Raw genomic sequence first — 105000 nt, 5'->3', positions numbered from 1 at the left:
TTTGATGGCGTTGTCTCCATTTAAAACCTACTCAGCTATCAGGTTACATTACATCTATGGACAAACATCCATCAAAGTAGAGTTAGTATTATGCAGTGCAAATGCATCCACTACACCTACTACATTGACCATGGTAGTTGCAACGGCTCAGTTTTAACGTCATGCACACACACAAACACACACACACAGAGACACACACACACACACACACACACACACGCACACACGCACATGAGTTGAACTCTGAGTATGACTTGCTGAACTCTGGTAGGAGATATTGCATCCCTAGTTTAAGCATTAATTTTGTTTGTCCCTCTTTCAATTAAATTGATGAAAGGACTCTCATCTGAGGACAGATGGAACAACAGGAGGCTGTGAAACAGTATGTTTGGTGTGTGTGTGTGTGTGTGTGTGTGTGTGTGTGTGTGTGTGTGTGTGTGTGTGTGTGTGTGTGTGTGTGTGTGTGTGTGTGTGTGTGTGTGTCTGTGTGTGTGTGTCTGTGTGTGTGTGTGTGTGTCTGTGTGTGTCTGTGTGTGTGTGTGTGTGTATGTGAGCGTGCGTGAACGAGGAGAGGAGAGGAAGAGCGAGGAGAGACAAGTGTCCTTGTGGCAGATATCTCCGCCTCCATCACGAGCGGATCAATAGTAAGTCTCCAATTTACTGTCACAACTCAATGGATTACCACACTACACACACGCACACACACACACACACGCACACGCACACGCACACGCACACGCAAACACTGAGGTTTGTATTACTACACTTGTGAGGACATCAACATTTTAGTACGCCAATTTTATGAAAGCATTTTTGACCGTAAACATAAATTCTAAAAATAGAGAAACAAATCAAGAGAAGATCTATTTTATTATCGACCAATCTATGTTCAATCAACACACTCCACTCAACAATAAGTGAATAACAAGCAATATACAGCAGTAATAATGAAAACAAGTGAATCACTAACACTGAGACAATGATAACAATGATATGCAGCAGATGTGCTTAATGCCTGGCTCCTCTGTCCACTTCTCTCTTTATGTCTCTCTCTCCCTCCCTCCATTCACTCTCTGAGTTAAATTAACACCAAGGTTTTTACTGTGTACAGTATGTCTGATGTCTATTAGTATAGAGAGTAGGCCACCAGGGGGCGCCAACAGGCAATTGGAAAGGAAAGGAATGATTGACATCATATAGTGGTGTTTCAATTCAGAGACCTCTCTCAAGAGCAGTGGTGGAAAGTACATTTACTCAAGTACTGTACTTAAGTACAATTTTGAGGTATTTGTACTTTACTTGAGTATTTCCAATTTCCAATACTTTTACTTCTACTCCACTACATCTCAGAGGCAAATATTCTACTTTTACTCCACTACAATTATTTGAAAACTTTAGTTACTAGTTACTTTTCAGATATAAACTATGATATAATGAAACATACATTAACCACTTTAGCCCTATTTTAAACCTAGGCTATTTGAAAATAGCCGATCTACAAGCTCACAACGTGTCGCATCGCGACGCGTTGTGAGCTTGTAGATCTGCTATTTTCAAATATTTAGTACTTTTACTTTTGGTACTTTAAGTACATTTTGATGCCAATACTTTTGTACTTTTACTCAAGTACATTTTTAATTCTGGACTTTTACTTGTAACAGAGTATTTCTATATTGCAGTATTGATACTTTTACTTAAGTAAATAATTTGAGTACTTTTTCCACCACTGCTCAAGAGTGGAGGCAAGATAAAGCAGTGGTAAAAACCCATGATTACACAGGCTACACATTCTAAGTGGGGGTTCAGATTTCAGCAAATATTAGCTTATTACATTATACTCACTGTCAGGGCGTCATGGAGGCTGAACAGTCAATATGACACGAGTGAAGCATATAGTGGATGTCGGTCAGAAACAGTGGTGGAAAAAGTACTCAAATTCTTTACTTAAGTAAAAGTACCAATACTGCAATGTAGAAATACTCTGTTACAAGTAAAAGTCCAGAATTCAAAATTTACTTGAGTAAAAGTACAAAAGTATTGGCATCAAAATGTACTTAAAGTACCAAAAGTAAAAGTACTAAAATATTAGAAAATAGCAGATCTACCTAAAATCTATCTAAAATAGCAGATCTACAAGCTCACAACGCGTCGCGATGCGACGCGTTGTGAGCTTGTAGATCGGCTATTTTCAAATAGCCTAGGTATAATATAGGGCTAAAGTGGTTAACGTATGTTTCATAATAATCATAATTTCTATCTGAAAAGTAACTAGTAACTCAAGTTTTCAAATAATTTTAGTGGAGTAAAAGTACAATATTTGCCTCTGAGATGTAGTGGAGTAGAAGTAAAAGTATTGGAAATTAGAAATACTCAAGTACAGTACAAATACCTCAAAATTCTACTTAAGTACAGTACTTAAGTAAATGTACTTAGTTACTTTACACCACTGGTCAGAAACCTTGTATCTTTTTTTGTAAATGAACGCCCTCCTTCATCATATAACAGTGTGTCACACTGTTATACAGGGACGTGCAGAAGGATTTGGAGAGGCAGGGGCTGGAATTTCAAAAGGGCACCTATTGGACAAACAATTACCATACCTTTAGGCCCAAAAACCCGAGACAGCATCATAACGTGCTTAATGTCCTCAAAGTCACGCACTCAACAAGCTTTGAACTGAGCAGATTGGACCTTCCGTTCCAGAGATAATGGCCAAAACAACTTGAAAACGGCCACTTTTGCCGGTTTTCGATCGCGATTTTCGATTGAGTTTTGGTCATTGTCGCCCGTTTTTCTTTAATAACACAGGCTAGGAAGGTCGTACGGCGACAAACTAGATACCTGAGGAAAGTTCACTTTGAGCTGCATCCAACACATCCACTGCCATTTCCGTCAGCTTTACCGATAGGCCGCAAGGGGCAGTTGAAATTTCTTTTTGGTTAAAAAAGAAAAAAAAAAAAAATCAGTCTGGAGAGGGCACTTTTTTACCGACGGGTAAAAGGGCAGGGGCTGAAGCCCCCTTTCATGTCTATGTGTGCACGTGCATGCTGTTATATGATTGAGGAGTAGCACGAAGGCCCTACGTCGTCCCGGTGGGGGCTCCTCACTGGCAGGTGCGTCAAGATACAGCAGTGACAACACAGAAATGTGTGTGGGGAGGAATTAATTGGCATAACGACTAAAAAGGGGGTAAAACATATTTGGCTACTAAAATACTACATTTATAGTAAAAAAAAAAAAAAAAAAAACATCCAATCTACAAGCTTGCAAAGGTCGGCTATTTTTTTCTTTTTTATAGATTTGTTTTGTCTTTTTTTCTTATTTTTTTACGTCAACGTGGTTAAAGGACGGCTCCACCCATTTTCAACCTATCTTCATTATAATAGGTCCTCACTAATGCTCATGCTCAATGGTAAAAAAAAATCTGCTCGGTCTGTGTCTCAGAGGAGGGCTGTGGACAAGTTCAGAATCCCGTCTACCAGTGACATCATCGATGGGGAATCCAAGCTAATAGAAACTGCAGGCTTTCTATTCCTGGAAAGTTGCAATGCGATAATAGAAGCCATTGTTCTCGTGTTAATAAAAGTCTAAATAAAAAATGTTAAATCTTTTTGGGGAAAAAATCCTGCCTAACGATGATGTCACTGGTAGACGGGTTTCTGGACTGTCCCACAGCCCTCCTATGAGACACAGACTGAGTAGAAGAAAATTGTACCATTTTATCATGAGCATTAGCGAGGTCCTTTAAGTGTAAGTGTGTCCGTGGGTTTTATAAATATTTACCAATGAAAAGTATTAAAAGAACTTGTGACTAAATATATTGGATCCATTGGAAAAAATGGTATTTTTTTCTATTTCCTGAAGTGTTTTGGAGATAAGAGGTTTACACCCGACAGTGACTATCATTTTTCCTCTCCTGTCTCTCTCCCAGCTGTCTAAATAAATCAACATTTAAATATAAATGAATATAGCACTGAGCGCACTGGCCAATACAAACCAATACGTGAGTGCGCTCCCTGTGCGCATATCCGGACACACCCAAAACTTAGACAATATCTTTTCGAAAATAGTTGATCTACAAGCTCACAACGCGTCGCACCACGACGCGTTGTGAGTCTGTAAATCGGCTATATTCAAACAGATACGCAAATCGCTGATTGATTGTGTTGTGTTGTGTGATGTCAGACATTTGTGTGATGTCAGACGAGACATCTGGCCAGCCTATATAAGTTATTGAAGTTTGTTTTTAGACGGTGACATTATCTGAGGACCAGAGTGCAGAAGCGGTTTCGACGACTCAATAACTCGGAATATTCGAGCTCAAAAATGTTCCAAGAGATTGGATCACAGCTCATGGAGGTCTATGGGCACGCCGTGGCAGGAATCGACCCGCGGATAAAGTCCTACCCGCTGATGGACAACCCGGCTCCAATGACCGCGATATTGCTGAGCTACCTGTTCGTTGTCCTGGACCTCGGGCCTCGCCTCATGGCAAACCGCAGGCCCTTCCAACTCAAGGGAGCCATGATGGTCTACAATTTCTCCCAGGTGGCATTGTCGTCGTTCATCGTGTACGAGTTCCTCATGTCCGGCTGGCTCACGACGTACACGTGGAGGTGTGACGCCGTGGACACCTCCGGCAGCCCGGAAGCGCTGCGAATGGTCCGGGTGGCTTGGCTCTTCTGGTTCTCCAAAATCGTCGAGCTCACGGACACGCTCTTCTTCGTGCTGAGGAAGAAACCACAGCAGACCACCTTCCTGCACGTCTTCCACCACTCCTTCGTGCCCTGGACCTGGTGGTGGGGGGTGGGCTACTCTCCCGGTGGCATGGGGTCCTTCCACGCCATGGTCAACTCCCTCGTCCACGTCGTCATGTACTCCTACTACGGCCTCTCGGCCGCCGGGCCGCGCTTCCGGAGGTTCCTCCGGTGGAAGAAGTACCTGACCGGCCTCCAGATGGTCCAGTTCGTGCTGATATCCCTCCACGTCACCCAGTACTACTTCATGGAGAGCTGCGACTACCAGTTCCCCGTCATCGTCCACCTCATCTGGGTGTACGGCACCTTCTTCTTCGCGCTCTTCTCCAACTTCTGGGTCCAGGCGTACATGAAGGGCGAGCGGCTGCCCAAGCAGGACGCTAAGGCCGCCGCGGACCGCCGTGCTGCGGCGCAACACACCGATGGCGGTGACGTTACCGATGGCGGTGACGTTAGCGGCAGCGGCTCTTCTCACCAGGAGAACGGTAGCTCCTGGCGCTCGTGGAGCAAAAAGAAGGACTAGGAAATATGCAGCACTGGTTCTCAACGCAGGTGGGTCCGGGTGGGACCCCTAAAGGTGCGTTCCCACCGAAATATTAAATATTTGTTCGAGCGTTGCGATTTACATACAAAGTCAATGCAAAGACCCAAGTTGGCGCGGCGTTGCATCGAGTTGTGCGAACGATGCGTCTTGTGAGCTTGTAGATCGGCTATTTCTGGCGAAGTGATTTGGTGTAGATGAGAAAAGTGGTCAACGTACAGTTGTAACTCAAATCCAGTTCTCTAAGACTACAGGGGTTTAAGTGGTTAAATTGCCATTATTACCACAACCATCCCTGAAGGGAGAGGTACATCATACAAAATGAAAAATAAAAACCTCATAAAAGATATTAAACTAATAAGATATTATTCTGGGCCTGAACCTAATCCTAACCTCACAAAATATGCCTAAACCTAACCTTAATCCCACAAACTATGCTGAGAGAGAGAAGAAGAAAAGTGGAACAGTGGTGGGATTGGAAGACAAGGAGGTTGAGATGTTTGGCCAAGTATCACTACCAGGTAAGCTAAGCCACTGAGGGAACTGTCCATCCTCTTGTTTCAAGTAGTATTTGAAGCTCCAATGCATACCTTTTAGCTTTTGTAGTCCTATTGTGACGCATTGGGGAGGGAAAATGACAGAGTGGCAATAATTGACGCCTATTAGAATGTGTTGGATGAGCACACTGGCCAGGTAGGGCTGCAACTATCGATTATCTCCTAAGATATTATTCTATTGATTACTTTCCTCATTTATAAAATAATCGAGAAGCACATTTTGGATAGTTTTTTTTTAATATACCAATGAATCAATGTAAACAAATCAATGTTTTTTTTTTTGTTTTTATATAATTGATCGCTTAAAGGTAGGGTAAGTGATTTTATTTGGCTAAAATTAGTGTTAAATAGCTCTATATTCTGATGGTACTCGTTGCTCTAAAGTGTTTGTTCAGTAACAGGAGTCTCCATGTCTCTCCAGCTCTTTATTGAACATAGAATTTATTTTCAGATCAGGATACCAATTTTATCCAATCAGGATAGAGAACTCAGTCAGGATACAGATTAAACAAGTGAAATTGGAGGTGGTGACACAAAGAAATGAGCAGACACAATTGGAACTGGATCACTATCAAAATGAAGCTGATAAATGGGTACTCTCTCCTGATTGGCTGAAATGTTGTCACCTACTGTACCTGAAAATGTGTTTTCTGTTTATTAAAGAGCTGGAGAGACGGGGAGACTTACTGAACAAACACTCTATAGCAATGATTACGATCAGAATATAGAGCTTTAACCTTAACATAAAGCTTTTTGTTTTAACCCAAAAATATCACTTCCCCTACCTTTAAGCCATATGCAATACTTTGCCGTACAACAGTGTCACACAAAACGTGTGTGTGTGTGTGTGTGTGTGTGTGTGTGTGTGTGTGTGTGCAAGCGTGTGTGTGTTTGTGTGCGGGCAAGCGTGTGTCTGTGTGTGTGTGTGTGTGTGTGTGTGTGTGTGTGTGTGTGTGTGTGTGTGTGTGTGTGTGTGTGTGTGTGTGTGTGTGTGTGTGTGTGTGTGCAGGACAAGCACAACAGGATGTTTAAATATGTAACATCACCAGGGACATTCCTGAGCAGGCAAACAGGAAGACATTCTGTCTGCCATGCAGTACCACCCTGTGTTGGAATGTTAACTGACACTAATAACATCAACATTATGACCATAACAATATTATACTACTACTACTACTACTTAACGATGAAGCTGGCACAAAAACTAATTTCACCCACTGTTTTACACTTGTAAACCTATACCTAGTAGTAGTTGTAGTACTAAAATGTAATATTTAGATGTATGTGTGGACCTTTTTGGTTACTGTCAGAGCTTGGTTGTGACAGCGGGTACATCAGCCAGTGTGAGTGTGTGTGTGTGTGTGTGTGTGTGTGTGTGTGTGTGTGTGTGTGTGTGTGTGTGTGTGTGTGTGTGCATGTGCATGTGCATGTGCATGTGCATGTGCATGTGCATGTGCATGTGCATGTGCATGTGCATGTGCATGTGCATGTGCGTGTGCGTGCTTGCGTGTGTGCGTTTGTGTGTCCACATCCACTGTCTAGAATACATTGAATTTAGCAGATGACAGCAATTTTGTGTCAGTCAGTGGTGGAGCCATTTAAACTCCTGGGGATCACCTACACGCTGAAGGATATCACGCTATCGGTTTATCCGATATATATCAGCCATTACTTGACTTTTTTGACAACATCGGTATTGGCAATTAGCTGATGTGTCCCAATTTCTTGAAATGTATAGCCTATCTACAAAACACAACTCTTAGTTGTTAAATATTGTCACTGTCGGGTAGAAACGTTTCAAATTTGTATGTTTCTTTTTAGATCTATTGACTATTTTCACTATTTTAAATAGTTTTTTAAATAATAATGAAAAGAGGAATCGTTTTGGACATACAAGTTTTCCACCCGACAACAACGAATAGCAACACGATAAAAAATATATAATAATTTGAATAATGAATAAAAGTAGTTTCAGAATTTAATTTTTTAGAATCGGCCTCAGGTCTTAATGGGTTAAAGCATGAATGATTATAATCGTCGGCACACTGAAGATAAGACAGTGGAACGATGCAGACCCTGAAGTGCTGATCAACTCCCTACTCTCCGGTATCGATCAGTCCTCACTCAGGCGCCTGCAGCTGGTGCAAAATGCGGCTGCTCGGCTCCTCACTGGTACAAAGAAGCGAGAGCACATAACCCCAGTTTTAGCAGCCCTGCATTGGCTCCCTGTCAATTTTAGAATAGATTTTAAGCTTCTTTTATTCACCTACAAATCTCTGCACGGCCTAGCCCCTTTATACCTGTCTGAACTTTTGGAGCCCTATATTCCCGAGAGAGCGCTGAGGTCAGCCAACCAGTTGCTCTTAGAGGTTCCCATAACCGGGCTGAGGAGTAGGGGTGACCGCGTCTTTGCTGCTGCTGCTCCCAGGCTCTGGAACAGCTTGCCCTTCTATATTAGAAGTGCCAATTCTATTGAGGCTTTTAAATCCCTTCTTAAAACACACTTTTATTCCTTAGCTTTTAATCACATTTAAGTTCATGTCTTGATCTCTTGTTGTATGTGATGTGTGACTTTGTTGTTGTCCCACTCACATACTTTCCCGTTTGATGTTTTTTGTCTCACCATGTACAGCACTTTGGTCAGTTTCGATTGTTGTAAATGTGCTTTATAAATAAAGGTTGATTTGATTTGATTTGATTTGATTTGATCACATCCAGCCCCTTTTTACTGTCTGAAATGTGACGACAAGTTTGTACTCGTCTGTATGTGGTCCCATTCTGTCCACAGACATATCTATCTATAATCTGCTCTGACATGGATCTGTGTTGACAAGAACACATGGTACAGCAGGTCTTGGTGGCTAATAGGTCAGTAGGTTCTCAACCCTTTTCTTGGCTCAGGGCCCACTTATCAGAAAATCTGATCACTTAACACGGCAGCCAGAAGGCTGTTTAGAAAGGCCATTATTAACCCATTTAAACCTGGAAAGCATCTGTGTCCTGGAAAGCACCGAGTGCCACGCTATGAGCTTGTATATCTGCTATTTTTGAAAAAAATCGTGAACATTATTTTGTGCAAATCTTTGAATATTATATTTTACAAATGTCTTCTAAATCCTAACCGTTTAAAAAACAAAACACTTATGTTGCTATAATATCAGTGGTTCTCAGACTTTTTCATATCAAGGACCCCCAAAATGATATGTATTGCCCGCGGACCCCCATCTCAAAATATTTAGTTCTAGGGACCCCCCCAAGAAGCAAAGGTTAAACTGATGAAAAATCTAAGGATAGGATTAATTAAATATTGTATTTGTCAAGGCTGATCTGTAGTGTGAGGGGTTCAAAGATCCCATCTTAAAATTCAAGATCTGCTCACATTGTTTTGCTTTGACTAGGCCAGGGGTCTTCAACGTTTTCAGGCCAAGGACCCCCTAGCTGAGAGAGAGATGAAGCAGGGACCCCCTCTATATTGTATAAAATTGTGTTTCATATTAAAAAAAAGTTTTACTTGGTCTGCACTTTTTTCCCTCTACACCTAAACCTCTTTGCCAAAAATAGCCGATCTACAAGCTCACAACGTCTCGCAGCGCGAGGCGTTGTGAACTTGTAGATCTGCTATTTTTGGCTAATGTTTTCCTCAGGAACCGGATTCCAGGGTTCAAGTGGTTAATGTAAGAAAAAAAACATATCACACAATGATTTGGCGGCCCCCCTGTAGTAACTCTGAGGACCCCCTAGGGGTCCCGGACCCCCTGTTGAATACCCCTGGTCCCTGGACTAGGCTATTTCTACATTTTAGGATGTCCGTGTAGCTCGGTTTCTGGTGAGCGGTGCCGGTCTTGCACTTACCGCTGAGCCCATTAAGGCAGTGAGTGACCTTTGCTATGTTTATTATGCTATGATTAAAATGACTGATATGAATCCTGCCCTGCCCTCTCCTCTATCGTGAATCAGAGCTGGGACCAGAAACTGTTGATTTGTAAACACAGTAACACAGTTACGTGTCGGTTTAGAGGAGGAACATACTCATCTCTCCACACACACACACACACACACACACACACACACACACACACACACACACACACACACACACACACACACACACACACACACACACACACACACACACACACACACACACACACACACACACACACACACACACACACACACACACACAGTCATGCTCACACAAGTTATAATGCTTGTTCATATCATGCTCCTGCTCATCTTCACAGGTAAGATATATTTATGACTAACATGTACTGAACATGTTAATTTATGTGTTGAATGTATTTATGCATGCTAAAACAATTTCCCAAATATAGTATTATGTTCTTTTTTTTATTAACCATCTTTGCATTTGTTTATTAACCGTGAATCTAAATTGTATGTCAGTGAAAACAGCTTTAACCACTCTTTATATCATTTATATACTTAGTAAACTTTGCCGGGGTGAGCTCTGTACTTTTCCACCTCAAATCTCTTTGCAGAAATTGCCGGACTATACGTAGATCGGCTATTTTAGCTGAATGTGCATCCCAGCAGAGGGATGCCAGGGTTCAAGTGGTTAATTAGTTATGAAGCTCCTGTCGTCAATGTGTTTTAGCTACAATAACAAAAACACTTCCAGTTTAACATGGTCTGCTTTGTTCAGAGGGAAACCTGTTCTTCATGAATTCCACCACGTTTTGGATAGTGTTTAACCACATGAATCATGAGCGTACTTTTTCTGGGTGGTGAACATTCTGCGAAAATAGCAGATCTACAAGCTCACGGTGGGCCCTAATGCGAGCCACATATTTAGTGTACTGTATCCTGTATAGAGGGGGAAAGGAAGGGACCTAGTATAGACCCCTGTGGCACTCCAATCAACTAAGTTTAAAACACAGCTGGATAGAAATGTATTCATTTTTTTCCCTTTCCTTTTTGGTTTATGCTGGCCTTGATTTTAATATTAATGTAAAGTGAAATAACTCACATATAGTAGTACTTCATTCCAACATCCTTCATATTCTTAGCATTCACATGTTCCTCTTCTAGTCAAAATGTAAAAAAAAAAGGCAAAATTGTAGCCAGCTATCCACACTAAACCAAATGTTCCTTGTGCCAGGCTCAGCTGATTCATTAACTGCAGCACCCATACCAACCGTGATGCCAACCCAGACCTCACCCACTGACCTGATGCCAACCCAGACCTCACCCATACCAACCGTGATGCCAACTCAGACTCCACCCACTGACCTGATGCCAACCCAGACCTCACCCATACCAACTGTGATGCCAACCCAGACCTCACCCACTGACCTGATGTCCACTGCAGGAGGAGGTGAATAGAATTGAGTTGAATGACAGTCAAAAGGAAATTCATATATTGGGGGGAAAAACAATCCTGTCCCTTTAATATGAAACATAAAGGTCTTCAAACACCCAGGACAAATACACAATATGAAAATGTGTCAATATTTCGCTTCAAACTACTATTATAGTTGATGAGTCATTTATACAGGTTGATGCCTTTATTTGTGGTGACAAAAATGTACTCAACATAAACACACATGACAAATCTGCTCTTTTGTCCAGCTGTAGTGGAAATGTCTGCAGCCCCTGTGCATGCCCCCCACCAAACCCATAGGCTTTACATAGTGGTGGACAGTGTGGCCCCCCTCCTGTAGTAGCCTATCAAAATGCTGCTGGGGGTCCCTGGAACAACAAATACATATCTAAAAACATTTTCTAAATCCTAACAGTATGTTGCTATGTCGGTGGTGCTCCAACTTTTCCATGTTAAGGACCCCCAAAATGATATGTATTTGGCCGTGGACCCCCATCTCAAAATATTTAATTCCAGTGACCCCCAGAAGCAAAGATTTGAGTTACAAATGCTTGCTTTAAACAATATGTATTCAAAGATTTGCACAAATGTTCATGATTTTTCAAAAATAGCAGATCTACAAGCTCATAGCGTAGCACTCAAACGGGGTGGGCAGCAGTCCAATCATAGCGCCGCCTCTGCACCATGGTGATTGTAAAAGTTGTTTAGGTGGAAAGCGGTGGAAAGCATTGCTGAATTGTGTCACATGGGCTAGCGGAACGTGAGGCTGGGGTTCCTGCTATTGTTAGCTTGATATCGTCCTGGACCCCAGCCAGCGTTCTGCCAGCAGAGGCTTGTTTGAACAGTAATCAAGAGCACGGGCGGACTACGTTATCAGATGCTGGGGGTCAGGTGTCGGTGACCCTGGACGTGTGCCCCCATTGTCTTTATTAAAAACCATGAGGAACTACAGTGCCCACAACAGTCCCAAAATAAAGAGGCTTTAGGTGAACGGTCAACAAAAAAGTCAACAAACGAAAAAAGAAAACGTTGAACACATGATACATGCTGATTGGCTCATTCATACAAGAGGATGATTTGATTCGCTGTAAAAATCAACCTCGTTTCGGAAAAAAAAAAAGCTTTACCGTTGCGTGTTGATGTACTCGTGACACAAACATCAGTTCAAGTTCATTCATGTACATTAATCGCACTCTGTTAGTTGATGTAACCCCCCAGCAGGCAACTGCAAAGAAGAGGGCTCTTCTGTCAGGTGGCTTAGCGAAATTACCGCTACGAAGCAGATAAAAGCGGGATTTTTTTCATGAGGGTTCTTTGTGACCTACTGATGGATTCTAGCCTAGGAGCCAAAACATATATATAATCGAATAAAACAAAATAATTTAAAAAAAAAACAGGCGACTCACTTTTTGGCCTATAACTTTTGAACCGTTTTCCCCCTCTTTTTCCTCTGGACCAAAGACAGAGTGTGTGCTGATTTGTGTGAGTTATGGACAAAATCTGAATGAGTAGTAGCAAAATATGTATTTTGAAGATAACGCAAAAAAATCAAAATCTTGAAAGGGGCGGGGCATTTATGTGAAGTTGTGTCATGATCCAAGGAATCCAGGGAAGGTTGGCATGACCTGGACGGTTCAAAAGCTATAGGCCAAAATGTGAATGGCCTGTTTTTTTATTTGATCAGTAGGTCCTAAAGGTCCTAAAGAAGCCTCATGCAAAATGTGGCGCTTGTATCCGCTTCGTAGCGGTAATGTTAAAAGACTAGCATTGAGCCACTGGACTAATAGGGAGTCTCTGTCTAATATATAATCATATCTGCCAATGCCAAAGCTCTTGCATAATGGCCTCTCAATGACCACAGCTAATGGATATTTGTCCCTACTGTGTGGTGCATGGATTTGAAGACTTATAGTTTTAGGAGCTTTTAACAAATACTTCCTCTCATTCATGGTGGTTCTACTCTGTTTCTGCAGCTGGTGTTTCCTCTGAGAAGGGCTGTAGTTACCGTGATGTTTTAACCCACCTGGACTTCATAAACGACACTCTGCTGTACAAAGCAGCACGACCCGTTCTGCACCACAGAAGACCCACCCAGGTGAACTTGAACGTCGCCGTTGAAGCTATTTTAGGCGTGGTAAGTGATGAACGTCGTGTGCATGCTTTATGTGTTTTCTCACTGTTTTCATTTGCATTATCTGTGTATGCTATTTTCAATTAGGAGCTGTGATTGTTGGCTGGAACACTGTTTATGTTTATTCACAGGTTGAGAAAGAGCAGAAATTAATTTCACGCCTCTATATTCAAATGGTGAGTTCTTGATTACATACGTATATAACACAATATGAATGACTGTTTCATTGTACTGACCTGCTGGTGAAGTCAATGTGGATTACATTCATAGACTGTATAAAAAGAATGGACAGCGTCACGCCATTGGTTTCTACAGACCGAAAATGAAGCCGATTGTTCAGCTGTGTGCAATCCGCCATCTTTCAATATCGCGTCATATCCTTTGCAACCGGAAATGAATGCTATTGGTTGGGTAGCTTGTCAATCAAGAGCGGGGGGCGGGGAATGAATGCTATTGGTTGTGTAGCTTGTCAATCAAATCATCCCGCCCCTCCTAGAGCATAACCTACTTTATCGTCAAGTTTAAAATAAATAGGACCATAGTTTACCAAAACGCATATCATGATGATTGAAGGGAGACTTTAAACTAGCGACTGGAAGCATATAGTATTTATGACAATTTTTATTAAGGGAAGAAAATCTAGTCTAAAGTTTGTCAAAAACCCATCCGCTTACAATGAGATAAATTCTTTCTGACACCAGCAGGGGTAAAACAGCGAAACTACAGGCCATTCATATGAACTGTCTCTTCCGTATTGGCGTCTATGTAAAAAATCTCAGGCTGGCCCCTTGATACATTACTCTTAATTATTATTTGGGGGTTCTGACCCATCTAATATTGGAGTTTCTGCATACCGACCACTAGGGGGCCAGCCCAACTTGTTTACAATGTTTTTTTTAGACCTTTATGCCTATACTTAACACCATGCCAGACATTTAAAGTGCACTAATCTTTATGAATTTCCTCCCAAGCTATGATTTTTGTTTGTAATTGTACTTCTACTGCAGAAATGGATAAATGAGTTCATATCCTGGGATCCCTCCAAGTTCTGTGGAATTCAGCGTGTTTCTGTACCCAGTGAATGGCTGTGGAAACCTGATATCACCATCGATGAGAGGTGGGAATATGACATAATTATGATGATATATGTTTATTGTCTCCGCCAGGCCGAAGGCATGGCGAGAGAGTATATTTTACCCCCTGTCCGTCCGTCCGTGTGTCCGTGTGTGTGTGTGTGTCCGTGTGTGTGTCCGTGTGTGTGTGTGTGTCCGTCTGTCACCAGCTAATCTCCGGCACCGTTGGCCCGGTCACTCCGAAACTGTGCACACACAATCCCTGGATGCCAATTCAGAACTTCTGCCCCAAATATTTCACATGGCCCTGTTATAGCGCCACCAGGAGGCCGATTTGTGCAAAACCCATTTTTTTATATTACTCCTACAAATTGTATCCAAACGTCATGCAAATCAGTACACAGTATCTCTATAGTCATGTGATCAACACGGATCTGTCCGATTTCCCATATTCCATCCTCATTGCCTAAGGTTGGCTTCCAAAGTTTGAACAAAAAGCCTCAAAGTATACACACAGCTTGCGATTTCCATGAAATTTCACACGCACATTCCCACTAGGCCGAGGAAGAAATGCCACCCTTCTCACATTGGCCTGTTATAGCGCCACCACAGCAGGTCTAATTTAGTAAAACACATTTTTGGAACAAAATGCCTCAAATCATGAATGCAGTGTCAATGCAAGAATAAATGGCACGGTTGGCACCCTTTTCACATTGGCCTATTATAGCGCCACCAGGAGGCCAGAATAACGTACCTGACCTGGCGGAGACCTGTGCTCCGAGGAGCACTTTTTCTAGTTATTCATCTTTCAGCATGATTACAGATGTTTAAAAAGACAGTTTTCTTTAAAAACAATGAATTATTTTGCAGATTACAATGCAAAACTTTAAAATTAAAAAAATGCAATTGCCTATCTAAAAATCAAATAACCTAAAACACAAATCTAAAATTCACTATCATTTAAGAGTCTGTACATGTATGGGATTGGGATATGGGCCAAAAAAATAGTTAAAAGGACGGATGCGCGTTGTCTCAAGCGGACTTGAGCCACGTGAGGCACCGGCGAGCGAACCGTAAGGCGAGCAAGTCGCCGTGCCGAGCGGACATAATCATAAATCATATCCCCCCTAGTCAACATGTGACATATTTGCCGGGCCCTTCCAGTCAACGTTTGACTTCTTGGGATGTCCGTCCCAAGAAGCCAACCGTTTGACTCCTTGGGATGTAGTTATTTTATGGCTCATTCATCGCTTAACATCACAAACTGCTGTAGTTGGATTGTACAGCTCACACAGATATCGTTACCAGTCAGCAGACGTTACCATTGCTAAAGCAAAAGCATTAGCTTTAGCTCCGTTGTGACAACCAGCTTCATTGAGGGGGTCTTACTCTCTCTTTTCCCGGTGTTTCGCCCAGGTGGACGTGATTTTGAGGTTAGATTCAGGCAAAGTTTCTGTCAAGTTAGGGTTTTCAGAACGGTGCACCCGATACACGTGAACTGTGAACTATTCTTCTGATGAGTGCTCGGCTCTCTCTTTTTCAACCCCTCCTTTCCCCCCCCTCTAAACCAAATCAAATCAATCTCTCTCAAAATAGCTCATCTATAAGGATTGCATATCAATAATGTCTGTGCAACTAATGTTACACATAACAAATGTAAATGTTCTTTAGATACCTGTAAAGCTCTCTCTCTCTCTGTGTGTGTGTGTGTGTGTGTGTGTGTGTGTGTGTGTGTGTGTGTGTGTGTGTGTGTGTGTGTGTGTGCGTGCGTGCGTGCGTGCGTGCGTGCGTGCGTGCGTGCGTGCGTGCGTGCGTGCGTGCGTTTTCCAGGTTGGAGGATAACAATGCACTAAACCCCTATGTTCGCCTTTACTCTGATGGGAGAGTCATTGTTAAGAATGAGGAAATGGTCGTCAGCACCTGTAGGATGAATGTCTACAAGTTCCCCTTCGACACTCAGTCCTGCAACCTCACGTTTGCCTCTGGGATATACAAAGGTGAGGGAGTCTACTATTTGTTTTTATATGTGTGTTGTGTGGGTGCGTGTGGTAGAGGTGGGTGATCAAATGTTGTATCTTATCTGGTTCATTTGACTGCCCGGAGTCTGTAATTACCTCTGTGTTTCCTTCTGTTTCTTTACCAGCTGAAGAACTGGAGCTCAAAGCAGCCTATAGCTCAGGTTTCACCAGAATACGATCCATGAGGGTGATGTGGGGCGAGTATGAGTGGGAGTTTGAAAACTTTACATACATGAAACTCAACGAGACCATCTACAAACACCAGCAGATTGTCTACACTGTAGGTATTGTTCATACAGGGGTGGATATATTTTTCTACATTTAAATACAAACTGCTACAGTTGCATTTCTGAACCGACTCTAGGCTGACCTTCTAACATCTCCTCCTAGATCACTATGAAGAGGAAGGCCGTCCTCTACATTGTCAACTTCCTGTTGCCCGTTTTGTTCTTCTTGTGTCTAGACATGGCGTCTTTCCTGATGTCGGATAGCAGTGGAGAGAAGCTGGGCTTCAAGATCACCGTGCTGCTGGCCGTCACAGTTTTACAACTCATTCTCAACGACATCCTGCCCGCCACGTCCAACACAATGCCAATCATAGGTAACACTCATGGGATACGTTTGTATCTCTGTTGGATTATCATTTATATTATACACAGTATGAGTGGATAATAATGTATTTAGAAGTCATGGTTACATTCATCAAATTGTGTCGTGCTCACAGCGATGTACTGCATGGGGACTTTTTCTCTGATGCTGCTAAGTCTGTTGGAGACGGTTGTGGTGACGTATCTGTTGGCAAAAGACTCTGTCCTCCAGAAGACAGCGACAGACGAAGACCACAACCTGAAGGAGGACAAGGCCAAAGGTGAGACATTGCTTTAGAGGCCACGGCCTATGTGACATGTGTTATCAATTCAAGTGGAAATACTGAACTTACCGCTCCCATTAGTGACGGTGCAGGGCGTGAGATGCTTCTAGAAGAATCAGGGATGGGCATGACGATCTAAATTTGAATACTGACTAATTAAATGTCGCTAATTCCAAGTTTCAAACTATAAGTAATTATCTAACTAGTTATTCAACTTGGACGGTGGCGTTCTGAATCGATATAGAACTTTGTACATATAATTCAAAAAATGGATATGTGGGTTAATAATGCACATCCGGAATTGGTTACTTCAACTTTATGTTGCAAGTATAAAGACAGTAACATTGTATGGTTGGTGGTTAATGGTTAATAAGGGCTTGCAGAACTCTATGCTAGCCTTGTCCATCTTATTTCATGTCTTAAACTCTAGCGTCAATCATGTTCTAAATTCTCATCCATGAACATTGTGGATCATATTAATTCTGAATGTGGTATACTCATCAATCCTCTGTACGTCTCATTTCAGAGAAGAGAAGCAAGAGGGGTCTGTGCTTTTACAATGTCCATGGCAATGATGGTGAAAGAGACACAATGCATGAGCTTCAGAGTGTGGCTGAAGAGGTTAGCATTATGTCACCATTGCAGTGGTGTAAAGTAACTAAGTACATTTACTTAAGTACTGTACTTAAGTACAATTTTGAGGTATCTGCACTTTACTTGAGTATTTCCAATTTCCAATACTTTTACTTCTACTCCACTACATCTCAGAGGCAAATATTGTACTTTTACTCCACTACAATTATTTGAAAACTTTAGTTACTAGTTACTTTTCAGATGTAAATTATGATATTATGAAACATACATTAACCACTTTAACCCTATTTTATACCTAAGCTATTTGAAAATAGCCGATATACAAGCTCACAACGCGTCGCAGCGCGACACGTTGTGAGCTTGTAGATCTGCTATTTTCAAATATTTTAGTACTTTTACTTTAAGTAAATTTTGATACCAATGCTTTTGTACTTTTACTCAAGTAAATTTTGAATTCCGGACTTTTACTTGTAACAGAGTACTTCTAAATAGCAGTATTGATACTTTTACTTAAGTAAAATATTTGAGTACTTTTTCCACCACTGCACCATTGTATATGTACGCATTACCATGTATGTAATGTGTATGTAAAATAATATGCACTGTAATAAATGAATAATTATACTTAATCCATGACTTCCAAACTGTAGTTTGGAACTGTGTATCCCTCAAAGCATTGTCCCAAAACGATAATCTAAATACTCTAATCTAATCTAATCTAATCTAATCTGTGTTTCAGGACAATGGTCTCAAAGGGGAATCTCATGGATTCCAGGTGATCCTGGATGAGTTGAGAGATCTAGAGAAGAACCTGCATTTGTTCTTTAAGAGCACGGAAGATGGAGGCAGGCCTGGTTACTGGACCCGCATCGCCACAAGAATCAACAAAGTTTTCTCCATTGTCTACGTAACAACTGTCATCGTGTTTCTGGCCGTCATCTTTAAAGGGCCATTTCACCCCTGGAAGAAGTTTTCGGTCTTTTAATGAAGTTTAGGAGTCAAGAAACAAGATCCTGGGTTTTTTTTGTGAATAATCTGTGTTTTTAGATATCTAGTAATCTTCGCAATATTCGTGACGTTATTTGCGTCATGAGAGATTGGTCTCATTCCTTTCCGCACTACATGTCTCGGCGTGTCTCAGTCAGACCATCTCAAAAGACAGCCCCAATGGGGTGTCCGTAACACTTTGTTCAACCTTCTTTCACCACTCGGCCACTCCCATTAGCTGCGGCCAGCGGCCCTTGCAGAGTGTGGCATTACTTTACCTGAGTTATCTTCTGATAGTTGTACTTGAATGTTGACATGAAATAATAATCCTGTGTAGTGTTTCATAAGCGCAAGCTTGAAAAAAAAAATACAGCGTGGAGTAGCAGCGCTGGTAAACAAACACCGTCACGAAAGGCTAGGATCATAATACCAAGGATGTGACAGTGATGTCAATACTATGCGACACGGAAGTGAAGCTGCATGAAGATACTAAGGATGTCCCAGTGATATGACATCACTAACGAATCCTTGGACATAATGTAACTAGATGAACGTTTGCGAGGACAGCCAGTGTTGCCAGATATTGTGAGAGAAATAAGCAGCCAGGTCTATGAAAACAAGCCCAAAAGAAAAATAACTATGCCAAGAGCACTTTACCTAGACATGGGATATTATATATTTGAAAATTGCTGATCTACAAGCTCACAACGCTTCGCAACCCATTGTGAGCTTGTAGATCTGCTATTTACAAAAAAATCTTGAGGGGGAAAAAGTCCAAAATGTGGATTTTTTTTTTTTTTTTGCAAAATATTTTTATTTGCTTTTCAAAATGTGGAATATTTTTGACACATATTTGTTAGGGGCTCCCTGCCACAAATTATAATTTCAGATGGGGGTCTGTGGAAAAATACATGAACATGTTTGAGAACCACTGGTTTAAACAGCAATCAAAACATTTGGAAACAAGCCCAAATATCAACTACATTTTAGAAAGAAGCCGCTTATAATAAGCAGACATGGCGACACTGGCATGCTGTTTGGATGTTATTGTTGGAGATCACACCCACATGGAACCTCCCCTGCCACAAGGCACCAAAGCATTCTGGGAGTTGAAGTTATAGGCAGTGATACGCTGTGGTCCCCCCTGTGGTCCCCCCTGTGGTCACCCTTGGAACTTCTTCCAGGGGTGAAGTGCTCCTTTAATGAATGGAGTCCTGAATTCTAAAACAAGACAACATGCTGCAGCTATTGTTGATTTCCTTCTCTTTTAAATGTTAAACATCCTTAAAGGGGAATACCACTCATTTTCAACATTGAACCATATCATAATATACCTTATAGCTGTTGTGTGGAAATAAGAAAAAAGTCCCCCCCCCCCCCTCCCCCCTTCTGTGTTGCCTAGAACTGGATAATCGATTGTTGGGGTCATGTGATCAGTGACATACGGAAGGTGTACTCTTTGACCCGCCCTCTAGGCTGCTGCATTCACTAGAATGGTGAATCTCACTTCCAGCTGAAACAGTGCAAATTAGTAGTTTATAATGACATAATGGTTATATATCACATTTTACAAGACATTGTACTTGTAGATAATAGAAAGAAATTGGCTGGAAGTCTTAACTTTACATTCAAGTCGCACAGTTTCAGCTGGAAGTGAAATCACCATTCTAGTGAATGTAGCAGCATAGATAATAACAACAACAACAACAACAACAACAGAATAATGATAGAAATCGAAAAAATATTTAAAGAAAAGAAAGATAGTGCACAAAAATAGCAAAACAATAATAAAATAGAGCATCATCAAATATAAATGTGCATAAAAACTTGCTATATTGTAAACACCAACAGCACTGTTTCCCAGTAGCTGCCATCTAACTGTGTGTTCTTCACAGTATATTCTATATACAGCAGATTAGGTATGTGCAGTTCAAGCATAATAGTGCAAGAAAGGGACGGATGGGTTAGTCATCTAACTGACTAGTGTGGTCAGTCTTATGTGGTTTATCCACTGTGGATGCCTGTATCTTCTGTCTCACTGTCAGCTACAATAAAACAAACGTTGTTTTGCTGTTATTTAGCCATCAGCCTGGTTTCTGCAATTGAGTCCAGTATTCAGCCTGTGTGGTGCTTGTGTGGTGGTGATTTTACAGTTTATAGATGTTTTGTAAAGGTGGAGTAGAAAGAGAATGTACATGTTTACAGTTAGTTGTATGTGATAAATACTTAGGTTGGATCAGCAGGATAGGCAACGACACATGCCTGGGTAATATCACAAGGTATTTAGCCACTTAAAGTGTTCTACATTTGGAAAAATATATAGCTTCTCCTTTTGGATTTAATTTGTTAATAATAAGGGCGAAACAATGAGAAAATCTAAATATCAAGACATGCCTGTATTCATAGTGAAAATAGCCGATCTACGAGCTCACACTGCATCGCATCACGATAGCCAGATTCCAAACCCGAAAATCTCGGCCACTCGCTCACTCCCACTCGGTCACTCCGACTCCAAACCGGATGTGCTAAATTCCAATTACTCAGTTGCTTCTTGGAGGAGGCGAGTGGAGTCGAGTGGAGGAGCCGAGGCGGCTCTCTATTTCCGCATTTAGCGAGTGTACATCAAGTGTAGGCTCGACCACTCTCCACAGCTCCTCCGCGGCAGACTTCCGCATCACGTGTAGACGTTTTTTTTGTTTTTTCCCTTCTGCCGTGACGTATACATGGTCCTCCTCCACATGTGGCCACACAAACAATGCTTGAAACCCGAAACCATACCCCGAAAACACCGGCTCCCCCCCCCCTCGCCCCCGCCGATCACTCGTTGCCCATCTCACACACACACACACACACACACACACACACACACACACACACACACACACACACACACACACACACACACAGTGTAAATTAACTGAAAAGACGCAACAAGCCACTGGCTTTATTGCTTTGTATGATATAAAGTATAATACAATTATATACATTGTAATTTATTGTGCACACTTATACTGTCTCAAAAGCTGATAGTTCATTTCTCTCCGTGCATGCCTCAATGCAGTGCATGGACTACTATAAATCACTGTGACAAAGATTATGTTTAAAATAATGTATTGTATTTATATATAGACTGAATATAGGGTGACTATATTCTGAATTCCCCAAAAAGAGGACACTTTACGCTATTAATTTAACTATAGCCGTACTCATTCAATTCTGAACCGATTCTTAAATTTTAAAATTCTCTATTTGCTGTGAAGGGTCTTCTTTCATGTCTATCAGTCATGATTTATTTCGCTATCAAACAATATCAAGCAAAATCACAAAATCGTCTGAGTTTTTTTCTTTTTTTTTCGTCCCAGAAGTGGGGAGGATATCACCCAAGCTCTCAAAACCCCGGACATTTGAAGGATTTTATAAAACCCCCCAGACAGCCCCCCAAAAGAGTATATGTCCGGATAAAAGAGGACGTATGGCCACCCTGCATGAATGATGTAATTCAGAGTCAGACATACTCTGTAATATACGGTGGCTGTTATACGCAGCAGTGCCGTGCGGGACTGCTGCGGGGGGTGGGGGGTCTGGGGACTGTACGAGCAAAAAGAGGGACAGGTCAGGATTTAATTCATAAATGTAAGTTTGCTCATCCTGGCGCTTCGTTCACTATTTCAGGAATAAATGGCTTTGCACAAAATGTTAACTATAAAGATAACAATGTGGCCATCCACATTGATGAATTGTCTATTCTATTCTGTATTATTCTATACCTGCATATTATTCTATGCATGTATATTTTCATCCACGGCTCTGGTCCAGCTGTTTGAGACGTCATAAGTGATCGCGGAATTTGCCGTCGCTTTGAAATGACGCGCTAAGTGCAGTCCAATCCTTTGAAGCCAGCTGGTCGGCCACTCGTCCTCGCAAATAATCCTCGGCTCCTCGCAGGGGCGGGGCTTAGGCGCGAGTGGAGGAAGCGAGGAGAGTGAGCGAGTGACCGAGCTTTGGGGAATGGAATCTGGCTGATGCTAATAGATCGCATATTTTAGAAAATGAACTTAACTATTTTGATCTGCGCTCCTCTGAGCGCAGATCTCCTTCTGGCCTGGCCTACCCAGGGCCCGCATAATTTGGAAGGCAATTATAGTCAGTTGAACTGGAATATGAAAAATCTGAGTGATACATAGCTCACATGACTTCAAAGATAATGTGTACAGATTTGTGTGAAAACGCAAAATGGTGGAAAATCTATAGTCTGGGACAAATGGCCGTGGCCTACAGCAGTGGTTCCCAAATTGGGGGTCCCCGAATTATTTTGGGGGGTCCCCAGATCTGTGCAACATTGTTCTCACTCAACAGTAAACAAACCAACATAGAGTTTTAGTGTAGGGTATCTGCACATTTCTAAATGTTCAATTTAGTGACTTTTAAGTCATTAAATTGTTGAAAATAGCCGATCTACAAGCTCACAACGCCTCACAGTGCGAGGCGTTGTGAGCTTGCTTGTAAGTCGGCTAATTTCACAATATTTATCTGTGGAACCGAGTCAAACTAAATGTAATGCCTACAATTCAGGGTGGGGGGGTCCCCAGTTCAAATATGATTATTTTGAGGGGTCGCGGCCTGAAAAGTTTGGGAACCCTTGGCCTACACTACAGTATATGGGGAGTTGCGTCATGATCCAAGGAATCCAGGCCAGGGAGAAAAAAAGATCTGGATTGTGTGACGCAAACTTTGGAAGCCTTTGAAAGGAGCGGGAAAAAAAAACATAAAACCCAGGCCTGGCAGGGATAATTAGGGAGTTAAAATGTCACAGTAGCTCACAATTACTGTAGCTTACCATTATGCCCATTAAGGAAGTGACCTCTGTTATCACAAGTTTATTACACTGACCGTGATTGAAATGATGACTGATACTGTATGTATTTTGGCATGCCCTCCTCTATTGTGAACCAGTGCTGGGACTAGAAAAACTGTTGATTTATAAAAGCAGAGCAACAGTTACATGTAGGCCAGAGGAGAAACACACACTCATCACTCAACACACACGCACACTTATATACTCACACACGTTACACAATGTTTGTTCATTTCATTTTCCTGCTCATCTTCACAGGTAAGACTATGTTATGAGTAACAATGTAGTTATGCACTGTCTTGTGAATTTTTGTCCTGTGTTTATTTTGTATTGCATGCTAAAACACTTTCCAAAACATAAGTGATGTCTAGCTTTGTCAAATCAACCACCTTTTTTATGTTCTGTATATTCTGTGAATTCATGGATATTGTTTTGTTTTTGTCTCATTCCTAAGCCAACATTTTGATGACCAGCGGACCGGTTTAGGCAGAGGTTCCGGACCGGTAGGAGAGACAAAGGAGACTCTTTGTGTCTCCTACCGGAACCGCTGCTCATCAAATTATTGGCTTAGGAATGAGACGAAAATATCCTTGAATTCAAGTCGTCTTGAATTCATGGGGTGACTAATCGATAGACAAAAATACATTTTAGGGGTGAACTATCCCTTTAAACCCTCTACACATTTGGGAAATGTAGAGGGCTAAACCAAATTGGTTTGCCTGAAAATATCCGATCTACAATATCTCACACATCTAGTACTCAATCCTTCCAACGTTCTCCATATTCCGAAGAATGTTTTGCTCCTTTTTTTTGGTCATAATGTAATCAAATCAGGCTACATTGTAGCCAGCTATGTATCCATACTAAACTAAACTGTCCCTAATGCCAGGCTCAGCAGATTCATTAACTGCAGCACCCATGCCAACCGTGATGCCAAGCCAGACCCTACCCACTGACCTGATGCCAACACAGAGCCTACCCACTGACCTGATGCCAAGCCAGACCCCACCCACTGACCTGATGCCAAGCCAGACCCCACCCACTGACCTGACACCAAGCCAGACCCCACCCACTGACCTGATGCCAACCCACCACAGCCCACCCACTGATCTGATGCCAACTGAAGGAGGTGGGTAGAATTGTGTTGAATGACAGTCAACATTAATTCATACGATGGAGGGAAAAAGCATGCTCTCTAGCTACCTATCCCTTTAATTTGAACCGTGGTGGGAAAAGTACTCACATGTTTTACTTACGTAAAAGTATCAATAATGCAACATAGACATACTCTGTATTAAAAGTCCGGAATTCAAATGCCCTTTTGTACTAAAGTACAAAAGTATTGGTATCATAATGTACTCTGCACTATGCAGAATGTCCCATTTCAAGTTTTCAAATGTATCCATCTACAAGCTTGTAGATCAGCTATTTTCAAATGGCCGAAATGTATATAGGGCTTAAGTGGTTAATGCACCGGGGGCGTGATGAATAAACAACACAAAAATGTGACAGCAAATATTTCGTACCAAATATACCTCGGTACAGTATATGCGGTGGTAATCACTAGACTTTCAGTCCCAATGTCATGGGTTCAAATCTCACTGCGGATACATTTTCTTCTCAGATAAGGAGAGGTTAAAGTTAGGATTTAAGGTTAGGATTTAAGGCATAGTTATGTGAGGTTAGGGTTTAGCTTAGGGTAGTTTTAATGAGGTTAGGGGTTAGCTTAGGGTAGTTTGCAAAAGAAGTTGAACACAAGGAAGAACAAGGCAGAGCTGCCAGTCAATCACAGCGATTACTGGCCAATCAGTGTGCTCAGTTATGAGAGGAAAGGAGAGCATGCAGGGATGGGGTCTCACACTGCCACCTAGTGGCCAAACTGTTACACTTTTGGTGTGAACCCAAATACATTAGAATAGCAATAACAGTGTGTTTAAAAGGACAAATACAACTAAGATTACTGTCAGAACACCCAAACATGAGACAAAAACAGAAATCCTGCTCACTGTCTTCACTCAAAAGAAACATTGTATTTGTATTAAAACTGTAAGCTTAGACAGTGTGCAGTGTTTATTAGTTCCTGAATTGCAGTCACCTGTAAGTGCTCTTTTAGGTCACAGGCTCTTCAACAGGGAGTCCCTGTCTTGTATCATTGTTTCTGCCAACATGCACACTCTTAGAATACATAATGGCCTTTCCAGTGGTGGAAAAGGTACTGAAATGTTTTACTCAAGTAAAAGTATCAATTGCACAATCTAGAAATACTCAGAAACAGTAAAAAAAGAAAAAGAAAAGTTGAAGTCTTGCATTTAAAATGTACTTGAGTAAAAGGTTGAGTATGCTTGAAGTAACAAAAGTAAAAGACACATTGTGAGCTTGTAGATCGGCTGTTTTCAAATAGCCGATAAGGCTAAAGTGGTTAATGCATGTTTTGTAATAATAATACAAAGTCACTGGTAACTAGAGTTTTAAAATAATTTTAGTGAAGTAAAAGTTTGCCTTTGAGATGTAGTGGAGTAGAAGTAAAAGTTTAGAAAAATGGAAATACTCCAGTAAAGCAAAAGTACCTCAAAAGTGTACTTAAGTACAGTACTTGAGTAAATGTACTTAGTTACTTTCCACCATTGGGCCTCTCCATGGCCACAGGGAATGGATATTTTCCCCGATGTGGTGCATGGATTTGCAGCTTTCTTTTTACAAATACTTCCTCTCATTCCTAGCGGTTCTACTCTGTTTCTGCAGCTGGTGTTTCCTCTGAGAAGGGCTGTAGTTACCGTGATGTTTTAACTCACCTGGACTTGATAAACGACACTCTGCTGTACAAAGCAACACGACCCGTTCTGCACCACAGAAGACCCACCGAGGTGCACTTGAACGTCGCTGTTGAAGCTATTTTAGACGTGGTAAGTGAACATCGTGTGTTCAAGGCACTTCTGCCCCGTTGACAGTGAATACAGAAGACAGTGATGTCAGAGAGAATAATTGCTATGCCACACAGCACAAGGTGTACACAAAAAAGAAACCTAGTCCCACAGGGCTCTGTACTTCATGTTCAGCTCATTTCCCCCCTTTACACCAGCATATCTTTGCCAAAAACAGTCACATAATGTGGACACTAGTGTTCACGTGGTTAACTGACTGGGCAAAGAGGGAGGTCCTGATATAGATATGTTTGTTTGAGTGTGGTTCTCTATATGTATCGTTATCTACAGTATAGGCTACTGTATGCGCATGTGTGCATGCAAAATGATTTATTTGATTTGCACAACGGTTTATATATACATATGCATAACATGATATTTTTTTCCATGGGAAAGCTGACAGTATTAGTTGTTGTGCCGGTGAGGTAAGAAACCCCAGGGGGGCTTATGCGAGTACCTCACCGTTTACATTGTGTATAATTAGATTTATTTAATATTTACAAAAAAAATAACTAAAAACAAAACAGATACAAATGTCTGTATCTATAAACATAGGATAAATGCATTATGTGTTGCCTCATAATTGTTATTTGCATCTGCTTATATCTGTGTATGCTATATTCAGTTGTGATTGTTGGCTGGACAATACTCATAATAATGTTCATTCACAGGTTGAGAAAGAGCAGAAATTAATTTCACGCATCTTTATTCAAACGGTGAGTTGGTATTACATACATATATAATAATGACTGTTCCATACTGACTTGTTGGTGAAGTCAAGTATCTTCTCTTTATAAGGACAATGATATTGCTCTTACCTGATTTATCTTCTACCTGTCCAACATATCTAAATGTTTAGTGGGTTTCAAGATTGAAAAGGTGAATGCTTTGTTTGGGGCTTTACTAAGAGAGGAAAGTGGTTTGTTTTGGCCTTATGTTGACAGTCAGGGTTCCTTGTTTCCTTCACGACATCTGACAATATTGGTGATAATCTGTCCTGCTCTCTTCCTGGTCCTGGAGCTATAAAACGACACCTGTCTGACAACAGCTCAGCTTTCAACACCATAGTCCCAGTAAAGCTTGACATAAAGTCCACAGACCTCAGGCTGCACCCAACAGTGTGCGACTGAATACTAGCCTTCCTGATGAACCGCTTCCAGGTGGTTCGTATGGGCAACATCACATCTGACCCCCTGACCCTGGGGTTTGTGGATGAAGACCTCTAATTTGAACCAAATATTAGGTGTTGTCTGGTTATGTACAACCTCAAACACCACACGTTGTGCCTGAGCACTGCAACTTTTCAACATAAACCGAGTTATCCTCTAAAAACGAGATAAAACATTGAAAAGCGCGTCTCTTAACCGCTCTAGCCATGGTGAATACAGTGTATTGCTACTTCTACCGGCTCCACCGGAAGCACCGCCCACAAGTTCCCTAGGAAACTCATGAATAGGTTTAAGTACAGACTCGATGTGCCTAGATAACAGCTGTTTCTGACTAGATCCTACAGAAGAATGCATTTGGTCTTTGAAATGGAGCCCAGTAGTTGCTAAATCTGCCCTGCATAGAAGTTGGAAAGCAGTGGAAAGCATTAGTGTATTGTGTCACACGGGCTACTGTAGTGGGTCGTGAGGCTGGGGTTCCTGCTATTGTTATTAAGAAGCTTAACATGTTGGGCCCTGGCCAGTGTTCTGCCAGCAGCGGCGTGTGTTCACAGTAATCAAGAGCACGGTCAGATTGGGGGTGAGGTCTTGGTGACCCGGAACGTTTCCCCCCCATTGTCTTTATTTAAAAAACTATGAGGAACCACAGTAACCGCAGCGCCCAGGTCACTAAATTCACCTGATTATTAGTCCGGGGCACCAACATGTTTCAGAAAATACACCTCTGTGTTTCCGCTGCAGAAATGGACAAATGAGTTCATATCCTGGGATCCCTCAGAGTTCTGTGGAATCCAGCGTGTCTCTGTGCCCAGTGAGTGGCTGTGGCAACCTGACATCACCATCGATGAGAGGTGGGAATACACATGTGTACATGCTGTATGCACACTCGTGTTGGTTGAAACGTTTACTTATTCTCGAAATGAGCATTGAGGTTCACAGTCATTTGCTGTGTGTGTGTGCGTGTGCGTGTGTGTGCGTGTGCGTGCGTGCACGCGTGTGTGTTCCAGGTTAGAGGACAATGCTGCTCTAAGCCCCTATGTCCGCCTTTACTCTGATGGGAGAGTCTTTATTAGGAATACGGAAATGATCGTCAGCACCTGCAGGATGAACGTCTACAAGTTCCCCTTCGACACTCAGTCCTGCAACCTCACGTTTGCCTCTGGGATATACAAAGGTGAGGGAGTCTACTATTTGTTTTTATGTGTGTGTGTGTGTGTGTGTGTGTGTGTGTGTGTGTGTGTGTGTGTGTGTGTGTGTGTGTGTGTGTGTGTGTGTGTGTGTGTGTGTGTGTGTGTGTGCATGTGTGCGTGTGTGCGTGTGCGATAGAGGTGTGTGATCAAATGATGTATCTTTATGTTCATTCTGAGTCTGGATTACCTCTCTGTCTCTTTCGGTTCCTTTACCAGCTGAAGAACTGGAGCTCAAAGCAACCTATGACACAAACTTCACCAGAATAAGGTCCATGAGGGTGATGTGGGGCGAGTATGAGTGGGAGTTTGAGAACTTTACATACATCAAAGTCAACGAGACCATCTACAAACACCAGCAGATTGTCTACACTGTAGGTATTGTTCATAAAGGCCAAGATGTTTTCTACTATTGTTATTAAGAAGCTTAATATGTTGGGCCCCGGCCAGTGTATTACCAGCATTTACCATTTGAGTACATATGGATGGATTATGGAATTCAGGTACAGTATGTATTCAGATGGTAAATATGAATTACTACAAATTTGAGTCAAATTAAATTAATTTCCCTCACAACCGTGAACATAATGCTGCCTTTTAGAATTCCAATTTTCTTTTTTTGATGGCCCTCGGGCCGTATGTTGCCCATGTGTGCTCTAGGCTGACCTTCTGACATCTCCTCCTAGATCACTATGAAGAGGAAGGCCGTCCTCTACATTGTCAACTTCCTGTTGCCCGTCTTGTTCTTCCTGTGTCTAGACATGGCGTCTTTCCTGATCTCAGATAGCGGTGGAGAGAAGCTGAGCTTCAAGGTCACCGTGCTGCTGGCCGTAACAGTTTTACAACTCATTCTCAACGACATTCTGCCCGCCACGTCCAACAGAATGCCAATCATAGGTAATATTCATGGGATACGTTTTTATCTCTGTTGGATTATCATTCATATACAGTATGAGTGGATAATAATGTATTTTGAAGCCATGGTTATTAATCAAATTGTGTCCTGCTCACAGCGATGTACTGCATGGGGACTTTTTCTCTGATGCTGCTAAGTCTGTTGGAGACGGTTGTGGTGACATATCTGTTGGAAAAAGACTCTGTCCTCCAGAAGACAGAGACAGACAAAGACCACAACGAGAAGGAGGACAAGGCCAAAGGCTGCAGCTGTGACAGAGGTGAGACATTCTCTTATCCAGAGTGACTTACGAAGTACAAGATCAATTGATTGCTTCCATGTGTACCTTGAAGGAAGGATAGTTGGAATGGGAGCCACCAGGGTTGACTATTTTCAAATAGCCTATGTATAAAAAAGGGCTTAAGTGGTTAAAGTACGTTTTATAATACTAGACCATACCCGGTGAAGTGCGCAGGCGAAAGTAGTGGCAAACGTTGGATTTTTTCAACCATGAATATTGTGAATCATATGAACTCATAATGTGGTTTAATTATCAACTTCTGTATGTGTCATTTCAGAGAAGACAAGCAAGGGGAGCTTTTACAATGTCCCTGATAATGATGGTGAAAGAGAGACGATGCATGAGCTTCAGAGTGTGGCTGAAGAGGTTAGCATTATGTCACCATTGTATATGTACGCTTCACCATGTATGTAATGTGTTTGTAGAATAATACTGTATGCACTGTAATTAATCCATGACTTCCAAACTTTGGTTGGAACTGTGTCTCCCTCAAATCATTGTCTCAAAACGAGAATCTAAATAATCTAATCTAATCTAAATAATATAATCTGGTCCAATGTGTGTTTCAGGACAATGGTCTCAAAGGGGAATCTCATGGATTTCGGGTGATCCTTGATGAGTTGAGAGATCTGGAGAAGAACCTGCATTTGTTCTTTAAGAGCAAGGAAGATGGAGGCAGGCCTGGTTACTGGACCAGAATGGCCACAAGAATCAACAAAGCATTCTCCATTTTCTATGTAACAACAGTCATCGTGTTTCTGATCATCGTCTTTAGAGAATGGAGTCCTGAATACTAAAACAAGACAAAATGCTGCAGCTATTTGTTGATTTGCTTCACTGTTGAATGGTAAACATCCTTAAAGTACCATTCACACTGAGCTTCTATAACTATAAAGATAACTATAACTATATCGTTCACCATTGTATTTTTTTTATAGTCGGTGTGAACTCTGCCATCCACTTGACTTAGTTAGAACGATTTTTAAAACCATATTTTTATGGTTATAGTTATAGTGCTCAGTGGGAATGGCCCTTAACTGTATAAAAAGGTTGAACGGTTTACTGTTGTAAGCAAATGTCTGGATGCTGTTGATGTAAATGCAGCTACATATAGACGTTTAAATGCTAAATTCTATATGCAAAGAAGGCAGATGAATATGAAAATGTATCAGTCATTAACAAGAAGAAAGTACAAGCTCAGTACAAGCTCATAGCGCGGCACTGAGTGCCACGCTATGAGCTTGTAGATCTGCTATTTTGAACGTCACTAGCATAGACTCCCATTGTGAGAATGCAATGCGGAAGTTCTCTTTCTATCTCAATGAGGAAGTTCCAATGTTTGGAACTAGAGGAGGCAACATCCTGCTTTGCTGTGAGATCAAAGCGTGACGCAGCTCTCTCTCTCTATATTGCTGGTTCAGCCCATCACAGGAGCCAATCAGCAGTCTGGTTCCCCCTAAAAGTTAGCCACTCACACTCAGTCACCATTCACACCAGCTGCAGTGGTGGAAAAAGCACTCAAATTCTTTACTTAAGTAAAAGTACCAATACTGCAATATAAAAATACTCTGTACAAGTAAAAGTCCAGAATAAAACATTTACTTGAGTAAAAGTACAAAAGTATTGGCATCAAAATGTACCAAAAGTAAAAGTACTAAATATTTGAAAATAGCCGATCTACAAGCTCACAACGCGTCGCGATGCGACGCGTTGTGAGCTTGTATATCTGCTATTTTCAAATAGCCTAGGTTAAAGTGGTTAATGTATGTTTCATTATATCATAATTTATATCTGAAAAGTAACTAGTAACTAAAGTTTTCAAATAATTGTAGTGGAGTAAAAGTACAATATTTGCCTCTGAGATGTAGTGGAGTAGAAGTAAAAGTATTGGAAATTGGAAATACTCAAGTAAAGTACAAATACCTCAAAATTGTACTTACTGTAAGTACAGTACTTAAGTAAATGTACTTAGTTGCTTTCCACCACTGACCAGCTGGGACTCAAGCGGTCACTCCTCACCACTCATTCACGCACACGCACAAGCACACGCACACGCACACGCACACGCGCGCACACACACACACACACACACACACACACACACACACACACACCAATGAGGGAAGGAACATACTGTATACAGGGCTACACCACACAGGAAAAATACACATTATGATCCTATGGTCATAACAATGAGTCTTTTGTCTCACTGTCAGCAACAATAAAACAAACTTTGTTTTGCTAATATTTAGCCGTCAGCCTGGTTTCTAAAATTAACTCCTTCACTCAGCCTGTGTGATGGTGATTTCATGTTTTTTTTAAAAATAAGTGTTTGTGATAGTAAATTTTTTTAATCCCCTTTTCTCCCCAATTTAGTCATAATGCCAAGTATTTCCTCTCCGTACTCGTGTGTGTTGTTACTGCTGTTGTATCCTACTGACTCACCTGCCAGTGAGTCCCACCGCGAGGACGTATACACACATGGGCAACTGGCGGCCCGGGGGCCACATGAGGCCCCCCACCTTCACTTAGTGCGGCCCACAGGTTAATATGGGAATACTGATATATTATTGATTTCAGCTGTTATGATTCCAAACATGACCCGCTTTAATTACTTCAGTCTATATTAGTAGCTTAATGACTAGTATTAAAATGCTATGGTCTTTTTTATGTCCAATGTATTTGTATTTAAGTTCATAAAGTTAACATAAGTATAACTACATGCATTTGAAATTAAATAAAAATGTAACTTTTCAGGGTTCCAATTCAAAAACAGCAAAAAAATTAATGGATTTACAAAAGTCAATTTGTACGTGTGTGTCTGTCTCTGTTAGTTCTATGTGCAGAGTGTTGCTGAAGATGAGCACTGCTGCTCAGCTACTTCCCTGGGTAAATAAAGAACAAAAAAACAAACAAACCCAAAAAAAACAATACGGTTTGACCTCAAACAGTCACATTCAAACACAATTATATTGTTTGTCCTCAAACAGTCACCACCAAACACAATATTTGAGTAAGCGCGTGTGTCATGGTCATGTCATGGTCCAGAGACGTTTAACATAGTTGATATCACAAGGTACAGCTCCTTGTCTGAACATATGATTGTCATCATTGTATCATTGTGTTTATGATATAATCTAGAACAGTTGGTTGCCACTTAGTACTTAGTCCATGAGCCAGACAAGATTTCATTATCAAATGAGTGGGCAAAACCATATCTCTATTAAATTGTTTATACGGTCAATATAAGTAAATTATATTGACCTCCACAGGAGCAGCGTTTTCATATTTATCACACATTTTGTTATTTTCACCTACAGTATATACATGATAGGTGAATAGGATGAAAACAATTAAGAAATAGTTATCACCATGAAACTTCCCCAGCTGATTACTAACATGAAGACAATGATTTATTGTATTATAAGTTTTCTGAAATTGTATATTTGAATATTCAAATTAGGCATTATATAGGAATGCATATATTCTGGGACACATCAGGGGCCAGGCACAGCAAATTCAGTCCTCTATTCCTGAGTCAGTCAAGTCTGCCTCTGTGATAAACAGGTCCTCTTTTTTCTATAGACATTAGGAACATGTTGGTTCTCAGCACATACTTTCAAATTGGGGATATTTACAAGACTTATTTTCAAATGATTCGATTTGTGTGTTTACCTTGCCTTATTTTTATTAGCCTGCATTAAAACATCATACTGTAAACCTAACACCACCACAGCATTAACACAACACCATCTAGGACGAATACAGTTTAACAATTTATTTATGTCCACACACAGGGAAAGCATACAGGGACACAAATATTTTAGGTGCAGTAAAGGTTACATTCACAAACTCATGGATATGACCTCATGATACAACAACACGCATGTCACTCAGCACTCCAAGTAGCGGCGGCTCCGCCACATATGGCAGCAGAGACAGCACAATACTTTGCCAGCCTTTCTGCCTCGTCTTTGGGCATCCCAAGTTGTTCGAAACCCTCCAACAACCAATCCGTGGTTATGTCCTAGGCTGGTTTACCAGAGGAAACAAAGTTCTTAGTCTTGCACTGCTGCTTGGTGTTAAAGCGCTCTCTGTAGTTATTCTCATGGGCCTGGAAGTCCCACCTGGAACGTCGGGTAGCGTCGGCTGTTGGTAGATTCCACCGGTGAGAAGTGCTTTCTTGTATGCAAGCTACATAGTCCACAGAAGTTGCAAATGCATCCACTGCACCTACTACATTGACGATGGTAGTTACAACGGGGCAGTTTAACGTCATGCCCTGCAGGACACACACACACACACACACACTCTAACCTCACGAAAACTAATGGGCAATCCTCACAGACTCGGCCGTGCTAAAATCCAGGCTAAAATTAATGACCCATCAACATTTCTTACTGCCCCTCCTCCAATCAAAAAAGTCTAGATCCGGGCCTGCCGATGAGGATGCACAGGAGTCGTCGGAGGTTGGTCATGTTGTCAGATCAAAGCAGAACTGATGTATACGTCCTGCTTCAAACCATGCTCTTACATAGTCCTAGTTAAGAAACTTGGATTTTACATACATACACTTTACATGAAGTGCCCTTGAGCAAGGCACTGAGCAAGGCACTGAGCAAGGCACTGAACCCCCAACTGCTCCAGTGGAGCTGCTTATTGGCAAACTGTATAAGACTGTGGTTGTAGTCAGCTCCCAGGTTTTAATGTGTGTGTGTCTGTCTGTGCGTTTCTATGTGCAGGGTGTTGCTGAAGATGAGCACTTGTGCTCAGATACTACCCTGGGTAAATAAAGAACAGATGAAACAAACAAACCAAAAAAAAACAATAAGGTTTGCCCTCAAACAGTCACCACCAAACACAATATTTGAGTAAGCGTGTCATGTCACGGTCCAGAGAAGTTTAACATAGTTGATAACACAAGGTAAAGCTCCTTGTCAGCCTTTTATAGGACACGCTGGGAACACTGGCCAGGTGCTCCCGATGCACCTGATTGGCTCCACAATTCCCCAACCCACAGGCCCTGTGAAAGACACAAAGACAAGAACACACAAGACACTCAACACAGGCCCTGCCTGGTAGGCCAGGCCTCAGGGGCTGTGACAGATGACTGATATGTACTTTGGCTTGCCCTCCTCTATCGTGTGAACCAGTGTCGGGACGAGAAACTGTTGATTTAAAAAAAAAAAGCAGCAACAGTTTCATGTGGATCTGATTAGACACACACTCACTCGTCACTCCACACACATATTCACACACGTTAGGATGTTTGTTCATTTCACCTTCCTGCTCCTCTTCACAGGTACGACATATTTATGAATGACATAATGTATGCATGGAGTGAAATGTGATTTTCTGTTCTGTGTTTAGTTTAGTTTTTTTTTAATCAGTTTGTTTAATCAATCATCTTTGCATTTTATGTGTATTGACCTATACTCTAGAATTCTAGACTGTATGTCAGTGAAGACAGAGGGAATGTTTAACACTTAGGAAACTAATCCTAAATTCAACAGGGATGGCTCTGTACTTGGTCTGTTCTTTTTTCAATGTTCGGCAAAGAGACTGGGCCCTGGAGACTTACCCTTTATCCCTAAACGTCTTAGACATTGTTTTTTACTATTTTGAAAAACATTTGAAAATAGCTCAAATAGCCGATCTACAAGCTCACAACTTGTGTGGATGTAGATTGGCTAGTTGAACTATTTTAAAATGTTTTTAAAAATAGTAAAAAATGGCTAATAAGTTTAGGGATAAGGAGTAAGACGGTGCACAAGATAGGGCCCTATAGTGCTCTATAGTCTACACCAAATCTCTTTGCCGAACATCAGCCTGATCTACAAGCTCACAATGCCTTGCGCTGCGACAGGTTGTGAGCTTGTAGATCATCTATTTTCGCCGAACGTTAACCAGAGAAGCAAAGGTATTTTATAGAAGAAGATAAATGAGAGTAGATGAAATATACTTTATTAACTCGTTAAGACCTGAGCTACGATTCTACAAATGTCTGTTCTACAGTTTTCTGAAACTCTTATGTTGCTATAATATCAGTGGTGCTCAAACTTTTTCATGTCAAGGACCCCCAAAATTATATGTTTTTGGCCGCAGACCCCCGTCTGAACATATTTTGTTCCAGGGACCCCCAGAAGTAAAGATTTGAATAAAAAATGTTTGCCTAAAAAAAATTAAAACGTCAATATTTTTCAAAAATAGCAGATCTACAAGCTCATAGAGCGGCACTCGGTGCCGCGCTATGAGCTTGTAGATCTGCTATTTTTGAAAAGCCACAGTACACAATAATGGTTTAAGTGCTTACACAGATGCGTTCCCGGTTGTAATGGTTTAATCCATCTCTCATCCCATTTACCTTCCTCTATATCAAACACCTTTTGCTTCTCTGGTTCACATCTATGTCATTTTCTCTATCCAGACAGTGGTGGAAAAAGTACTCAAATGTTTTACTTAAGTAAAAGTACTAATACTGCAATGAAGACAAGTGAAAGTTCGGAATTCAAAATTGACTTGAGTAAAAGTGCAAAAGTATTGGTATCAAAATGTGCTTAAAGTATTAAAAGTAGAAGTACTCGTTACGCAGAATGTCCCAAGTTTTCCAATGTATAAAAAAAATCATTTTAAAATAGCCGATCTACAAGCTCACAAGATCGGCTATTTTCAAATGGCCCGAAATGTATATAGGGCTGAAGTGGTTTAATGTATGTTTTGTAATAATAATCAAAATCTAGTCAATCAAGTAACTAGTAACTACAGTTGTCAAATAATTGTAGTGGAGTAAAAGTACAATATTTGCCTCTGAGATGTAGTGGAGTAGAAGTAAAAATATTGAAAATTGGAAATACTCCAGTAAAGTAAAAAATACCTCAAAATTGTACTTAAGTACAGTACTTGGAGTAAATGTACTTAGTTACTTTCCACCATTATAGCTTGCCAGACACTGGTTGGCAAACTGCAGCCGGGGAAGTTCATTGGAATGCAGTGCAGACAATGAGAGCCAGGCGGACCGGCTTATGAACAAACACTATCTCTGAACAATTGAGACCTTATAAAAAAATACTCGGTACAAGGAAAGTAGATGACATCACACATTGTTTTCTTTTGTGGTGCTTTTTGATGTATACAAGTACTCAGATATTTTACTTGAGTAAAAGTAGCAACACCACAATATAAAAATACTCTGTTACAACAAAAAGGCCTGTGTTCAAAATGTTACTTGAGTAAAAGTACAAAAGTATTGGCATGAAAATATACTTAAAGTACAAAAAGTAAAAGTACTGAAATGTTTGAAAATAGCAGATCTACAAGCTCACAACATGTCGGGCTGCGACGAGTTGTAGGGCTAATAGGGCTAAAGTGGTTAATGTATGTTTTATAATGAAATGATTTATATCTGCGAAGTAACTAGTAACTAAAGTTTTCAAATAATTGTAGTGAGAACGTTTTCAAATAATTGTAGTGGAGTAAAAGTACAAGAGAGAGCTGTTTCAACATGCGTCCCCTTTTTGGGTCAGAAACGTATAATAGCTCTTCTATTGCTACATTCCCATGTTAAAGGGATATTTCACTTTCAAAAAAACTTTGGGTCATTTTATCTTCTACTCAGGCTTTTGTGAGCCCCTCAGACGGTTTTTAAGTTGCTTGATTCATTATTTAGATATTTAATATTCATTTTATCAGACACGCCCCCTTCCTATACAAACCCATTATAACTTCAAACTCCATTTTTAACATGTTAGATTCATCAAAAACACCCGTCCTTGGTTCTGGACTCACCCTGCCCTCCTAATACGCGAGGGGGCCGTGTTTTTTCGATTACTTTTTTCATTTATTTTTAATATTTTTTTTGAAAATTACAAAAATTAAATACGATAAAAAAAAGTAATAAAATAAATGAAAAAAGTATTTTTTTTTTAAGTGAAATATCCCTTTAATGTTCTGATTATGAAATACATTATTTGATGTGGAAACGCTGACCCTTATGCTGTTATTTGGCCAAGCTTTCTGGGGCCATTTTATGGTTAAATCTATTATTATTATTTTATGTAAAATATATTTGTTTAAATCGGCCCAGGGAGTGACTAACAGGTTCATGAGCTCCGGCACCTAATCCTTTACAAATGAAGCACAGGATAGAGAGGGATGTTGGGTTTTAAGTTTTGAGTTCTTCATTTGTTGTTCTTCATGTGTTTATGTTTATTGGTTAAGTAGCTACAATAACAACAAGACTTCCAGTTTAACATGGTCTGCTTGTTAAAACCACAACAAAGAAATATATTGTATGCTGGCCTCGATTTATATATTGAGCAACTATAGAGGAAACTGTGAAATATCTCACATCTAGTACTCAATCATTCCAACTGTCTTCATGTTGTGATCATTCTCATTTAGCTCTTTTAACCCATTAAGATCTGTGTCATTTTTAGATTTCTCTGGCTATTAAAAAAATAGCAGATCTACAAGCTCATAGCGCAGCACCGAGTGCCGCGCTATGAGCTTGTAGATCTGCTATTTCTGAAAAAAATTGGTGATGTAAGTTTGTGCAAATCTTTTGAATATATATATATATTCTTTTTTAAAGCGAACATTTTTAACTCAAATCTTTGCTTCTGGGAGATTCTACAGATTTTTTTTTTTTAAACGTATGTTGCTATATCAGTGGTTCTCAAACTTTTTCATGTCAAGGACCCCCAAAATTATATGTATTTGGCCGCGGACCCCCCCATCTCAAAATATGTTGTTCGAGGGACCCCCCCCCCCAGAAGCAAAGATTTAAGTTACAAATCTTCACTTTAAAAACTATATATTTTCAAAGATTTGCACAAAATGTTCACGATTTTTCTAAAACAGCAGATGTACAAGCTCATAGCGAGGCACTCGGTGCCGTGCTATGAGCTTGTAGATCTGCTATTTTTTTTGAATAGCCAAAGAAATCTTAAAATTACACAGATGCGTTCCCGGTCTTAACACTTGCGTGACTAAGCCATCAATATGACCGATTTTGAGAATTTAAAGTGGATTATCTTCTCTCATGAAGCTCTGAGAAAGTTCCCCTTTCATGACTTTTCCTAAATATTTGTTTCAAATCATCTCATTTTCTGAAACGTATTATAAATATGAAATATATACCATATATACCATCCCAATCAAAATGTAATCAATACAAGCTAAATTGTGGCAAGCTATCCATACTAAACTAAATGTCCCTGGCTCCAGGTTCAGCTGATTCATCGACTGCACGCATGATGCCAACCCTGACCCCAACCAACGATCTGGATCCAACTGCAGGAGATAGTGAGTGGAATTGGGTTTGACCAGTCAACAGAAATTCATACAATCCTCTCTTTATTTATGATGAGTCACCCCATGGAGACTTGAATTCATGGATATTGTTTTGTTTTGTTTTGTTTTTGTCTCATTCTCTAAGCCAATAATTTGATGACCGGGCAGCGGTTCCGGTAGGAGACACAAAGAGTCTCCTTTGTGTCTGCTGGTCATCAAATTATTGGCTTAGGAATGCGACAAAAACAAAACAATCCATGAATTCAAGTCTCCATGGGGTGACTAATGGATAGGAAAAAAAGGCATGTATTGTGTGAACTATCCCTTTAACAACAAAAGGTCTTTATAATGTGTGTGTGTGTGTGTGTGTGTGTGTGTGTGTGTGTGTGTGTGTGTGTGTGTGTGTGTGTGTGTGTGTGTGTGTGTGTGTGTGTGTGTGTGTGTGTGTGTGTGTGTGTGTGTGTGTGTGTGTGTGAGAGTGTGTGTGTGGGGGGTGGGGGGGGGCTGACAAATAAGCAATAGGAAAATGTGTCAAACTTCTTAGTTTATGACTCATTCATACAGGTTGATGCCTTCCTTCATGGTGAAAAATCAACCTCATTCAGAAAAAAATCAATAAAAGACTAAAACTATAGCTTTACTTGCAAGTAATATTTATGACATAAGCAAACACTTTCATTTTTGTAAACTGCAAAACTGCAAAGAAGAGCGCTCACACTCTGAGACTGCATAATGGACTCTCAATGACCACAGCACATTTTCCGCTGTGTCGCATGGATTATAGTTTTAGGAGATTTAAACAAAATACTTCCTCTCGTTCATGGTGGTTCTACTCTGTTTCTGCAGCTGGTCTTTCCTCTGAGAAGGGCTGTAGTTACCGTGATGTTTTAAACCACCTGGACTTGATAAACGACCCTCAGCTGTACACGGCAACGCGACCCGTTCTGCACTACAGAAGACCCACCCAGGTGCACTTGAACGTCGCCGTCGAAGCTATTTTAGACGTGGTGAGTGAACATGGTGTGCTCAAGGCACTTCTGCCTTGTTGACAGTGAACAATGAAGACAGAAGACAGTGATAGAGTGAGAGACTAAATGCCAAGCACTGCAAAGGCCCGGTCACCCTTAGTTTTGAGTTTGGTCGCGGCGGGTATTTCCAGAAGGCCTTTTGTCAGAGGACCTGAGAGATCTCACGTTGGGCTGGGAGTGCAGCAAGTCCGTGATACAAAGCGGGGCCAGCTCGTGTAATGCTTTATAGGTTATTAAAAGGATTTTAGGAATCTATTCTAGACTTAATGGGCAGCCAGTGAAGTGCGGCCAACACCGGTGTTATATGTGCTCTACGATTAGTGTTGGTGAGAACTCTGGCACCGAGTGCCACGCTATAAGCTTGTAGATCTGCTATTTCTGAAAATGCGTTAAATTTTTTGCAAATCTTTTAATATATATATATTTTTTAAGCGAACATTTGTAACTCAAATCTTTGCTTTTGGGGTCCCTGGAATAAAATACTTTGAGATGGGGGTCCGCGGCCAAATACATATCATTTTGGGGGTCCTTGACATGAAAAAGTTTGGGAACCACTGCTATAGTCTGTTACAGTAGTCAAGACGGGAAGAGACAAATTATATGATTTTTTTTTACTGGTTTAGAGAAATAAGGATTGGTTCGATTTTTTTGCAATATTGTGTAAATGGTAGAAACATGACCGGGTGACCGTCTTTACGTGGAACTCAAAGTTCTGTATTTACGCGTGTACTGTACACAGTACTGTATATATAGATGTGTGCATGCATATGTGTTGCCTCGTCTGGCCTGATCATTTTTATTTGCAACTGCTTATTATCTGTGTATGCTGTATTCAGTTATGAGTTGTGATTGTTGGCTGGACAATTATCATAATATGTTCATTCACAGGTTGAGAAAGAGCAGAAATTAATTTCACGCATCTTTATTCAAATGGTGAGTTCTGATTACATACTGTATATACGTGATTATATAATATGATATGAATGACTGTTCCATTATACTGACTTGCTTGTGAAGTCAAGTATCTTCCCTTCAAAAGGGCAATGACATTGCTCTTAAAGGTTCGATGACACTCATTTTCAAATTTTTTATTTCTTATGTTTTTTGGGGGGTTTTATGACCTCAATTACACCCAAAAAATCTGAACTTTGAACATTCAGTGGATTTTCTGTGGTCTGGGGTTTTCTGAATAATTAGGCTGAAAAGTAATCTGAGCTTGGCCCTTCGACAGTGAGGTCACAGTCGATTAATCCCGCCCACTCTCCTCCTCGCCCCTCCCCTTCCCTATCCTTTCCTTTGGGGGGGGCGGAGCAGAGGCGATGATTGACAGGCAAAATCCCTCACCAGCGACACCCGCAGGCAAAGATTTCTTTTTTCATTGCAGTTGAAAAGGCTTTAGAAATGTGAGACAAAAACACCTACAGTGAATCACTGGAGTGGAATTTTCAGTTAAAACTTTTTGTACACGTTTGAAGGACCAGGACAAAGACTCTGAATGTGGTGTAAACATGAATGTCATGATACCTTTAACTGATTCATCTTCTACCTTTCCAACATATCTAAATGTTTAGTGGGTTTCAAGGTTGAAAAGGTGAATGCTTTGTTTGGGGCTTTACTAAGAGAGGAAAGTTTCTTGTTTTGGGCTTATATGTTGACAGTCGGGGTTCCTTGTTTTTCTCGACGACATCTTTCCTGCTCGCTTCCTGGTCCCGGAGCTATAAAACAACACCTGTCTGACTACAGGTCATATTTCAACACCATAGTCCCAGTAAAGCTTGACATAAAGTCCACAGACCTCAGGCTGCACCCAAGAGTGTGCGACTGAATACTAGACTTCCTGATCAGTGGTGGAAAGTAACTAAGTACATTTACTCAAGTACTGTACTTAAGTACAATTTTGAGGTACTTTTTACTTTACTGGAGTTTTTCTAATGGTCTGTACTTTTACTTCTACTCCACTACATCTCAGAGGCAAATATTGTACTTTTACTCCACTACAATTATTTGAAAACTTTAGTTACTAGTTACTTTGCAGATATAAATGATTATATTATAAAACATACATTAACCACTTTAGCCCTATTTCATACATAGGCTATTTGAAAATAGCCGATCTACAAGTTCACAACGCGTCGCATCGCGACGCGTTGTGAGCTTGTAGACCTGCTATTTTCAAATATTTTAGTACTTTTACTTTTGGTACTTTAAGTACATTTTGATACCAATACTTTCGTACTTTTACTCAAGCACATTTTTAATTCCGGACTATTACTTGCAACGGAGTACTTCTACATTGCAGTATTGATACTTTTACTTGAGTAAAAAATTGGAATACTTTTTCCACCACTGTTCCTGATCAACCGCTTCCAGGGGTTTGTGGATGAAGCACTCTAATTTGAGCCAAATATTATGTTTTGTCAGGTTATTATGTACAGTGTATCGTTACTTCTACCAGCTCCACAGGAAGCACCACCCACAATCGTTTCCCCAGTAAGTTCCCTATAGGAAACGATCATGAATAGGTTTACTAGACAAGTACAGACTCAGCGTGGGCCTAGATAACAGTTAATGACAAGATCCTACATAATTATGTATTTGGTCTCTGGCATGTTTTATACAAGCTTATACCTCACACCCCTATTATTTAGTTTTATCCAATCAATAGAGTTCTCAACAGGCCTGAACATTTAACACGACCCGCGTCAGTTGAAGCCCGGCCCGCCCCAAAGCTTAAAGGACGACATTTTCAACCTATCTTCATACAATTGGTCACTAATACTCATGATAAAATGGTACTTTTTTTTCCTACTCGGTCTGTGTCTCATAGGAGGGCTGTGGACAGTCCAGAAACCCGTCTACCAGTGACATCATCGTTAAGCAAGTTTTTTTTCCCAACAAGATTTCACATTTATAATTTAGATTTTTATTAACGTGAGAACAATGGCTTCTATTATCGCATTGCAACTTTCCAGGAATAGAAAGCCTGCAGTTTCTATTAGCTTGGATTCCCCATCGATGATGCCACTGGTAGACGGGGTTCTGAACTGTCCACAGCCCTCCTCTGAGACACAGACAGAATAGACACAAATTTGGACCAATTATATGAAGTTAGGTTGAAAATGGGTGAAGTCGTCCTTTAACGGATTAAAAAAAACTATGAGGAACCACAGTAACCGCAACACACAGGTCTCAGTCCTTCAGTTCACCTCATTATTAGTCCAGGGCACCGACATGTTTCTGAGAATACACCTAAAATCATTCCTGATGTGTTTGTAATGTCCCTTCCGCCGCAGAAATGGAAAAATGAGTTCATATCCTGGGATCCCTCTGAGTTCTGTGGAATTCAGCGTGTTTCTGTACCCAGTGAATGGCTGTGGAAACCTGATATCACCATCGATGAGAGGTGGGAATACGCATTTTGTACAATCTCACGTTGATTGAAACCTTTACTTATTCTCGAAATGAGCATTGAGTGTGTGTGTGTGTGTGTGTGTGTGTGTGTGTGTGTGTGTGTGTGTGTGTGTGTGTGTGTGTGTGTGTGTGTGTGTGTGTGTGTGTGTGTGTGTGTGTGTGTGTGTGTGTGTGTGTGTGTTTTCCAGGTTAGAGGACAATGCTGCTCTAAACCCCTATGTCCGCCTTTACTCTGATGGGAGAGTCATCGTTAAGAATACGGAAATGATCGTTAGCACCTGCATTATGAACGTCTACAAGTTCCCCTTCGACACTCAGTCCTGCAACCTCACGTTTGCCTCTGGGATATACAGATGTGAGGGAGTCTACTATTTTTTTTCCCCATGTGTGTGTGTGTGTGTGTGTGTGTGTGTGTGTGTGTGTGTGTGTGTGTGTGTGTGTGTGTGTGTGTGTGTGTGTGTGTGTGTGTGTGTGTGTGTGTGTGTGTGTGTGTGTGTGTGTGTGTGTGTGCGCGCGCGCTATAGAGGTGTGTGATCAAATAATGTATCTTGATGTTCATTCTGATCTGATTCATTTGACTGCCTGGAGTCTGGATTACCTCAGTGTTTTCTCCTGTTTCTATACCAGCCGATGAACTGGAGCTCAAAGCAACCTATGACACAAACTTCACCAGAATAAGATCCATGAAGGTGATGTGGGGCGAGTATGAGTGGGAGTTTGACAACTTTACATACGTCATAGTCAACGAGACCAGCTACAAACAGCAGCAGATTGTCTACACGGTAGGTATTGTTCATAAAGGCCAAGATGTTTTCTCCTGTACATTTTAAAGCAAACTGCTAAGGTTGCATTTGTCAAGTAGGGGTGGGCTACAATTTGTCTCCGGATGGTTATACTGACTTTGATAAAGTGAGCGAAAGGCCACACTTTGGACAGTTCAATAGAACCTTGAAACATAATGCTGCATTCTGTTACAAATCTGGATACATTTGGTCGACTTGACAGATTGCTTTACAGTAGTGTCCTTGTGTCACAACACAAGATATTTCTGTCACAAAATGTTGACTTTTTTACAGCCGTACTGTACTGTATCATCAGTACTCTGAGGTTACTATGAAAAGACAACTTATATATTAAAACCATCCACTGCAATGCCGTTTCAACTTTTAAACAAGCCTGTTAATTTACATCTTATTTAGTTGTCTGATATGCACCATTCTATAGGTCATGTTATATGGACTCAAGGTAGACGGTTTCACTGTTACATTATAAACATTTACCATTTGAGGAAATATGGATGGATTATGGAATACAGGACAGATGGTAAATATTAATGACTAGTATTAGTACTAATTAAACTAGTCAAATGAAATTAATTTCCCTCACAACCATGAACATAATGCTGCCTTTTACAAATCAGATTTTTTTTGGCGGGATCATTTTGTTTTTCTTTGAAGACTTTCCAGGCCGGATTGAGATGGTCAAAGGGCCCGGTCCGGCCCTTTGCCCATGTGTGCTCTAGGCTGACCTTCTTGCATCTCCTCCTAGATCACTATGAAGAGGAAGGCCGTCCTCTACCTTGTCAACTTCCTGTTGCCCGTCTTGTTCTTCCTGTGTCTAGACATGGCGTCTTTCCTGATCTCGGACAGCTGTGGAGAGAAGCTGAGCTTCAAGGTCACCGTGCTGCTGGCCGTCACAGTTTTACAACTCATTCTCAACGACATCCTGCCCGCCACGTCCAACAGAATGCCAATCATAGGTAACACTCATGGGATACGTTTTTATCTCTGTTGGATTATCATTTATATTAACACATTCGGTGCCAGAATTTTATAATAACAGATTACGTTCGGTGCCATAAATATCACCATTGCGCTGCCTCTAGAATCCACGACGAGCAATCCATGAAAAACAATGCATGCGTGCACGGTGCACGATGGTCCTGGCTAACGCCTGGAATGATGACATCTCTCACGCGAGACACAATGGCGCAGCGATCGTGCATCCAAAATGACTCGTTTTCCCCACCGGAAAAAAGTTTCGGAGCTACAGTGTTTTTTTTGCAAGGAGATAGAACGGAAGCGGATGGGGAGCCATGTTTTTTTGGCACGGTGATCCATCTGTCCCTTCCTTCTCAGAATCACCGTGGGTGATCGCCAGAGCTGCGCTAGCCCTCCCCTTGTGGAAAAAAAAAAAAAAAAAAAAAGATGTGATGTAAAAACACGTGATTTTACGGTTTCGGCACCTAAGCGCTACTCTTTGAAAACACGTAATCACACGGTTTTGGCACCGAATGTGTTAAACACAGTATGAGTGGATAATAATGTATTTTGAAGTCATGGTTACATTCGTCACACTGTGTCGTGCTCACAGCGATGTACTGCATGGGGACTTTTTCTCTGATGCTGCTAAGTCTGTTGGAGACGGTTGTGGTGACGTACCTGTTGGAAAAGGACTCAGTCCTCCAGAAGACAGAGACGGGCAAAGACCACAACGAGAAGGAGGACAAGACCAAGGGCCACAGCTGTGACAGAGGTGAGACATGCTCTTGTTATCCAGAGCGACTTACAAAGTATAAAGATCAATTGATTGCTGCAATTTGTGCCTTTAACCCATTAAGACCTGGAACTGTGTCATTTTTAGATTTGAGCTAAAAAGCATTATTTTACACTTTGGGCTATTCAAAAATAGCAGATATACAAGCTCATAGCGCGGCACCGAGTGCCGCGCTACGAGCTTGTAGATCTGCTATTTTTGAAAAATCGTGAAAATGTGTGCAAATCTTTGAATATTTATATTTTTAAAGCGAACATTTTTAACTAAAATCTTTGCTTCTGGGGGTCCCTGGAACAAGATATTTTGATGGGGGTCCGCGGCCAAATACATATAATTTTGGGGGTCCTTGACATAAAAAAGTTTGAAAACCCACTGATATAGAAACGTACGTTTTTCAGAATACTGTTGAGATTTAGGAGACATGTAGAATCGGCTTCAGGTCCTAATGGGTTAAAGACGCATGCGATGCGTCAAGCCGTGTGGTAAAGCTTGTAGATTTGTCCATGTTGCGGAGTGGCGACGTTACTTCTGACATAGGACGTTCCCAGTTGCCTTTCATGGTCTTAAATGGGGGCGTGGAGCAATGCAAATGACTCTCCACGTGAACACGCCTGTGACTGTCAGACAAAAATGAGGAACACAAGCGATACACACGTATCAGAGATCTACGCAGCGTTTGGCGACTCGCACGTCCGTTTTCGCTTAGAGCAATTACGCACGTCTTTTGTCACTTTATTTACACCTTAATTACGACCGGCTAAGTGAATCAGGCCCTAATAATCTGTCCTGTCTGTGTTGAGTTTGAGGTGGTGGGAAAGCATCCACTGTGAGCTGTAAGCCATACAGTATATAGGGGGGGAAACGCGGAGAGTGATCAGTCTAACCAGTCATCATAGGAGAGCATGTGAGCAGAGATGACAGAGCCCAGGGATTCTGGCAGGGGTGGAAGAAGAAGTACTCACATATTTTACTTAAAGGGGAAATCCACCCCTTTTCAATATTTAACTATGTCATTAATATAGCATAAAGGAGTTATATTGTGGAATATATAGTGGAAATAAGAAAAAAGTTCCCCCCTTTCTGTGTTGCCTTGAACTGGAGGATTGATTGTGGGTTTAACATTGCAAATTACACTGTGATGACTCATCATGGTGTAATTTGCAATGTTAAACCCACAATCAATCCTCCAGTTCAAGGCAACACAGAAAGGGGGGAACTTTTTTCTTATTTCCACACAACTCCTTTATGCTATATTAATGACATAGTTAAATATTGAAAAGGGGTGGATTTCCCCTTTAAGTAAAAGTAGCATTACCACAATATAAAAATACTCTGTTACAAGTAAAAGGCCTGTGTTCAAAATGTTACTTGAGTAAAAGTACAAAAGTATTGGTATCAAAATGTACTTAAAGTATCAAAAGTAAAAGTACTAAAATGTTTGAAAATAGCAGATCTACAAGCTCACAATGCGACGCGTTGTGAGAAGTAAAAGTATTGAAAATTGGAAATACTCCAATAAAGTAAAAACACCTGAGAAATTGTACTTAAGTACTTGAGTGAATGTACTTATTTACTTTACACCACTGGATTCTGGTGTAGAGGGAGAAAAGGAGGGGATCTGTATTAGGTAAATAGACATGTGTATTGTGTCTGCTAATAATAGTGCTGTTAGATGCTGTCAAATCTTCTGAAGTTATTGTGGGAGTGGATGGTGCCTTTCACTATGGAGTGAAAGGCACCGTTGGACTATATTCTACGTAGGAGGGCTAGCCTGAAAGAGATCGGAGAAGGTGATAGCAGCAGAAAGCTAATTTCTTGTCCATTATTATTTATTAATCCATCTCTATCTGGCTTCACTTATGTCCTAGATTCTCGTCCATGAATATTGTGAATCATATGAACTCATAATGTGGTTTAAGTATCAATCCTCTGTATGTGTCATTTCAGGGAAGAGAATCAAGGGGAGTCTGTGCTTTTACAATGTCCCTGATAATGATGGTGAAAAAGAGACGATGCATGAGCTTCCGTGTTGGCTTCAGAGTGTGTCTGAAGAGGTTAGCATTGTGTCACCATTGTATATTCATGTCACCATGCATGTAATGTGTTTGTAGAATAATATGCACTGTAATTAATCCATGACTTCCAAACTTTGGTTGGAACTGTGTCTCCCTCAAATCATTGTCTCAAAACGATAATTTAAATAATCTAATCTAATCTAAATAATATAATCTGGTCTAATGTGTGTTTCAGGACAACAGTCTCAAAGGGGAATCTCATGGATTGCAGGTGATCCTGGATGAGTTGAGAGATCTGGTGAAGAACCTGGATGTGTTCTTCAAGAGCAAGGAAGATGGAGGCAGGCCTGGTTACTGGACCAGAATGGCCACACGAATCAACAAAGCTTTCTTCATTTTCTATGTGACAACAGTCATCGTGTTCCTGGCCCTCGTCTTTAAGGAATGGAGTCCTGAATACTAACAGAGGACACAATGCAGCAGCTATTTGCTTCTCTGTTGAATGTTAAACACTCTTAACTGTATAAAAAGGTTGAACACAGGTCTGCAGCCTGCGTATGGACTTTCCTACAGTATGCAGCAACTTTCCACCTGTTTCCTGTTGTAACAAATGTCTGGATGCTGTTGATGTAAATGCAGCTACATAGAGACGTTTAAATGCTAAATTCTACGTGCAAAGAAGGCAGATGAACATGAAAATGTATCAGTCATTAACAAGAAGCTTGTTGACACAAACATATGTCTGAACCATGCAGTGTCATCTGTGATTGTCTCTCTACAGCATACATGGGTAACTGGCGGCCCAGGGGGCCATATCAGACCCCCACCTTCACTTAATGCGGCCCTGCAGGTTAATATCGGAATACTGATATATTATTGATTTCAGCTGTTTACAATTCCAAACATGCAATCATGACCCGCTTTTATTACTGACTAATAGTCTATATTGGTAGCTGAATGACTAGAATTAAAATTATTCTGTCTTTTTTATGTTCAATGTATTTATATTTAAGTTCATAAAGTTATTTGAAATTAAATTAAAAAAAATCCAATAAGAAAATAATGAAAAAAAAAATCAGTATTCCAATTCAAAAATAGCAGATCTACAAGCTCAAAACGCGTCGCAGTGCGACGCGTTTTGAGCTTGTAGATCGGCTAATTTTGCTACTTTTGTGTGACATAGAATGGCGAAGTACAGCATTAATTTACAAAAAAAAGTTAAAATACGGAGATAAGAGGTGTCTGCCCGACAGTATATGTCCACACTCACTCCAGAGGGACACGTTGCATAAATGTGGCCCTCTGGAGTGAGTGTGGACATATAGTGGCCCCCTCCATCATCAAAGTTGCATCACCCCAAGTTCCACTAGAGGTCCCCATAGACCATATTCACACGGCGGCCATATTGGAATTTAACATTGAAAGTGCCGCCACCCGGGGTGGCTACTTTCATTGACTTCATAGAAACATGGCCGCCGTGTGAATATGGTCTATTGTGTTCCCCACATGTGTTCCTCTGTCTTCACCTCTACCAGCTGTGTGTCATCGCCTCATTACCCCTCTTGCATTTAACCCATTAAGACCGGGAAAGCATCATTTTAGATTTATTTGGCTATTTAAAAATGGCATTATTTACAAGCTCATAGCGCTATATGAGCTTGTAGATCTGCTATTTTTGAAAAATCTTGAAAATTTGTGCACATCTTTGAATACATTCATATTTTTTTAAAGCGAACATTTGTAACTCAAATCTTTGCTTCTGGGGGGTCCCTGGAACAAAATGTTTTACAAATGTTCGTTTTGAAAAATACCTATTCAAAGATTTGCACAAATGTTCACGATTTTACAAAAATAGCAGATCTACAAGCTCATAGCACGGCACTCATCTGCTATTTTTGAATAGCCAAATGAATCTAAAATGATAGAGATGCGTTCCCAGATTGAATGGGTTAAGATCTTCCTAATCAATCTGGTGTTAGATTATTGTGATAGATGTGTAATTTCTGATGACTTTCTAAGTAAGTTCTGTTCAGTGTATTGGTGTAGTGTTACTGTATGCAATGTAACGAGTCTACTGTAGTCTATTCTAAAGCTATAGACCAATTATTTGTTTACAAACATTGAGACTGGACGCACAGGTGACTGTTTCATGTAATCAATTCCCAACAGATCCCCAAACCTGCTGTTTTGGGGTGCGCTGGTTTCAGTTCATTCAACCTCCTCGTTAAGTTGGCTAGTGGGGTGCGCCCTAGCGAGACATAATATACTTCATCGCACCGAGAACAGCTGACATACAAGCTCACAACCGTGTCGCGGATGCGACCACTGTGAGCGTGGAGGTCTGCTATTCTCGGCCGTTCTCTGCGCGCGACACCTTTGAGGGACGGAGCATAAATTAGGCTTGACGGGCAGCAGCTGCGCGAGCCATGATCATAGAGCGCTCCCTCCGTTCTTATGACGGCCACTGGAGGTGGGCTTTGGGGGACAACTGCTTTAAATTGTTATTATTGTTTACAAACAACGGAAACCAAGGATTATATATTTCAAGAGCGAGAGATCACAGTAAAAATCCTAAGCATTCATCCTCCATACTGGGAGAAAAAACAGCATCTGAAAGTTTGATGGGATGTATTTTTACGCGTGAGGCTGTGACCACTTTTACATTGCATCTTATCAGCGGTGGGGTTCTTTTGGTGCCGACCTGCGCGCGCATACTGGTTCTTATCAGTGTGACGTTGTCTGGTAAGGTGCCTATAGGGCATAGTGGCGGCCATTTTCTGGTTCCATCGTTCCAGAGCACATTCATTTTTCCGATTCAGATTTCCAAACATATTTATATCAATTATTTTAAGCCTAGAATCAAGCCATCCAGGCTCCTGGTGAATCATGACCATAAAACATTTTATTCTGTGGAAACAAAGTGAATATTTAATGATATACTATATTTCATAAATACCTTTGTTTTGCGGTTTTCAAATAGTTTTTCTTTAAAAAAAATCACACCCTGTGTGAAGTGGGCGGTGTCTAGCTAATCACAATACTGAATGGAGTCAACCAATCATGTACAAAAGATAAATACATTTATTGAAACACTCTTTATGATGGACGAAACCATAACTTGAAAAAAAAAAATTATGGTTTTTTTCAAGTTATGGTTTCTTATATAGGGCTATGCACATGTGTCATGTGACACTGGCCAATCACAGTCCTGAATAGATTGTGATTGGCCAATCACGGTGCAGGATAATTGTACAAATTTCCAAACCTCACTTATAGGGGCGGTTTCACAGCGCAGGGTATTTGTACATTTTTCCAAACCTCACTTATAGGGGCGGTTTCACCGCCCAAAAATCTAATATTTCATGGTCATGAATCACCAGGATCCTGGATAGCTTGATTCTAGGAATTATGGGGAAAATGAATGGGGTCTGGAACAATGGAACCAGAAAATGCATGCCATAGTGTGGTGTAGTCAGACGTTGTTCCTCAAATGTGGATGCCTGCAGTGGTGGAAAGTAACTAAGTACATTTACTTAAGTAATGTACTTAAGTACAATTTTGAGGTATTTGTACTTTACTTGAGTATTTCCAATACTTTTACTTCTACTCCACTACATCTCAGAGGCAAATATTGTACTTTTACTCCACTACAATTATTTGAAAACTTTAGTTACTAGTTACTTGTGAAGACAATTTTCCCCTTGGGGACAATAAACAATATTATTATTTTCAGATATAAATGATTACATTATAAAACATACATTAACCAATTTAGACCTATTTTATACATAGGCTATTTGAAAATAGCCGATCTACAAGCTCAGAAGCTGTACAAGTTGTGAGCTTGTAGATCTGCTATTTTCAAATATTTTAGTACTTTTACTTTTGGTACTTTAAGTACATTTTGATGCCAATACTTATGTACTTTTTTTTGTAAGTACATTTTTTATTCCGGGCTTTTACTTGTAACAGAGTACTTCTACATTGCAGTATTGATACTTTTACTTAAGAAAACATTTGAGTACTTTTTCCACCACTGGATGCCTGCATGTACATTCTGTTTCCCTGTCAGCTACAGAACTAACTTGTTTTGCTAATATGTAGCCGTCAGCCTGGTTTGCTGCTATTAAAAGTATTAAAAAAATGATTCTTTCACTAACTTAAAGGAGGAGTTCACCCAAAAAAATATTTATTTTCTATCAATTGCACACCCCATGAAGCCTTGAATTCATGGATTTATTTTTGTTTTTGTGACATTCCTAAGACAATAATTTGATGACCGGGTGTGTATCCGGTAGGAGACACAAATAATCTACTTTGTGTCTCCTACCGGATACATTAGCCGGTAGGAGACGGGAATCAAATTATTGGTTTAGGAATGCCACAAAAACAAAAATAAATCCATGGATTCAAGGCTTCATGGAGTGTGCAATTGATGGAAAATAAGTAATTTTTTGGGTGAACTTCTCCTTTAAGCAATATAAAATGAGAAAGGCATAAGGTTTGTGTGTTAGCGAGGTCTATATATATACTGTAGTAAAATGAAGGCACTCAAATAGCAAGGAACATGTTTGGGTTTAGACAGGTTAAGCAATTTCTACATTAAACATTGTAGGATGTCTGCACTAAGGGGGGGGGGGGTTACACATTCAGTGTAGCTACATCTCTGGTAGACAGCAGTGGCGGAAGAAGTACTCAGATATTTGACTTAAGTACAAGTAGCAATACCACAATATACAAATACTCTGTTACAAGTAAAAGGCCTGTGTTCAAAGTGTTACTTGAGTAAAATTACAGAAGTATTGGCATCAAAATATACGTGAAGTATCAAAAGTAAAAGTACTAACATTTTTGAAAATAGAGCACCGAATTCTGACGTAATTTACACATCCTACCTGGGTCGTGGTTTTAACCCCCCCCCCCCCCCCCCCCCCCCCCCGTTCTGAATCCCCATATACGTGTTTAATATTGCGTCAAATAAGAACTGTGTTCCAAAAATAAACAAATGACCCCGGCGGTTTGACGATATGAAGCATCAACTGACGGTGAGAAAACACTAATGTTACTTCCGCCGAATTAGTTACATTTTCGGCAGAAACAAACTGTATCAAATATAAGTGACTGACTATCATAAACAATACAGAACCTCCTCCCTGACAATATCGCCGAGACAGTTTGTTTATTTTCGGACCACAATTCTTATATGAGACGATTCTATGATGACCCAATGTTATTCTCCATAGAGAAATTACTTTACGAACCAGGGGATGGACGAGTGACGTCAGGACTTCTGTACTCTATAGCAGATCTACAGGATCACAACCTGTCGCATGAGCTTGTAGATCGGCTATTTTCAAATAGCCTATGTATAAAATAGGGCTAAAGTGGTTACTGTACGTTTTATAATACAATGCTTTATACCTGCAAAGTAACTAGTAACTAAATTTTTCAAATAATTTTTGTAAAGTAAAAGTACAATATTTGCCTACGTAGTGGAGTAGAAGTAAAAGTATTGAAAATTGGAAATACTCCAGTAAAGTAAAAAAATACCTAAACATTTGACTTAAGTACAGTAGGCTACTTGAGTACATGTACTTAGTTGCTTTCCACCACAGGTAAACAGTGCAATGTTGTACTTGTACAACCCAAATGAGTGAAAGTTCACACACATGGATCAAGCTCCGCAAGCGATTCTTATGGAATTAACCTGGTGATTTGCAGTGGTGGAAAGTAACTAAGTACATTTACTCAAGTACTGTACTTAAGTACAATTTTGAGGATGTTTTACTTTACTGGAGTATTTCCCATTTTCTGTACTTTTACTTCTACTCCACTACATCTCAGAGGCAAATATTGTACTTTTACTCCACTACAATTATTTGAAAACTTTAGTTACTAGTCACTTTTCAGATATAAATTATTACATTATAAAACATACATTAACCACTTTAGCCCTATTTTATACCTAGGCTATTTGAAAATAGCCGATCTACAAGCTCACAACGCGTCGCATCGCGACGCGTTGTGAGCTTGTAGATCTGCTATTTTCAAATATTGTTTTACTATTACTTTTGGTACTTTAAGTACATTTTGATGCCAATACTTCTGTACTTTTACTCAAGTATTTTTTTTATTCTGGACTTTTACTTGTAACAGAGTACTTCTATATTGCAGTATTGATACTTTTACTTAAGTAGAAAATGTGAGTACTTTTTCCACCACTGGTGATTTGTATTGAATTGGTGATGGTAATTCATTCAAAATCCCTTTGAATGAATTGATCCAGTGATCCTTTTTGGAGAGTTCCTCTGACTTTATGGTTCAGTGCGTGCTTTGTCACCATTTATGTTTTGAGTAATTATAGCCCTTTAGGGAGAGACCTCTATTTATTTTTATTACACTGATCAAGATTAAAATGATGATGACTGATGTGAAACTAGGGACGTGACTGTGGCTCTGCAAAGGCAGTCTTTCACTTACTTCACTTTGCAAGTTTTTATTTTGATAATTTTCACTATGCAAAAAAACAATATGCTCCATTCGCATAAAACAATAATAATAAATAAATATAACATAGTTATGACCAAAAAAGGTATAAGCTGAAGCTAAAATAGCTTATTTTGCTTACCCTTTCAACACTTACATACATGACAATTTATGAAAACAATTTCAGTTACAAAAAAGTAAAAAGAAAAGAAAAAACAGAAGAAACAAACAGAAATACAGAAACAAAGGATTTTGCCTCATAATACATAATAATAATAAACAATACAATGCATGATCACATGTATTGTTATACATGTAATACATGATTTTTTATATTATAACATTATTATTTTTTGTTTTATTTTTGTTCTAGTTTAATTGTATAATGATACATGATCATATAACCTCTCTATACATGTTAATAGTCTTATTTTTAAACATATAGATTGAACTGCATAAGTCTAAACACAAGTAGCTCAGAGGAGAAACACTCACCTCTACACACACACACACACACACACATATGCAATTTAGGGTATCTGCACATTTCTAAAGTGACAATTTAATGACTTTTAAGACATTTTTCATACCTCTAAAATAAATTAAAAAAATACCAACAAACTATACTATTGGCCAAATTGTCAATATTACCTAAGAAAGAGGCAGAAATATTGAAAATAGCCAATCTACAAGCTCACAGTGCCGTTCAATGTGCTTCACAGAATAGGTTTAACATAAACATTAGAAAACAGGAGGATAACAACAAATAATAGAAAGCATGTGGACAAAAAAAGAAAGACAAGAAAAATTGGGAAATAATAAAATAGGACAAATACAACAATTACAAATAAAAAACTAGAGTAATGCAGAAACCTAGGTAAAGGCAATGCTAAAAAGGTGTATGCATGTGTCTTAAGGTTTCTTTAAAAAAAGTCAACTGATTCAGTGACCCGCAGAGCCTCCGGCAGGCTGTTCCAAAGGCTAGGACCATAATAGCTAAAGGACCGCTTCCCCATGCCTTTTTGTCAGTGGTGGAAAGTAATTACATGTACTTAACTACAATTCTGAGTTACTTTTGACTTTACTAGAGTATTTCCAATTTGCAATAGTTTTACTTCTACTCCACTACATCTCAGAAGCAAATATTGTACTTTTACTCCACTACAATTATTTGAAAACTTTAGTTAGTTACATTGCAGATATAAATTACTAGATTATAAAACACACATTAACCACTTTAGCCCTATTTTATATATAGGCTATTTGAAAATAGCCGATCTACAAGCTCACAACGCGTCACATCGCTTGTAGATCTGATATTTTCAAACATTGGTACTTTTACTTTTGGTACTTTAAGTATATTTTGATGTCAATACTTTTGTACTAAACATTTTAAACACAGGCCTTTTACTTCCACCACTGCTTTTTTTGCAAGCCGCAGGAACATTTAAGAGACTGGTGCCAGAGGAGAGGACATAAGGGTCCTGTTGGGAACATACCAGAAAATCATGGAGCATTTCCATTAAATTGATTTTAAAAACCAATAAGAGGATCTTAAAATCGATTCTAAAACTAACAGGCAGCCAGTGCAGGGACTTTAAAATGGGTGCAATGTGTGCTCTTCGTCTGGTCTTTGTCTGCACACGTGTAGCTGCGTTCTGAACAAACTGCAGCCTAGTACTACTGACTGCTTTTTTTTGGGAGACCAGACAGGAGAGCAGGCACGTGCACACGTAGACATCAAAGGGGGCTTGAGCCCCTGCCCTTTTACCCATCTGGGAAAAAAAAAACAATAACAATGTGTAGTGTGTGTTACAAAATCGAAAAATCCAAAATAGGACCGTCATTTTTAGCTTGCGGCCACTTGGACTTTTGGTATTTTGCTGAGTGGCCCCTGAGCCATCTTAAGTTGAGTAGCCCTGCCGTACCTGAATGCAGCGTTCAAGAGAATTGCCTTTTCCAAACTCTCCTGAACTTGAATGCAAGCATTTTATGTTGAAAGAATTGCATCTCCAGTATTGGCTTGAATCTTGAAAGCTTTAGTTGAATGCGGCATCACGCACCGAAAATAGCCAATCTCAAAGCTCACAACGCGTCGCAGCGCGACGCGTTGTGAGCTTGGAGATCGGCTATTTTCTGTATTTTCACCAAAAGTGCCCTTTTGGAAACTTCAGCCCCTGCCCCTCTAACATTCTCTGCACGTCCCTGCAGGAGAGCCTTTCAATAGTCAAGCCTGCTGGTTATAAAGCATTACATTGCAGTATTGATACTTTTAGTAAAACATTTTAATACTTTTTCCACCGCTGGAAATTATCAATATGAGTCATAGATCTATGGGTAGATAGTAAAATTTTATTTATCATCTACACATTTTCTTTTTTTCTTTGTTAATCTCAATTAGATTTTAAGCCTGGTTAAAGAAAGGTAAAAAATAAATTACATTAAATTAAATTAACTGGTAGCTTACATTCCAGTTTGACAGTGTTTGACATCTTGATGTCTTGACTCTTATGTGAAAACAGTGTCAATGTTTATGTACAGGTACAATATTGTAAGTGTGTCATAATACCAGTTAAAAAGCATAATACTCACACAACACCAACCTTAGGACAGAGGTGTCTGGTCATGGTGAGGTGGAATTTCACCACCTTGTTCTCAGGCAGGCGTTTGGTCAAACAATACCCAGGCAACAGACTGTTTGTAATGATGTGCACGCATATAATATGTGCGGGCTTGCAACGGCCTATTTCATCCTAATGCACAAGGTCATTGCGTGGCTTCTCTCTGTAGTTATCGCACAAAATAAGGCTCAAAGGAAGAGGCAACATCCTCCCAAAGGAAGGAGCATCATCATTAAAAGCCCTTTCCCACGTCTGTGTCCCCGGTGCAGTCACGGACATAATAGCACTTACTGGAAACCAAATTATTCCATAGCTACTGCAGCAAGCTGCTTATATTAGCAGAAATTACAAGTTCTTATACCAGTAAAGCAACACGACTAGGTGGTTAAACTTGACACACATTGTGAGCTTGTAGATATGCAATTTTCAAAAGATTTTTTATACATTTGAAAAGTGATGTGGGAAATTCTGCATAATGAGTACTTTCTACTTTAAATACATTTTGATGACAATTTTTTTTTACTTTTAAGTCAAGTATATTTTGTATTCCAGACTCTTACTTGTAACTTACTTGTAAGAGTTTACTACATTGCAGTATTGATACTTTTACGTAAGTAGAAAATGTGAATACCTTTTCCACCACTGCTTCACACAGCTAACTTGTTTTGCTGTCATGTTGCACTTCTGACCTACCTCACGAGTTAGGCTTGACTACCATATTGTTGCTGTTGGGCAGAAACACTTTATCCCCATATTTCATCTTTTTATATTTTCGTTCATGAATGAATGCCCTATTTATATTTTCTACACTATACTCAGTTTGAACATGTGTGAGAAATGTCACCCATTATGACATGCCTAAAATAGGGACACCAGGTTGAAAATGGTGCGGTAGCCTATTTGTTTTATAATATATTTGACCAATAAGTACTAACAAGAGCTTGTGACTAAATAATGTTAAATAGTGCATTAAAGGGGTAGTTCACCCCCCAAATAACTTTTTTTCTATTGATTACTCACCCCATGGAGCCTTGAATTCATGGATATTTATTTGTTTTTGTCGCATTCCTTCCTTTATTATTTGATTTTAATACATTTAGCCCCATTGATTCCGGTAGGAGACACAAATGCATTTGTGTCTCCTACCGGAATCCATGGGGACACATTTATTATAATCAAATTATTGGCTTAGGAATGTGACAAAAACAAAAAAATATCTATGAATTCAAGGCTCCAGATGGTCAGTAATCAATAGAAAAAAAGTTATTTTGGGGGTGAACTACCCCTTTAATATAGCACCTTTATCCAAAGCACTTTACATAATGTGCATTAACCATGCAAGGGCAGAGGGCACCAACCTGCTCATCGGGAGCAGCTAAGGGTTCAGTGTCTTGCTCAAGGACACCTCGACACTAACCCAGAGGGAGCCAGGGATCGAACCGGGAACCTTCAGATTCCCAAGCAGCTGCTCTACAACCTGAGCAAATTATTATGTTGGACTTTTTTTTCTATTTCCTATTAAGTAACGGTTTTAGACATATAAGGTGGAGTAACTAGAATTAAGTAAACAAACTGTGGTCAATGTTTTCTTTTGAGAGCAGAAGCTGATAGGTGTTACTTATGTTAATACACTCATCATGCCACACAAAAAAAGTGCAGAGTCCTACAGTTCCCAAGTAACTCAGTCCCACTTACACCCCCCCTGTGACGCCCCTGTATGCAAACACACTCACACAAACGCACACACACACAGGCATGCTCATACAAGTTACAATGTTTGTTCATTTCATGTTCCTGCTCATCTTCACAGGTAAGATATATTTATGAATAACATCCTGTATGCATGGGAGTGAAATGTGAATCTCTGTTTAGTTTTTATGCTATAAACAATTTCCCAAAGCTAGTGATAAGTGATGTCCAGCTTTGTCAAATGAGTCATCTTTGCATTTGCTGTGTGTTAACCTATAAGAAGACAGAGGAATTATTTAATCACTTATACCCTCTATACTTAGTAAACTAATACTGAGTTGACCGGGGTCGACTCTGTACTTGTTCAACCCCCCCCCCCCTCCTCCCCCCTCATCTACACTAAAGCTCTTTTCAGACAATAGCCAATCTACAAGCTCACAATATGTCACGCTTCAACACATTTTGTGCTTGTAGATCGGCTATTTTTGCTGAATGTATACACCCCAGAGGAGGGATGCTATGGATTTTGATTGATTGATTGATTGAATACTTTATTAACAATTTGCAAAATGTACAGAAGTACAGAAGATTCAAGTGGTGAATTCTGCATGAAGTTGTGCAGCTCTGTATTTGTTGCTGTTAATGTGTAAATGTATGTGGTGGAAAAAGAAATGTTTGTTACTTAAGTAAAAGTATCAAAACTGCAATGTAGAAATACTCTGTTACAAGTAGAACTCCAAAATGTACTTGAGAAAAAGTACAAAAGTATTGGCATCAAAAGGTACTTTTTTTAGGGTTTTTTTTTTCAAATGTATACAAATATTTTGAAAATGGCAGATCTACATGCTCACAATGCATCGCATTGCGACGCATTGTGAGCTTGTAGATCGGCTATTTTCAAATGGCCGAAATGAAGTGGTACGTTTTGTGATAATAATTCAAATAAAAAAAAGTACAAATACCTCAACACTGTACTTAAGTACAGTACTTAGTTACTTTCCACCAGTGGTAGCTACTATAAGTTCCAGCACGGGGTCAGTCAAAAAGGATCTGCTTTGTCCAGACGGAAACATTTACTGGTTCAATTCCACCAAGTTGGACAGTGTTTAACCACATGAACCCTAACGTCCCTATTCTGGGGCGGATTTATGGCACACACAAAAACAGCAGATCTACAAGTTCTCAATGTACCTACAGTAAAGGTGAGCCACAAATTTAGAGGGAAAAAGGAGGGGATATAGCTTGTATGTGTCTAAACCACAACACAGGAATATATATTGTATGCTGGCCTTGATGTGGATATTGAGCAGCTGTAGAGGAAACTGTGAACTGCCTCGCATGCAGTGGTGTAAAAAGTACTTTGTTACTTAAGTAAAAGTAGCAATACTGCGATGTAGAAATATTCTGTTACAAGTCAAAGTCCGGAATAAAACAATTACTTGAGTAAAAGTACAAAAGTATTGGCATCAAAATGTACTAAAAGTACAAAAGGTTGAAAGTACTCATTGTGCAAAATGTCCCATTTCACACTTTTTCAAATTTATAAAATGTGTAAAAATCGTTTGAAAATAGCAGATCTACAAGCTCACAATCCGTCATCACGACGCATTGTGAGCTTGTAGATCGGCTATTTTCAAATGGCCTAAATGTATAAGTGGTTAATGTATGTTTTGTAAAAAATAATCAAAATCTACAAAGCAACCAGTAAATAAAGTTTTAATAATAATTGTAGTGGAATAAAAGTACAATATTTGCGGAGTAGAAGTAAAAGTACTGAAAATTGTAAATACTCCAGTAAAGTAAAGAATACCTCAAAATTATACTTAAGTACAGTACTTGAGTAAATGTACTCAGTTACTTTACACCACTGCTTGCATCTAGTACTCAATCATTCCAATATCATTCATATTCTGAGCGTTCGTGTTTAGATATTTTATTCAATGCAGGCTGTAGCAAGCTATCCATACTAAACCAAATATCCCTGGTGCCAGGTTCAGCAGATTCATTAACTGCAGCACCCATGACACCAACCCAGAACCCACCTGATGACCTGGATCCAACTGAAGGAGAAAGTGAGTAGAAATGTATTGAATGGCATTCAACAGAACATATTATAATGATGAAGAAAAAAGAAAAGAAGAAAAAAAGTTTTTTTTTTACCAGCATGTAATATTTGCATTCTATGTGATTAGAAATCACATAGAAAGGATCAAAAAAGGGGAAGTTCTCTATAAGCCTCTAGGGTTATAAACTTCTCCTGAACAATAGCTGGGAACTGGAGTTATGGTTGTTTGAAGTCCAGCCAATAGGAACACAGAGGGAGCGGGAATTAAGCAATTAAAGCCTGTCCCTATTGGCCGTCTAAGTGCACCCAGCAAGTTTCGGAAGTTTACCATGCTGGGAAAGTGGTTTTGTGGCTGTTTAAAGCCCAGCCAATAGGAACACAGAGGGGGCGGAGCAATGGTGCGCAATGGTGGTCCCTGGTGTGGCTATTGTGATGGCAGACCTCTGACCAGTGTTGGTGGCAGGTTTGGTGCGGATCGGAGCAACGGTGCACCTCACAGGTCCGCATGTTACGTGGACGCGCGCGTGCGTGTGTGTGTGTGTGTGTGTGTGTGTGTGTGTGTGTGTGTGTGTGTGTGTGTGTGTGTGTGTGTGTGTGTGTGTGTGTGTGTGTGTGTGTGTGTGTGTGTGTGTGTGTGTGTGTGTGTGTGTGTGTGTGTGTATGTGTGTGTTTTACTTAAGTACAAGTATCAATACTGCAATGTAGAAATACTCTGTTACAAGTAAAAGTCCAGAATTCAAAATGTACTTGAGTAAAAGTACAGAAGTATTGGCATCAAAATGTATATAAAGTACCAAAAGTAGAAAGTACTCATTATGCAGAATGTCCCGTTTCACAAGTTTTCAAATACAAACATCTTTTTGTAGAGCTTGTAGATCGGCTATTTTCAAATGGCCGAAATGTATATAGGGCTGAAGTGGTTAATGTAGCCTATATGTTGTAATAACAATCAAAATCTACAAATTAACTAGTAACAAAAGATTTCAAATATTTGTAGTGGAGTAAAAGTACAATATTAGTCTCTGAGATGTAGTGGAATAGAAGTAAAAGTAAAAGACAATTGGAAATACTCCACTAAAGCTCCCTTTTGATACCTCAACATTGTACTTAAGTACAGTACTTGAGTAAATGTACTTAGTTACTTTCCACCATGGTTGCTATAATATCAGTGGTTCTCAAACTTGTTCACGTCAAGGACCACCCAAAATGATATGTATTTGGCCGCGGACCCCCATCTGAAAATATTTCCAGTTCCAGGGACCCCCCAGAAGCAAATATTTGGAGTTACAAATGTTCGCTTTAAAAATATATAGGTACTATATTCAAATATTTGCAAAGATTTTGATGATAAAAAAAATAGCAGATCTCAAACCAGATTAAGCTTGTGTTTCTATTCACTCTGAATTTAACTGAACTATTTTTGATATGATTAAAGCCACATAAAAGCTGCACTAAGTAACTTTCCTCTTTCCACCCCCGATTTGAACCCGGTTTTCTGCGCAATATTTTTTTTACCATTGAGCTAATAGAGCCTGTCTGCTTGCTCAGGGGATAAATTGAATCTTTTGTCAGATCCTGTGTCTAGGTGAGACATGACCTTTGACACGATCTAAATGTCTCAATAGAAGAGCAGGGAGACAACATGGTGTTAAATCAATGGTTTAATCTTCAGAATCTTCAGAGTTTTTTTCCATTTTACCTCATTAAGCCACATTAAATCCCAATAGGTGGGTAATTATTTTTATTTTTATTCATTAGTAATTTTGATTAAGTAATTTCTACATTAAACATGTTTGGATTTCTGCCTGAAAGGAATCAGACAGTCAGTGTAGCTAAGTTGGCAAAAAGCCAAACCGTGACAAACAGACCAATCTTGTACTTAAAATCCTAATGAGAATTAGAATTATAATATAATAATAAAGTTCACACACTGGATCAAACTCCGCAAGTGATTCGATTAAATTGGTGATTTTTATTGAATTGCTGGTAATTCAATCAAAATCACTTGTGGAGTTTGATCCAGTGTGCAGACTTTATTTTACTTTTTGGAGTGTTCCTCTGCCCAGCCCCTAGGACTTTATTGTTCAGACGTGCGTGCTTTGTTTACTTTTTTTGAGCGGCCATAATGATGCCCATTAAGGGAGTGACCTCCGTTTTCACATGTTGATTACACTCAGTGGTGGAAAAAGTACTCAAATTCTTTACTTAAAGGGATATTTCACTTTCAAAAAAACTTTGGGTCATTTATCGTCTATTCAGGCTTTTGTGAGCCCCCCAGACCGTTTTTAAGTTGCTTGATTTAGTATTTAGATATTTGATAATCATTTGATCAGACACGCCCCCTTCCTATACAAACCCATTATAACTTCAGACTCAATTTTTAACATGTTTAACAGATTCATCAAAAACACCCGTCCTTGGTTCTGCTGACTCACCCTGCCCTCCGAATACGTGAGGGGGCCGTGTTTTTTCGATTACTTTTTTCATTTATTTTTTTATTGTATTACATTTTTTTTCATTTTCCTTTTTTTTTTTTTCATAAATGAAAAAAGTGAAATATCCCTTTAAGTAAAAGTACCAATACTGCACTATAGAAATACTCTGTTACAAGTATAAGTCCAGAATTAAAAATGTAAATGTAAATGAAAATAAAGTTCACACACTGGATCAAGCTCCGCAAGCGATTCTTATTGAATTAACTTGGTTATTTGTATTTGGTAATTCATTCAAAATCACTTGTGGAGTTTGATCCAGTGATCCTTTTTGGAGAGTTCCTCTGACTGTATTGTTCAGAATGTGTGTGCTTTGTTACCATTTTTATTATTGAGTGACCATAATTATAGCCCTTTAGGGAGAGGCCTATTTATTTTGATGACACTGATCAAGATTAAAATGATGACTGTGGGTCTGCAAAGGGAGTAAACACAAGTGGCTCAGAGGAGAAACACTCATCTCTACACACACACACACACACGCACGCACGCACGCACGCACGCACACACGCACGCACGCACGCACGCGGCTGACACTTGTAGAAGGACTAGAAATTAGCGGCCCTAGAGTTCGACACCTAAATGCCACTGCCGATGTGAGAGATATGGCCATACATGGAGATCTGTGTGTGTGTCAGTTCTTGTCCCTTGGGCTATTCACTTCACTACTTCATTTAAAGGGATATTTCACTTACAAAAACAACTTTGGGTCATTTTCTACTCGGGCTTTTGTGAGCCCCCCAGACAGTTTTTAAGTTGCGTGATTCATTATTTAGAAATTGTATATTCATTTTATCAGACACGCCCCCTTCCTATACAAACCCATTATAACTTCAAACTTTTTAGCATGTTAGATTAATCAAAAACACCCGTCCTTGGTTCTGGTGACTCACCCTGCACTCCTAATACTACCTCTCTCCCTCCCTCCCTCCCTCCCCCTCCCTCCCTCCCTCCCTCCCCCTCTCCTCTCTCTCTCTCTCTCTCTCTCTCTCTCTCTCTCTCTCTCTCTCTCTCTCTCTCTCTCTCTCTCTCTCTCTCTCTCCCTCCCTCCCCTCAGGTTCTCCGCAGGTAAAACTTGTGAATGGTCCTGATGGATGCTCTGGTAGAGTGGAGGTTTATCATGAAGGCCAGTGGGGTACAATATGTGATGATTGGTGGGATCTCAATGATGCTCAAGTAGTGTGTAGACAGGTGGGCTGTGGAACAGCTCTGACAGCCAAAACGGGGGCGTTCTTTGGTGAAGGCCTTGGTAAAATCTGGTTGATTTGGTGTTTGGGCCATGAGAGGTTCCTTGATGCCTGCAGTCACAGGGGATATGGAGTTCATTACTGCTCCCATGATGAAGATGCTGGTGTGATCTGTTCAAGTAAGCTCCATGTTTTATTGTCTAAAATGGATTATTTATGTTGGTCACTTCTGTTTATGTTTCATGTAATTCACTTGATGAATTAACAAGTTATCCACTTGGATAACAGTTTATCTGAGATAAATTGTCAAAATATGTTTTCAAAAGACATCAGATCTCTATGGATGACTATAGGTATTAAACCATCATAGAGGCTTTTGGAGTACTATATCCTAACTTTTAGACACTCAATTGGTCAATTTGAACAGGAGTTAATGAATGATATTATTCTACATACAGTAACCAGTTTGCTGTTGGAGTTTCAGTCTCAACCGTTTTCAAAGCAAATTACACTTCATCATGAAGTCATGTGCTGTTAACCCATTCAGACCGGGAGTGTCATTTTTTGATTTCTTTGGGCTATCCAAAAACAGCAGATCTACAAGCTCATAGCGCGGCACCGAGTGCCGCACTATGAGCTTGTATTTTTGCTATTTTTTTAAAAACTAATGTGATTTTTTTGCAAATATTTCAATATATTTTTTTTTAAAGTGACATTTTTTAACTCAAATCTTTGCTTCTGGGGATTCTACAATTGTCTTCTAAATCCTAACAAAAATTCGAAGAAAAAACTTGTTGCTATAATATCAGTGGTTTTCACGTCAAGGACCACAAAATGATATGTATTTGGCCGCGGATCCCCATCTCAAAATATGTTGTTCCAGGGACCCCCCAGAAGCAAAGATTTCAGTAAAAATAATTATTAGAAAAACAAATGTTTTCAAAGATTGGCAAACATATTTACGATTTTTCTAAAATATCAGATCTACAAGCTCATAGCGCGGCACTCGGTGCCGCGCTATGAGCTTGTAGATCTGCTATTTTTGAATAGCCAAAGGAATCTTAAAGTGACAAAGACGCGTTGCCGGATTGAATGGGTTAAATTATACTGCTCCATTTTTCTAGCCACTACTAGACCCTGAAAACATATTTTCAGCTCAAGTCATGTAAACCTGTCCTTGAACCTTTGCATTTCTGACACTTTTAAATGTGTTTTTTACTGATTTCCAGACAAAGTCAGGCTGGTCAACGGCACCGACCGTTGCTCTGGTCGAGCGGAAGTCTTCCACAACGATGAGTGGGTGAAACTGTGTAGTAATGACTGGAGCTCAAGCAAGGCTGTGTTGACGTGTAGAGAGCTAGAATGTGGAGATCCAGTCAGTCCCCAAGTAAAACCTTACTTTGGTGAAAGCAAAGGGCTGAGAGGGTTTACAAGCAGGTGTTTGGGTAATGAGACCTCTATCGCAGACTGCTCACTTCAGACCCACCCTGCAGCATGTGACAATGTTGCTCTGGAGTGTACAGGTATGTTTTTATTATCATTACATCTATCTGTTGGGCCTTCTGTGCCTTTAATACACATACAGCTTTCCTTTAGGAAGGTTACTGTGGTAATCATTTGTAAATTAAAGCATAAACAGTACATAATAATTATTATTATTATTATTATTATTATCATTACTATTACTATTACTATTACTATTACTATTATTGTTGTACATTCCATGTTGTAATATCTTTTAACTAAGTTTCTGTCCTCAGGTTCTCCGCAGGTAAAACTTGTGAATGGTCCTGATGGATGCTCTGGTAGAGTGGAGGTTTATCATGAAGGCCAGTGGGGAACAATATGTGATGATGTGTGGGATCTCAATGATGCTCAAGTAGTGTGTAGACAGGTGGGCTGTGGAACAGCTCTGACAGCCAAAAGGAAGGCGTTCTTTGGTGAAGGCCTTGGTAAAATCTGGTTGAGTGGTATGAAGTGTTCGGGCCATGAGAGGTTCCTTGATGCCTGCAGTCACTATGGCTATGGACGTGGTGGCTGCTCCCATTATGATGATGCTGGTGTGATCTGTTCAAGTAAGCTCCATGTTTTATTGTCTGTCATGGATTATTTATGTTGTTCACTTCTGTTTATGTTTCATGTAATTCACTTGATGAATTAACGAGTTATCCCCTTGGATAACAGTTTATCTGAAATATATTGTCAAAATATGTTTTCAAAAGACATTAGATCTCTTTGGATGACTATAGGTATTAAACCATCATAGAGGCTTTTGGAGTACTATATCCTAACTTTTAGACACTCAATTGGTCAATTTGAACAGGAATTAATGAATGATATTATTCTACACACAGTAACCAGTTTGCTGTTGGAGTTTCAGTCTCAACCGTTTTCAAAGCAAAGTACACTTCATCATGAAGTCATGTGCTGTTAACCCATTCAGACCGGGAGTGTCATTTTTTGATTTCTTTGGGCTATTCAAAAATAGCAGATATACAAGCTCATAGCGCGGCACCGAGTGCCGCACTATGAGCTTGTATATCTGCTAATTTTTTTTGCAAATCTTTCAATATATATTTTTTTAAAGTGACATTTTTTGACTTAAATCTTAGCTTCTGGGGGATTCGACAATTGTCTTTTAAATCCTAACAAAAAAAACTTGTTGTTGCTATAATATCAGTGGTTTTCACGTCAACGATCACAAAATGATATGTATTTGGCCGCGGACCCCCATCTCAAAATATGTTGTTCCAGGGACCCCCAGAAGCAATGATTTGAGTAAAAATAAATTAAAAAAATATTTGTATTCAAACATATTCACATTGTTTCTAAAATAGCAGATCTACAAGCTCATAGCGCGGCACCGAGTGCCGCGCTATGAGCTTGTATATCTGCTATTTTTGAATAGGCAAAGGAATCTTAAAGTGACACAGACGCGTTGCCGGATTGAATGGGTTAAATTATACTGCTCTATTTTTTCTAGCCACTTCTGGACCCTGAAAACATATTTTCAGCTCAAGTCATGTAAACCTTTCCTTGAACCTTTGCATTTCTGACACTTTTAAATGTGTTTTTTACTGATTTCCAGACAAAGTCAGGCTGGTCAACGACACTGACCGTTGCTCTGGTCGAGTGGAAGTCTTCCACAACGATGAGTGGGTGAAACTGTGTAGTAATGACTGGAGCTCAAGCAAGGCTGTGTTGACGTGTAGAGAGCTAGAATGTGGAGATCCAGTCAGTCCCCAAGTAAAACCTTACTTTGGTGAAAGCAAAGGGCTGAGAGGGTTTACAAGCAGGTGTTTGGGTAATGAGACCTCTATCGCAGACTGCTCACTTCAGACCCACCCTGCAGCATGTGACAATGTTGCTCTGAAGTGTACAGGTATGTTTTTATTATCATTACATCTGTTGGGCCTTCTGTGCCTTTTATACACATACAGCTTTTCTTTAGGAAGGATACTGTGTTAATCATTTGTAAATTAAAGCATAAACAGTACATCATAATAATAATAAATGTAATAATAATAATAATAATAATAATAATAATTATTATTATTATATTTCTTTTAGCATTAAAACATGTATTATCGTTATTATTATTATTGTCGTTATATTATTATTATTATTACTATTATTAACACATTCCATGCCAGAGTTTAATCTCATAATGTACTCACCAGTGCCAGCGTTTTATTGTTGTTTTTTTGTTTTTATCATGTCGCCACAGACCTCGCTAAATAAGTTAAAAGTGCGCGTTCATTTGGTTCTAAACACACAGCGGATCCGTGAGAAACGTCCAGCGAAAACAGTTTCCAAATGCGAGCCGCCATCTTGAAGCTACAGCCGATACACGCTAAACAGTGATCAGCGAGGAGAAAAACAACAAACCGAGAAAATCGAGTTTTAAACAGGATCCCAGACAGGAAGCGGATACGATCGAAAAAACCGGAACCCGAATAATTCCGTTTCCGACCGGAAACCAGAAACCGGAAATGGATCAAAAAAATTCGGAAAGTGCACCTTGGGCGATTAACATGGGAATCGGCGGTTCGCGTAGATCTACGCGACTGGCACGCTGCGGCTTTAAATAGGTTCGCGTAGATCTACGCGATTGGCATTCAATGTGTTAAGGGTGGTAATAATAATAATAATAGTAATTATTATTATTATTATTATTATTATTATTATTATTATTATTATTGTACTTGTCATGTAGTAATATCTTTTAACTTTATATTTCTGTCCTCAGGTTCTCCGCAGGTAAAACTTGTGAATGGTCCTGATAGATGCTCTGGTAGAGTGGAGGTTTATCATGAAGGCCAGTGGGGAACAATATGTGATGATTGGTGGGATCTCAATGATGCTCAAGTAGTGTGTAGACAGGTGGGCTGTGGAACAGCTCTGACAGCCAAAAGGAGGGCGTTCTTTGGTAAAGGCCTTGGTAAAGTCTGGTTGAATGGTATGAAGTGTTTGGGCCATGAGAGGTTCCTTGATGCCTGCAGTCACTATGGATATGGACGTGGTGGCTGCTCCCATGCTATGGATGCTGGTGTGATCTGTTCAAGTAAGCTCCATGTTTTATTGTCTGTCATGGATTATTTATGTTGTTCACTTCTGTTTATGTTTCATGTAATTCACTTGATGAATTAACAAGTTATCCACTTGGATAACAGTTTATCTGAGATAAATTGTCAAAATATGTTTTCAAAAGACATCAGATCTCTATGGATGACTATAGGTATTAAACCATCATAGAGGCTTTTGGAGTACTATATCCTAACTTTTAGACACTCAATTGGTCAATTTGAACAGGAGTTAATGAATGATATTATTCTACACACAGTAACCAGTTTGCTGTTGGAGTTTCAGTCTCAACCGTTTTCAAAGCAAAGTACACTTCATCATAAAGTCATGTGCTGTTAACCCATTCAGACCGGGAGTGTCATTTTTTCTAATTCTTGGGGCTATTCAAAAACAGCAGATATACAAGCTCATATTTTGAAAAATCTTGGGATTTTTTTGTAAATCTTTGAATATATATATTTTTAAAGCACATTTTTTTAACTCAAATCTTTTCTTCTGGGGGATTCTACAATTGTCTTCTAAATCAAAAAACAAAAAAACTAGAAATTCTAAGAAAAAACAATAGCTATAATATCAGTGGTTTTCATGTCAAGGACCAAAAAATAATATGTATTTGGACACGGACCCCATCTCAAAATATGTTGTTCCAGGGACCCCCCCGAAGCAAATATTTGAGTAAAAAAAATATTACAAAAAAAATGTATTCAAAGATTGGCAAACATATTCACGATTTTTCTAAAATAGCAGATCTACAAGCTCATAGCGCGGCACTCTGTGCCACGCTATGAGCTTGTAGATCTGCCATTTTTGAATAGCCAAAGGAATCTTAAAGTGACACAGACGCGTTGCCGGATTGAATGGGTTAAATTATACTGCTCCATTTTTCTAGCCACTTCTGGACCCTGAAAACATATTTTCAGCTCAAGTCATGTAAACCTTTCCTTGAACCTTTGCATTTCTGACACTTTTGAATGTGTTTTTAACTGATTTCCAGACAAAGTCAGGCTGGTCAACGGCACCGACCGCTGCTCTGGTCGAGTGGAAGTCTTCCACAACGATGAGTGGGTGAAACTGTGTAGTAATGACTGGAGCTCAAGCAAGGCTGTGTTGACGTGTAGAGAGCTAGACTGTGGAGATCCAGTCAGTCCCCAAGTAAAACCTTACTTTGGTGAAAGCAAAGGGCTGAGAGGGTTTACAAGCAGGTGTTTGGGTAATGAGACCTCTATCGCAGACTGCTCACTTCAGACCCACCCTGCAGCATGTGACAATGTTGCTCTGAAGTGTACAGGTATGTTTAGATAATCACTACATCTGTTGGGCCTTCTGTGCCTTTTATACACATACAGCTTTTCTTTAGGAAGGTTACTGTGGTAATCATTTGTAAATGAAAGCATAAACAGTATATAATAATAATAATAATAATAATAATAATAATAATAATAATAATAATAATAATAATAATAATAATAACAATAATAACTAGAAAATGTGCTCCTCGGAGCACAAGTCTCCGCCAGCGGACCCGTGCTATTTTAATCAAATGAAATCACCTACCCTATCTTTAACCATAGTTCTCTAGGAATGTTCTAATTTCATAATATCATCATCATAGTGCAAAAGGCGTAAAATATTTTCTCTGTGTGATGTCTTTTTCTCTTTCTGTTTTTAAACCACCACGGCCATAAGGGTACTTTGATGGATTTGCCAATTCTTCAAACTTGTCGTCTAGATAGAATGCGCGTGGTTTTTGGTGTTCTGCAGGGGCGACTGAATATGTAGTGTCTTTCAGATTTACTGATGGCGTTCTCATCCTTAGAAGCGGTCAGTTGACACACCTATTTATAGAATTGTATTTCGTCATGCATCCCTCATGCATCCCTCTAGCCAATCAAAGGCATTGGTGTCAACATATTAACACGTATTAAGACTTCGGCCTTGTTGTGGGATCAATTCAACTCTAGTCCTCTTCTGTGTTACTGTTGTAGATGAGTATGCTTTCTTAGCTTTGGCCTTCTGCGCCTTTGCTTGACCAATGTCAGGTGTTCTCAAAGGGACACACACACGCACGGACGGGTGATTTGGACTAGAAGATACTGTTCCAATCAAGACTGATTGATCCTGTCTTACCTCGCTTCAAAAACGTAAACGGCTTTTTGAAGTGACACACCTTTTTATTATAGGATTGTATTTCGTCATGCGTCCCTCTAGCCAATCAGAGACATTGATGTCAACATATTGACACGTATTAAGACTTCGGCTTTGTTGTGGGATCATTTCAACTCTAGTCCTCTTCTGTGTTACAATTGTAGATGAGTATGCTTTCTTAGCTTTGGCCTTCTGCGCCTTTGCTTGACCAATGTTAGGTGTTCTCAGAGGGAAACACACACGCACAGACGGGTGACTTGGACTTACTGAAGGTACTGTTCCAATCAAGTCTGATTGATCCTGTTTTACCTCACTTCAAAAAGTAGGGGCTTTTTGAAGTGACACACCTATTTATAGAATTTTATTTCGTCACGCGTCCCTCTAGCCAATCAGAGGCATTGGTGTCAACATATTGACACGTGTCACGTGGAGCTTGCCCAATGTTAGCTTGGCTAACAATGTTTGCTCACACAAAGCGAAAACATATTCTCCACCTTCGGCGGAGACAATAATGTATTTTATTTGTAGCCTATATATTGTTATTATTATTATTATTATTATTATTATTATTATTATTATTATTATTACTATTATTATTGTCTCCGCCGGAGGCGGAGAGTATGTTTTCGCTTCGCCCCGCCGTGTGTTCACCTCCCTCCTAGCCAAGCTAACATTGGTCAAGCTCCACGTGACACGAGTCAATATGTTGACACCAATGCCTTTGATTGGCTAGAGGGACGCATGACGAAATAAAATCCTATAAATAGGTGTGTCACTTCAAAAAGCCATTTATGTTTTTGAAGTGAGGTAAGACAGGATCAATCAGTCTTGATTGGAACAGTACCTTCCAGTACAAATCACCCGTCCGTGCGTGTGTGTGTCTCTCTGAGAACACCTAACATTGGTCAGTTTCACGTGACATCACAATATGTAATATAAATATATAAATAGCTTAGACAGGAGAGGCTGAGATCACACAATGAAACTAACTCCCATTATGCAAACTGAAGAAGCAGCAAATGTTATGATAATATAATTGCTATGATATAGTAACATGTTCAATTTCACGTAAGAATTAGAACATTCCTAGAGAACTATGGTTAAAGATAGGGTAAGTGATTTCATTTGATTAAAATAGCACGGGTCTGCTGGCGGAGACTTGTGCTCCGAGGAGCACATTTTCTAGTTAATGTTTTAACTTTATATTTCTGTCCTCAGGTTCTCCACAGGTAAAACTTGTGAATGGTCCTGATGGATGCTCTGGTAGAGTGGAGGTTTATCATGAAGGCCAGTGGGGAACAATATGTGATGGTTACTGGGATCTCAATGATGCTCAAGTAGTGTGTAGACAGGTGGGCTGTGGAACAGCTCTGACAGCCAAAACGGGGGCGTTCTTTGGTGAAGGCCTTGGTAAAACCTGGTTGTATGGTATGCAGTGTTTGGGCCATGAGAGGTTCCTTGATGCCTGCGGTCACAGTGGATATGGAGATACTGGCTGCTCGCATGCTGAGGATGCTGGTGTGATCTGCTCAAGTAAGCTCCATGTTTTATTGTCTGCCATGGATTATTTATGTTGTTCGCTTCTGTTTATGTTTCATGTAATTCACTTGATGAATTAACGAGTTATCCACTTGGATTACAGTTTATCTGAGATAAAAAAAAAAAAAAGACATCAGATATCTTTGGATGTCTATAGGTATTAAACCATCATAGAGGCTTTTGGAGTACTATATCCTAACTTTTAGACACTCAATTGGTTAATTTGAACAGGAATTAATGAATGATATTATTCTACACACAGTAACCAGTTTGCTGTTGGAGTTTCAGTCTCAACCGTTTTCAAAGCAAAGTACACTTCATCATGAAGTCATGTGCTGTTAACCCATTCAGACCGGGAGTGTCAATCTTTGATTTCTTTGAGCTATTAAAAAACAGCAGATACACAAGCTAATAGCGTGGCACCGAGTGCCGTGCTATGAGCTTGTAGATCTGCTATTTTTTTGAGAAATCATGGGATTGTTTTGCAAATCTTTGAATATATATATATATATTTTTTTTTAAAGCAAAATGTTTAACTCAAATCTTTGCTTCTGGGGGATTATACAATTGTCTTCTAAATCCTAACAAAAATTCTATGAAAAACTTGTTGTTGCTATAATATCAGTGGTTTTCATGTCAACGACCACAAAATGATATGTATTTGGCCGCGGACCCCCATCTCAAAATATGTTGTTCCAGGGACCCCCCAGAAGCAAAGATTTGAGTAAAAAAATATATTAAAAAAAATATATTAAAAGATTGGCAAACAAATTCAAGTTTTTTCTAAAATAGCAAATCTACGCGGCACTCGTGCCGCGCTATGAGCTTGTATATCTGCTATTTTTGAATAGCCAAAGGAATCTTAAAGTGACACAGACGCGTTGCCGGATTGAATGGGTTAAATTATACTGCTCCATTTTTTCTAGCCACTTCTGGACCCTGAAAACATATTTTCAGCTCAAGTCATGTAAACCTGTCCTTGAACCTTTGCATTTCTGACACTTTTAAATGTGTTTTTTACTGATTTCCAGACAAAGCCAGGCTGGTCAACGGCACCGACCGTTGCTCTGGTCGAGCGGAAGTCTTCCACAACGATGAGTGGGTGAAACTTTGTAGTAATGACTGGAGCTCAAGCAAGGCTGTGTTGACGTGTAGAGAGCTAGAATGTGGAGATCCAGTCAGTCCCCAAGTAAAACCTTACTTTGGTGAAAGCAAAGGGCTGAGAGGGTTTACAAGCAGGTGTTTAGGTAATGAGACCTCTATCGCAGACTGCTCACTTCAGACCCACCCTGCAGCATGTGACAATGTTGCTCTGAAGTGTACAGGTAGGTTTAGATAATCATTACATCTGTTGGGCCTTCTGTGCCTTTTATACACATACAGCTTTTCTTTAGGAAGGTTACTGTGGTAATCAGTTGTAAATGAAAGCATAAACAGTACATAATAATGATAATAATAATAATAATAATAATAATAATAATAATAATAACAATAACAATAACAATAATAGTTATTATTATTATTATTATTATTACATTTATTATTATTATTATTATTTTTATTATTATTATTATTGTACATGTCATGTTGTAATATCTGTTAACTGTATATTTCTATCCTCAGGTTCTCCGCAGGTAAAACTTGTGAATGGTCCTGATGGATGCTCTGGTAGAGTGGAGGTTTATCATGAAGGCCAGTGGGGAACAATATGTGATAGTTTCTGGGATCTCAATGATGCTGAAGTAGTGTGTAGACAGGTGGGCTGTGGAACAGCTCTGACCGCCAAAACGGGGGGGGTCTTTGGTGAAGGCCTTGGTAAAATCTGGTTGAGTGAGATTGAGTGTTTGGGCCATGAGAGGTTCCTTGATGCCTGCAGTCACAGTGGATATGGAGTTCATTACTGCTCCCATGCTGAAGATGCTGGTGTGATCTGTTCAAGTAAGCTCCATGTTTTATTGTCTAAAATTGATTATTTATGTTGGTCACTTATGTTTCATGTAATTCACTTGATGAATTAACGAGTTATCCCCTTGGGTTACAGTTTATCTGAGATAAATTGTCAAAATATGTTTTCAAAAGACATCAGATCTCTTCGGATGACTAGGTATTAAACCATCATAGAGGCTTTTGGAGTACTAAATCCTAACTTTTAGACACTCAATTGATCAATTTGAACAGGAGTTAATGAATGATATTATTCTACACACAGTAACCAGTTTGCTGTTGGAGTTTCAGTCTCAACCGTTTTCAAAGCAAAGTACACTTCATCATGAAGTCATGTGCTGTTAACCCATTCAGACCGGGAGTGTCATTTTTTGATTTCTTTGGGCAATTAAAAAAACAGCAGATATACAAGCTCATAGCGCGGCACCGAGTGCCGCGCTATGAGCTTGTATATCAGCTATTTTTAGAAAAATCATGGGATTTTTTTGCAAATCTTTGAATATATATTTTTTTAAAGCGACATTTTTTAACTCAAATCTTTGCATCTTTGGGATTCTACAATTGTCTTCTAAATCCTAACAAAAATTCTATGAAAAAGCTGTTGTTGCTATAATATCAGTGGTTTTCATGTCAAGGACCACAAAATGGTATGTATTTGGCCGCGGACCCCCATCTCAAAATATGTTGTTCCAGGGACCCCCCAGAAGCAAAGATTTTAGTAAAAAAATACATTAAAAAAAAATGTATTCAGAGATTGGCAAACATATTCACGATTTTTTGAGCCAATCAGAGGCAGGTGGGGCGGGTCTTTTCTCTCGCGCAGCAACTAGTCAGTTAGACACGCTGTGATTGGCCAGTAGTCAACGCGATGTGATTGGTCAGTAGTGAAACAGCCCTGCGGAAGAGCCTTGTATTGAGATACCAGTCGCTCCAATGAACTGCAGAGGCCAATGAGGTATCTAGGTTTCTATATCTATGACCTCGCGCCCGTGTCTGTCGAGTGCACCGAGCCTAGCTGGATAGCACAATCACCGTCATGTCTCTAATAAATCGCCCTGTCATTCATATTGTCAACACTTTGAGGTTACTGCAGCCTCCTACTAATGTAACGCATGTTTATGTCCACTACTGTGATAGCGATCGTTGTATTTCACTGCTTACTTCCCAAGGGTGCTTAACATGAGCCTTTAGCATGCGGCTAACGCACTTTCAACGTTAGCATGTAGCTAACGCTAACGTGGTTGTCATGCCTGAAGCGGCTGTGCAATCACTTTGTCAACAATGAACGTTAGAGTGGTGAAGGTTGTGTGTAGTGCTGATGTTTGTTGTGTGAAGCTTAATGTCAGAGTGTTTGTGTTGGAGCGCCTCTGTGCGGCTGCAGAGTTCATGTGCAACATCTTGCATGCGTGGCTGTGGCTTTACAGTTTTCCTTCGCCGTGTCTGCAGGGACCCCCAAGGGTCTCCAGGGACCCCTAAGGGGGGGGGGGGGGTCCGCGGACTCAAAGTACTCAAATTCTTTACTTAAGTAAAAGTACCAATACTGCACTATAGAAATACTCTGTTACAAGTATAAGTCCAGAATTAAAAATGTACTTGAGTAAAGGTACAAAAGTATTGGCATTAACATGTACTTAAAGTACCAAAAGTAAAAGTACTAACATTTTGAAAATAGCGGAACTACAAGCTCACAACGATGCGACGCGTTGTGAGCTTGTAGATCGGCTATTTTCAATTAGCCTATGTATGAAATAGGGCTAAAGTGGTTAATGTATTTTTCATTACATCATAATTTATATCTGCAAAGTAACTAGTAACTAATGTTTTCAAACAATTGTAGCGGAATATAAGTACAATATTTGCCTCTGAGATGTAGTTAAGTAAAAGTATTGGAAATTGGAAATACTCAAGTAATGTACAGATACCTCAAAATTGTACTTAATTACAATTAATTATTAATTACTCTCTCTCTCTCTCTCTCTCTCTCTCTCTCTCTCTCTCTCTCTCTCTCTCTCTCTCTCTCTCTCTCTCTCTCTCTCTCTCTCTCTCTCTCTCTCTCTCTCTCTCTCTCGTTACTTAACCTTCGTAGGGTCTTCGTGTTTTAGTCACACCCAGGGCCTTCGGGTCACTTTCACCCGAAGGCCCTGGGTAAAAATTTACATTTTCATGAAAAATTGTATTTTCATATCACATGTTTAGTACAGTAAATAAGGCAAATAGAAGAAGTTTCATAGAGAACTTTTTTTTTTTACACAAGCTCACAATGCGTCGCATATATCGGCTATTTTCAAATGGCCGAAATGTATATAGGGCTGAACAAGTGGTTAATGTATGTTTTGTAAAGATAATCAAAATCTACAAAGTAACTAGTAACTAAAGTTTTCAAATAATTGTAGTGGAGTAAAAGTATAATATTTGCCTCTGAGATGTAACAGAGTAGAGGTAAAAGTAATGGAAATTGGAAATACTCCAGTAAAGTAAAAATACCTCAAAATTGTACTGAAGTACGGTACTTGAGTAAATGTTCTTAATTACTTTACACCACTGCTCGCATCTAGTACTCAATCATTCCAACATCCTTCATATTCTGAGTGTTCATGTTCAGCTCTTTTAGTCAATGCAGGGTTAATTGTTGCAAGCTATCCATACTAAACCAAATATCCCTGGTGCCAGGTTCAGCTGATTCATTAACTGCAGCACCCAGGCTAGGTGTGCAAGGTGCCAAAGGTGAGTAGAATTGTATTGCATGACATTCAACAGAAATTCATACAGTATGTTGAGGAAAAAGCCATCCTCTCCCTTTCTATGAAACATACAGGTTACACACACAAATATGTTGGTGGATATTTCACATCAAACTATGCATAATAGTTGACGCCTCATTCTTACAGGTTGATGGCTTTAATCATGCTGAAATATCAACCTCATTCTGAGAGAAAAAAAATCATTATAGTGACAAAAAGAGAAAGAAAAGAAGGAAACAAATAGTTACCAGCATGTACAGTAATATGTGTGTGTGTGTGTGTGTGTGTGTGTGTGTGTGTGTGTGTGTGTGTGTGTGTGTGTGTGTGTGTGTGTGTGTGTGTGTGTGTGTGTGTGTGTGTGTGTGTGTGTGTGATACATTCTGTGTATTTTGCTTTGATTAAGCAATTTCTACATTAAACATTTTAGGATTTCTCCATGAAATGAATCAGACAGTCAGTGTAGCTAAGTTGGCAAAAAGCCAAACAGTAACAAACAGAGCAATCTTCTACTTGAAATCCTAATGAGAGTGACCATAATGGTGCAAATGAAAATGTAATTGACACACTGGATCAAGCTCCGCCAGTGATTTAATTAAATTGGTGATTTTTATTGAATTGCTGGTAATTCAATCAAAATCACTTGTGGAGTTTGATCCAGTGTGCAGACTTTATTTCCCTTTTTGGAGTGTTCCTCTGCCCAGCCCCTAGGACTTTATTGTTCAGACGTGCGTGCTTTGTTTACTTTTTTTTTGAGTGGCCATAATGATGCCCATTAAGGGAGTGACCTCCGTGTTAATGTTGATTACACTGACCAAGACTAAAATGATGACTGAAATGTAATTTCAAGTTAAAATATTCCAGTGCATCCTCACAGTTAAGACATTTACTTTGGTTAAAATAAGTGTTAAATAGCTCTATATTCTGCTAGTACTCATTGCTATAGAGTGTTTGTTCAGTAAAAGGAGTCTCCCATGTCTCTCCAGCTCTTTATTAATCAGTTTAGACCGGGAACGTCATTTTAAGATTAATTTGGCTATTAAAAAATAGCAGATATACAAACTCATAGCTTGGCACCGGGTGCCGCGCTGTGAGCTTGTAGATCTGCTATTTTTTAAACATTTGTAACTCAAATCTTTGCTTCTGAGGGTCCTTGGAACGACATTTTGTTTGTTTTTATACTTTTAATATTTTTTATATTTTATATGTATATATGTTTTTTAATGTTAAAAAAAAAACCTTTAGGATTTAGAAAACATTTTTAGAGTCGGCCTCAGGGCTTAATGGGTTAAACAGAAAATGCAGCAGATTAATGACATAATCGTTCACTTTGTGATGCAAGCATGACATTTGGCACACCTACTCTCTAAGGGCCACTCTTATGGAAAAAGCCACTGGCCAGTCAAAAATCAAAGATGGCGACCATGTTTTCAAGATGGCCGCCAACTTAGCAGAGCAGATAGTGATATAATCTTTCAGGTCGTGATACAAGGACACAATTTGGCACAAATACTCTGTAAGGGCTAATCTTATGGAAAAAGGCACTGGCCATGCAAAAATCCAAGATGAGGACCATTTTCAATACACCTCAGCACTGCTGAGGGTGTATAGTGTTGTATATTGTGTATGTTTTATTGCTGTCGGGCAGAAACCTCTTCATCTCCATATTTTGCTTTTTTGATCATACTACAGCGTCACACAAAATACATTTTGAGCTTGTTGATCTGCTACTTTTGCTATTTTTTTATTTCAATCCTGAAAAGTAACAGGTTTGGACACACTGTATGAGGTTTCCACCCGACAGAGACGATGTATACCAAAAAATAATAATAATGACACACACACACACGCACACATATGTTTTATTTTTAGGGGAATCGTCATCTGCAGATATCTGGAATGCCGACCAGAGAGCCTATCAGATTACACGTGAGCACAATAGTGTTGAATGAGTTAGTCAACAGAAATTCACGTAAGCAACCATAAAACATTTGATTCTGTGTCAAGAAACATTTTAATATTACAGAATCAAATGTTTTATGGTCATGCTTCACCAGGAGCCTGGATGGCTTGGTTCCAGGCTTAAAATAATTTATATAGATAATGAATGAATGGGCTTGCTATCTCTGGAACCACAAAATGGCTGCCACTGCTATGCTCTATCGGGCCTCTCAATGACCACAGCTAATGGATATTTTGTGTGTGGTACATATTTGCAGACTTTTTTTTAACACTTCTTCTCATTCATAGTTGTGTTTACTCTGTTTCAGGTATCAAGTGTAGTTACCTTGACATTTTAAAACACCTGAACATGAACATGCAAGAAGAAAACAGAACGTACATGGCAACGCGGCCCGTTCTAGACCACACCGAACCCACCGTGGTGTGGCTGGATGTGGCGCTCAACGCCATTTTAGACGTGGTAAGTGAACGCTGTGTTTTCAAGGCATTTCTTGTCTATGGACACTGGACAATGAAGACAGAACAAAGTGATGGCAGAGAGAGTAAATGCCACACGTATCACCTGATAAGCCTGATGCAGTTATGTGACTGTTGATTAATAATAATAATACCTGAAATGTATATAGCGCTTTTCTAAGTACTCAAAGTTACTAATTAACAAATTAACTTTACTTCCATAACCCCTCTGATGATATTTTATACTTCATCATGTCAGTGAAAACAGCTGATCTGACATGTTTTGAGCTTGCATACGTGCTAGTTCTGCTTTGTTTAAGAATGTTTGCCTATAGAGTGCCGAAGTCCTGACGTCACTCCCACTACCCCTGGGTTAGGGCGTTATTTGTTGTATTGGAATCCCAATAGGGGGAATCTTAGATCGTGTCAAGAACTGTGTTCCAAAAATAAACATACCACCCCGGGGATTCTGTCAGGTATGTGACTCTGTGTCGTTTATGATTGAGTTACGATTGATAACGTCTGTGTTTGGAAAAAAATAAATAAGATTTTCGGACTCTTTGATAAATTAGTACTTTTTCACAGTCAGTTGATGCTTCATATCCATGTGAGTAAATCACCGGGGTGACTTGTTCCGAAACACAGTTCTTATATGACGCGATCTAAGATTCCCCTATGGGAAAAATTACGCTGTGACCCAGGGGGACAGCACCCTCTAGTGGCAGTGATGTCAGACTTCGGTGCTCTATAATGACCATGAATGAATGAGTTAAAAATAATAGAGGGCACCGGATATCCCCTCCCATCCACTTGCATTGAGTTGCTCACCCAGTGCATGAGGCGAAATCACCCCTCCTTCTGGGTTGTGAAATGTGATGGGCGAGGCCTATTTGGGGGCTTCTGTGACACGTATTGCGTCACCTCGGTGCGCGGCCCCGTGCGCAAGCTCGTGAGTCGAGCCCATTGGTCAAAACCGTTTTCGCTCGTTTGTGTACAGTGGCCCCAGCCGTTTTAAGCTGCAGTACCTATGAATGGCCAGCATGTGTCCATTTCGCTTCAATGAAACCACTGGGTTCTGGGGGCTTGATAATGTCATGCCCCGGATTGGAAAACTACAGTTAACATGGTTAACTCACTGGGCAACCAGGGAGCCATGATATTTATTTATTTATTTGCATGAGGTCCGCTGTACTGTGTACTTATTGTATGTATGCACATGTGTGTGTGTGTGTGTGTGTGTGTGTGTGTGTGTGTGTGTGTGTGTGTGTGTGTGTGTGTGTGTGTGTGTGTGTGTGTGTGTGTGTGTGTGTGTGTGTGTGTGTTTATTCTTAGGTTGAGAAAGAGCAGAAATTCATCTCATACTTGTGGATTGAAATGGTGAGTTCTGAATACATTATCGTTGCTGTCGGATGGAAACCATTAATATCCTAAAAGGTTACTTTTCAGAAAACCCACCAGAGATGGGAAAAGCACTGACATTCTGTACTCAAGTAGAAGTACAATTACTTGTGTAAAAAAACGAAGTAGAAGTACTCATTCACATAATTACTCAAGTAAAAGTGAAAAAGTACGGGCTCTGAAATGTACTTTAAGAGTAAAAGTATTTTTACCGGATGTTTCTGTGCAAAGCCAAGTGTAACATGTAATTTAAAGGCTATTAAACTTAAAAGATCCACACCAAACACACGTCTTATAACTGGCCCAGGATTGGTTTCCAATCTGTGATGTGATGAATCATGCAAGCAGACCCACCTCTTGAAATCTAATACAGCAGTGGTTCTCAACCTTTTTAGACTGAGTACCACCTCAGAAAACATTCAGCCACCATTTGTACCACCATTATGACTGATGTTCAAATACAGTAGCGTAGATCCACCCCATCCTATTCAGCTAAACTGTATTATGCACAGTTAACACAGGAGACAAATGTATTCCTAATAAGAAATATGTAATTTTCACAGTTACATTATGGCAATTCCCACAGACAGACAGACAGACAGACAGACAGACAGACAGACAGACAGACAGACAGACAGACAGACAGACAACAAGATAACATTAACAACTGTACTTCAATCAAACAGCACAGTGAGATACTATCCTTCTATCCTACATACACCCACACACACGCGTGTGAGCGTGCGCAAGCCAAATTTGTCAGAAAAGTTGTGCACCTGATTATTAAAGAAGACTTTTTTTTTTTTTAAATCAAAGCAACAGTTGTGCTGACTGTGTTTTAATTCTCTTACACACAGTAGCACTACTTCAGCCAGCATCATGAGATAATTAACAATAACCACTGCCACCTCACCTACTGCTTCGAAGGTTAAAAAAGAACGCACTTCCAACGTGTACACTGTACATTGTTTAAGTCACAGGAGCATGGTTTCATATCGTAAATATGAACTTTGGACAAAGTCTTGCGTTTACACTGTAATCCACGTGAGTTCTTGTTTATATTTCCTCCGTGGTGGAAAGCCTTGTGACGTAAGGTTACTTTAGGTTCATGACCAGCATCCTGATGGCAGAAATGCGACATTCTCAAAACAAATCAAAATAAGAGTATATTGTTGTATATGATTAGTCAACACTACTTTTATTGTTTAGTCTAGTTACAGGAATTAGATATTTAGTATTAAAACTAAAGTAACGAGCCAGTTTTGAAAATGTAGGGAGTAGAAAGTACAGATACGTGTGTTAAAATGTAAAAGAGTAAAAGAAAAAGTTACTCAGTAAAGTACAGATACCCGAAAACAGTACTTTATTACGGTTTGTTACTTCCCATCTCAGAAACCCACAGACAGACCAGGCCAATTTCACTTTAAAATTATTTTCAAAAATAGAAAAAACTGCCAATGTGCTAAGCTCACAACGCAGCATGATGCAACGATGCATGAGCTTGTAGATCGGCTATTTTCACTACTTTTGCTCAACAATGTCAGATTAATAATATACTCTGTTTTGTAAGGGGGGAGGGTTAATCTGGACTAGAGGGGTAGATATCCAGTATAGTATGAACAACCAAGGTGGTATAATTTGGACGTGAGAAACACAGTCTGGACAAGACAATATTTCAATCAATTTCAATCAAACAATATTTGGCTTAAAATCTTAAAGACTACTCAGCAACGTGTAACTCTTCCTCAGGCAGCAATGATGTGAAATCATGTCAAATATGTAGGAAAGGGTCAGGATATACCCGTATTATATGTATATATTTGACATGACTTCACACACTTACCATTGCTGCCTGGGGAAAAGTTATTTAATTAAGCCAATTATTTGTCAATTTGCCTAAACAAAAAGTACAGTATACAGTTGTTTCCCTCCTCTATTGTTTTTGCATTGGCTTTTTGCCTCCTTGGGAACCCTCGGACTCTCTGAAAACAAATGGAGACATTTTCAGTGTAAATATAAATATGCTGTCTATTGATGAGCAACGTCAGGAATGTTGAACAATCTCTAACTCTCACAAGCCATTCTGCTACTCTCACATCTATTCTCCACCTCCCAAAAAAGAAACACAGTCCACAGAGCCACCTTGTGGCACCTAAATGCCATTACATCTCCCCCTTGTGTTACATTCCTTGGTTCTGTCAAATAGAACCTGTGGCATCATTTAACTGAAATGCAAAGAATATATACGTTAAATGTACTGGCAATGCATTAAATCTCTCCTGCGACCCGTTGTGGTTGAAATGTGGACGAAGTACAGAGCCAACACGTGTCTAGATTACTAGGTAAAGAAGGACTGAGTGGTTGACAAAAAGAACATAAAGTAATGATGTCTACGAGCTATCAATATGATTTGTTCTTCTACTGCAGTATTGGAAAAATGAGTTCATATCCTGGGATCCCTCTGAGTTCTGTGGAATTCAGCGTGTTTCTGTACCCAGTGGATGGCTGTGGAGGCCTGACGTCATCATCGATGAGAGGTGGGAATACGCACGCACGCGCACGGACACACGCACGCACGCACGCACGCACGCACACACACACACACACACACACACACACACACACACACACACACACACACACACACACACACACACACACACACACACACACACACACACACACACACACACACACACACACACACACACTCACACACTTATTTGTGAAATGTTCTATACAAATATGTTGAAATAGGTTTCATGACGTTCAGTTTTACCACACATTAAAAGTCTTTGTCATGGTCCTTCAAACGTGTATAGAAAGTTTTAACAAAAAATTCCACTCCATTGATCCATGGCAGGTGTTTTTCTCTCACATTTCTAAAGCCTTTTCAACTGCAATGAAAAAAGAAATCTTTGCCTGCAGGTGTCGCTGGTGAGGGATTTTGCCTGTCAATCATCGCCTCTGCTCCGCCTCCCCCCCAAAGGAAAGGATAGGGGAGGGGAGGGGCGAGGAGGAGAGTGGGCGGGATTAATTGGCCGTGACCTCACTGCCGAAGGGCCAAACTCAGATTACTTTTCAGCCTAATTATTCAGAAAACCCCAGACCACAGAAAATGAATGTTCAAAGTTCCGATTGTTTAGGTGTAATTGAGGTCATAAAACCCCCAAAAAACATAAAAAATAAAAAAAAGTGAAAATGAATTTCATAGAACCTTTAAACTCTCTCTGTCTGTCTGTCTGTCTGTCTGTCTGTCTGTATGTCTGTCTGTCTTCCAGGTTAGAGGGTGGGGCTGCTGTCAGCCCTTATATCCACATTAGATATGATGGGACAGTCTTTGTTAAGAGTGATGAAGTGGTCGTCAGCAGCTGCAGAATGAACGTCTACAAGTTCCCCTTCGACACTCAGTCCTGCAACCTCACGTTTGCCTCTGTGATATACTTCAGTGAGTGACTCAACTGTTAAATCATCTAACTTTATGTTAATTCTCATTCATTGTATTTGTCTGCCTGGAGTCTGGATTACCTCTGTGTTTTCTCCTGTTACTTCACCAGCTGACGAACTGGAGCTCAAAGCAGCCTATGACAAAAACTACACCAGATTCTTAACCACGATGGTGATGTGGGGCGAGCCAGAGTGGGAGTTTGACAACTTTACATACATCAAACTCAACGGGACCACCTACAAACCCCAGCATAGGATTGTTTACACTGTAGGTATTGTTCATAAACGCTAGGATGTTTTCTAGTAAACTGCTACAGTTGCATTTTGTCAAACCTGAACTGCCTCTATATCTCCTCCTAGATCACAATGAAGAGGAAGGCCATCCTCTACATTGTCAGCTTCCTGTTGCCCGTCTTGTTCTTCTTGTGTCTAGACATGGCGTCTTTCCTGATCTCGGACAGCGGTACGAAGCTGGGCTTTAAGGTCACCGTGCTGCTGGCCGTCACAGTTTTACAACTACTTCTCAACGACATCCTGCCCGCCACGTCCAACAGAATGCCAATCATAGGTAATGCTCTTGTGATTAGGGCTGGCCCTGAAGCTATTTATATGGAATCAAAGTTCAAAACTTTTTTTAGATTACTAGAAAAAAGTGCCCTGCGGGTGTTTGGCCCAATCCTATGCACCCCCCCCCCCCCAACTCCCCATACCCCCCACTAGCCTATTGAATGTCCCAACCCATGACTTACATTTGTGCAAAGTTTGGTAGACAATTGCACAACTGGTGTGTCGTGGGGAGGCACACCAGAGGAAGATAATAAGTGAGTAATTAATTGAGATCTGAACGTCAACATAACAATCCCTTGGCTGTTTGGGGCCAGCCCTACAAGGGATACATATGTATCTGTTTTATATACAGTTGTATCATTCATATACACAGTATGAGTACAGATGATAATGTAGGCTATTTCAAATTACGTCCTGCTCACAGCGACCTACTGCATTGGGAGTTTTGCTCTGATGCTGCTAAGTCTGTTGGAGGCTATTCTGGTGACGTATCTGTTGGAAAAAGACTCTGTCCCCCAGAAGACAGAGACAGACAAAGACCACAACCTGAAGGAGGACGAGACCAAAGGCTACAGCTGTGACAGAGGTGAGACATTACAACACGGAGACAATTACAATTATAATGTAGGCATTTAGCAGACGTAGTGTTAAAGCAATGTAACAAAGTGCAAGATCAAGGCCTGGCTCAGACTGTTCGCCGGTGTAGCAGTCCAGGCACCTAGTCTCAACGTAGCCTGACAGCACATCGCGGGTTAGAGTCCAGATCCCCGAGTCCCCTAGGGTAGGTACCCTCACAAAAAAACATGCAGTAATCCTGGTCTTTATACTGCCTGAAGGAAGGGAAAGGAACTGGTTGGAATAGCGTGTTCCTTCCACGCGCCACGTCCTACCGGGGAAACTCCCAGGTGATAAGCTCACTCCTCATGCATTGAAGGAAGCATGAGCTCAGTTTGGGGCTCTCCCCAGACTGGCAGAGGGAGAGTAGTGCCCAGGATTACAGCTTAGGCAATTGGCACTGAATGAAAAAATGGGTTACAAAAATCGTGGGATAATAATAATAATTAAAAAGAAAATATATATATATATATATTTTTTTTTAAGTGCAAGATCAAAGTAAATGACATGGCCGTACTCAACAAACGACAGGGCAAATGAAAAAAAAAAAAAAAAAAAAAAATATATATATATATATATATATATATATATATTGCAAGAACCGAAACACCCAGTGACTCCAGGAAACAATACTGATGATGTGTCCAAGTGAAAAAAGTTTGAAAACCATTGATAATATAGCAACATGAGTACAAAATAAAAAATAAAAAAAAACTGTTAGGATTTAGAGGACATTTGTAAAATCCCCAGAAGCAAAGATTTGAGTTAAAAACTTTCGCTTTAAAAAAGTATATATATATTCAAACTAAAGATTTGCACACATTTTCACGCTGTGCCGAGCTATGAGCTTGTATATCTGCTATTTTTGAATAGCCAAAGAAATCTTAAAATGACACACAGATGCGTTCCCGGTCTTAAAGGGTTAATCTCTGGCTTCAATAGTGTTCTAAATTCCCAGCCATGAATATTCTGAATTGTATAATCATCAATCATACTGTGTGTGTCATTTCAGAGAAGAGATGCAAGTGGTGTCCTCCATGCTTTTGCAAAGTCCCTGATGATGATGGTGATGATGATGATGATGATGATGGAGCCACAACGCTCCATCTTCAGCCTCTGAGTGCAGCTGAAGAGGTTAGCATGATGTCACCATTATACATGTCACCATGTGTGTAGTGTATGAATGTAGAAGAAAAAAATGACCTTTGGACAAATATTTTTTTACATCTTTGGCCCAAAAAGCAAATGTAAAACATACCACTCTTTAGACAAGTTATCATCCACTTAATAAACACCGATATAAATAATCTAATCTAATGTGTGTTTCAGGACAATAATCTCAAAGGGGAATCTCATGGATTCCAGGTGATCCTGCATGAGCTGAGAGATCTGGAGAAGAACCTGGTTTTGTTCTTTAAGAACAAGGAAGCTGGAGGAGGCAGCCCTGGTTACTGGACCAGAATGGCCACAAGAATCGACAAAGCTTTCTTCATTTTCTATGTGGCAACAGTCGGCGTGTTCCTGGCCGTCATCTTTAATGAATGGAGTCCTGAATACTAACACAAGACACCAGTGGTGTAAAGTAACTAAGTACATTTACTCAAGTGCTGTACTTAAAGGTAGGGTAAGTGATATTTGTTGGTAATTTTTTTGTTTTTTGTTAAAAAGGTTAAAGTGCTATAATCTGATAGTAATCATTGCTGCAGAGCGTTTGTTGGGTCACATGGGTCTCTCCAGCTCTTTAGTAACAGAATATAGTACATTTTCAGGTAGGTGACAACATTTAAGCCAATCAGGAGAAAGCACTGAAAATGCATTTTCTGTTTAATAAAGAGCTGGAGAGACATGGAGACTCCTTTAACTGAACAAACACTCTATAGCAATGATTACTATCACAATATAGAGCTATTTAACACTGTTACTGAACAAACACTCTATAGCAATGAGTACTATCACAATATAGAGCAATTTAACACTGTTACTGAACAAACACTCTATAGCAATGAGTACTATCACAATATAGAGCAATTTAACACTTACTTTAACCAAAGTAAATCACTTACCCTACCTTTAAGTACAACTTTAAGGTATTTTTTACTTTACTGGAGTATTTCAAATTTCCACTTTTACTTCTACTCCACTATATCTCAGAGGCAAATGTTATATTTTGACTTCACTACAATTATTTGAAAACTTTAGTTACTAAAGTAGATTAGTAGTAGTTACTTTGTAGATTTGGATTATTATTACAAAACATACATTACCCACTTCAGCCCTATATAGGCTACATTTCAGCCATTTGAAAATAGCAGATCTACAAGCATCGCGACACATTGTGGGCTTGTAGATCTGCTATTTTCAAATTATGTTTTTTTTAAACATTTTATACATTTTAAAACTTAATGAGTACTTTCTACTTTTGGTACTTTAAGTACATTTTGATACCAATACTTTTGTACTTTCACTCCAGTACATTTTAAAATCCGGACGTTTACTTGTAACAGAGTATTTCTACATTGCAGTGTTGATACTTTTACTTATAAGTGAAACATTTGAGTGCTTTTTCCCACCACTGCAAGACGCAATGCTTCAGCTGTCGTTCATTTGCTTCTCTGTGAACACTGTTAAAGCAGTAGCTGTGGGCGCCCTCTGCTGTCAGCTCCAGTCATATAGTGAAGGACTGGTGAAAAATGAATGCTGGCCGGTCCTTGAATGTTCATTTACTCCTGTTGACTTTCTCTACGTTCTGGTTAGTGTGTTAGTGTGTTGTCTAGTTTAGACTATAGCAGTCTATTCTGTATTCTACAGCAGGGTTGGGGCAACTTTGACGATGGAGAGGTCCACTATATTTCGACACTCACTCCAGAGAGCCACACTTTATTTTGTATATTAATGCCGTACGTCACCATTCTATGTCACACAAAAGTAGCCGATCTACAACTACGACGCGTTTTGAGCTTGTAGATCTGCTATTTTCGCAATTTTTGAATTGGAATCCTGTTCATTTTTTTTTGCTATTTTTGAATTGAAATCCTGAAAAAGTATATATTTTTTAATGTTAAATGCATTTAGTTATACTAATGTTAACTTTATGCTCTAAAATACAAATACATTGGACATAAAGAAGACAATATAATTTGAATATTAGTCATTAAGCTACTAATATAGACTGCTCACCTGTGGATGCCTGTAACCAACTGTTTTTGCTTATATTTAGCCATCTGCCTGGTTTCTGTAATTGAGTCTTGTATTCAGCCTGTGTATACGTATATGGTGCTTGTGTGATTTTACAATTTATAGTGTTTTTTTAGTGTGATTATTGTCTATTGAGGATAGATTGCCATCATGCCATGGCATAGATATTGACGATGCAGGATTTCACCAAATCTTTACAGAATATTGAAAGTCATTGTCCGTCATAATGGTGTGTTTACATTGGCTTACATGTTTATGTTGCATGTGATGAATACTTAGGGTTGGATGAGCATGATGGCTCGGGTGATGGCAAATTACTGTAATATCACATGTCACAATGTATTTTGTCCACATAAAATATATCTTAAAATATCATGTGTTTTGCTTCTCCTTTGGGTCTGATTTGTTCACAACTGAATACTCTGTACCAAATCTAACGTCTACCAGCATACTGAAATGAAATGAATTATGCGTGTCAGTTTTTAATCATCATTATTAATCCACATTATGCTCCTAATTCAGCTAATTATAAGGCAATAAAGGAAACAAAGATGAGTAGCCTAACCCTGAGAACTTGTAGATCTGCTATTTTGAAAAGATTTGTATACATTTCAAAACTTCTTCTTAATGAGTACTGTCTACTTTTAGTACTTTAAGTACATTTTGATACCAATACTTTTGTACTTTTACTCAAGTAAATTTGGAATTCCTGACTTTTACTTGGAACAGAGTATTTCTACTTTGCAGTATTAATACTTTTACTTATTAGTACCTTTTCCACCACTGGATAGAACAAATAGAGAATAGATGTGACATTGAAGGATTCATTTTCAGAGATTGTATTCACATAATTTGGAAACATAACAACAGAGAGAGTATTGACTTCTTCTTTTTTTAACAATTCAACAGACATAGTTGTACAGATGTTATTGGAAAAATAATTACAGTTACAGAGTTTAGTCAATATGTTGTATTCCTAACATAAATACAATAATGTGCCTAAGTAAGTAAGTATACAAAAAGTGACATCAAAGTTTTCAGAGCTGTTATCATACAGAGCATACACTACTAACTAAATGTGTTATTATACAGTAAAGCATTGGTTCTCAAAGTGGGGTCCGGGGACCCCCAGGGGTACTTGAAGGGGTTCCAGGGGGTCCCCAGCTAAATGATGGATAGGAACCAAATGGACCCTTATGGGTCTGTAACTCTGAGAGTGTACAAATGGAACCAAATGGACTCTTATGGGTCTGTAACTCTGAGAGTGTACAAATGGAACCAAATGGACCCGTTAGGGTCCATTTGTACACTCTCAGAGTTGAATTAACATAGATTTTACAATATAAATTGGGGTCCCAGGGATAGAAATGCCATTAAATGGGGGTCCGTAGCCTAATGCATGTCAAACTGGGGGTCCTTGAAATTAAAATGGTTGAGAATCACTGCAGTAAAGTGAACCAACACTATGAGTTTAGCTATCAAATAGAGACTAATGGAATACATATAAATGTTTGGGGTTCAGGGACCCCAACGGGTCCTTGAGACGATTCTATGGGGTCCCCAGCTAAATATTTGATAGTTAGGAACCTAATGGTGTCTTAAGGCCCCTGCATGCTACCAAATGAGGTGAGGTGATGGGGTGACCACCGAAACGGTGGTTTTGATACTAGGCGCTCATAGTCAGGGTGATGTCCTTTAGGATTGACCCTGCCTACCTCTGGTTCAGATGCGCTCTCTCTCTCTCTCTCTCTCTCTCTCTCTCTCTCTCTCTCTCTCTCTCTCTCTCTCTCTCTCTCTCTCTCTCTCTCTCTCTCTCTCTCTCTCTCTCTCTCTCTCTCTGATTGAATACTTTATTCAGAAGTTTGCACAGAAAAAGCACATGGAAGTACAGTTTACAAACAAGGTCAACTAAAATGGAAAGCCGCAATGGCTTGTTTCAAATGGGGTCCCTCTCTCTCTCCCTCTCTCTCTCCCTCTCTCTCTCCGCCGCGTGTGCACCGCCGACCCGGGTCCAACGAGCCCTCCGCCGGCCCTCTCGCGGAGTCGCGGACCCCGGAGGGTCCCAACCGCCCTGGATGGCACACTTGTATTGTAAGCTGTACTTCCATGTGCTTTTTCTCTGCAACCTTCTAAAACAAGTATTCAATCAATCAAACCAGTCCCCCGTCTTTCGCCGGGGGTATAATTTCCATGATGGGAGAGGGGGAAAAGCTAAACCAAGGGGACCACCCACCCAACTTCTAGGCCAATCACACTGCCCGGGATTCAGCTCGAGCGAGCCAGCGGCGATAGGGTGAGTTCGGTCAGTAAAAACAGAGAGACGTGTCACTTGTGTCAGGGTGAGCGGTGAGTCGCTTTCACCGCGGCTCAGTGACGTCATGTTGAGGTTTTCAAACCACCGCGGTGATAAGGTGAACCACCAAACATGGTAGCATGCGCCGGCCTTTACAGGTTCATATGGTTCCATGTGCACACTCAGAGTTATAGGGGTCCCTATATGCTATAATGCATAACAAACTGTGGGTCTTTGAAAATAAGCCTTTATCACATTGTAAAACTCGATCTGATCTTCCTCTTCTCAAAGGGTGTGTTCAGGGACCCCCAGGGGTCCTTGACACTATTCCAGGGTGTCCCCAGCAACACCTTGGATAGGTAGGTGTAACTATGAGAGCGTAGACGTTTCTACAAAGGGGTCTGTGGCCTCTGGTTTCAGGGACCCCCAGTGTCAATATTATCTGTTCTCATACATAGGGGTCTGTGGCCTCATTTGCATACTAAACAAGTACATAGTGACCAGTGGTGGAAAAAGTACTCAAATTCTTTACTTAAGTAAAAGTACCAATATTGCAATATAGAAATACTCTGTTACAAGTAAAAGTCCAGAATTCTAAATGTACTTGATTAAAAGTACAAAAGTATTGGCATCAACATGTACTTTAAGTACCAAAGTAAAAGTACTAAAATGTTTGAAAATAGCAGATCTACAGGCTCACAACGCGTCAGGAGCTTGTAGATCTGCTATTTTCAAATAGCCTAGGGCTGAAGTGGTTAATGTATGTTTTATAATATCATAATTTATATCTGAAAAGTAACTAGTAACTAAATATTTCAAATAATTGCAAAGGAGTAAAAGTACAACATTTGCCTCTGAAATGTAGTGGAGTAGAAGTGAAAGTATTGGAAATTGGAAATACTCAAGTAAAGTACAAATACCTCAAAATTTAACTAAATTACAGTACTTAAGTAAATGTACTTAGTTACTTTCCACCACTGATAGTGACTATATCCGCAATCTATCTACATTCAAATTGGCAGATTTCTATGTGTGAAAATAACAGCGACAGGATTGATGGGTGGCTCAAAGACAATGATCATTGAAAAAGGGGCGATTGGCATGTCTATATAGAGGGCTTTATTTCTAATTGTAATTTATATTAGAAAGTAAATGACTTTTTAGCTATACAAGGAATAGGTGTACAACTAGAAGTTATTGGTAAGATTTCAACGGCGGAGGAAACCATGCAAGGCACCAACCTGCTCATCGGGAGCAATTATGGGGTTCAGTGTCTTGCTCAAGGACACTTCTACACTAACTCTGGGGGAGCCCGGGATCGAACTGGGAACCTTGCGATTCCCATCCGGCCGCTCTACCGGCCACTCTACCCCTGAGCCACTGCCGCCCCACAAAGTAGTAATCTAGATAGTGCAAATGCTCGACAGTTACATTGTTTCTATTCATTATTATTCACACCAAACACAAGTTGAAGTCACAATTCAAACCGAAATGTCTTATTTGCAGTCCTTGTAAGAACAAAAACATACTGTGCATCATTCAATAAGTTGATAATATTACTATAAATTACAGTGGAACCAAGTGTACCCTTTCAGGTTTGTCATGGATTTGAAACACATGGGATATGGGTATCATTTATAATGGAATGGAATAAAGGAACCGAATGGACCCAGAAGTGTAATCTTTACACATATATAAAGCATGAGTTGCCTAATCAAAGGCATAATGGGGTTCCCTGAAATCCAAGGTTTAGAGGAGCTACCTTTTACTTAAGCCATACAATAACATATCAAGGTATCCTATCAAATGCATCTTTGATTTCTTTGAACCCAACATAAATCCCAGTGGGTATTGTCTTCTTATAGCCATTATAATACAGCTCGGAATTACCTTTCTAATGTTTTTACAGAGAGTCTCTCCTTGAAGTGCCCACTCCAGGACCACACGGTAGGCAACAAGTCGATGTTGGCTGTATGGGAGTGGTTGGCTGTATGGGAGTGTGAGTGTGTGTGTGTGTGTGTGTGTGTGTGTGTGTGTGTGTGTGTGTGTGTGTGTGTGTGTGTGTGTGTGTGTGTGTGTGTGTGTGTGTGTGTGTGTGTGTGTGTGTGTGTGTGTGTGTGTGTGTGTGTGTGTGCGTGCGTGCGTGCGTGCGTGCGTGCGTGCGTGCGTGCGTGCGTGCGTGCGTGCGTGCGTGCGTGCGTGCGTGCGTGCGTGCGTGCGTGCGTGCGTGCGTGCGTGCGTGCGTGCGTGCGTGCGTGCGTGCGTGCGTGCGTGCGTGCGTGCGTGCGTGCGTGCGTGCGTGCGTGCGTGCGTGCGTGCGTGCGTGCGTGCGTGCGTGCGTGCGTGCGTGCGTGCGTGCGTGCGTGCGTGCGTGCGTGCGTGCGTGCGTGCGTGCGTGCGTGCGTGCGTGCGTGCGTGTGTGTGTGCGCGGGCGGGCGGACGGACGGGCGGGCGGGCGGGCGGGCGGGCGACGCGTGCATGTGTGCGTGAGTGCGTATCTCTGTGTGTGTGTGGGGGGGGGGTTGTCTCTGAGGACATTATTACCAACTGTTTGATCTCAGTAAGGGCTACTGCTAGTGATACAGATCACCACTTATCACCAGCTAATGCACGGAGGGGTCTTGTAATGTTACAACAGCAAAAACAACAACAACACTGGACTGGTTTAACACTACTGTACATCGCTAGACACGACAGGATTGTTGATCTATTAGTTAAGGACGTAAGTTCATTATGTTTCATCATCTGCCAAAATGTATAAGCACTCTTGTGTTTCAACTGCCATGCTCAAACTGTGCAATAATGAAAATGATGCCTTTTCAGATGTTACAGCTAATATACCAGATGTTGTTGTTGTTGATAAAGACAGTAGAGAAGAGACCATTTTAGAAGTAGGTTGTACATTCGACCACAGTCTGGAAGAGGCATTCCTTACCAAGGTGCAACAGTACCAATGTCTTTGTCTCTGTCACATCTCATGGCACATTACATATTGAGCAGGTCAAGACCATATTCAATTTACAGAGATGCAACAATTACCCTACTTTTGGACATTCTAGTAACCACAAGTAGGCCTGCATTCTGGGAGCTAGTGCAGTGTTCTAGTGGGGTAATTAGCTCAAGATACTACATTTTGAGGCCACAGTATTGCCCTGATCAAAGCAATGTTGATTTTGTTGACTAAAACAATGACGAAACATTTTGTCGACTTCCTTTTTTCACTGAAGAAAACAGTCAAAGTAAAAACTAATGACTAAAACTACGACTATGACAAAAAAATATTAGTGAGGGACTAGTGGACAAGAGATCCAGTAGAACTAAAAGACAAGTAATTGTCTCCGCCAGGCCGAAAGGCATGGCGAGAGAGTATGTTTTACCCCCTGTCCGTCCGTCCGTCCGTCCGTGTGTCCGTGTGTGTGTGTGTGTGTGTGTGTGTGTGTGTGTGTGTCCGTCCTTCTGTCTGCGACCAGCTAATCTCCGCCACCGTTGGCCGGGTCGCTGTGAAACTGTGCACACACACTCCCTGGATACCACAGCAGAACCTCTGCCCCACATTTTTCAGATCAGCCCGTCATAGCGCCACCATGAGGCCGACTTTTGCAAAACACATTTTTTGCTATTACTCCTACAGATTTTGTCCAAAAAACATGCAAATCGGTACACAGTATCTCTATAGCCATGTGATCAACACGGATCTGTCCGATTTCCCATATTCCATCCTCATTGGCTAAGGTTGGCTTCCAAAGTTTGCAGGATTGGTCCGTTTTGAACAAAATGCCTCAAATCATGAACGCAGTGTGCGATTTCCGTGAAAATTTGCACGCACATTCCCACTAGGCCGCGGAAGAAATGCCCCCCTTTTCACATTGCCCTGTTATAGCGCCACCAGCAGGTCTACTTTAGCAAAACAAATGTTTGCAACAAAATGCCTCAAATCATGAATGCATGCACATTCCCACTAAGCCGAGGAAGAAATGGCACCCTTTTCACATTGGCCTATTATAGCGCCACCAGGAGGCCACAATAACGTACCTGACCTGGCGGAGACCTGTGCTCCGAGGAGCACTTTTTCTAGTTTTATGTTTGGTTGCGCTCGGGTGTTGCGCTCTGAAAATAGCAGATCTACAAGCTCACAACGTGTCGTGCTGCGACACATTGTGAGCTTGTAGATCTGCTATTTTCAGCATGTAACAAGAGTAAAATCCTCCATTACGACGCCATCAAGGCACCGCCAAAATACATTTTAGTCGACTAAATCAACTGTAGATTTAGATTTAGACTATGACTAAAACTAAATCAAAATGTGCTGTCAAAATCAACACTGAGCAATGGTCACAGAGTTATGGTCATTTGAGGTAGACATTGCTGTAACACTGCTGTAGCACCCCGCCCATATCTGTGCACTTTAGGTTTGTTGGTGCATGTGACTATATTCTCATGCCAGACCCCTGAACAGTGTTTGTGCCTATAGTTTGATTCATGCGGATTGGAGCACCGGACGGTGCACCTGTGGCCCCTTGAAGCCCCTGATGGGGTCCCTGGGGACTCACACGTGGCCCACGGTGGGGCAATAATCGTCATGGCAGACCCCTGAACAGTGTTTGTGCCACATTTGATGTGGATTGGGGCATCAGTGGCGCCTGGCGCCTCGGGGTCTTCTCTATAGGTACAAGTGGTCAAGATACAAGTGGTCCCTGGTGTGACTGTTCTCATGGCAGACCCCTGGACAGTGTCTGTGCCAAGTTTGGTGCATATTGGAGCAACGGTGCGCCTGTTTGATTGATTTATTGAATACTTTATTTAGAAGTGTGCAAAGAAAAAGCACATGTTTACATGAAGTACAGTTTACAATACAAGGTCAAATGGGTTCGCCCAGGAAAGCCGCAATGACTTGTTTCAAATGGCCGATCTACCTGCGATCGTGATGCGATGCGACGCATTGTGAGCTTGTAGATCTGCTATTTTCAAACATTGTAGTACTTTTACTTTTGGTACTTTAAGTACATTTAGATGTTGTGTCTTGTCTTATGAACAAATCAATAAAAATGAATATACAAAAAGTACATTTCGATGCCAATGTTCGAGACCTGTATTATTTTAGGGGAATCGCAGTGACACAGGAGAATCAATCGTCCTCCTGGCCCAACTTTAGCAATCAAAGGCACTTGATCACTTGGAACCCCATTTATTTTGCTGTTGTCTAATCTGATCTATAGAGTGACGTCCCAATCCCATCCCAATACTTCAATCAGGAAAGCATGGATATGTTTAGTGTGTTTGTGTCTACCTTCCCATAATAATCTCAAGACAGATTCAGAGCTCCGCAGCTGAATCTGTCGGGAGCTCCTGTTACAATGTGTATAGTTAGGAATGTAAACAAAGACACATGGACCAGAAGTGGAGGGCTGAGGGTGCTGTTTTTTCCACTTTTTTTTTTGACAATGGGTTCCCAGATTGACCTTCTCACAACAGACCAGTTGTCAGTTGCCTGCAACTTTGACACAAATATCACTCATGGGTCTGGGCTGGCCTTTGAACAATCTACTTTTCCCCTTTTAACATTTTCACACAATTATACATGTATACACTTTGCATAAACGGTAAAGAGACACAAACAGAGTATGACCAGTAGGGGGCAGCACTACTGCGTGCAATGCACCATCTCTCTACAGCAGATGACTTATATTCATTGGAATGCCATCTGAGGGCAGCATTCCATTTCATTGGTTTCTATCTGCATCTCTACAGGCAGCAGGGGGGGGGGGTGTTCTCGGTTCAGAAGATGGAGGGTATGGGGGGCTTTCAGGTAGGAACTGCTTGATATGGAATGTGAGAAGATGGAGTAAGGCCCTCACCTTCACTTAATGCGGCCCACAGGTTAATTTCAGAATACTGATATATTATTGATTTCAGCTGTTACAATTCCAAACATGCAATCATGACCCGCTTTAATTACTGTAGTATAGTTATATTATTAGTTTAATGACTTTTTTATGTCCAATGTATTTGTATTTAAGTTCATAAAGTTAACTTAAGTATAACTAAATGCATTTGAAATTAAATAAAAAAATTACTTTTCCGGATTCCAATTGAAAAATACCAAAAAAGAATTCCAATCTACAAGTTCAAAACACGTCACGATGCGACACGTTTTGAGCTTGTAGATAAGCTATTTTTGCTACGTTTGTGTGACATACTAAAAAAACAGTTAAAATATGGAGCTAAGAGGTTTCTGCCCGACAGCAACAATATGCAATGTGTCCCTCTGGAGTGAGTGTGGAAATATAGTGGCCCTCTATATTATCAAAGTTGCATCACCCCTGATCTGGGGTGTAGGGGCTTGGGTATGAGAGCTTTCAGGTATGGAAGGGGCCAAATGTCTGAAGGATGTTATTTTTATTTTTTTTCTGCTCAAATGTAAAGTATATGATCGTTGTCAAAGTGAAGCATCTATACTATTACATTTTGGCACTGCTACTTTTATTCAAGTAAAAAAAAGATACCTGTTCCACCAGTACTGGGGACCAGAGTGATGAAGACAAAATGTCCAGCCTCGATGTACAGAACTTGACCCATTATTGGCCTCATCACCACACACCCTCCAGCACATACCCTCAATAAAATAATTAACCAGATGAACCGCTATTCTGGGCATGTCATAACAGGCAAACACTTCAATTGTATAATTTTCTATAGGAAAATGTAAGAAAAAAAAACATATTAATAAAATTAAATCAAATATATATATATATATATATTTTTTAAACACGGCCCCTCACATTAGTAGGACAATACCAGTCACCAGAACCAAGGACATGAGTTTTCAGTGAATCTATCATGGTTAAAATGGAGTTTGAAGTTACAATGGGTTTGTATAGGACGGGGGCGTGTCTGATAGAAATCCATATCAAATGAATCAAGCAACTGTCTGGGGTGCTCACACAAGCCAGAGTAGACGTTAAAATGACCCCAAACATGTTTGAAAGTGTAATATCCCTTCTCGTGTTTAAACAGTTTAAACAACCACTATTCCAGGTAATCACAGTAGGCCTGCCGTTACCTGTCGGCCCGGCCTATCCTCACAGCACCTCTGAGGGAGGGATGATCCTGGGCAGAGTGTCATATGCACTTTCCTGTTTTCCTTCTTTAGCTTTCTGTTACTTCCTCTTTCACTGCGTACAGTCTTGGATTTTATTGTTACTGTATGGACAGTGAATGTGTAGCTGCAGAGAGGTTGAGGATTCTACAAAAAGACACTTATTTGTATGTGTAGGGTTGGTCTACTTGACAGAGGACCAGCTCTGCTATTCTCAAACACAGTCATCAGTTGAGTGAGCTCAATCGGTCCGTCTTTGGCATGGGGCCTGGGAAGGTGTTCCTGATTGTGGGTAAGTCTATATCCACACTGGTGGAACTAAGTAACTATAAGTACTTTTACTCAAGTAATGCACTTCAGAGCAATGTCAAAGTACTTTTACTTTACTTGAGTATTTCTGTGTTTTAATACTTTATGCTTTTAATCCATTATATCTCAGAGGCAAATATTGTACTTTTTTTTACTCCACTACAATTATTTGAATACTTTGCGGATTTAGATTATTATTACAAAACCTACATGAACCATTTAAGCCTATTTTATACTTGGTGATTTGAAGATGGCAGATCTACAAGCTCACATTGCAACACATGAGCTTGTAGATCTGTTTGTTTTTGTATTGCAAAATTTTGCAAAAAGAATGTGTGAAATGGGACATTCTGCATGAGTAGCCTACTTTTACGTTTGGTACTGTAAATACAGTATATTTGATGCCAATACTGTTGTACTTGTATTCAAGTAACATTTTGAATGTAGGCCCTTTACTTGTAATAGAGTATTTCTACATTGTGGTATTGCTACTTTTACTTAGGCCTAAGTACAAAAAATATATATCTGAGTACCTCTTCCACCAGTGCTGGGGACCAGAGTGATGAAGACAAGCCTCGATGTACAGAACTGGACCCATTATTGTCCTCATCACCACACACCCTCCAGCACATACCCTCAATAAAATAATTAACCACATGAACCCCTATTCTGGGCATGTGATAACAGGCAAACACTTAAATTAAAGGAAAATTAAAGAACATTTTTTTATAATAACATTATATACAAACACGGCCCCCTCACGTATTAGAAGGACAATATCAGTCACCAGAACCAAGGACATGAGTTTTCAGTGAATCTATCATGGTTAAAATGGAGTTTGACGTTACAATGGGTTTGTATAGGACGGGGGCGTGTCTGATAGAAATCCATATCAAATGAATCAAGCAACTGTCTGGGGTGCTCACACAAGCCAGAGTAGACGTTAAAATGACCCCAAACATGTTTGAAAGTGTAATATCCCTTCTCGTGTTTAAACAGTTTAAACAACCACTATTCCAGGTAATCCTACACAAACAGTAGGCCTGCCGTTACCTGTCGGCCCGGCCTATCCTCACAGCACCTCTGAGGGAGGGATGATCCTGGGCAGAGTGCCATATTATGCACTTTCCTGTTTTCCTTCTTTGGCTTTCAGTTACTTCCTCTTTCACTGCGTACAGTCTTGGATTTTATTGTTACTGTATGGACAGTGAATGTGTAGCTGCAGAGAGAACCAAGGACATTAGTTTTCAGTGAATCTATTATGGTTAAAATGGAGTTTGGAGTTACAATGGGTTTGTATAGGACGGGGGCCTGTCTGATCAAATTCATATCAAATGAATGGCAGGTGGCAGTCCTGAGACAGGCATTAAATGTGGCATGGGTCAAGTATGTTCCATGTTTGGGATTTCAATAATTGGGTCTTATCAGTACAGACAGTGCTTCCATCTTACATTGCAGGAGCAAAATGGCCATTTAGCTGTAGAGGTGAAAGAGTATGTATGATACTTCATATGGTTATTATTATTATAGACAGATGGCTTTTCAAAGGACAGTGTTACTTGAGCACAGGAAGAGATTAAGTTCTACCGGCTAAACTTGTTTTGTGTTAGTCAACTTTAATAGTTGTAGCTTCCATTAAGGCATACATGGGCAACTGGCGGCCCCGGGGGCCACATGTGACCCCCACCTTCACTTAATGCGGCCCGCAGGTTAATATCAGAACACTGATATATTATTGATTTCAGCTGTTACAATTCTAAACATGCAAACATGACCCACTTTAATTACTTCAGTGTAAATTAGTAGCTAGACTAGTATTCAAATTGTATTCTATTTTTTATGTCCAATGTATTTGTATTCAAGTTCATAAAGTTAACATAAGTGTAACTAAATGCATTTGAAATTACATTTCAAAACTCATCAGGATACCAATTCAATACAAAATTCTGGATTCCAATTCAAAAATAGCAGATCTACAAGCTCAAAACGCGTCGCACTGCGACGCGTTTTGAGCTTGTAGATATGCTATTTTTGCTACTTTAGTGTGACATAGACTGGCGAAAAAAGTTAAAATACGGAGAGACAGTAAATGCAATGTGTCCCTCTGGAGTGAGTGTGGAAATATAGTGGCCCTCTCCTTCATCAAAGTTGCCCAACCCTGCATTAAGGTGAGGTTGATGAGAACGTCTAAGGTATGCTGAATGGAACAAAGGAAAATGACTTGAGAGTCAAAACAGATAATTATGTACAGTACACGATGAGTGATTCATGAAGGGCATGACAGGATTGAAAGGAATGCAGTGTCACAATAGTTTGATGCAAAAGTGCCTAACTTTGATCAGAGGTGAGAAGGAGGTCTGATGGTGAGGCTGTGGATCAAGGGTTTCCATGGATTGTGATTGCGGAGTGTTATTATGGTTATTATTGGTATTATTGGACATTTTGAAACGCTTTCTCTAAACTGACATAAATCAACTTTACTTTTTGATATTTTCAGGGAGTCTCGTTGTCTTGTTGTCCTCATGTGATGCAATCATGTCCCGTACATGATTGCATCACAACATACAATACCACAAATCTCCTGCTACATATTAATGAGCATGTCATCCCGACACTTTATGAGTCACCAACATGATTCAATTGTGTATGTTAGAATATGATTTTACATTATAATGAAAAAGTATAGGCGATAGTTTAGGTGCTTTCGCATTAAACTATTGTGACACTGCATTCAATTTAAATCCTGGCATGCCCGTCATTAAAGGTTTAATGACATTCACTTTTACACCACATTCAAAGTCTTTGTCCTGGTCCTTCAAAAGTGTAAAAAAAAGTTTTAAGTGAAAATTCCATTCCAGTGATCAATGGCAGGTGTTTTTCTCTCACATTTCTAAAGCCTTTTCAACTGCAATGAAAAAAGAAATATTTGCCTGCGGGTGTCGCTGGTGAGGGATTTTGCCTGTCAATCATCGCCTCTGCTCCGCCCCCCCCAAAGGAAAGGATAGGGGAGGGGAGGGGCGAGGAGGAGAGTGGGCGGGATTAATCGACAGTGACCTCACTGTCGAAGGGCCAAGCTCAGATTACTTTTCAGCCTAATTATTCAGAAAACCCCAGACCACAGAAAATCCACTGAATGTTCTAAGTTCAGTTTTTTTGGGTGTAATTGAGGTCATAAAACCCCAAATAAAACATTGAAAATAAAAAAAGTGAAAATGAATGTCATGATACCTTTAATCACTCATCATGTAGGCCTACATATATGTTTTGTCTCTCAAGTTTCCTTGCTCCAGTGTTTCATTTGCATTTCTATCCTTGACGTTTCTGTGAGAAGCATTTAACATGTACATTAATTATTACGTCTAACAAATCACATGTAGCTTGTAGGGTGTGTCTTTTGTTGTTACATTTGCATGCCTTGGACTTTCTCATCAACAAAGAATGCCTGATCACCGTAATGGAATCCACAACTATTGAAGCTACCTTGCCAAAAGAAACAAATGGTTTAGCTGGTAGAACTTGATCTCCTTCTGTCCTCAAATAACACTGACCTTTGAAAAGCAAGCCATCTCTTTAACTCATTCCCTGCCTAGAATGTAAAAAACGTAATTATATCCAATTACCAATTCTGCCAAGAACGTAAAAAACGTATTTTTTTCAAAAAAAAAATTACCCAAAGACCAAGGAGATATGATTTTTCGAGGATCTAGACTCCCATCCACTTCCTTGTTAACTTAAAACTTAAAAATTCTGTATCTCGGCTCCTGAGTACTTATTTTTTTTCAATGAAAAATCTCTGGCAGTGGGCAAACGCGGCCAGAAATAGTTCAGGCAGTGAATGAGTTCATAGCCATAGTATAATACTCACCCACTCACCTTTGCAGCTAAGTGGTCCTTTTGCGACGGAAGCACTGTCTGTACTGATTAGACTATCACTTATCATTATTATTTGTTTGGTCGTTAAGTGACTCGTAGTTAATGCAGACATACTATTGTTTTTAAATGTGCAGCACATTGGAATAGACCCTATGACACATCAGGAGTCCATTAGTACACATTCAGGGCTAGGCCACTGTGTTTTTGGTAAGATGGTTATATTGCATGTCCGTGGCAGAAATGAAATATGAATGAAAATGTCCATCACAAGCTGCCATGGTGATGACACAATGCATAACTGAACAGTGAGATGGCTGTAAAACACACCGTCCCTGCATGCAATAAGCTACATAAGGAAGGGGGGGGGGCTGTCACTCAGACTCCGAGTGACCAATGGAGAGGTGTCTTACATCTTTCAGCGTAGGACCCGCCTTCTGACCTTTCACCCCTCATACAAAAAAATCATAGAGAGAGAAGAAAAGAATGGAGAAGGAGAAGACTAGGAGTTTTGAGAAAGAAGGCTTTTGCAATCGCAAAAAATAACTTTCATTCGCAAACGCGATTTTGTTTTTTAAATGTAATTACATTTGTATTAACATAACACATTTGAATTACACACATTTTAGTGTGTATTTTGTTTTATCTAGCTTAAAAAGTTTTACTCTTGAGTTCTAAAAGTGTATTTTCTTTCAAATATGTTTTTTTGATTCATATATGTTTTTTGATTGCTGTTTTAATTAGTTTTCATTCATTTTCAATTATTTTCGGTCGTGAAGAAAATGATATATATTTTTTCTCTCTCAAAGTCTTTTGTTTGGTTAAAGACACAAATGTAACTCCATAATCCTCTGTGTTGCCCACAGAGAGTGAAAAACAGAGAAGGTAGAACACAGTAAAAAATCCTCAGTGTTTAATTTAACTCCGTGGCTGCCACACTGTCCTAAATGACAGCGGAGCCGCGGAGCGTGAGATGGGGAGCACCTACTTTTAGTTTATCAAGTACTTACAATGTACAACATTTGGGGGTTCTTTTTGATATTGTGTTCTATAAACAATACATAAATATGTATATAAAAAAAGGAAAATGTAAATTGTGGCTTGGTGGGTTACCCCCCAGCCTAATGGCAGCTGCACCTGTGTGTGTGTGTGTGTGTGTGTGTGTGTGTGTGTGTGTGTGTGTGTGTGTGTGTGTGTGTGTGTGTGTGTGTGTGTGTGTGTGTGTGTGTGTGTGTGGTGCAGTATGTATCAGTTATCGCAGAGCTGTTCTGTTGTTGTAGTAACACCAAGACACATTCCTAGCAACGATTTGTTGTTTAGCAATTCACTTTTCAGATTCTAATTTGAACATATTGTTCAAATTCCATACACCTTTGACTATTATGATAGTATTCACTTTATGCTGAGCATTGATGTGCATACTGTACTGGTTGTTGCTGTATCCTTTGGATTCTATAGTCATATTATGTTGTTTTGATAAAAATTACATTGTAATTTAAGACGGATAGTTTGACAAAAAAAGAGGCACGCACAGATTTATACAAAAGAGTGCTAAAAGGGTAACCCACACCCTCAGGGCTCGTTTCCATGAATTAGGTCCTGTGTATTCCCAAGAGAGAGAGTGAGAGAGAGAGAGAGAGAGAGAGAGAGAGAGAGAGAGAGAGAGAGAGAGAGAGAGAGAGAGAGAGAGCGATAGAGAGAGAGAGAGAGAGAGAGAAATAGAGAGAGAAAGAGAAATAGAGAGAGAGAGAGTGAGAGTGAGAGTGAGAGAGAGATAAATAGAGAGAAAGAGAAATAAAATAGAGA

At 40.0% G+C, this 105000-nt stretch overlaps 6 protein-coding genes across 7 annotated transcripts; all 6 read left to right on the top strand.

The window, feature by feature from the left end:
* Positions 1-4326: 4326 nt before the first annotated feature.
* LOC308105200 (very long chain fatty acid elongase 1-like) lies at positions 4327-5280 on the top strand (the record flags this gene model as incomplete). The annotated part of the gene is made up of 1 exon (XM_080455835.1): positions 4327-5280. The coding sequence occupies one exon, from the start codon at positions 4327-4329 to the stop codon at positions 5278-5280; it is 954 nt and encodes a 317-aa protein (XP_080311961.1).
* Positions 5281-9864: 4584 nt separating this feature from the next.
* Positions 9865-20921, top strand: LOC308105447 (5-hydroxytryptamine receptor 3C-like). 2 transcript variants are annotated; one of them, XM_080456175.1, is made up of 12 exons: positions 9865-10099; positions 10975-11190; positions 13170-13330; positions 13459-13503; positions 14335-14444; positions 16231-16397; positions 16544-16698; positions 16809-17019; positions 17143-17286; positions 17816-17910; positions 18623-18817; positions 20063-20921. In XM_080456175.1, exons 1-12 carry the CDS (start codon positions 10045-10047, stop codon positions 20093-20095), a joined length of 1587 nt encoding a protein of 528 aa, XP_080312301.1. In that variant the 5' UTR covers positions 9865-10044; the 3' UTR covers positions 20096-20921. The 2 variants fall into 2 exon arrangements, with proteins under 2 accessions (XP_080312301.1, XP_080312300.1); XM_080456174.1 differs by having other exon boundaries at positions 18623-20921.
* A 3734-nt stretch (positions 20922-24655) lies between these two features.
* LOC308104375 (5-hydroxytryptamine receptor 3E-like) lies at positions 24656-28742 on the top strand (the record flags this gene model as incomplete). The annotated part of the gene is made up of 4 exons (XM_080454787.1): positions 24656-24854; positions 26468-26628; positions 27318-27362; positions 28554-28742. The coding sequence occupies 4 exons, from the start codon at positions 24656-24658 to the stop codon at positions 28740-28742; spliced, it is 594 nt and encodes a 197-aa protein (XP_080310913.1).
* Positions 28743-28887: 145 nt separating this feature from the next.
* On the top strand, positions 28888-31066 carry LOC308105450 (5-hydroxytryptamine receptor 3A-like). Its single transcript, XM_080456178.1, has 6 exons — positions 28888-28986; positions 29219-29373; positions 29686-29896; positions 30013-30174; positions 30473-30561; positions 30765-31066. The coding sequence occupies exons 1-6, from the start codon at positions 28896-28898 to the stop codon at positions 30990-30992; spliced, it is 936 nt and encodes a 311-aa protein (XP_080312304.1). The 5' UTR covers positions 28888-28895; the 3' UTR covers positions 30993-31066.
* A 4144-nt stretch (positions 31067-35210) lies between these two features.
* LOC308105448 (5-hydroxytryptamine receptor 3A-like) lies at positions 35211-49571 on the top strand. The gene is made up of 11 exons (XM_080456176.1): positions 35211-35497; positions 39421-39498; positions 40333-40493; positions 41403-41447; positions 43808-43917; positions 44114-44280; positions 44553-44707; positions 45474-45684; positions 46299-46460; positions 48429-48535; positions 48732-49571. Exons 1-11 carry the CDS (start codon positions 35461-35463, stop codon positions 48957-48959), a joined length of 1461 nt encoding a protein of 486 aa, XP_080312302.1. The 5' UTR covers positions 35211-35460; the 3' UTR covers positions 48960-49571.
* A 9740-nt stretch (positions 49572-59311) lies between these two features.
* On the top strand, positions 59312-90082 carry LOC308105446 (scavenger receptor cysteine-rich type 1 protein M130-like). Its single transcript, XM_080456173.1, has 22 exons — positions 59312-59413; positions 61284-61364; positions 64907-65215; positions 66266-66559; positions 66797-67111; positions 68125-68418; positions 69286-69600; positions 70615-70908; positions 72984-73298; positions 74336-74629; positions 74928-75242; positions 77919-77972; positions 79859-79915; positions 80257-80408; positions 81737-81781; positions 84230-84339; positions 85084-85250; positions 85360-85517; positions 85610-85817; positions 86241-86402; positions 87444-87565; positions 87761-90082. The coding sequence occupies exons 1-22, from the start codon at positions 59359-59361 to the stop codon at positions 87989-87991; spliced, it is 4347 nt and encodes a 1448-aa protein (XP_080312299.1). The 5' UTR covers positions 59312-59358; the 3' UTR covers positions 87992-90082.
* The last annotated feature ends 14918 nt before the right edge of the window (positions 90083-105000 follow it).

This window comes from Gymnoscopelus braueri (assembly GCF_963280865.1).
Source record: "Gymnoscopelus braueri genome assembly, chromosome: 17".
NCBI lineage: Eukaryota > Metazoa > Chordata > Actinopteri > Myctophiformes > Myctophidae > Gymnoscopelus > Gymnoscopelus braueri.
This window is presented reverse-complemented; position numbering and strand designations above follow the sequence as displayed.

Bases quoted from the DNA above. Each gene is read 5' to 3' on its own strand.
- LOC308105447 (XM_080456174.1), top strand. From the start codon at position 10,045: ATGCTCACACAAGTTATAATGCTTGTTCATATCATGCTCCTGCTCATC. The intron at 13,331-13,458 runs GTAAGTGATGAA...GTTTATTCACAG, and splicing joins TTGAAGCTATTTTAGGCGTG to GTTGAGAAAGAGCAGAAATT. The intron at 17,020-17,142 runs GTAACACTCATG...TCGTGCTCACAG, and splicing joins CAACACAATGCCAATCATAG to CGATGTACTGCATGGGGACT.
- LOC308105450 (XM_080456178.1), top strand. From the start codon at position 28,896: ATGATCGTCAGCACCTGCAGGATGAACGTCTACAAGTTCCCCTTCGAC. The intron at 29,897-30,012 runs GTAATATTCATG...TCCTGCTCACAG, and splicing joins CAACAGAATGCCAATCATAG to CGATGTACTGCATGGGGACT. The intron at 30,562-30,764 runs GTTAGCATTATG...TGTGTGTTTCAG, and splicing joins TTCAGAGTGTGGCTGAAGAG to GACAATGGTCTCAAAGGGGA.
- LOC308105448 (XM_080456176.1), top strand. From the start codon at position 35,461: ATGTTTGTTCATTTCACCTTCCTGCTCCTCTTCACAG. The intron at 40,494-41,402 runs GTGAGTGAACAT...GTTCATTCACAG, and splicing joins TCGAAGCTATTTTAGACGTG to GTTGAGAAAGAGCAGAAATT. The intron at 41,448-43,807 runs GTGAGTTCTGAT...CTTCCGCCGCAG, and splicing joins CACGCATCTTTATTCAAATG to AAATGGAAAAATGAGTTCAT.
- LOC308105446 (XM_080456173.1), top strand. From the start codon at position 59,359: ATGCTCATACAAGTTACAATGTTTGTTCATTTCATGTTCCTGCTCATC. The intron at 68,419-69,285 runs GTATGTTTTTAT...TTCTGTCCTCAG, and splicing joins TGTTGCTCTGAAGTGTACAG to GTTCTCCGCAGGTAAAACTT. The intron at 87,566-87,760 runs GTTAGCATGATG...TGTGTGTTTCAG, and splicing joins CTCTGAGTGCAGCTGAAGAG to GACAATAATCTCAAAGGGGA.